Genomic DNA, 103301 nt, shown 5'->3' with positions numbered 1-103301 from the left:
AATGTAGCATTCACAAGTGAATCAGATCTGAAAAATAATTCTCCATTAGTTGTTTATGCTAGGATTGTTTTATTAGTGATATGGACATTTGGATCTCATTATGGTAACTGTAAAAATAACACCCAGTATGACAATTGCAGGGATCAGAGATATGTACAGGGACAAACTGGGCAGACAGTGAAACCCCAGCAGTGTCTCTTGAAATGTTTGAGATCAGTTCAGGTCAGATTCTGGAGCGTAATGGCGGACAGGCGAACTGGGCCTTGCATTCCTGTGGCAAGACAGCTTCAACAGCGCCCTGGGTACATTCCTGGCTTGGCTCGTGGTGGCGTTCCTCCTCCAGGCTTGTGACCAGCTTAATGCTCAGGGGTCTGAGTCTGATGGCTAGATGTCGAGGCTCGCAGAGGCCGCTGGGGGCCAACTGGCCGAGAGACCCCCTGGACTCAAAGGTGAAGACTGATGCGACGTCCATGTCAGACGGAGAGAATGCAGCAGCGTCAACATCTCTTTACCACCGTCAAGGGGTGTACCTAGAAATTCTGGGCACTCTGACAAAATGTCACCTTGGCTCCCCCCACCAAGAATAAAAAAGTTTTTGGTGTATAGCTGATTTTTTTTTTTTTACATGCTTTGTAAATAATTTATTTTCTAAGCCTCATCTCTTATTTGCTGGATCTTGTTGCGGTTTGAATTTCACTTAAAGATGAATTTAAACCGACTAGTGAATGGTTTTCTCCTGGTAACAGCAGCAGTGATTGTAGAAACAGCTGCTCTCCTCTGTAAACACACAGTAATGGGGACGTACAGAAAGCTGTTTGCAGGTTTGTCATGCATCGGTTACGTTTCCTTGTGAGAAAATGAGAATACACCATGCATTAGTTCCATGCAGCATCATGTATTACTGGCTTAATATTTCGTCCATTAAAAAATGGCTGACAGAATTCCTTTCTCTGCAAATGCATGCATTTCTTCAGCTTGTCATGGGGGCACTAATGCACATTTCCACCTCAGTCAACCAAAGTGTGAGCTGAACTAAACGCCTTCAGCCTCTCCACCTCCCACCGCCCACTCTCTGATTATATTATGCTGGCACCATTTTGTTTAGACCCCTTAAGATACCAGCATGCATTCCTGACATTCTGCTCCTCTTGGGCACCGTGGTCCTTGTACATGGGGCGGAGGTAAACGGACACACCCCAATGAGGCACCTGGAAGTGAAAAGGGGCAAGCAAGTTGCATTGCATGCCAGGAATTGACATGAAGCCTGCTTGCCGTAAGTCGAGTTGTGATGTAACTTGTGACAACTTGTACATATTGTCCAAAAGGCATTTAGTTAAAAATGAGTAAGTAAATGAAAACCTGCTTCTGCATGCAGTTGTAAATCCAGTTTCGGTGACTCTTCGGTGTCCTGCTGGAGTGACCAGCTGTCTGGTGTATTGTCTGGTGCTCCACACTGCATCCCAGCTAGCAAGGGTCACCAAAAGCTGTGGGAAAACTTCTGATTCCCTCACTGGGGCTTGGAAAGAGGTTGAGGGTGCTCTTCCGGGCCAGGGGGGGGTCTAGGGGAGTCAGGATATCACTGGTGCTGTGGAGGCATGGTCAATAACTCAGGCCAGGAAGCCTGGAAGTACGACCACAAACTTTTGAGTGCAGTGTCACTACAGTGCCACCTGCAGGATTATGTATTTTTGGTGCACCTGAGGGCATCCTGGGAGTGTCTAATAAAGGCATTAAGTACTTGAGTGATTTAATATCATTTAAAAGAACAGTAAAACCCTTTATAAATGTAAAGCTAAAATAAGGATGTAATTTAAAATGTTAATCCAAGATCCCTTGATATTAAAGAATTCATGAGGACATTGAGACCGCAAGATGAAAAGGAATGAGGGAAAATTCATAAGCTGTTTTGTTCTTGTATAACGCAAGGTAATCCAGTGTGTCTAATGCATAATCTCATTGGCACATTCTGGTTATATTACCACACAGGCCCCTAAATTAGATGGTGCTTTGAGCCAAGACAGGAGATACAAGAGGCACACATGCGGCCCTACCGCTGGAGAAAGGGCAGGCAGGGAGAGGGGTCTGGCCAGTGTAATGGGACTGTCTCTACCACTCTCCAGTGTGTAACCCAATTCTATGCAGATCAATGAACTCCCTGCTCATTCATGTTACCTCAACACTGGCTTAGTGTCCATCTGTTGAAGCAAAGTCGTAGGAGAGAGTTCAGTACTGGGGGGACTCAACTTACATTTACATTTAGCTAATTTATCTGACACTTTGATCCTTTGTATCTTATAGTAGAGGGAAGGGGTTGAATCTATTAGTAATTTTTTTATGTGCGGTCCCAGGGATTTGAATTCAGAATTATTGCATTTTTTGGGTGGGGCAAATGAAGCCAAATTAAATACTGAGGAGTACATACAAGGGTACTGCTAGAGATATTGAATCCAGACCAATACAATTATGCTCCAATTTTCAGAGCCTGTCAGTTGGGGCCCTTGGAATCATCTTAACTTTCCCCACTTCCACACCCCCATCCCTACGGTCCTGTGTTGAGGGAACGACGGGAAATCCCTGAGGGGAAAATGGGGGGCGACAACAGAAGAGATTCAAAAGAAAACAACTTTATTGGCAAACCTTCCCGCGTGGCTTGTTATGGATCTGGACTCTGTCAGGGCCAGCTGAACTTAAAGAGGATCCCTCCCGGGGTAGGACCCGGCCCTGTCAACAGCATCCGTCAATGGCTTCCGGGGCCCCGGGCCGACACGGCGTCTCCTAAAACAAAGGCCACCCAGCAGCTCCCAGACGAGCTGGGTCACGCAAACGCCACCCCCAACGAGGGGGATGGTCACTCTGCTCAGCCACAGTGATGGCAAGAGGTCTGCCTGCCATTGGCTGTGGCTGATTGATGTCTTCACTGTGCCAGTGGGGGGGGCATGTAAAGGCCAGCAGTCACAGACATAATGACCTGCGTCTGTTTACTCAGCATTACGAACTGGTCCTTTGCAAAGACCCCTGACGTGTCACACCTTTTTTTGAAACCATGAAAAATATTGTTCATTTCAAAATGTGTTTCTGGGTCTTTTTTTTATCTGCCAGTGGTTTTTTTATGGTGGTGCATTTTAGCAGAGGAGTCAGGTGACAGTCAAATAGCTGCTGGTCATAAACCACACAGGCAGGCTGCTTGTTTGTCCTGTAACCGAGAATGCCAGTGAAAACAAAAGGAACCCGATCTTCACAGCCCCCCAACCCTCCAGGAACACAAAACACATTCTTAATCTCCCGAAGAAAGTCGTATTCTCCACCCATTCTCATTTTGTTGAGTTTGGTAGAATAAGAACATGTTAAAGCTTAACTACAAACTATCACAACTAATCCACTAAGAAAAACTAAGCTGATCATCACAATGTGATGTAGCATGATTACATTAGATGTTTTTTTCTTTAATGATAAGTTATATATCTGCGTAGACAATTATTAAATTATACCAAATAAAATCATTCTTAAATGAACAAATTAAGACAGACTGGTCCTAATTCCTATATTCATCACTGACTTGACATCTTGTATCACTTTATACCCAATAGAGTGAATTAAGCAGTACTTAAGGGTAATACATATGACTACACTGGCACTCACAGCCCCATAAAATACCTTTTCTCCATGAACATTTTTCCCAACAATGACCACCTATATGACAACGCTAAAGCAAATATGCACTGAAGTAAGATACAATACAGTTAACATTCAAACATTTCATTCTGAATAATAATAAAAAAAACTAAATCCATATTCTTTTAGGTGACAGCTAGTTGAAATTAAGATAACTAAAAACAAACAAAAAAAATATTCCTTATCAGGAGGAGCTAGTTTAAGATCTAAGAAGTTTTGACAAGTGCTTTGTATACGTTTAGGTGAAAATGGGAGGGAAAAAAATTTCCACGACAGATTCGGTCCAGATTAGGAGAATCTTTATCCATCTTTAAAGGTCTTATTTCGGTCACAGTGAGTGTAGAGAATATTCATAGAAGCATGAAGTAAATGCCCAGAGAGAGCCTGGAGCAGATAAGAGCCTGGTGCGGATAACAGTCTGTCACAGGTCACACAGTCATGCATGGAGTCACATACCAGACAATGCAAGAAACCAGTGGGGAAAAAAGAGACATCATTGAATGTTTTATATAATATTTCACATCCACAAAGTTCTCAAAAATCTCTACATTGACACATTTCTCCGTGCAAATAAGGAATCATTCTCTGTACACATAAATATTGCATATTACCTGCTTCAAGATCCGTATGCATCATGACAACTTCTTTAAAAAAGAAAAGAAAAAAAAGCAATAGTTATCAGTGATTTCTGGGATTAAGCACTTTTAAGGGGTCCAGCCAAGGGGATCAGTATTTGTGGCAGCGGACAGGAAACGCAGCAGGGCAACCCCCGAACTCCCAAAGGAGGTTCAGCTGAATGGTACTGTATCTTATCCAGTCACTGGTTGAGACCGTAACTTGTCAGAAAGTTTAGACACCCTCCTAAATAAATATTTCAAGAAAAAAATACTCTAAACACTCTTAAGCTCATAAGGTGTTTGAGTTACTCTTCCTGGTTCAGATGCCATAAAATGCACTGGAAGCCCTCAATCAGGCTGCTCTTTCATAAAGATAAAAAATAAAAACACAGTAAAATTAAAAGTGAAAAGGCGATGAGGACACCAAGACACCCCCTCTTCATTAGCAAGTGAGGTGTGAACATCTAAAACAGACATTTAATCACAGCATCTACAATCACGGGTCTTCCTGTTGCGTACATAAATAGGCTGTGTCTTACTGGTTGTATACCCACAATGCTTTCAGCATATCTTGATTTGAATTTGATTCAATTTCTCCAAAAGATCTCCCAACACAACACACGTGTACAGTATGGGAGGACAGATTAAACTTGGAGACAGACTCCAACAATGATCTCTCTCGCTCTCTCTCTCTCACACACACACACACACAGACACACACACACAGACACACACACACAGACACACACCTGTAGTAATACAGATTATCCTTATTTGCTCTTTGTTTCAATGTGCAAAACTGCACAAAAAGAAAAACAAAAATGCCACAAAACCCTCTGTGCAAACTGGCTTCCTGCTGCCGTACAAGGAGAAGACTCCAGCCGTAACCCTGCACACATGGACCTCTGCTTGTGTGCACATCGCATTACAAAAACATTTAGCAGCAACATTTTTCAAGCTTCTGGGTTCAACATTTCTATGCTGTGGCTACGTCTACTCGGAGGGGCTGGACGCCCCCATCCACCGACAAAGCTCCTATGGTCATGTGATCTATGCCGATTGTTCGGTATGCTTCCGCGGCACGGACAACAGCACCAACAGGTGTTCGCCTCCACAGATGCTCAAGACAGACGTTCACTTTTACAAAAGGAAGAAAGGGGGATTGGGATTTTACATCAGACTTAAGTGCTGCCCCAAAGCCACCCAGAGGGGTGGCTGAGTTCTGAAAGGTTACTTGTTCATCACATTTCCCAACAAGGTCAACCGCTGCTCAGATTGCATATCCAAAATTCCCATGATGCCTCAGAGACTAAGGCCTCATAATTACAACCCTTTAAAGAAAAGAGGTATTAAGATGGAGGCTCTGCTGACATGAGGCCTGCCAGGGAAAGATGGAGGTGATGGTGATGGAACCTAAACATTAACAGCGACGGACGAAGCACCCAGACCCGCTTCCAACCACTGAACGGAGGAGGGGCCAGTAGAAGACGAGGCAGGGCCACGGTGGGTCATATGATGGTGAATGCGGCGCAGTCGCAGCAGGTACAGCATGATAGACAGTAGCACCACCAGGAAGCAGGCCAGGAACAGGTAGTGGTTGACGACGAAGGAGAAGCTATGGTGCCAGTGAGAGTGCGCCCCCTTGAGGCTCTCCTGCTGAATGTCCCTAAAGGGCCATTAACAGACAAATGTTCTTTGTTACATGGGATGGGAAGTGTGCATATCACAAGGCCAATACCATGCATTCCAATATGGACTGGTTCGATGCTTTCTGCTGCGATTTTGGATAGTTACAGACCCATTGGTAAAAGAGCCAGTACTTCATTTGATCAAGTAACGTTATCACAAAAACAGAACTGGGCAATTGTCACAGATGTTTAATATGCGAAGATACCTCAAAGGCAGGAATCGAGTTCGGTACAGGATGGCGCCCAGCGTCCACTGCACCTCCTTCTCGTAAACCAGCAAGGCCGTCTTCAGGTTCCCATAGTCCATGGGGAAGGAGAAGCCGGAGTGGAACACCTCGTACATCCAGGCGGACTTGAAACATTGGTACCTGCAGTGTGGGCAGGACAATAGCAACCTCAGAGTGATACTTTAAGGGCGGGCTAATGTACGCACAGGAATGGTCAGGTCCTGAAGGAACGTACTTCAGTCTGTGAAGGTCAGCGTGGGAGGCGTAGAGGCCGCGGTCAAAGCGCTCCTTCAAGGTCCGCCACTGGGTGGCACAATAGCCCTACATAGGAACAGCAAAAAAATACACCAACCTGCCATCAGCCTGTGTGAGTCTCCTGCTTCAAAAGTCAGGTCTTAAGGTAATGAGAAGGCACCAGCTTTGGAGAAAATATTCTAGATCTCACATATGATCCTTGTAACCTGCCGCATGGGACATGTTCCTTGCGTTGCGTTGTGTGAGATTACGCCATAAATGCAGTGTGACGTGATTGGGACGTTGGCTCACCCCAGCCGCCCGGGTGTACTTGGTGGCGTTGTAGTCCCCCCCCATGCGCAGGACATCTTCCGTGCAGTAGTAGAACTCGGAGAAGCCGTAGAACTGGCTGTTGCGGTAGTCTATGGGAGGCTGGTAGACGCCGTTGAGGGATGACTGCGTCTCGTTGGTGCGGTTGAGGAAGGGTTGCAGTAGCAGCCGGCAGCGGTCAAAGTCGCCCGTCCCCCGGAGGTGCACTGTGCGGCCCGCCGGGCCCACCTCGTCCTGCAGGTCCCGGGGGAGGCAGGGGTCCAGGACGGGCACCTCTGCGGACTCCCCGAGGTGCTGCCCAGTAAGCCTAGGCGCCCAGAGGGAGGGATGGGAGATCAGCAGCAACTCGCTTCAATAGGAGTGATTCTTCTCACCTGCAATACTAAACCCTCACTCCGCAGGCAGTAAAGCCATCCTCCAATGAGCATGAGCCTTGGCATGCCTGCTGCTGCTCTCATTGTCGAGTATACACTGTAGGGCAGGGGTGGGCAATCTTATCCGCAAAGGGTCGGTGTGTATGCGGGTTTTCGCAGCAACTCCATAATTAGAGGACTGATTGGCTGAATAGTCCTCACACCGGGGTTTGAACAGCTGACCTACAGGTTATCCCAAAAACCTACATGCGAACCGGCCCTCTGCGGATAAGACTGGCCACCCCTGCTGTAGGGCTTTGGTGGTGTGTGGTTCAGAAAGTTAGGACACGGGATCAAATCCCATGGGCGGGAAACTCATGCCGCAGTTGGGCCCTTAAGCACAGCCTTTAACCCTAACTGTGGCAAGGGCGCTGGATGCTGACTGACCCTGTGATCTAACCCCAAATCTTGAGCACACCAGTATACATGCATGCGCGTCTCATGAAGATCGAACACGGGCTATATGACAGCTACTGAATTTTACTTCCCCCACAATAACGTTTATGTTAACCTGTCATAACTCCATAATTGAAAACTCTCATCTAAGATTTTTGGCTCCTAAGTCTTGCAGAATCATTCATATAAAAGATTCATGCATCTGACCACTAGCTAATGTGCGTAAATATTACATAACATGCACTTAGCATCTATTGCTAACTAATAACACACCATGGCTTCACTGCTGCTGCTGGAAGGTATAGCAAACAGATTACAGCCTTGTCGGCCTGTTAGCTAGCAGCCCAGGGACACCAGTCTTACTTGTTGTGCAGCAGAGTTCTGCTGACGACGTCCTCTTCATACCGTTGACGGGCCGCGTTCCCCCCAAAGCCCAGGAAGGTGGAGACGTACACCCGGTAGACGTGCTCAGTGCGATGGGCATCGCAGCCCAGGTTGAACTCCGCCAGGAGGTTCTTGGCCACTTCCTCCTGCGGGACACTTTGAGATGAGCCGGAGAAGAGGAGGACAGACCTCCAGCCCCTTCACGCACCAGTGGCACTGGGCCGCAAATCATGCCAAATGCTGCCAGTAAGCAGGCCAAAGAAGAGGAGAAGGGCGCCTACTTGAATTAGCAGCAGTTATGCAAATTACGCAAAAAGCAGAGCTAAAGTCAAAGCAGAAACCCCATAAAGACGGAACCACACGGACAAAACTATATAACATGCTGCCAAGATGAATGTGCCCCAGCCTGCCTGCCACCCCTCAGAGCAGAGGGAGGGGAGTGAGGAAACATCCAAGGTTAGTATCTTAGCATCTAGAGCTGAGCAGGTCACACCAAGCGGCGCTCAGCATGCTGCGGAGAGTGCGATCTAAAGGCAGCCTTCATTGCAAGACATAACGCTCCAGATTACACACAGTGCTGTGAATTGAATGAAGCAGCAGGCTTAATTAGTCCTTAATGTACAGAAAGGACTTTGCCTTGAGAAATCGGGGGGGGGGGGGGGGGGGGTTTAGTTGGTTAAGTGGGGGGGGGAGAAACAGCTATAAGCAACAAAACCCAAAGATAACACAAAATAAAGGAAAATTCCTGTGGATAATAACCTGCTGTGGAGAAGCAAAGCTTACAGTTTTGGGCACTTCATACGCTATCTGTGTGGACACGCCGCCCATGTCCAGCACGCCGGCTGTCCGCTTCCTCACCAGTGCCTCCTGCTGGTCGCCACCGGGGACCTGCACCTCAACCACTGCCTCCCTCTCTAATGGGGGTGATATGGCAAAAAGTACATAAAGAACGGCTTAAGCAAAGCAGACAGATAGACAGCGCTTCCTCACTAGACCAGAAGGTGTTACATAGAAGTCAAAACAAGAGGAAGAAAAAAGCAGTATTACAGGTAAGTCCTAGATCTACGTGAACAATTTCTTTGTTTAGCATTCCGTTCTAAAGGTAATACATGGAGAAGAGGAAGATTTAAACAGTACTTATTCATCACAAAATGACTTCTAACACAAGTTTCCAAAGTTTTAAACTAATGCAGAAAAACATTGCAGATGGTTTCACTGCATCATACTCATTCATATAAAGAAGTACTAGATTAAAAATGAACTTAAACAAGACTGCTCAACATGGAAGTACTTCATGCTTCTGTTTCACATTTGCCCTCCCAGGAGGATACTGGCATCTTTCTGCAGAGCACACTGCACAGGCCTACAGAATGAGCTATAAGCCATGAGCAAGAGCTGCACTGGAAAAGAAAAATCGGCAGGAAAAACCAGTAAGTAATAGGAGAAACTGGACAGTAATCCAGCTGGCCCGGCAAGGACATCTCAGTCTCCATAAAAGCAAGAAGGCTGCGGGGTTAGTAACAGCATACAAAGGAATTTAACACGATACTATATTTAAACATTTAATCTCATTGTTTTTTTCACAACTTTGTCCAAGACATTTTTCCACTGCTGTCTGTGAGCTATTTCCTCTAGGAAAAGGAGAGGTTTATGCTAAAAGGCTTGATATCAGTAGCTCTCAGCCATAATGCTTATGACTTGCGTTCTAGCCAACCTGAGTTAATGAGGCTTGACTGGGCAGTAATATAATAATGATGATGAACAGGGATTCCTAATGCTTTCCCTGGAGACAGATTATGTGTAGTGATCTGTATTGTCGATCAGTTAATAATTAAAGAAAGCCAGCTTGACATGGCTGCCGGTTACTGGACTGTACCCAGACGTTTATCGTATCTTAGGGCCAGTTTATGCTCAATGCTTGCAATGTGTATCCTTATGTGTGCTGTCGCTACACAAGCTGTGCTGCTGCTCATACTTGCCCGCATAGTTTGTGTCAATATGGAGGATTAAAAGTTAAGTCCACCAGGGGGCAGTGCAAGAAATCATCTTGGTCGGAACCTTCATTTCCGGTCTTGTGTTTATGACTTTTCGATCTGAAATGTTTTACACTCGCTGCCTCCACAAGCCACCAAAGATGAACATCAATGATGAGCAAAGCATCATATATATATATAATATATAATATATAATATATATAATATATAATATATATATAATATATAATATATATATAATATATAATATATATATAATATATAATATATAATATATAATATATAATATATATATATATATATATATATATATATATATATATATATATATATATATATATATATATATATATATATATATATATATATATATATATGATGCTTTGCTCATCATTGATGTTCATCTTTGGTGGCTTGTTGACATTTCAGATCGAAAAGTCAATGTGTATCCTTATCCTCAGCACACATAAGGATACACATTGCAAGCATTGAGCATAAACTGGCTTAAAATTCCCTTAGGATTCTTCTTAAATAGATTCAGTATTCAGTATATATATTCTTGTATGATTTATTTATTAAAATTGGGTTTCATGCACTGAATCTATTTAAGAAGAATCCTAAGGGAATTTTAAGCAAAACAGAGTCTTGAAGTAAAGAAATAATGACTTGAATTACGTTGTGACAATTATCAATAATAACTGATAATGCCCAGCCCTAATATACACACACAATAAACAGGATGGAAGTACAAAGTTATTCAATTCAGGATGAAAATCATTCAAGTAAATTTTAACCAGTTACTACTCAGCATTAATATACAATTTAAGCGATTACACAATTCTCCGTCAAAATATTAATGTGGTGTCATATGTAGGAGTCAAAACATCCTGTAATCATCCTGATTACAAAACAATACAACTTACAATTAAAATTAAAAAATGTTCAACAACCTGCTCATATATATTGCCTAATGAAGCCTATTTAAAGACTGCTGCTTAAAATTATTCAAATTATATACGCAAGCCCACAAATAAGATCTACTGATGATGGATTCTTACCGTCGTCCACGTGATCAAATCTTCCAAGGACAAAGTTGATGCCAATCCATGCATAGACTCCTGAACAGAGAAGAAAAAGAGGAAATTATGCTAAAGGCTAATCGCCCAGCCTATATCGAACCCAAACAGACTTCAAAAGAGGAGCCTGCTGTACTCAGCGCTCTCTGACAGACAGGGATGTGGAAGGAAGGCAGATTCATAGCCAGCATTGATTCTCACTCCTCCCCTCGCCCAAGGCCAAAGTGCACTCACCCTCTTGCTTGCCAGAAATGACCTCCACGTGGGAGTCTGAGAAGAGGAAGTTGAAGTGCACGGGTATATCAGTGCGCAGGTCCTCCAGCAGCGCCTCCTGCTGGCTGCAAACAGCGCACACATCGATTAGGAGTGACGGAAGACGCATACAACTCAGAGATATGAGCGATAAAGTCTAATAAAGGAAAAAACTGAACATTTCTTTCAACACCTTATCAGAGATGAAGTGCGTCTGTAGAGGAAACTAGCGTGACACTGGTAGAGAGTAAATATTTCAAGACCGATTCACCAAAAAATACAAAATCTCTTTTGTAAAAGGTACTTTTGTATTATAAAGTCCACAAAAATATAGAGTAGTAACATATAAGGCATTCCCTACCTCAACATGAGATAATAGAAACTACAAATCCAAACCAAGATTTAGTTTCTACCAACCAGGTGAGTACTCTGTGACTATGACTCTTTATGCTCAACTGGTTGGTTGAAACAAAATCGTGGTCTGGATTTCTAGGTTCTGGACTGGAAATGCCAAACACGGCTAATTGTGCTCCTTTAAATCTTTAAAAAAAAAAATAATAATGACAGAATTATGGGTAAGTTTAATCGTTGTATTTGACACTAACACATATTTAAGCTATTTTGCCACTAGATTGTCCTGAATAGAGTAGAATCCCTTTACCTTTCTGGTAACATCCTCATGCCTGCGGTGCAGAGGATGTATAGAGGAGTCTCCTGGTGCTTGCTCTTGGGGATATGCTGGGCAGCAAAGTTCAGTAAGGGATGGATGTAGTCACTGGCTTTCTCTGGTGTTGATGACAGTTCAGAAATACCTACCGGCAGAGAAGAATACTGAGCCCAGCATGGTTGTATGCACTTATAGCAGTGATGGAAACCTGCTGTTTTGTTGTGCTTTTTTTCCCCAACCCCCCCGAACTCCTTACTATCCATTCCAAGCTACAAATAATAACAATTCAATAACATTCAGGAGGTGAAGATTTCAGGTCCAGAGAGTACAAATCCAGACCAAGATTTTGTTTCAACAAACCAGTTGAATACTCTGTGACTCTTTATACTCAAAACTGGTTGGTTGAAACAAAATCTTGGTCTGCATTTGTACACTCTAGACCTGAAATCTCCACCTCTGAATAACAGAAGACCTGAGGACATCGAGAACAGAAAGATGAAAAAAATCCAAAAAACTTGCAGACAAGGAACTTTCCCTCTCTGTACATGCAGCCATATTCAGTGTTTCATTCATAATATCCCAGGCTGTAGGTACAGTACAGAGAATGGACGTTAGGCTCTGATGGCATGTGAGACATCTCACCAGGCTTTATCTTCATGACTACGGGCTTCCTGTGCTGGTCCCTCATCTGGCGGATGTCCAGGAGGTCGTGAGGGTTGCCGTTGTGCCTAGGCCAGCAGTACACAAAGACCCGCGAGCCGCTACTGCCGCAGTCGATGACGATGCCATAGTTCAGGTTGGGGTTGCTTGTGTCTGTGGCGTCCACGTCGGTTACGCGGACGAGGTGCCTGGGTTTGGCGTAATAAGTCAAGGTATGAGAAGTCTAATCCTCAACTAAACATCTGATTCACACCAAAGAAATGCTTTTATTGTGAGGTGTTTTCAAAAGAATCAGCCTAAGCAGTCTTCTGTAATAAAATGCTTCAGTGAAACAACCTACAGTCTCCAGTGAGGCTCTTTCTTTTAATGCATTAATAAAATGCTAATTTTAAAAAATTTACTTAAAATGTGTATTTTCTATAAAGTCATATAAATTAATCTATAATCTAAATGTGTATCTATGGATTTTTAATGAAAAAAAATTTAACATTCCCATTCAGTATTCTGGGTATGAGATATAGGCTGCAGTGTTCTATAGAATGACAATAATGATTATTGACCAATATCATTTAAGATATGAACCTGTGGAAGGGCTTGTCTTCTCCATTCCAGTTGTACTGACCCCAGCCCAGCACCACCAAAAGGTAGATCAAACCAATTATGCCAATGAACAGGCCCAGGAACAGCAACTGCCTGAGTGAGGGCAATAGGAGCCGGGGGAAGCCCACTGGAGACAGGCTGAAGTGCCAGGAGGCGGGGAACAGGCAGGAGAAACTGATTCTGGGGGTATACAGAAGAGGGACAAATATGTAACTTGATACTTCATCCCTGCAAATGCTAATGAGAACGGCTCAAATTTTACAAGAATTTTTATGCATGACTTCATCACTGGTCATCAGTTTCATTCAATGAAGTTCCCATTCACAGCAAGCTCACCTTCCCATTGCCTGACGTCACAGATCAGTCAGTCAAATTCCAGGGGCAGAAACAGGTTTCGTGAGGTCTCCATCAATGTCTTTGTGCTTGTCCGGTCCACAATGAATACATTTCCAAAGGTATCATTTTAAGCCTTTGGCTTAGGACCCTATGAAGAAAAAAAAATAGACTTCAGTTATTAAAAGAAAAAAGAGCTGGGTTAACAGAAATTTAAAAATAAAATATCCACTCTACCGACTGAAAGACTTTTATAATTCAATTAAAAGGCTATTTTACTACTTTTCATATATTACTTCTCAGCGCGATCGTGTATTGGATGAGCGGTTATAGAAGATGTATAGAAACTATATCTACGTTTTCAGTGGATACAAAGATTCCACTAATGTTTGAGAAGTAAAAAATGGTTAAAACGACTGCAGTTTTCTAAGTTGTACTTTATGAAGCTTTGCAACGATTAACGTTAACTGGCCGTTGACACAAATTAATATCAATACTTACCAAACAGTTTTTCTCAGAAGACAGAAATTCGAAAATGTCATAGCAGTAAAGATGATTTATTCGCGACAGTGAATAAATGCCAGCAAAATAAATGACAGTGTTTGCCAGCAAAATGTTATTGATAGTACATATTTTACATATGAAATTAGCTAGCCAGCAGACATAAATGAGTAAGGCTAGCTAGCTGAGGATCAGGTTGGTGACGATGTGTCAGGTCATTCCAGCAGGTTCACACGCTCAAGCGAAACTTCCTGTACAGCGTTCAGTCAGCTAGTAGTATTACCCCGTGAAGCCAACACCCTTCCACGCCGCTGAAGCCGGTATTAGCAGCCACGCCGCCGTGTCTACCTCCCAACTGAACCTTTTATTCAGCTTCACAACCACACAATGTAGCCTATTCCAAGGCAGCCGGCAAGCACGACGCTAAATTGGAAAGCCGTTAACAAAAGCCTATCACTCACCTATATGTAGACATCCACAAGACAAGGAAAAATTTCACACGGACATTTTAATCGATAAATCATACACACAACTACGAAGACCGCAGCTGCCTACCTTCGCGGTCTCGCGGCAGACAGACAGCGTAGGTCAGAATCCGTGAGCTGCGCATGCGCATACATTCGCGTCTTAAGGAAACTTTATTGTTTTTTTCGGGCTGACAACGAACATTTACTATATGACATGGAGTGACGCTTGGTAAGAAGCGTCTGTACAGTATTTAGAAAAGACAGATGTCGGATAGTAATGAAAAGTGCTAGGACGAAAGCATTCATTTTCTGGTTGCAGCTAGAATATAACATTAATAGCATTTCTAGTGATTGTCAACTTCCGCACACATAATTAACTCATGAATAAGCAGTACATTAAGCATCCATACAGTTTCCACGTTGGATACGGTCGCAGGGGATAATTTACCAGTGCTACTGTTATATTCATGTTATGTCAACAAAGTTATTAATAATTTATCTTCAATAATCCGTTCGTTTTAAATTATGAATCAACTCATCTGGTCAGAGTTGAAGTTGCAGATAACAAAAAGTGAAAACCTTTTATATACCTTCTCTTTAAAGTAGCTAAAACCAAATCAATAGACTTTTAACGAGAACTCAAGCAGTCTTTGGAAATAACCCGAAATAAATAGACAATATTTTGCTGAATATTGGTGCTTTTGCTGTTGGCAATTATCGACTAAGTTACTTTTCCTGTACAAATAGACCAGAACATACATCCATCCATCTAACTTTCAGCCACGTTGCTGGGATGGTCAGGATGTCACCCCATCACAGATCACACACACCATAGGCAATTTTGAGATGCCAGTTTCCAGATGCCAGGAAAGGGAATGCCTGGAAAATGCTTGTACCCCAGGGATAAACAGCATAATCCACACACCAAGAATCGGGGCAAAATTCCATCCTCCAAGTGTGAAGTATGAGGCAGCCATACTACGCACTCAGCCACTTTTGCTACCCCTAACTTAAAACAGCATAACTCAAAATAATAATTATGATTAAATGCTTGCACAAGGGAAAAGTTTATCTGCAATTTAAAATTTGACATCCTCGCCCTTGCAGTGTTGGAATAACCACATTGTTAGATTATGTGTTTTAGCCATTCTAAAGCTTAGCCAAACAGCCACTGAACAGCTTGACTCTGTCAGCATGTTGTATATACGCAGTTACAGCCACATGACTGACTGGCTGGAGGAGCCGGCTGTTTGTGTTATGGAGCAGGTTTACCTAGTAAAGTGGCCACTGCGTGTACGTGTCATAAAATGCACACGATAGCAATTTTACTCTAGTCGGCACTACAAAGCTCAACTTAACAAAAATAATTATTTGAAAAAGCTGATTACCTGTATTAGTCTATACCAATACTTGTAATTAAATGTAATTAGACATTTTCTTGATTTTTTTAAACAAAGATTACTCAAGCAGAATCATTCACTGCTCAGGACTGTAGTCATATAGTTTCATCAATTTATTAAAGCAACACAGATTACAATTTTCAGGAAAAAAAAAAATTACCCTTACAAACAGCAATATACTTCAATTACAAACATTGCTTCCCACCAACTTTAGGACTGGTAGCTGATATTAGCAGCTGCTTCCCAAAAATAAGGGGTGTACCAGTCTTTCACTGTGCTGTCTCGGGTCTTTTCTTAGCGGGTACTGAAGCCGGCGCTGAACCTAAAACAGGAAAGGGGGGAAAAGGGGGGATGGACAGCAGCTGAAAAGATGAGCGTGTCAGATAGCAGATTCACATGCAGGAAAGGGCTGTACGAGAGACAGGAGTCAACCTAATACACTTAACCAAAATGGCATTCAATCCCAAAAATATAAGATTTTACTCAAGAGTAGATTTCTTGGAAGAACAAGAATTATTATTTAGGTTTGGTATTATTCTCTCTTTTTATGCGTTACACAAGACTTCTGCGTTAGACAGGAAAGGAAGAGCGAAATTAGACATTCATACTAAAAGACATAAAAGGTAATTCATTACAGACACTTCTCACTTAATAAGCCACCCGTTTAATGAATGCCCAGACTTACGACCAGCTCTCACCAGTCGGTGTTGTACACTGTACAAGAACTTTGGTTGTGGAACTGGCGTCTCAGCGTGAAGCATCTCATCTCACATCCCCCTTTCTCACTCTGTCTCATTCCTGCCGTCAGTCAGTATTCACTACACTAGTGTTCACAATCTCTGATTACCTGTATTTACAGTATGCAAACCTAAATAATGTATATTAGAGCTGATTTCCTCTATTCTATTACAATATACGGTACACAATTGTATAAAAATGTATAAATATATAACATGATGTAAATGGTGTAAAAGTGACATTAAAACAATATGTAAAGATGGCTGACACAAACCCACTATCTACAGTATGCTTGAAATATCGGTAAGGAGCGGCTCCTCGCTTATTGACCAATTCGCTTGATGACCTGGTCGTAGGAATGGAACTCGGCTGTGAAGTGAGGAGTGTCTGTATTTAGATCAAGCCAATGCTGCAACTTTTGGAGACTTTGTCCCGCTAACACTGGCCACAGTCAAACACCCTTATAGCCGTTAAACCGACATAACAGCGGCACACGGGCCGCGTCACAGTGAAAGACAGACCTGTGTCGGCAACGGAGAGGCGTTTCAATTCCCTGTCCAGCTCCTCATCTGTGATTCCAAAAGTAGAGTCGGGCACAGGCGGCAGGGCGTCCAGGAAACTGTCCCCACGGAGACCAGGAGCCCTACCTGATGGGAGGGGCTGGGTAGGAACTTTCGGGAGTGTGAGGGGTCCGTCTGGGGCAGAGTCCTCCAACAATGACTTCAGCTCCTCCTCCAGCTCGTCTGTGTCACCCCCTGCGGCAAAAATCGCGCTGGTTTTAAAACATCGCTTCAGTTTTTCTTGATCGTTGGGCGGACGTCTATATCTACAGGTAGCTTCCTGAAGACTCTACTGATCTCTTCCCACACAAGACTCACACGCTCGCAAAAACATTAGCGAAGAAAGCAAATGAAAACAAAATGAAGAAGCCCAGTAGAAATATGAGGGAGTGGGGGCATACCGGAGGAGTCGAGTGCGGATCCAGCCAGGGTCTGGTTCACCTCATCCTGAGTGTCACACAACTGAAACACACACAGGCGGCAAACTGAGCAACAACGGTGACAACCTGCAATACACATAGAGACCCCTAGGGGGAGACATCACAGAGGCACCACGTCAGTGCAGGTCAGGCAGCATGGCATGTGGGGACCAGGATAAGTGAATGCTGACCTCCTGGATCTGATCTACAAGGCTCTCAGCCCGTTCCACCGTCACGTCCTTTAGGGAAATCCTGAGGGCTGCCACTCCGGCCTGGTAGGCCTGCATCACCTGGGAAGAGGGAGAGCAGGCCGGACACACATATATCCACAGCTGGAACCAACGACTGACACAAGACAATTGGCTTCGCTTCTAATGTTCAAGATGACCTTGTTTCTTCTGAAAGTGGGTCAAGCTGATTTTTGCTTATTCGTTTTACTAAACTAAGCAAAATTCGTCATTTCAATATGTCAATCCGGTCTTGGATAATAATAATAATAATAATAATTATTATCATTATTATTATAGAATATTGTATTATAATATACAATAATTATTATTATTATTATAATAATTATTATTATTATAATAATAATAATAATTATTATTATTATCATTATTATAAGCCACTGATGGGTGACAATTAATGTCATGTCAATGGCAGCCTGGGCCAGCGGCACTAGGCAGAGTGACACCCCAAGTTCTACTTCCTCCGAGTCGTTTCACTTCCTCCACAAGGTCGGTAATTCAGGGGCCCAATGCAGCCGCCTACTCTACCTATACTGTAGGTCAAAGAACTGAAATCTGTTAAATAACTGCTCACTGCATCTAAATGCTAGGTTCTGATTTCCAGTCTTTCACTGTTAGCCATGGCATCAATGGGACAAAATTTTGCAATTACTGCAAAATGGAACTACTCTTTGTACATATGTATTCATGCAGAGGTACTCAACGTTTTATCGGTTTGTATTAATACTTGTTTTTTACTTTGTTATGTGTGTGTAGCTCAATATGCAGAGCATTTATATGTGTTGAATCAGTTTGAAGATTCTGTTTTTATTATGTGCTATTCAGGGGACACACTAAATTTCATTGTACCATGTGTCCAATGACAATAACAGGCATTCTATTCTATTCTATAGCTAGACTTGGTCCCGATGACAACACTACAGGCCATACCAGGCGGTCGGTCTGCGAGTTTGCGATCCTGTCCAGGATTCCCTTGACGGTCTCCAGCTGGACGTACAGCCTCTCCGCTCGCTTCTCCATGTGCTTCTGTCCCCTCAGGCACCGGAGGGCCTTGCGAAGGAGAGAAGTGCTTTTTCACAGGATGCTTTGGCTCTGAGGCATTAGCCGGCATGTGTCATTGTATCGATTTCAGGGCTATATGAGGATTAGGCGTGTACCTGGGACTTCTTCCCCTCCCGCAACAATGTCCTTGCCTCTTCTCTGCATCTGTGCCCCATAAACACCACATTGTTGATATGCAAACAATACTGTATGAAATTCCCTGAAGGTCTGTCCTGGTTTTCACTGAGCTACATCACCATCATGGGACGGAGACAGACACACACGCACACACACACACAGGGAAAAAAAAGCACTCACACAGCACAGAGTTATTCCTAATGTACAGTTTGCTAATCACCGAGATGTGACATTCTGAAGAACCCTAACCCACTAGATAGTGGCCATGAGTTTCCCAAGACCCCACATGCTTACTTTCAATACATCATTGCTGTTGTTTATATCCAATAGCTTAGCTAGCAATCACATGGTAGCTTAAGTCAGGTATGACGGTATAACCACCATTCAGATGCATTCAGGCCTCAGTGACACTGTGCATCAGTTCTTCTGTTATCTGTCCTCTTTCTCAAACAAGCTGTATATTCATGCACTTGTATATTTTGCAATATCTCTACTTTGGTTTTCAAAAGGGTTAAATCTGAGCTTCTTGTACTCAGTTTGGGAATCTTTATTGTTAATTACATAGGTTATAAAAAAATAAAAGCTATTTGAGCCCAAGTTTGAATAATTAGATGCCTATTTATAGATAAAATTTTAATAAGTAAATCAGGCTTTATTCATTTCCAGGCTTTATTCACACGTTAATGACACAGACTGTGATTTGGACTTGGTGGGTCTGGTGACCCAAACCTGGCTTTTTAAGTGACCCTGAGCAGCCGGACATGGGCTGGGCGGAGGCGGACCCGGAGGCGGACCCGGAGGCGGAGGCGGACCCGGAGGCAGAGGCGGACCCGGAGGCAGAGGCGAACCCGGAGGCAGAGGCGAACCCGGAGGCAGAGGCAGACCCGGAGGCGGCCGCAGAAGCTCACACAACTGCTCACCTGTCTGCTTCCAGGCCCAGCGCCTCCACCCGGTCCCCCAGCAGCCTCTCGCTGCGCTGAAGCTGGTAGATGCCAACGTCCATGTCGCTGACGGGAGATACGCGGCCCTGGCCAGCTTGCGAGAACTTCACGATCTGTATGGTGCACACGACCCGGGAGGTTAGGGAAGGGACCCGAGGCAGAGCCGGGCCCCAAGGGGCCAATCGCCGGACCCCGGAGGGCCGGCCGCCGGGCCCCAAAAGGCCGGTGCTCACAGGGAGCTGGAGGATCACTAGCAAACGTCCCACTTCATACATCATCTAAGACTTACAGTTCTGTATTAGTGCCAATATGTATTTTATTTGTGATGCTTTTTATTTGTGATTCCTGACTAATTTTTATATTAATGAAACTTAGCTGTTGAAAAATTAAGGACTACTATAGAAGTATTGCACACTTTCGCAAGTAAACATACTATCTACATTTTCCTATAGTCCACGTAGTTCTTGATTACAGCAAATCTGACTTGTGATTTAGTCAAGTACTTAGATTACATTACAACCAGTTATCTTGCATTTGGTCATTTGTCTGATACTTCTACCTAAAGCAACTTACATTTACACAGAAGTGTTATAATTAGCATTTGCTTGGACTTGAACCCATGACCACTGAATCATCACAACACAATGCTGTACTTGTTGAGCTACAGGTGGTAATTCACACAGGAATACACACATAACACTGTGAGAGCGTTCTGTCAAGAAAATAAGCCCATACATCAAAAAAAGCAATAAAATCATGAAAAATCTAGTGTAAAAGTGTAAAATCAAGGTCCTGTAAATAATCAGAATTATAAATTTCAGAGGGAATTCCTGGCTGGCTGGGCATTTTGCTGGAGGATCTTGCAACACCACCTCTGCTGAGGTCTCTCACAAGTTCTTCTTTTGTTTGGTAGGTAAGCAGACTGACTGAGGAGGACTTACCTTCTCTCCCTCGTGAAGTGAAACGGTCACCTGCTTCTCCCTCTGCAGCTGAATCAGGGCCAGGCAGAGCGTGGTCTCGTCAGGACACACGTGGGTGGTGAGAGCGCGGAGCTCCTGAAACGAGAGGAGGGAGCGCCCCGCCATCGAGGAGCTTCTGTACACACGCATCAGCTCCACCGCCTTCTCCTGCGGTGGGACAGAGACTGAGGCTCAAACCCAACGTCCACGCCGAGAAGATCCATCCAGACCAGCAATCACCAAACTAATGGAGCTTTCTCAGTCACACTGGGTCCTCCTTCGCACACACCTTGACCAGCTCGATGATCACGAAGGACTCCTCCAGCGGGACGCGACTGTTTCCCAGCAAGGTGGAGAGTGTCCACTTGAGGGGACGCACCAGAAGGAGCCCCACACCCCACGACAGCCAGCCAGAGTCCACGTTCGCTGCAAATTCTGACTCCTTCTGCACCTTGCCACACCTGCAAGTCACGCATGGTGTGATGTGACACTTGACGGTCTCACACGAAGATTCTGTGTTCAGCGACAATTAAAACCGTATACTTTTGGTAGACCAGGTTATATTGCAGAAAATCTTTTAACGCCAACTGTGTCGAATGACAATCAACGAAAACTACATTTCAATGACTTAAAGCAGCGCTTTCCAAACCAGTTCTCAGGGCACAATGGACAGATCCACATTTTTGTTTTATGCCAGTTCCCAGTACACCTGTAAGGTATTTAGAGCTCCTGATCGCTTGGGTCAGGTGTTCTGGGAACTGGGGGAAAAAATGTGGATCTGTCCAGTATGCCGGTTTGGGAAACCCCGACTTGGAGAAAATTGTATGATCAGCAGTATAAAATCAGTGACATGTAGCTTCACCATTTTGAATAAACTGTTTCGTACTTAAGTAACTACAGTGGGTAGAGTGGCACTTGCCACAAAGTTGAGACATGCCGGTACCTGGCCATGCCCTGGATGACAGTGCCAACACCCATAGGCACGCTTCCTTTTCTCTGAAACATGTCATTGAGGTCCTGCAGGCTCACGCAAACGGCCCCTCGTTGCCTGCAAGCACTGACGATCAGCGGCATCCAGAAAAGCATCTTACTGTCCCATTCGGTGATGTTCACCTCCCGGCTCTCTTTGAAAGCTGAGAAGAGGAAGGCCATGCGCTCGTCATCTTCCCAGTCTGGAGGCAAATCGGCAGACATATCTGCCTGCTGACTCGGGGGGTGGACCCACGGACTGCTTTAGAATTAAAATTTAAAGTGCATGAATGTCACCAGAGCGTGGACAGGACGGGAAGAGAAAGCACGGAAGACCCAGCCACCCCACTGCCATACCCTTGACTCCCAAAGTCCAAAGGGTCACCGACTCGCCGCTGGGCTAAAACGGACGGAGCCTGGTTTCACTTTTCAGAGCGGCACCCAGCCGGCCCTTTAGCGCAGACTGTCCGAGCTGTGCACCGTCCAGTATAACGATAAAGACGGCTGGCCGGCGATCGACAAGCCTGCGGGGATAGCTCGGGAAAATAAAACGTTGAGCGTCTAAAAAGAGCCGCCCACACGCTATTTTGTTCCTAACTGCCGTGATTAGTTTGTTACAAACTGTATGATACTATAGCTACCGACCAGGTACCGTAACACTCACCCAAATCTGAGTAGACAGTTAGCTAGCCGGCTAGTTGCGTTAGCAGCTCATGCTTTTTATTAGCCCGAAACTAACTAACGCGCTTTATTATTCGCATTGACTCTCCGTATTACATAGTGACCTTTGACAGGATTAGTCATCCCGTACTAGCTGTCAATCGCCACTGAAAGATCAACAAAATATAGATCCGGAACAAGATTCGCTAAGGCAGCCCACGGATAGACTGACAGGCCGAGCAGCCAATCGCTGCGTCCAAGAGCAGCCCCGACGGAGAAGAGCTAAGCCAATAACCGGGGAGGGGAGGGACAAGGCAGCGCTGCAGATGCGTCACCTCCGCCAAATCCAGATGTGCGCCTTAACGGAAATTACTAAATCTTATCTCTTAAGTACCCGATTTTCATTTCTTTTGTAATTTGAAAATTTCTAGTGGGTATGCTGCTGGATGGGATAGGGGCTTTTGATCAGTGGTTTGCTTTATCCAAAAAAGTGTGTAATATCAACAACAGATTTCCAGTTGCTGGTTTAAGTCCCACATCCATCTTTTAACCACATACCCTGGTCACAGGTACAGGACGGCCTGAAGTCTATCCCAGGTTGTGTCCGACACAATACAGGGGTCCACCCTGAATGGGATGCTAGATGATTGTACACATGTAATTATACCAAATGGGCAATTTAGAGACACTATTTAGCATAAACATTTTGACTGTGGGAGGAAACCAAAATGACAAAGGGTAGACATACCAATTTCACAGAGTAGAGCCAGGACTCAAACACAAGAGTGCAAGACTGCTATCCACCAGGCTGTCATGCCACCCTACTAATCTACTAATCTATATGCACTTGGAAAACCTGGGCTAAAATGTGAAGGCTAAGTGAATCATTAACTACAATGGCACAACAAGATTCACAAAGCTATCTGCTTCTCAAATTACGTTTCTAAACTCATCTACAAAATCCACAATTTCAAACAAAACATAGGTGACATCACTGCTGTTTATTTACATTCAAGCCTGCCAAATGAAGCAATAAAACATGCAAAAGTCTGAAAGAAATTTAAAAAGCCCCAACAGAGTGAAAAGGAAAAAAATATAAGCTAAACCAACCACCCCCCCCCCCCCCCCACTCCCACTGCCCCCCCCCCCCCCCCGGTGGCACCCTCTGGCACTGCAGGTGTAACTCCCTCAGGTTCTGACATTTGGTTGTCTGTAGGACACTGTATCCTCTCAGTCACCACATGACAAAACAAGCACCATCAACCAGCTCCTCTGGGTCCTGCGTGGCGGGTTTGAGGATCTGTCAAGTAACTGATACTGTTTTTTAAAACCAACAGCTTGGAGCTTATGGCTATGCTTTGAAGAAAACTGCATGTGGCATTTACACACACAACAGCCACTGATGTGTGACAGCTTGTCCTGCTGCTTTAAAATGTGTTGGCTTTTCAAATATGCCAGTTTAATTAATCTTTCTGTTCTCAAGGAGTCTTCAGAGAAGTATGATGTAAAGTCTCATAAAAAATTCTTTATATCACTTCTTGCATTGAATAGCTTCTTAAGGCCCCAGTTTTTATAATCCAATATTTCCCTGTTAGTACTGAATTTTGACATTCTTATCTGATTGATGAAAATTCTATGGCAATATCCTTATAAAGATGTTCTGGCATTACAGGGTCACCTTTCTCCAATGGAATAGAAGACAGGATCAGTCACATATCATGTTGGGTCAGGAACCTGGCGTAGGACCCAATGGGGCTGAATGGCAGAACTCTCATAACATGCTTCTATGGAGATTGTCTAACCTGAGTTTCTTCAAGATTGTATCACATTGTGCAAAGACAGAGGTCCAGAATGGAAGCTGTGCTAGATGACACCACTATTTTCAAAGCAACCCAGTTATTTGACAGTAAGAATATTTGGTGAGCCACTAAACAGGTCAGTATATGTCAGTACAGTACATCTTGCCCTTCCTGATGATATAATTTGCTGGGTTGGGGGGGGGTTCCCATGGTAAAATTTGCTGAGGGGGTACAATTTTTAATCTGTGTATTCAAGCTCCCCCCCCCCCCGGGAAAGTGCCGAGCAATTGAATCTGCGGCAGAGGAAGAGCATTATTACCACGTGAGATAATCCATTAGGCCTGGTAAAACACTGTGAGAGGAAGGAGATATGCAGATAATAGTCTGTCCTGTCAGTACTGGAATTTCATTACAGGGATTTTGATAATAACGGGAAGGCAGAAGCATCACTAAAGCTGTATTTGATTAATTTTATTAGTCACCATGGCAATATTGTAAGGAACACGTCCATAAACACACAGAAAGCCCAAACAGTGAGAACAGCCTGTTTCTGCATATATATATATATAAAAGAAATCAATAGTCCTGTTTTAACAATGGCTCCAAATGTTGGGACAACCAGATAAATTATGCAGCATATTACAGTCAGTATGAGAAAAAACAGTCTCATGCTTTTTAAGAAGTTCTCATTCTGGATATTTGTAACAGTCACAATTATCAGTTTGAAAGCATTATGTTTTTCATTAACGCTTACTGATCACTTTAAGAACACAGCGGGCAAAATTGTAACAAGTGCATCTGCATAATTTCACTGTAGTCATCATTCTCTTTTTACAAAAACAATGTTAGTTTTTTTTTTTTTTACATAATCATTTGGTCTAAGTGTCCCTACCCTCCACAAAATTCAATTATGTGGGAACACAGGTTAAGGAAAAAACAGACATATCATGTTTAATTTAGACACCATAGCAGAACAGCCAAGAAAAAAAAAATATATATTACATATATAACCAGTTTCATTCACAACGTGTTTGTAAAATAATGTATTTTCTAGGTAATAAGTCATTCACGGCTATTGCTAATGAAGAGTTTGTGATACCACACAGTGTTATTTTCAAGCCTATTGAGATCCATCATAGGCATTTATTGCATACATAGACAGGGGTAAACAGCATCACTAACAGACTTTTCCATGAAGACTTTTATCCCTGGTTTCCCAGCAATGCCAAATACAAACAGTAAGCATATACAGTAAATAATCAAAATTAAATCAGATTAAACAATCTGAGGCAACTCAGCCAAACTGTAAAAATGCTTGTTTGTTACTCTCTACTCCAAAATTGAAAGACTATCGTGGTTTTATGATGATGTTAACTTTTAATAAGGCATAGGAGTTAAAATGAACAATTCCCAGTTCAAGGGCGGGTTAAACTATTTAAGACATGGATACTCTCCACCACACGAGAGGAGCCTGTTTTTTATGATCTTGGAAAATTAAGACGTGAAATGAGTATTATTAAGCAAACTCAAACATGGCACACAGGACAGGCTGCTGGGTCCTGGAGCGCCACAATGGAGAAACCCGACGGTAATGATCAGGAACTGCAAGATTCATTAGTGCAACCAAGCTCACTCACTTCACTGAAAGATGAAGGGGCCCCCACCGGCAGGATCGTCTGACATTACATCAGGCATTACAGGAGCGTTAACCGGCGAGGATTAAAGAGGAGAGACAGGCCAGAAGGAGGAAACAAAGCTGTGAGGAAGATTAAAGTCTGCAGCGGGCACAAATATATCACACTGCTTTCATCTCCCCGCTTCAGTCCACAGGAATGCGTATGTTCACAGAGGAGCTGGCTTTGAAAACACTCTCTCATCAGTCTGACAAGTCAAAACTTCTGTCACACAAGTGGAATGGTGGAATAACATTTGATTAGGTTTAATGAGTGGCGTTATTTTCATATTAAAAGTAGACAAACCCCTTTCATAAGTCTATAAAATAGCCAGGGTGTTTGTCATGCTTTACTTACATTTCTTTTAATATATATAGTAATATATATAATTTCTTTTAATATATATAATATATAATCTTTAATATATAGGATTAAATGGTGAATATGTGTATGTTGCCTGTAGTTTTACACGTATTTGCTGACACTTATAAGATAGACCGATGATAGACCTTTAATTCAGGGGTCAATAATCTGCCATTCATTTTCAAATTGAGTGTACTAAACATTTTTTCAAGATAGCAAACTGTATTTTAAATATGTAATTCTTTTCATGTCTTCGCAATAGGAGGTACCGTGGTTTCACTGGGTAAATCAAGCTATTTGATTGACAAAATTGTGGGAAAAAATTACTGTACATCTTTTAGTTTTCTTCATAATCAGTTTTTAACTGGTTTATATTGCTTTTGCTTAAATGAACCTTCCCATGTTATAACATGTTTTTCCCATGTTTTTGGAAGTCCAAACCACAAACCCAGGATCTTCAGAGGGTTTTTTAAATAGAGAAGAATTGATCAGTTAAGTTCCGGAATTGAGAGCTTCCCCACTACCACCAAACCCTTGATTACTCGGCATTAAACTTGGGGCCTACTTAGCACTCAGGTCTACTAGGAGGTGCTGATAGGCCAAGGAGTCACCCTTAAAGCTGGCAGCCAATAGGATGTCTTTGTTGTCAATGGACACCAGGCTAAAGGCCCGGGGTGCTCTAATGTTGAGCTCCTGGAACGGCTGAAAGCGTTGGGCAAGTTCATCCCACAGGTAGACCCTAGAGAAGGAAAAATCGCTACCCAGGAGGAGGTACTGGCGTGGACCAACGGTGAAGGGGTAAACGGACATGGAGCCTCTGGAGGGGAGGGTCTGAATCTCCACGAAGCGCTGGGGGTCCCAGCGCAGGATCTTGGAGTCGCCGATGAATCTCGTCAGGCAGAGGTAGAGCACCTTGCGCACCCAGAAGTGCTTGACCATCTGCACGTCTGCCGTGCCGGTGATTTGGGAGTGAAAGGCAAATTGCCGTTGGCTGCGGTTCCACTGATACACCACCGGGGACTGCGAGGCGCTGGACAGGATGACGCGGGGCTTGCCATCTACCTCCAGGAACTCCACGTGGGTGTCACGGTGCCAGGGGTGCAAGGACTGGTGAGAGTAGAAGCCGTTGCGGTTCCATCGGTACAGGCTGGTAGTGCCCGCTTTGGAGCTGTCAGCCACAGCGAAGTACCAGTCTCCTTCCAGCTGAAAGGTCTCCACGAAGTTAGGCTTACGGACACGGGTGGTGTCGATGTCCTGAATCTTAACGAATCGCTGAGGGTCCTCCTCCCACCTGCCAGAAATCGACTGTTACATTCATGGGCTGAAACTCTCATGCTCTGAAGATTATTCGGATTCTTAGTAAATTATTTAATTGGATAGACACAAAAATGATCATTTTAACGTCACTAGCTAGATGCTTATTTTTGCAGCGTCATGAATCGTATCTATCATGCCTGTCTGCACACTGGACGCTCACTTGTAAATATGGGAGCCTCCAAAGAGCTGAGCCACCACCACGTACAAAGTGCTGTTGATGACCACAGGCTTGCAGTAGACCGCTGAGCGTGCTGAGACAGACAGACAGACAGACAGGCAGACAGACAGACAGGCTGTCACACTCAGATATCAGATATTTTACCTACATTAAATAAGATGAGAGGAAGACCTCTGAAAGCAGCCTTCCATGAAATAAACACACATTTATTTTTAATCCATTCTCCAATAAAATAAACTCAAAAAGCAACTGATTAAATGCTTTAATTTCAGTTGGTGAAGCCATTTATCAGGCTGCAGCGTGTCCCCGGAGCTCTACTGTGCCCCCCAGTGGCAAACAGATGCATTGTAAGACGATGAATGGCCACATGTGACAGAGGAAGCCAGTTTTTCACATTTATGCAGGACCATCAATACAATAACAGAAGAAACGCTGGTGCTTTTACCAGACTTTAAATAATTCCCATCATGGCTCGGAATCTTCCCATATGGAAAAAAAATAAAAACAATGAAAACATACAAAGAAACAATAAGGATCATTAATAACAATAAAGATAAGTAATAGCATTTGGAAAAGGAAGCAAACGGCTCCTCATACAACATTGTGTTCTTTAAAATCCCTTTGGGGAGTTTTGGTTTTAGTTTTGAGGGACTAGAGACAAAGGAATTTCTTGGGGGGGAAAAACACCCAGAACAGTGAATCAAGCTCAGCCTTTACGAATCGCTGAGGGTCCCCCCCCCCCACAAACCTGCCAGAAGGTGAATGTTACATTCATGGGCTGAAACTCTCATGTTCTGAAGATTAATTTGATTCTAATTAAAATGATGATTTAACGTCACTAGCTAGATGCGTATTTTTGCAGCATTACCCCAGGTTCACCCCTGTATACACCTACTAGTTTGTACATATAAACACACAACAGTAATTCCTGTTTGTTTTAAAGCAGATCTTTGATTACACACAACAAGGAGAATGACATGCAAGGAGACTTACATGTGATGTTGTGGTACTTCCTGAAAACCATCTCTACGTGGTCCCAGATGTACAGCATACAGATGCCTGTATCTGGCTGAGCAAACACCACAAACTGGTCCCCACTGAACTCATAGGACTCCACAGACACAGACTGGAATGGGAAGGTCTCATATACAGCAAAGTCTGAAGCAGAGGGGGAGGAACAATTGAGCAATACCTGGTCCAGGCTGTTCATCATGAACATTACTGACTGCGAAATGTAAAAAGAGTTGCCGTTAAATGCCTAGTAAAGTGAAGAATTACAGCCATATGGTACATCCATCCATCCATCCATCCATCCATCTATCCATCCATCCATCCATCCATCCATCCATCTATCCATCCATCCATCTATCCATCCATCCATCTATCCATCCATCCATCCATCTATCCATCCATCCATCCATCTATCCATCCATCCATCCATCCATCCATCCATACCAGCCTATCCAGCATAAAGGGTCTTGGAGTGCCACATAGAGGCATAGAAATAATACAATAATTACTGGTTGGTTGTATAAGGCGAGGTTTCCAGGGCATATGGTATGGGGATGGGGGGTCCAAGGTGACACTTTGTCAAGGGGCCTGGAATTTCTAGCTATGTAGCCTATCCCAGGACACACAGGACGGGGGACACTCTTTGTGGCAGTGTTTCCCAATTCGGTCCTCAGGGACCTGCAGACAATTCACATTTTTGCTTCCTCCCAGCTCCTGGTAGGGAGCAAAAATGTGGACTGTCTGGAAGGGAGCTCCGAGGGAGCAAAAAAAGTAGACTGTCTGTGGCTCTCTGAAGACCAGACTGGTAAACACTGCTTTGTGGGATACTGATACAAACCTTTCTGACCTTGATGAGATAAACCGGTTCTAAACTTTGAGCATCCCAGACATTATAACATTTTCCCTATAAAGCTTTTTACATATGTTGACCTTCAGTTTTATAATTTTGCCTTTAACTGCTACGATTGCTGGTAGAGTCTTAACAAAATATATTTATGAGAACCAAAATGCGAAATCTCATTCCTAGATAGTAAGAATCTAAGCACTGACATCTAAATGAGTCCAGGCTTGAATGTTTGCAGGGTAGGAAGGGGAATTCACGGAGAACCTGAGGCGAGGGCCAGGCTGACCCCCAAAAGGACGAACCGGCACTGATGCAGTTGAAGTCCCGCGGGGTGAGGTCCTGGATGCGGCGTCCCTGGAACTCGAAGGGGCTGGCGCAGTAGATGGCAGGCACCGAGGTATTGGTCTTCTCAATCCAGTCTACCAGCCACTTGATCTTACAGTCACAGCGGAAGGAGTTTCCTCGCAGGTCCCTGCAGTCGCACGTCGCAGGGACATACTAAGAATCACATGAGGCATCGATACTCCAGACCGTTGAACGGCACAGCGACACCAATCAAAACACAGAGAGCCGTGCTAACAGGGAGCGAGCGTTACATGGCCACAAACTGTGAAATCACTCAGTACAGAGACAAGTAATGACAGTATATTACAATACTGTATATCGCAGAACCGACAGTGGTTATAAACCGTGAGGGCATGTAGTGGATGGACAATGGAAACCATGGAAACATGCAGCACAGCGATGCTGGACACCGTGAAAGAGCACAAGTCAACTGGACCAAAACACAGAGGTGTTGTGGACGACAACAACGGATTCTCTAAGGGCACAAGGTCCAAACAGTGGCCTGCTGTGTCACATGAGGTCACCGGGGAGAACAATGTGGCGCAGTGCTTTGGGCCTCAGTCCCCCAGGGCCACACATTAGGGCCCGGCGATGCTGGAACAGGAACACAGCGAGAGACAGGCAGGCAAAGCAACTCATACTCACAGGTCTGTCAGGATGTCCAGGTGTTTGAAAAGGTCCCTGGGAATCATCTGTAGGTTATTATTGGACAGAGACCTGAAAGACATGCATCTGTGAGTCCGTCTCTGGATGCTACCCTTAAGCAGACACAACTCCAGTACACATTACACACATTTTACAGTCTGTTATAAATAGCAAACCAATTCTTTTTGTAACTCCTTTAAACTTTGAAATAAAGTGCACTGAGTGGTGATGAACATACGTCTTATAGCTACAGCCACTTTCCTGTTCGTTTCCGATTCCTGCAAGATAAACACAAACTCTATTCTTGTCTGAAATATCCATCCAACCGTCTTGTAAGCACTTATCCAGAAGAGCGTTGCGAGGGCACTTTGGAGCCAAGCCCAGGTAGCACACAGATATAAATAAAGCCAAGAATCATCACTCATTGTTTCCCTGCCTATTTCTAGGTTAATTCAGGCCTTTGAAGAGATTTGGATCATGACTGATGCAGAATACATGTATTCCTGATGTAAATGCTTCTCATCTCCCAGCTTTAACCCCGGTTTACCCAGGCAGTGCTGCACACCAGCAAGTCTGGGCGCTTGTCTTGAAGGAAGCATTAGCTCTCCTCAGATTCCATAGCTACCATGACAATATTTCTCTTTCCCACACTGAAGGCCACACAATGCAGTGAACACAGCCAGGCTGGTGGGGCTGAACATGTATTTCTGCTGCCAACGGGCCACCTGCAGGATTCTGACTTATCTGGAGGGGGTTTCTGCAGTGCGCTGAGGGGCCGTAAGCGTTACAACACCCTCCCCCCCTCCCCCAAGACAGCTGAACCAAGACAACAGCTGCACCATGTCGCAGACGTGGAGGGATTATAAAATGACTTTAGGGAATGCTTTCCAGTGTAGGTTAGGAAACTGGGGCCACTTTTCTGAGAGGAGAACGGAAATGTTGTTTTGGACAAACCGTTGGCCGCGAGACCGAGAGAGGCGAAGGAGGTACGCACAGGTGAGCCAGGGCTTTCAGTCCTCGGAAGGTGTGCTTGGACAGGGCCTGGATGTCATTGTTCTCGATGAACCTGGAACACAGACAGATAGCCGTCAAGTCATTCTCATTACCCCACAAACCCAGTTCATGTTCCTTTTCTTATTTTGAGTTTAGGCCCTGAAAGTCTTGGATTTCCCTCCATTAGCAGAAGACAGGAGCGGTGGAATGCATGCAAACTCTCTGCAGGTAATATAAATATACGTGGCATCAATGTAAACGTCAGGAGACACAGATGTTTGTGGAGATCCATCATGCCCGGCCACTCCAGGGGACAGCGAGACAGTCTGGGGCAGTAAGAAGTCTCCACCGGCACTCCCGCTCCTCCTCCTCTTCGTCCGCAGGGAGCCGGATTAAGGACACGCCAGGCCGTAAAGTCTCGGGGGAGCGATCCAAGCAGAGTCTTTGTAGCTTGCAATGGCCGTTCCCAGCCGGGCTCCTTGTTTGTCAAGCGCTGTCTTTTTTCTTCCTCTAAACCTCTTAGCTTAATGGTGCCCACGTTAGTCCTGGATTCATTTATTTTATTTGAAAGCCTCTCCCTTGGGAGTCGGGGATGGGGGGTCTGGGGGGGGGGGGGGCAGCTATTACTGCGGATTTCACTCAGCTGGACCATGACGCCATCTGAATCTTAAGTAGGATTGAGTCACTGAGGCAGTCACCTTGGGCAGGAGGAAGGCAGCGTGAAATCCAGGGGGGGGGGGGCTTCAATGCAGCAGAGATCAGCTGTAACTTTAGGCCTACATCGAGACCCAACTTTTCCCCAGAACTTAACGAGCCCCCATAATTACTGAACACACCCTTTCCTTCAACTCTTGAGACTCCCTTCAACTCCTGGGGTCTCCTCTACGGTCTGAGTCGGCAAGTCGACTTTAGGGCCAGCGGTCTGGCTGGAATGGGATGAAAGTTTACAACACAAGAAAAAGTCTGCTGCTCTACCCATCTCTGAAACCCAGATCGGGATCCAGGATGCGAAAAAACTAAAAGACGCCAACAAGGCACAAGAGCGGAGGAGATTGAATTCTACAGAGCATGACATAAGCATTTAGAGACCATCAGGGAACACCTCTGTCAGCAGAGCAAGCGGATGTCTGCCTGAATCCCCCCCCCACCACCCACCATCAAGCACCTCACCTACTGAAAAATACTCTTATACATGCTTCAGATGTGCAGCAAGTCAAAATTAAATATTCGATAACTGCCTGGCCGAGTGACAACCTGCAATAGCAACATACGAGCTTTGAAATGAGCCAGTTGCTAATTTTCTGATGAGAACAGCAAATGTCAGCAATTGGCTGGGTGAAACGCCAGGGGGTGGGGGCTTTTCCAGAGTGGTGCTCTGGCCAGCAGCAGGCTGGATGCGTTTCATGGCATAATGTCCTCATTAGCATTCACAGAGGGATGCCGGCAAGGCCACAGGCAGAAGCGAACGGACCCCCCCCCCCCCAGGCTCTCTAACTGGACAAGAATGAGCCCATCTGGAAATTAATATTTCGTAATCGCTGATTAACATATTTCTCAAAACATTAGGCTGGAAAATGACTTCCGTGGCTTTTTAAGGCTTAAGAGGTAATAATTATTATTTAGTATTTTTATATTTTTCCTTAGTGGTCCCACAGATAAAGAGAGTCATACCATAAGACATTCTGACACATACTGTACTGAAACAGTTTACAGATGAACTTAATCACAGGTCTGTCTGTGCTTATGGTGCACTGATGGTAAGTCAGGTGATCCTTACGATATTTAGCAGACCTCATGGGTGGCTGAACAGCTAATTATACATTACAAAGCTGACCGTTACTGTGCACATAAGTGTGAGCTGTTTCTGGTGGAGTAATCTGCATGTGTTTAAATGCAGAATGTCTATTTCTTGAAACAGACACCTTGAGCTCAAAACTTTAAAGCAGTGTTTCCCAACTCGGACCACGGGAATCCACAGATCGTCCATGTCTTTGCTCCCTACTGGGGGCTGAGAGGGAGCAAAAAGGTGGACTGGCGGTGGGTTCCCCGAGGACCAGTCTGGGAAACACTGCTTTAAATATGAAGAATATGTCTTGCAAGTAAATGAACAGATAAAAAGATGAATAGAAATACTCACAGGTACTGTAAGTGGGACAGCCCAGCAAAAGCATCATCAGCAATCACTGTGAACATGTTAGAGTTGAGCAATCTGCAGAGAGAGAGAGAGGGAGAGAGGGACGGGCTGTCAGAACCTCTCCACTGAAACGACGACATTTTCATTTGATTTCAAGAAAAAGAAGAATCACTTGTTAAGTACAGGAGTAATAAATTATCTTTGGTCCTCACCAAAAACCGAGAAAAAAAGTGATGCAGGGGTCCGCATAAATTAACCTCCTCGGAAATACGTTCTACTTACCAGTTTCCTTTGTTCTAAAAATGTGGAATATATTTTTTAACCAAATATCAGAATTATACAGAATCAGCACTTTGGCTGCACAGATGACTCCCATACTGAATGCTTTGCTTAATGCATATTCCCTGGATCATTTTCAATAGAGTACGGATATATTCAACACTAGCAATATATTTCCTTCATTTCTACATCCTGGATGTTTTTCCACTGCTTTTTATATAGGAGTCGATTTTTACTGCAGCTATCCAGTATAGGAACCGTCCATGGCTAATATAAGGAATATATTTATAAACAGTGAGCTAGGCAGAATCGCTTACTATGCTGTTTTTTTCTATATGACACCAAGTGAGGGTGGAAACTTTGCCGTAGATCGAAATATGAGTTTATTCATGATTTGCCTCTCGCACCTGGGGTCTGAGTGGCCTGGAGCAGATGCTACTTTGGTAGCGATGATGAGCTGGGCTAGAAGGCATTCAGCTTGTGTGGGAGAGAGCCTGCTTGGAGAACAGTGACCCATTGTTCAGCCGGAGAGGACCAAAGGCCCCCTTGTCGTCAGGGATGAGAATGACAGTGACCTCGACAGTGGCACTAACTCTGACACGGATACCTCCACGAGTGGGCAGCAGGCACTGCGATGGGTCGCCTCTCAAATGACAGGCCACCAAGATATCCCCACCTGCCTTGACCTTCTGCTGAACTTCCGCGCTGCTGCCTTAGTCCCTCAAGGTGTCCAGAACCCTTTACCTGCTTCTGAGAGACGGAGCTCTGACTCGCCAGCTGTGATGTGTGCCTACCCTAGCAGACCTATAGAGATTCTCTGCAGTTGCCCCCCGGGGGGCTTGCAGGTGGCAGTGACAATAGACATACTCACAGGAACTGCAGCGAGTGTAGGTGCGAGAAGGCTCCTTCTGGGATTTCAGAGAAGGCGGCATTTACTATCGTCCTGTGGGATGGGAAAGCGGAGGTCAATTGGTGATTCAGATCATCTAGGGCAGGGGTGGCCAATCTTATCCTGAAAAGGCCATTATGTATGCTGGTTTTCGCTGTAACTGCCTAACTAGATTACTAGATTAGATTATTAGATTAGAGGACTGAATGGCTGAAGAGTCCTCACACCTGGGTTTGAACAGCTGACCTACAGGTTGTCCCAAAAACCTGCATACGCACCGGCCCTTTGTGGATAAAATTGGCCACCCCAGTATAAGGGGGATGTCAAGCTCCAAATAAGTATGGACGAAAAAAAAACATGACAATGCTTAATGAGACAACCAGTTCGTTACTTTATTTAATGTTGTTCACTTCCTGAAAACCTTCAAAGTAAGAACAAACCAACGCATGGACACGCAGTCAACCGTATCTCAACAACTTCAAGGGGAAAACAAAGACTATTCATATTCTTTTTAAGTTTATTATGGGGAGGAGTGTCTTTATCAGAAGACAGTCTGTGTATTTAGAAGCAGTGTGTAAGTCTAGCCACCAGGCACAATGGCATATTCAGTGATGATGTAACCAGTGTCTTGTTGAAAAAAAAGAAAAGCCAAAGTAAGGAAAAATAATAGGGATGCTACGTTTATTCAAAGCTAGCATCGGCAGGACAGGTTCCCAGGAGCAGGATGCCGGGGCCATAACTCAAGACAGGGGAAGAGGCTAAGTGACTTTGACAGCTTCTCTTTGAAATATATTAAGATGGATTTACATAATGGCAGCAGCGCTATGCTGAGCATTGCCGGAATGCATACAGAGCGTTGCCAAAATATTTGTCAGAATTATGCGGGGAAGAAAAATCAGACTTCCATCCTTTGTAGATTGTTTCATTTTTGAATGGCGTTTGAATGCCCCGTTCAGAACTAGGCCTCTTATTCAGCCTGAGTGTCAGGCTATTTCTGGCTAGCAGTAGCGTTAGCGGTGAGATGGGCGCAGTGCATAGCCCCCACACTGTAGTCTTTCACTATGTGTGTCCAACAGACCAACCCAGCGGAAGCTGATCTGTACAGGGAGTCAGAACAACGTGTCCGCGGCCGTGTCATCTCCTGGGGAATCGCTCTATGCACTTAATGCACTAACTTTGAACCCTTCATGGGTGCCTGCGATTTGTGGATAGATTAATCAGTGTAAAAGTAGGACGCAGTACTTCCTTTTTTGAGCATTCAGAACTCCTCCCCCCCCCCCCCCCAATTCTAAATCAAGGCAAGCTGTACCATATAGTGACCTTACTTCCACATCTTTACGAAAAAATATGTCCGATTCATTCTGGGCAGTTATAAACTATTTTCCCAGGACCTGCAGAGTATTTTTACTACATCTTCAAATACATTGCAGTTAAAACATTATCAACTGTGAAATTTATGCCTGATCCCTTAATTAACCAAAGTCTCTTAGAAGCAATTAGTGGTAATCAGAGAGATGCCACATCCTTCCTTGGAGTCCTAGTCAACCGTTGCTCCTCCCCTTTCCTATAGGCGTCGCCATGTTATTAGTGGAGAAGCCGAGGATTGCCGTGGTAACCCAGACTTAAGGCTGCGGCACAGGGTCAGGTCCAGCTCATCTGCTGCCTTTCTCCTCCAGGCCAGTGTTTCCATGGGCTGGCACATCCAGTGCAGATGGAGCAAAGGGACCCTGTTTCACAAACCCGAGGTCCCACTGCAACCATGATGCGCATTTTAACACGCATCAGACGCATTACCACGCATCCCCGAGTGCTCTGTTGCCTGACATGCATTCACACTACTTGGTACAGATTGCTGATAACGAGTTCTGCAATATTTATGAGTTGATTTAATGTGACATTAGAAGATGCACTCCTGCCAATACGCACCGCGTAAGGAGCTCATCTGCATCTGGAGCAGGCTCTCTGTCTCCCAGCCTCAGATACAGCTTACTGACACATAATACTATGCTATGTTTACTTTTCTAGACAAAGACATAAGGCTTCACTATACAAATTTCATGATAAATTTATCCCTCTCAATTACGGCTACATAGCAACAAATGATTCACATTATTTGCATTTGTATGTAGTTATGAATGTTTGCAGAGGATCAGATGACCTTTCAAACCACAGACTTTCCCCGTCGTTGAGGGATAAATGTGGAAGCTCTCTTTAGGGCATCAGGATGGTGTGAGAGATGCTGTAACTTCACACAGGAGCGCGTAACAAGATGCAGCTCGTAGAATTTCCCTGCCCATCTGTAACAACGAACGACGTCCACATCAAACCTGCCCAGCCGATTACAAGGATATATTTACAGAACAGTTACAGAATTCAGGGCCAGACAGGAAGTTTCTACACGCAGTTCTTCACAAAGGCAGCATGTAATATCAGGATGATGCAAAACATTTATGACAGAGCACAGTCGTTCCTGTAACACAGAGGGTGAATTCTCCAGTACCTGCTGCCCTGCCAGTATGCAGAGAGGTCTGGGTTTATGCTCTGGCCATGATGAGCCCTAACCCGTATGAACAGCGTGTATGGGAACTGAGAGATGGAACAGAGAGACAGAAGGAGGAGGAGCAGAGAACCACACGAGCATGGGATGGGGGAGCTTTAGGGAATTTACTCACAGAACCACAGAGAAGTGCGGGGTACTCACAGAACCACAGAGAAGTGCGGGGTACTCACAGAACCACAGAGAAGTGCGGGGTACTCACAGAGAGATGATCCCGGGTGGGAAGCTCTTGGGGATGGCCTTGGAGTCCACGCAGAAGGCGCTGTCCTTCGTGCAGGAGCAGCTCGCCGGACAGCGGGGGACCTTGGGGGCCCTCCTGGCCCCAGAGAGCCCCACCAGGCAGAGAAGCAGGCAGAGGGCAGCCCACCGGCTGGACGCCCCCCCGAGCCGGGCGTCGCTCATCCTTCTTTTGGGTGGATGGAGGTAAAGAGGAACTGGGGAGGGAGGCAAACCGGGTGCCTCTTCCAGAAATTAATAAAGGAAAAAATTGCTATCAGAAATCCAACGGTGACTCCGCGGAAACTGGCACTGTTTGTCGGCACTCTACTGAATGGGAGGCTGTGCTGAGCCGAGAGAGAGAGAGAGGGAGAGAGCGACGGGAGGGAGGGAGAGAGATGCAGAGGGAGGGTAGTCCCTGGCTCTGTGATGGGGGTGTGTGTCCGCGGCGCAGCTCCCAGCTCCGTCTGCACCCTGTCGCCGCAGCTGTGCTCAACGGGGCGCTTGTCCGCGAAGCCGCTGACGCTGAATTATTAATCGCCGCCCGCACAGGAAGCCTGGTGGAGGCGGTGTTCTCTTGTTTTTGGGGGGGGCGGGGGGGGGGGGCTGTGCAGGTTTGGAAACAGGGTACGGGCAGGGAGCTCAGATTTATGTGTGTGGTTTTGGGGCTGCTTCCCGCAGCACGACACTGAGAGCAGGATGCATTTTCACAGCAGGGACGCTGCGTTTCGCTAATGCGCGTTTACAGGGGAGCGGGACCAGCACAGAGGGGCGCAGACGGTGCAGGCTGTGCCGCATGCCAAGCAGAGCCCCGACCCGGTTACCCTACTGCGGCCCGCTGTTACGGAGCACGTCCCCCCCGCACTGGAGTCTAGGGCAGAGCCTCATGTGATTTTAACTCCAGCTGCGACTTTGGATTCCGGGCATCATAACACATCATCTCAACATGATCTTCCCAGCCACAGGGCAGAACCAATTGATTTTACCATCTGTCCACCGTTCAGATCATAAAATGCTGCATTTAAACATTTCGGTGTTACAATACATTACATAACTACCTATATGTATCCACACTATCCATGCAAAAGTCTCAAAAATACTAAAATAGGCCTAATACTGATGAATAATTTATGCACATTAGATTACATCAGAAAAGCCCTGTATGTTGCTGGCTCCTTCAATGAGATCCGCTGCTGGACCTACTAAAGGAATAGAAAAAAAAAAACATTTTAGAGAGAACCACCAAACACTTTCCTTCCCCCAGTGTTATATCAAGTTAGTCATTCATTGTCTGTCTAGCTTGCCTCCGACAGGGGGGGCACAATCACAGCCCTGCCCCCACGGGTCTCTCAGCTCAGTCTTATCAGGTTTCGCACCAGAGCGGATCCAGTTCTGGAGACACGGCTATGTGATAATGCCACGTGCGCATGGGGATGGAGTAAAGCGAGTTCACTGGAGTCTGGTGGCTTCCCAGTTCTGTGCTGCATTCTCCCTTAATCGGCTTACCAGAGCCCCCCCCCCCCCCCCTTATCCGAATCTACCCTTAAAGCTTTTTGGCCGCCACTAAAAAAATGCGCATCTAGGTAGAGGTGGCTACCATGAGGAACAAGAACTAACAGGGGCTCTGGGGGGTGGGTGTGTGGCTCAGTGGACGAAACGTCCATGCCCGTGATCAGAAGGTTGCTGGTTCGAGTGTGGCATCAGCAGACTAGGCATCATAGTCCGTGGGCCCTTTGGGTGCCACAAGGTGGCAGAACCTTTGCTGTGACCCCCAAGCTTGCTCTCACCTCCATGGAGAACAAGATGGCCAAAGTAAAGAAGAGACTTTCCGACACCGAGGTTAATAAAGTACCACTGCCCTATTCTACTCAAATCATCTAGATAGCAAAGCCCTCTGACCAAACAGACAATGGATCACATTTAAGATCCTCCAGTTTTTAAAGCAGTGGCCTAGAGTTCTGTACGATCAATCTGGGAAAAAGAATTAATATGTAAAATGCATTCTTACCCATTTGCTGCTGCTTAATTTACCCTTTCCCTTGGTTTCTATTTTAATCAGGCACTCGGGTGATAATCTCAGAATTCATGGAACAGACTCACTGGCAGAAATAAATTAGCAAATTCTGGAATGTTCCTCTATATTCTCATAAAAGAAAACATGATCCCTTGGAATTTTCGCCAGCCCCATACCCTCTCTGGAACCTGCAATCCCGTTAAGGGTCCGTCAGCTACAGCAAAGGTCGGGCAAAGGTCATGAGGCAGATCTTAGATACTGTTACTATAATGTATCCCTTTTATAAAACAAACCACATAATTCAAACCGTGCTGGATTCTGCCTGGGGTAATATGGGTAATTGGCCAGGGCGCCACCTTCTGGGGGAGTGCTGGCTAGCGGCCTCCCTGCCCCCCACCAGAGGTGTACCTGTTCATCTGGGCCAGCTGTTTGCTTTGGCAATACAGGAAATGGCCACAGGGGGCACTGTTGCCCACACAATCAGGGAGAACGCCGTGAGCCCAGTACGAAGGGAGCGTGTCGGTGACAGGCACGGCTCGGGGGCTTTGAGCTGTTACTGCAAGACACTAGGAGCCCACAGGTCCCTACGCACTAAGCCAGAAGCGGGAGAACGTTCACGCTCTGCTTCAACTATGGCATCAGCCTGCCAATGGTAATGCATCAACTTAATAAAAACTTAATAAAAGCAGAAAAAGTACTTGCCACACACTAGCATTAACATAAATTAATACAAATTAGAAAAAGGAAGTGGTGGTTTTGCAGTTCTGTAAGTACTCAGGGGCTCAGCTGAGCAGCAAACATCATCCGTGGAGCCAAACAGAAACGGCCGGAGCAGAATCTACTCTGTAAATAGGATCAGGTCAATTCCGTGTGAGCAGCCAGCTGCTGAGGATGTTCTAGCAGTCCATAGTGGCCGGCGTGCTTCCTTACACTGCGGCCTGCTGGAGAAGCAGCGTCAGTTAAGGCGACGCCGTATACCTGAACAAACTCATCACGAAGGTCAGCTCCATCACAGGGCTTGACCCTGGACCCAGTGGTGCAAGAGAAAGATGGGAGAAAAACTCGATAATATCGTGGACAATGCTCCTCCTGAACTCCAGGGGGAGCTCTCTCTTTCTCGGAGCACCTTTAGCCCTCAGCCCACTTAGCCATTTAACTGCCAGGACAGCATTGAAAAACAACCCACTACATAACTATTTATGATTATGTACATTGTATATATACCCCTCTTTATATCTTCTTATTTATCTATTCATTTTTGCACAACCCTGTTGAACGTTATATATCATCCCTGCATTTTGTCACTGTGTGTCTGTATCTGTGCACTTTATGTTCCTTCGCTGCAAATTTTCTCTTGGGATCAATCAAACGCGTGTTTGTATGTCCCTATTTCTTGTATTATTTAGTTCTTCTGAATTTAATTATATTTGTTGCTAAAAAGTATTCCAATGGCGCCCTCTGGTAGACGTACCAGTACTGCAATCTCTTTCATCGTATTTATATTACGTGTTACCTCAACACCGAGACACATCCCAAAAAAGAAGACATGTCAGAATATAAACCTATGTTGTTACTTTCATCCAATTAATGGAAATTAGTAACAGATTTTATTTGGTTATGACCTTCCGCATCAAGTTGTGATTGAAGAAAGTGAGTCAAAACCCAAAGAAAACCGTTTGGAGTGTCTAATTTGTAAGTTGGTGAGTCGGTGGTTCCTTAGTCGATGAGGAATTCCAGTCCCATGAACTCAATGAGTCACTGAAACGAAATGAAAGTACCCCGAATGAATCAGAGGGAAAAATTTGCGTATGAAATACGTTTGTATTTAGCAAGGCGGGAGGCATTTGTGAGAGGAGCTCTTTAAGCTCGGGGGGAGAAAAGAGAAGAGCAGCTATTGGCTCAGGAATTTCTTTCCAACTGTTTCTTCTCTCTCTGTCACTCTCTCTGTCTCTCTGTCTGTCTCTGTCTTTCTCTTTCTGCCCCCCCCTCTCTCTCTGTCTGTCTTTCTCTTTCTGCCCCCCCCTCTCTCTCTCTCTGTCTCTCTGTCTGTCTCTGTCTTTCTCTTTCTGCCCCCCCTCTCTCTCTGTCTGTCTCTGTCTTTCTCTTTCTGCCCCCCCTCTCTCTCTCTGTCTCTCTATCTGTCTCTGTCACTCTCTCTCTCTGCCTCTCTGTCTCTCTCTCTCTCTGTCTCTCTCATTCACATTGCCAGTGACAGCTGTGCTTTTGGAAAGGGTCTGTTTAAATTCAAAACCTCTGTTGTCCTGGAACGGCTTTGGAGCCAACAGAAGAAGAAAAAAAAGTCTTCTCCTCTAAACTAACAAACAAAATGAAAGTCGCGTACGGAGGGGGCCTTGGCACGGGCGTGGCCCTCCCTCTCCAGAGACCCCTCTTACCTGCTGTAGATGTGTGGACTCAGCAGGACCCCGCGGCTCTCTGGACCGAGCTTGGCAGTGATGGCGTTCATGTCGGCCTTTGGGACTTCCGGATTTTGGGACAGCACTGCAGCATGACGATCTCTGCGGCTCCCTCTGCCATTTGAGGGGCTCGGAGAGCAGACCCAGCTGCCTGATAGATGGTCTCTGTTCTCGATCTCACATCTGTGCCAGAAATCAGTCGGGGGGAACGTCCAGATACGAGTAAGGAAGGGGCTTACTGTCTTTGTGAGGTCACATTAGAGTCTCAACACCCCCAGGGTAAACCCTGGTAAAATGAGTCAATTTCCCTTCCCTGAACACCACTGACGCACTCGCACATGTATGGCTGTCATTCACCTTCACATAACATGTCACCAGCAAGGAACAAACAGAGAAATAATAATGACTCATAAGGTGACAGTCATCAAGGGTGCCCCAATCTGTCTGCTCTGGAGATGGTCATGAGGACACGGTGGGAACCTCCTGAAGAACGTCAGAGCTAATGGGACTGGACAGCAGCCATGTCAGTTTGCATTCACTCCATCCAGATGGCCCAGATTCACGTCGAAGGGCAGTTTAAAATCTTTCAGAATAAATGCCTGTTGGATTTGTAGAAACTTCTATTTTGTATTACAGTATAACAGAAAGCGTGTCCCCATCCCGATCCCTACAGTCATCAGAGGAGAAGGCCCTGTTCCTGTTTATATGACCTAAGACTCAGCTTTTCATTCAGTTTCATGAGGATAAACTATTCCTTTAAAAACGGCAAGGGGTATTTTCCCCATAACCTGATCTGAAAGGGCATAGTGTGAAATCATTCAACATTAGTTGCATCAAAAAAAAGTTCCAAACACAATACATTTAAAATGAAGGGAGGTCCAGGTGTGACTGATGTGATTAGTGGATAGCAACGCAATAACCCTGGTGTGATTTAGGGCACAGCCTGTCACTCTCAGTGCCTTTTTCCTCAGTGGCCACAGCCAATGGGGAACAGTAATACCCAGGTTCACTGTCACCCCACCCCCGCCCAGAGTCCATCTGTGATCCAATTACCATTGAACTAGGGAGGGTCATTTGCCACACTGAGCCCAGTAGGGCTGATAAATCCTGTCACGCTCATCAGCCAACTTTGAGGAATGAGTCTTTTGCTCTCAGGTAAAAAGACTTCATGGTAGACAGTGTATGTCAATCACATATTCATGGAGATGTAGATTTACACAGACTTTCTAGAAAGCTGCTACATTGTGAACTAATGTAAAAGTAAGCAAATCATATATAAATATGCATGGTATTACATCCAGGGTAACAGCTGTAAGTGCTGTGTTCTTTTTTAGTGATTTTCAGTGATCCCATTAACCAGAACATGACCTTGGAGATCTTTCACATCACTCAGAACACTCTGCTAAGGACTTTTACTGGTTTCCGCCCAGTCCTGGTTTTGCCCCTACGCAGCCCAGTCATTTTCAGCCATTTCCCGCTCCTGCCCAGTTTCACAGCAGAACGGGAAGTCAGCAGACCTTTGAAACTTCACAGAAAAAATTAAATATGGATCGCGAGTTTATACAAACGGAAAAATGATAATATGTTCTTACGCAGCCCGTGATAAGTATCTAAAGCATGCGGCACTGTTGAATCCTGCATTGAGCTGAATGAAATACTCTGGAGTCAGAAGGCCACAGTAATTACGGACGTAAAGCTGCGTAAACAGAGCCGGTCATGCAATGGGCTCTAATGTTTCACATCCTTTGCCGCTCAGACCTTGTCGTTTCCCTTTTCAGTTCGGGAATGTTTTGAGCTTCTACAATGGTTCTGTTGACTGGCTCCCTGGTCCATGGATTGTGGGCTGCAGAGGAGCACCAACCCCAGAAGGCAGCCCTGCAGCTTGCTACCCCCCCCCCCCCCAGATAAACGTGGCCGAGATCCTCCAGCAGACAGGAAGGCAAACGCTGGGTTTATTGCATGTGGGTTTTCTCGGCACAATGAAGGCAGTAACCAAGCCATGGCACTCTGGACGCACAGGTTAATCCGGCCTGACGAGGAGTATGATGGCCTTCAGGGGGGGGGGGCAGTCAGGAGAGAGACAGAACTAGAGCTGATCACATCCCATCTGGGGTGCGGACGAAAAAAAAAAAAAAAAACACTGGTGGATGGATGGAAAGCTTATCGGGAACGAGCAGATCTGTGTGCCAGGGTGACGACCGCGAGAGACTCTCCAGCGATGACCTCTGCTCACCCAGCGCCCCCCCCCCCCTGCACGCTTGATACACACCCACTTCATCACATCCAAAAGTGCAGCAGTGACGGGATTCATTTACAGCCTATTGTCGGCAAACAAAAGGCAGAAATAGGCCGGGTGCAGTGGAACCGCCCCCCAGCAGGGACACCCATCATTTGGTTTGTACAGCTACATGTGGCCTCATGTCACAAAAAAGAGGAAGAAAAAACATCCCCAGCTTCTCTAGCTACAGTGGGGGCTCACATGTGCTGCTTTGCTGTGTTTCTTCCCAAACTGACTTCGAGAGCCCCAACCCCCCTCCCCCCCCCCATCGCCTTTATAGGATTCAGGATGCGAGCCCCAGTGCACATGGTTACTGGGAACCACAGCCGGCATGGCCAGCGAGTTCATGAGCCATGAGTTCATGTATTATCCAGTGTTTGCCTAAGGGAGACCCACCCCAGAGCAAAAAATACATCTGTTTGTCAGAGTACTTTTAGAAGCGTGTTATTTACTCTCGGTGGAGGGAAACTGTGTCTATATATACCTCTGAATGTGATCGTCAGTGTTTGCAGAACCTGGCTGCCTGCTAATTAGCACTTATGTAACGCTCCGCTGTCTGTCAGATAATAGGTGGCAGCATGTCACTCGATGGTGAGTGCTCAGGTGCGAGGCTGGGGAGCTGGGGGGGGGGGGTGAGGGGTGGTTGGTACGAGCCCGATGGGGGGGTGCCTGTCTGAAAAGGATGCCAGAGCTGTCTGTCAGAGATTAAACACTGACAGGAGTGACAGAGGCAGCAAGACCCGTATTTTTTCCTCTGTAGTACTGCAGGATACAAACAGCCCGGATTCATCTCGTAATCACATAACCAAACTTCAGCATGTTCTTTTGTTAAAGCTGACCTCTGCATTGGGCACGGCCCAGACCAGCCAGTGGCGTTAAACGGGATGCCATCCTGCAGTGGGCATTTGAGTGGGCACCAGTGTCAGTGCTGTGTTTGAGGCCGCTGTGCTGGGGGCAGTGACAGTAAATGTTCACCCCCCCTGCGCCCCCATAGTCACACCCCATGACCACCCCAAGTCCCAGTCTCAGAAGGCTCCGATGCATGCTCTTGTACCTCTCACTTTTCTTGGTGACAACCCTTGATAGCTATTCGAGACCAGGAATACATTATTATATCAGCAGCAACTTTCTGGCCAAAATTGTTTTTTTTTATGTTTAAAAACTAAAGCTGCTGCAGTAATTTACAGCTTGCTGTTAGCTGCTGAGTCACTAAAAAAAACAGGCAAGAAATGAGCACTTTGGATACATTCAAAGTACTTGAGGGGGGGGGGGGGGGGGTGGAGAGCCTTTCATGCATTTCCATACCGCTAATCCAGCAGAAGGGTGCAGGGAGCCTGGAACTGATACCAGGAAGCACAGGGCCCACAGAACCGATCCCGGGAAGCACAGGGCCCACGGAACCGATCCCGGGAAGCACAGGGCCCACGGAACCGATCCCGGGAAGCACAGGGCCCACTGAACCAATCCCGGGAAGCACAGGGCCCACTGAACCAATCCCGGGAAGCACAGGGCCCATTGAACCAATCCCGGGAAGCACAGGGCCCACGGAACCGATCCTGGGAAGCACAGGGCCCACGGAGGGGACAACCGAGTCCGGCTTCCGCTCGTTTCATGCTTTTTGGCTGGAAAAATCCAAACTAAACGTGTAATGGCTAAAGATTTCAAATATGGCTTTGGGACTCGTTTCGGGATTGGGTTAAAACGATTTCGAGCAAAGAAAAAGGGCCGGCGAATGGATGACAATGATGTTGCTGGGGATCACTGCACATTCTGAAGCCATTTTCGAATTCTCATGCTGCAGTCGCTCCACTCAGTTTTCCTGCTGCTGTGTGGTGAGTTCCCGCTGGACGGAAAGGCTGGACTTCATAGCCAAATGAAAGATGAAGAATGAGAGCGGGCCACGATCAGCCCTTTCTCGAGGCGCCAAACTGCCAACCCAGCTTAAACACTTTGCGTGTCGCTGCATTACACACAAACTGAACTCTTTTGTTTACAGTGAGCAGGGAGCAGCTGGACACCATGGTGATTAATGGCACCAACGTTTGGGCCGCTTAGCGCCACACGCTGTCAGATGAGGGTTATTTCAGTCACCACGAGACACTGCTATAAACGGTAAGCAAATAAGCAATTAAATGAGGTAGGCAGCTCTCCTAGCAAGGCCTATAATTTTAACGCCCACTGGTGAAAATGGTGAAATAAAATGTTTCAAAATCAATTACCCTCTTTTTATTTACTGATGCCCAATAAAACCCAGTTACTGCAGCAGTCCAGGATACCGCAGAGCTTTCATATGATTTATGACTGAGAGCAGATGAATAAATCACAGTTTGATTTCAGTATGGTTCCTTTAAGCAGAAGAAAGTGTTGTGGATGTGGCCGTGTAATATTACATACCAAGACCAAACCTTACTCTGTTGAAGTGACCAGCAACTTGATTCCACTTTTGGAAAACTGTGTTCAGTGACACGGACGGTAACATGAGTCTTACCCTGGAGAGTGTGGCCATCCCCCGCATGGAAACCAGCCCATGGGCAAACCATAAGGGGCAAGATATACCTGAACTGCATGCTTTTGTCTTCTCACAGGAAACCGGGCTGCTCACAATAGAATGATAGGCAGACAATATGCGGCTCAAAATGCAAATCGCCAAGGTGTTATTGCAGCATTAGCTACTATGATCGCGGACATGCACTGACCCCAGTAAGGCCAGCAGAGACGCACCGACGCAAACGGATACCCTGTGCTTTTGCATCCATAGTGTAGTGCCTCTTCACTACACCGTCAAATTTTAACCATCCTGTTTGGCAATGGAGAGCCAGCCTCCTGCCATATAGCCTCATCTAGGTGCCCTCCATGGCCGTCTGCTGGTCCAGGTGCCCTCTGTGCCGAATATGTGGTCGTGACACACGTCAGAGTCTAGATGGCTCCTCTCAAAGCAGACCGAAATTGCCCCATGGCTCACTGTCAACATGGATGGGGGGGGGGACACACGCCTCACATGAGGCATAGTAAGACGTTAAAGAACAAAGAGAGTGTTTGTGGATCTGACCGACGCCAGCATACAGAGCTCGTGGGGGAGATTAGGTGAACTTCATGGCGGGCAGGAAGTCTGCATCACAGCCAACACCATGATGACCACAGAAAGAAAAATTGAAGTGATTTAACCTTCCCTCAGGCTAAATTGCTGCACCATAATGAAGGTAGAGGAAGGTATTAAAGAAGGGCTGGACAAAGCCAGCAGGAAGGCTCTGCTTTCATACCCGGGGCAGTCTGCACACCTCACGCACCCCCGAGCAGCAGAACACCATTCATCTTTTTAATCGCAGCAGCTTTTCGTCTAACCGGCATGAATAACGGCAGCCGGATAGGTTTGGTTAAGCCGTGCTTTTGTGGAGGATTAGTTTAGAGCGCTCCCTGAACCAAGCCTCCACCAGAAGCACCCCGAGCAGACAGGGCCCAGCCCAAGCCACCCTGCTCCCCTTCACCCAGTCGGGTGCGACCCTCCCAACATAACCAGCAGCCTCCGTCTTTCTGGATTCATTTCTCCCCTTCCACCTCCATAAATAACAGATACGATTGCCTAGTTTGTCAACACAGAGACAGACTAATGTTATTGTTGCTTTCATATTTTGGCCTAAATAAGCAATCCATCCTCCCCCCCCCCCAATGTACCGGGGCCAAGGAATAATTTGATTGACAATCACCTTTAGGGGACAAACAACAAGGTGAAGACCAGACCATCTGTCGGTCCAAAAGAGCCAAATGAATCCCACCGACGTCAGCAGACTCATGGTGCTGAAGATGAAACCACAGCATGTGGCTGGAACATCTGTGGACAGAAGACAACATTTCAGCAAACGCAGACGTTCTGTCCTACTGCAGACCTGCAATCATGGGTATGGAAAGAATTTAGAAAGTCAAACCCACACCTCAAGCTATGAATTCATTCGTGACTCACATTCATAGATTCTTATGAATGTATTTTCAAATTTTTCATTTGACTTACAGAACTGGGAAAAAAATCCATAGGGCTCCACCAGACAGAGCACCACCCAGAATGGCATGTCAGTCCAGGGCACGGGGAAGAAAACATACACTATTAATAGCTTAATAATTGATAAATGAGTCTTTGAATTATTAATCTGATGCTTATATCCAGAGTGACTTCAAGAAACTTTGTACCAAACCATCCCATCCACAACAGTCTGCTGTATTAGCAGTTTCATTGATAAACAGCAGGAGATAAATCGTATTCATCAGCAGATAAACTTTCAGGGTGACTGTCAGCTGATCGGGGAGGGGGGCGGAGCCCCGGCATGACCGGGATGCCCCACCGACACAGGTCCATCTGTTGGTGGTGATAATGCCACTGAATTGTCCTATGAGCCTCAGGCGTGTGCCATTAACCGGCCATAAACCCCGACCTCCGCCCTCCCAGCCGTGCTTCTCCGGGGCCTTGATGGGGGCAGATGTCAATTTTAACACCTCAGACTTCCAAGAAATAACACAACCTTCCAGAAGCACCAGCCACCCCCAAGCTAAGACCCCCAGAAGAGGGCCACACCTTTGGTAAAGCAGCTCCAGACTCCTGCCAAGCTTAATCATTCACAACCTTTCCCACATGTAAAACAGGAAGCTGTCACATGATTCCTGGAAAGGAACCTTCCAGAAAAAGTAGTTTTCAACCTGCCTGGCATCAGATAAAACTAAAAATGAGTAAATGAAAGGTATTACAACAAGACGAGCCTGAAGACAAAAAAGTTGAAACTTCCTAAAAAGATAATCCATCACTATGTAAGTCTAAAGGTAGGAACAGCCTAGACTTTGAACAGGTCAATGGGCACCTGGCAGCATTAACCTAAAGAGTGAGGCAATAAGCAGGAGGGGGATCCTGTCTGTGCTCTAGCGTAGAGAGAGAGCAGGAGATACGCTTCGGTGGTCAAACGCACCATGTGAAGAAATGCTTTGCTGCACGGCATGGAGGGTCGAGAAGCGTAACAGCTGGAAATAGTCGACCGTTATCAAAATAACGATTTGCTTTGAGTCTAAAAAGACTAAAAATAAATCAATAAAGAGTAGAAGTTAGATACTGATAGGGGGACGACAGGCCTTCTGGGCAACCATGAGCACAAAGGTACAGAACCGTGAAAGAATCACATGTGTGTGAGTCCAGCCGCAACACCCCCTCAGTCATGCAGGCCAGCGGACGCCGTCCAAAGCAGCTGTCTGTTGGGCTGGGGAGCGTTTTCACGGTGACTGTTCAGCCAATAGCAGTAATCTAGGCTCCTGAGCCAGTTCCCAAGCCACGACACTCTTTTCCCAGGCAGCTGGAGCACTCGCTGCAAGCCGCCACCTCTTCTGACGACGGCACCCGTCGCCATGTTGGATCACCATCCCCACACTAAACAGGCCTGGGGTTAAAATGGCCGCCACACCAAATCCTGTAAACACGGTTAACATCTCCAGAGGTAATATTTATAGGCCAGTTTATAAAATAATTACATGCTGCAAAAGTCTGAGGGAATGAATTTTTAATAGCTCTTTATTTATGATGATCCTTTACGATGACACAAGCATTTCCCGCAAGAGCCCCAAAGTCAGAGGTCTGCCAGAAGCATGCCCCCTAGTGGTCTCTGCGGGTACAGAAACATGCAGCTCCTATTTGACATATGCAGCAGTAAAGTGCACCAAACTCCTTTATGCACATCGTTCTGACGCTTAACAGACAAGACGGTCACAGTCGATCGTGCCTTTCAGAGAACAACAGAAATGCAAGCAGAGACGGACCATCGTCGCTGCCACCACGAGACACGGCTTCTCGGATTGTCACCAGCAGGCATCGGCGACTGAGGACGTGTCACACGTGGGATATGGGATCCACCGGCGTCTCCCCTGGGTCCGACGTCCACGATCCCGCTGGGGCAGCGCGAGGGTGCAGCGTGATTAAAGAACAGAGTACCTGTATTGGAGCAGCTAGGGCTTTAAGCAAACCCAGGGCAACTGGCCAGTTAACGGTCAATACAATTTCAGCAGGGATTCGTCACATCACTCGTACCCTACTCCACTGGGGGTGTCCGTGTACAAAGAGGGGACAAAATAAAATAAACATGAGTACATAAGAAATATATATTCATTTATAAATTTATAACTGTATTTACACAATGCCGTTGGGTCCAAATGTGTTGGCCGACTGTGGAGCAAATCAAGGTGCAAGGTTTTCCTTGGCAGGATCTCTGTTTGTTTTGAGAAAATGTCTGAAGAGCAAAAAGAATGAGTCTCCTCTGTAATGGGGAGGTAGGACAAGGGTAGGGGCACTTGTCCCCAGTGTCGCCCCCCCCCCCCCAGCCCATCCTCCCCAGCGCCTGCTCCATCTCTGAGTGCTCCACTGAGTGCCTTCAGTCCAGGTCCAGGCTATTCGAAGGCAGTCAAAATGTTCAAATTCATAATTATAAAGTGGACGTTTAAAAGTGAGGTCCATCCCCCCCCCCATAGAAAGGTTCATCTCTATGCGAGTCCAGGCCAGCAGGGAGGCCCCATGGAGACACGGCAGTGTGGTGTGAGAACAGGAGGATGATGGGGAGGACCGCTTTGGCATCAGGTCGTCAGCGCTTCTTGAAGGCCGGCCCGTTGGGCTGGGGGGGGAACTTGGGCAGGCAGGGCTCCTCGGCGCCGGCGTCATGGCAGAACACGGAGTCCTCCCCCGAGGAACATGTGGAGCCACGTGTGTCGGGGTAGCTGGGGGAGTACTGGTCCAGGGGCATGGACAGGTCCAGGTACTCCTGCAGAACCGAGAACTGGGTGACGGGGGGGCACTGCTACATGGAATTTCACTGGCTAACAAGAACTTTTGTCCTCTGTTGACAGGGGGTTATTATTTCCTTTTTGGGATTCATTTCCCTGGACAACACAGTAATGAGTCCTCATAGTGATTAATCACTGCAGTACAAGCAGCATTAGCTGAATTAAACATGCACCCATTACTGCACTGGATGAATTAGAGCAATGCCTATTAAATATGCTAACTGGTACATGGAGACATAGTGATGATGCCTGCAAGGGGGTCGCCGAGGAAACAGGAGGTAAACACACCTGATTGGACGACATGACCAGGATACGGTCCAGGTCCTCAACGAGCTGCTTGAAGGTGGGCCTCTGAGAGGGCACCGCGTGCCAGCAGTCACGCATCATCATGTACCTGAAGTGAGAGGACGGGGTTGGGAGGAGGCAGAGGGAGGGGGCTGTAAACATGGGGCACTGGGGAGGCCCAAAAGTAACGATAAATTCATCACACCCGACCCCCCCGTGCCAACGGTAGAACGTCATGCCAGGCTAATTCTGTCGAATGTTCGGTTGAGCCATGATGTCTTATGGCCATGACAGGCTTCAATAAAAACATCATCTCCCTGGTGGGAAAGGGAGAAGTCGGCGTGCCGCTTACAGCTCGTGGGTGCAGGTGGATGGGCGGTCCATGCGGTGGCCCTCCTTCAGCAGCTTGAAGAGCTCCTCCACCGGCACCCCAGGGTATGGGGAGCCGCCCAGCGTGAAGATCTCCCACAGCAGCACGCCGAACGACCACCTGTGGGGAAGTACACAGCTCAGAAGGGCACAAACGAGAGCCAGACTGCAAGTCAACCTGAGGCTAGCTGCTGTCCGCAGTGCGCCGCTCACGCTGAGGCTAGCTGCTGTCCGCAGTGCGCCGCTCACGCTGAGGCTAGCTGCTGTCCGCAGTGCGCCGCTCACGCTGAGGCTAGCTGCTGTCCGCAGTGCGCCGCTCACGCTGAGGCTAGCTGCTGTCCGCAGTGCGCCGCTCACGCTGAGGCTAGCTGCTGTCCGCAGTGCGCCGCTCACGCTGAGGCTAGCTGCTGTCCGCAGTGCGCCGCTCACGCTGAGGCTAACTGCTATCCGCAGTGCGCCGCTCACGCTGAGGCTAACTGCTATCCGCAGTGCGCCGCTCACGCTGAGGCTAACTGCTACCCGCAGTGTCCCATCCAGTTAACACAGAAACAGATGTAATACTCACACGTCACTCTGGTGTGTGTATACCCGGTCAAACAGAGCTTCTGGTGCCATCCACTTCACAGGCAATCGACCCTGCGGTGACATCACAAGCCCCATTACCGAGGAATGTCTCCATATATCAGAGTACCACGGTCGTCAGCATACATCTCAAAGTTCATAATCATGGGATGACAGAATAAAACGCACCAGCGAAGGAACTTAATGATTTCTGCTACTAGTCAACAGGACTAGAACAGCTTAGACGTAGTCTTACATACATATTTTTTTACTAGCCAGCAGAATAATGTTCAGCCTTTTGTACTCGCCTTTTGTGATTGAGAGTTTGCTGCCTTTACAAGGAAATACTGCATTAGCAAACTCTTCCTGGTACTACAAAAATCACCTATTATCCCAGCAGATTTAACAACACTGTAAACAGTGCCGTGCAAAAATATTACTATGTAATTAAGGTAACTTATTTTACATAGCACTAAAAACAGCTTACCCTGCCAAAAGTGCTTCACATATGCAAAATTAAAATAAATGAATACATACAGAAAAAATACTCAAAAACAATAGGTTCCTAAGCCAAACACTTCTGGATTCCTCTTAAAAATACCTGATTTGTCTAGTATGGCACCTCCGCTTAAAAGGATCAAATTTCCCAAATGATGCACACACATATTCTTCCTATCAGCATCTTTATTGCAAACTCAGTCTCTCGTAGCAAACTTTTAAAGTCGGTATCAATTATTCGTCAGCAAATCAATAGCATCAATAACATAGAAACATCAAGAGCATCAATAACATAGAAACGCCGCTTACATAAGTATCGAACCCCTGTGCTCTGGAAGCTCCAGATAACAGAAATAGACACAGAGGGAAAGCATCTCCTTAGCAAGGACATAATAGTCTTACAACAGGCCTCCACCTGCGATTATCCCCCCCCCCTTCCCACCCCAGCTCAGTTTCACTATCATTGGAAAGACTTTCAAGTGTGAAGGAAAGCAGTGAAAATGAAGATTAAACGGCACCAGAAGATACACCATGGTTATGGCTGCACTTACATTGGTGGTCTTCTTGTAGTAATCGATGTGGTGGATATCACGGGCCAAGCCGAAGTCGGCGATCTTCATCACGCTGTCCTCGGTCACCAGGACGTTGCGAGCGGCCAGGTCTCTATGGATACACTGCGCACACACACACAGCCATGGGGTAAATGCACTTCTTAATCTCTCAGGGTAATCAAAGCAACCCTCAGATATCCCGCCACCCCACTCCCCAGGTCAGGCTGAAGTACGTCGGTCGCTCAGTCACCTTTTTGGAAGCGAGATACTCCATCCCCCGAGCCACCTGGTAGGCGCAGGAGACGAGATCCTTGATGGACATGTTCTCCACGGGCACCTGGTCGGGATTGTAGCAGTACTCCATGCCGGGGGGGCGGCGGGCTCGAAGGTATTCTCTCAGGTTGCCTTTGGATGCGTACTCCACGATCACGTAGAGAGGTCCTGCACACACGGGACGGGATGGCAGAGACATGACTTGTCAAACAAGGTAATTAAAGAGGGCGGAGTCAGCTAATTTCTGACCAATCATTTCATTGTGGAGATTTGGGGGCACAAATTGGGTCATATGTGCTGCAGACCAGTGATGCAAACAGCAAACAGGAATAACATCAGAGGTTTAGGTGGAGATCTCAGCACCACCTACGGACGCTGCATCTTCCAATAAGCACACACACAGCTCAGCTCTGAGCAGCAGCGTGAGGAGAGGGGAAGGAACTGTCACGCTGAATCAGATCAGCTCCCTTCAACACGAGCCAAAGAACAGGGAAAGATCTCGTTCAGCAGAATCCCTACCGGGGCCCTATAACAAGATTTTTTGTTTCCTTTCCAATGAAAACTAAGGAGAAGACAGAGGGAGAGAGAGAAAAACTTTACAGCCAACGTGTGTGGAAAAGGCTCCACGCCAAACCAGAAAGGTTCAAGTTAAATGATTCAGAGCCTGGATAACAGGACCTTGGCAAGTTAAACCTAGAGAAGAACTACCCAGAGAGCATGACAAAGGCTGGGGGGGAGGGGGGGGGGGGGTGCTGGGCTGAGAAGGGTCAGGGTTTGACGGTTACCTGAGATCTGAAGAACAGGACACTGGATAATGTCTGGAGGCTGAAGTTCTCGCTGTAAACATGCGGCTCTGAAAAAGCATCACATGCTTCTCCCCCCTCCTCCCGCTTCATTCGTCTTCCAAGCCGCACTGTGTCAGAAGACGCCCTTTAACGTCCTTGAACACCCCCCCCCTCCCCCAGAACTCACCATCCTGGGTGCAGGAACCCAGCAGGTTGATGATGTTCTTGTGCTTCCCGATGATCTTCATCATCTCCATCTCAGAAATGAGGTCTGACAGGTCCTTCTCGGTCGCGTCGGCTGGAGAGACAGAAGACGGGTGGCATGCGGGGTTTCCATCAAACCCACATACGTGTGCTAACTCCACACCAACACGTCACAATGTACGACAGCTAAAGGAACAAATCCACCCTCTGATTATTTTTGCATATAATGTCATAACTCATGTTTTGTACCACCTTTGGAATCTACAAAATCTACAAAATGCGTCCGAATGAAGGTCTACATTTCAAACTAAGTAAATCATCGCATTGTTGTGATGTTTTCGGTCGGCGAGTCTCTGCTCTGCTTACATTTCAGCATCTTAACGGCCACCTTGGTCACTCGGTTGGGTTTCTCCTTGTCCAGTCCAATGGCCTCTCCCATCATCACCTGGCCAAAGCATCCCTCCCCAAGGGGCTTCCCAAGCACCAGCCTGTAGGAAGGACAGGGAATATGAAGCTCATTAGCGGCCGGGAAACTGCAGCATGACGCAGAAATTCGGGGCTTGCTTTTCAATTTGTAGTGCACAAATTCACAATAACATACGGTAAATATTTCAGGGTGTCTATATATCATTGCACAAATTCACAATAATATGCGGTAAATATTTCAGGGTGTATTTTAATCAGTAAATTGGGAGCGGCTCCAGCTCTTCCCCCACCTGTCGCGCGGCACCTCCCAGCGGGGATCCTGCGGCAGCTCGTACTCCGAGACGCCGGACAGCATGGGCAGGCCGCTGGAGGAGAGGCGCGAGGGACGGACCAGCATCACCCCCGAGTTCAGGGAGGAACTGGAGTCCACCGACACCTGCAAGCGTAGACCACAAGGTCATCGTCCGAGACCGGGGGCGAGATAGGGGGGGCAGCGTAAAGCCACGTCCGGCCAGGGCAGCGGGTGTAGGAGGAGACAGGAGGAAGTTATAAGTAGCACCGAGACAGAGGAGGCCACTTTGCTGAAGGAGGATAATGAGAGTCTGCCTTCTGCTCGTACCTGTCACGCCTTTGGTGTTTGCGGAGAACTGCCTGCCTGATTAAAAGAGCCATAAGCACATCCATCCCCACAGAGAAAGGCCATATAATTAGTGCATCCATGAATAAGAATGAATCATGCGCTAGAAATAATGAAAATAAAAAATATGTTGGGGGGGGGGAGGGGAGGGGTGTTACTCTGAGTGCTGCAGAGGGACTTTTTGGAGGGAAGTGGAAGCTGAGGAAGCAGGGGAAGTAAGAGTTTAAACCCCCCATCTACTTTCTGTTACCTGTCTGCGCAGTGGGATGCTCTTAGCCAGCTTGTGCACGGCCAGCTGGCTGTTGAAGTCGCTTTTCTTGGAGGTGCTGCGTATCTTGAATATGATGGCGACCACCACCATGACGCAGATGAGGAAGAATCCCACGCAGTAGATCAGCACCTCCAGGTAGGTCTGGGTGGGCACTGGTGAGGGGGGCGTGGCTAACCATGCAGATTGAGGGGGAGGGATTAATCGAGACAAAGCACGTGACATCGTAAACAAAGCTATAGTAAGGTCACGCCCCCTCCCCTCCGACGGCACACAAGCACCCCCCACAGAGAGGAGGCAGGGCTGAAGAAGGCGAGTGCAGAGCACACTGGTGCACACGCGCGGCGCCCTGCCATCTCTCATGCATTAAAACCAGGACCCTCGGCGCAAAGGCCGCCAAGCACAGAACAAAATCCTATTGTGCCACAATAACGGCCCCATTGTGGTGCCGGATTTCACTTCTGGTTCCCTGGCACTGAGATGTGCTGGCGACCCCCCCCCCCCCCGAGTAAGAAACAGGCCAGTCCAGTCATGAGGCATCCCAAGAGCTACGAGTGGTAAACCGACCAAGCAAGAACCACGTGCCACTGGGTGCCGCCCCTGGGTGCCGCCCCTGGGTGCCGCCCGCTAGGCGGTTCGGGGGCATTCAGACAGAAAGGCTCCAAGAAGCTCCTTCTGATAAATATAGGAAGAGCATATGGAATTCATAAGATTCAGATGGAACTTTGGACTGATTTAGATTCTGTATGTTCATAGAATTCAGGAAACGGCGGGTCCTGTTTTTAATAGATTAGCAATTACACATAAGCGCTCAATAACACAGTCAAAACATTTACACGCATAAAATCAAAAGACTGAACCTTAAAATTAGCACAACATATCAGAAGTAATGCTTCTCAATCAATCTCCCTTATGTATTTTTTATTACTCTGTAAATAGTACGTAAAATTCATCAATTTAGAAATGTGGCTCTTGAGTGCTGGTTGGTGATACAAAATGTCATATATTCCCAGTATTTCCAGGTTTGACTTATTATAATGCATAACTGGTTGTTGTATTTCCGGAGTGCTGTCACTGAATGGTAATCAATTGAGACTTAAGAAGATAAAAAAAAAAAAAAAAGGTGGAAGGTCTCGCACTGTTGCTTCTCCCTTTGAAGGACACCAACATTAATGCTACACCAACACCAACAACACGGAAGATCTCCACTTGTGTTTCAAGGCTCAACAAATGAGCTGATAATTGGACTAAAACGTTCAAATTCCTGACCGGGATTTGAACTCCCAGAGAAGGGAGACCAATTATCGAAGCCAACCTTGAAGAGCACACTGAGGTTCATTTCACAGCAGGAAATGATATCAGTGGGGTTGACTATTCAAGGCTTTTATCACAAAACAGTCGTATGATCAAACACAAACACACACACACAAAAAATGTTCAATCAAGATAGGAAGAATCTGAATAAAACCGCCAGCCTTGTCAAACTCTCAGGGAAATTTACAGTGAACAAGAAAAAGTTTGACAAATAACATTAATGTTTTCAAATGACTTGTTCAAGTTTATGCTAAATACAGTTGCATTATAAAACTCCTTAGTCCTGTAAGGTTATCAGAAATGAACGACTTTCCTAGGATTCATTTCACACTGTAATGTTACAGTGGGTCTTGAGCAACTACAGTTTTGCACACTGCAACTTTCCATAGGAGGGTCTGACTAGCAGTGGTTTCATTGAAGAAAAGGGAGACATGAGAATCGTGTCCCATCTCAGCTAGGACAGGGAATGTTAGGAGGAGGTTCAGGAAAGGTAGGGCTGGTTAGATTCCAACATGATGGCCTGACTGCACTGACAATTACTGCTCCCTCAAAGAACTGACAAAACAGATTTAGCAGAAGGCTACTTTTGTTGAGTGTCGTGCATAACTAGACAGCAGTTTTTAAACAAAAAAAAGGCATCTTTTAGCCTGCAGTTATAAATTAGCAGGGAATGCCACTCAAGAAATTAATTTTTCGAAGGAACTGCAAAAACATGGCTGGCTGTTGTATCCCACCCTGACCTCATTCTCCACCCTGGTTTACGAGATTCCTACTGGGAGACCAAGAAGTCACTCCATCGACCAGGTGCAGCGCCTTCAGCAAACTCAGAGTTACCAGGGTAACACTTACCAAGCAACCTGCCACAAAACAGGATGCATGTGTGTGCTCCGAAAACTAATCGCTATTCCATGCAACAGCATTTTAAAAGATCAGTTTCAATTTGCATTTTGACTCCATACAGAATAAACACTGTCTGCAAATACAGTTCCTCTTGATATCAATACCACCTGCTCTTGGAAGAATTGAAGGTTATCGTCTCCTGCCAATTTGCTCCATTTGTCATGAATGTTCAGCGATTTTCTCACTCACCATTTCACAATGTAAAATGGAGTTATTGGTAATATCCTCATTACCAAATTAGGCAAGTTAATGATCCCTACCAGGTCCACAAACGACCTTCAAGAAAGCTGTTCTGATGATATAGTCCATTGCTGCTTAGACACTATGACATCTTCATAGGCTTCAAGAAAGTCTTGTACTTAGAATTATCCTTCAAAATATAACCTATTAACAGGATCTATTAAATTATATTAAAGAGAAGAAAATGAACATGCACTAATACTGCCTTTCAGTCTGAAGCTGTAGGACCTACTAGAATCACCAGGATACCACATGATGTTGCTGAGGTCCATGATGTTCTCCATTGTGAGCTTTCCTCCCTCAAACAAACAGCAGTGCTGGTTACTGCACCTGAACCCAAGTCTGAAGTTAAACCCTTACATCCATAAGTGCCATTCAAACCATCTCAAAACCACAGCTTAATGGACCAACGTCAAGTTCAGGCCAACGTGGAGGGAAGGGAGGAGGGCGAGCGGAAGGTTTAGGAGAGGAAGGAAGTCAAGAGAAGGAGCCGAACCATTTATACCTTTAAAAACGGTCAACCATGCAGAGTGGTGAGAATACCCGATAGAATTGCCCGCCAAACAGGTATATTCCCCCGCGTCATCAAAAGACACATTCCGTAGCTGGAGAACTTCCATTTCCTTGTCCGTGGTGTTAAGGCCAGCACTCTAGAAAAGAACAATGGAAGCAGACCCGACAAAAGGCCCAGGAGAAAATAGCATGAGAAGAAAATAAGACAGAAAAGGAGGTGCAGTCCGATGGTCCAACGAGGGGGCGGGACTGAGTGAGGGTGGCCCCATCTCACCGCTCCCCCCCCCCCAGCCTGCAAGGTAATCCTGCGAGATTCCACCCAACGCCCGGTTAGTGGAGGAGCGAGTTAGAGCGCGGGGGGGCCTAATGGACGCTACACTGACCCGTCACCGTTTCAGGAGGAGGCTCTGGTGCCATCTCAACATGCGGGAGATGGGCTACATGGAATGGTACCCAGCAGAGCAGAGCATCACTCACTCAGGATCGGGCACAGATGAGGAGGGGAGGGGGAGAGACGATGAAGGAATTCAGTGAGTGAGAGCTGAAGAGCAGCAAAGAGCAGAGAAGGTCTGCATGGCCTTTTTAGGAGGGCAATGGAGAGAGAGAGTGGGGGAGAGCATGGGGGGAAGACAGCGGCTGGGGGCAGGACAGCCCGGGGAGGGGAGATGGATGGGAAGAAGTGAAATCAAGGATCAAAACACTTCAACAGCTCTGCTGGGGTTTTCCATGGCGTCATGGTCAGAAACACCAAGGTGAGGAGGGAGGGGGGAGAAAAGCAGCTGAGTCTGTCACAACAGCATTCCTCTGTCCGTGTCCCGGCTGTGCCTGTCTGCCTGTCTCTCTCTCTGTCTGCCTGTCTGTCTCTCTCTGTCTGTCTGTCTGTCTGTCTGTGCATCTCCTCCAGGTGGTTACCTTGTGCTTCGTGCCTGGAGACAGTCAGCCAGGCCGACTGATTGGCCTCTCCTATATAATTGGACACTTTACATACATACTCCCCGCTCTCCTCCTCCGTCACATTGTAGAGGGTCAGCACCTGAGTGTCCAGACTATTAACCCCCGAGTGCTGGAAATAAGAAAAACATCTTTTTACAAGGTCACAGGTCAGCGGCGTCCGATGGCGGGTGGGTGAAGGCCGGGGGGGAAGATGGGCCGTGAGGTCATTTCCTATACAGTGACACTCTCACAGCTTGTTGTGACTGTGCACAAAAAGGGACATGAGATCGGACTGACTGCTAGCGTACGCTGCAGATTGTGGTTTCAGCCAATACAGATCAAGAAGGGTGTGAAATCATGTGACTGGGATGCAGCGTCCCAGCCTCTGCACGGAACTGAACCACAGTGCAGATAAATAATTCCTAAATATGCAAGAAATAGCTACTAAATAAGTAAATATATTACTTGTCAAATGTCTGGACACACCTGCATTTAACACATTTGTCTCTATCTCAGCTGTTATTCACCATACAGTACAAGACCTCGAGGCAATGTATCAATAACCAAAAAGCAAAGACCAAAAGAAAAAATGTCAAGTTTTAGACTCTTCAAAGTAGCCCCCTTCTACTCCAATGACACCATTGCAGAATGTTGGCATTCTTTCAACCAGCTTCCAGATGTAGCCACCTGGAACGCTTCTCCAACCGTCCTGAAGGAGTTTCCACAAGTTCTGGGCACAAGTTGGCCGTCTTGCTCTTACTTTTCAATCCAACTCATGCCGAACCAGCTCCATAGAGTTGGGGGATTGTGGGGGCCAGGTCATCTGTCTCAGGCCTCAATTTCTTGTTCACAAGATAATACTGGCGTGCTTAGGGTCATTCTCTTGATGAAAAACAATGATTTTCAGCAGGTGTCTCCAGACATTTGACTGGTAATGCATATTCACTCACGTGTGTCTCCTTTGCTGAACTAATTTCCTTTGGGGATAATGGAGACTCTCATGAACTACACGCTACATATCTCAGCTTATCGGCGATTTCCCACAATGCAATGCAAGGGCCCCTACCTTGAGGATGCGCACGTAAGGCAGGCCGTCGGGGCCAACGCGGCTGCCGTTGACCTCGATGTGCTTCAGCCACTGGATGTGAGGTTGGGGGTCGCTGAACACCTTGCAGACAAACTCCACGTCACTGCCCACTACTGCCGTACGATTGGCCGGCAGCCCAGCTTGGAGGATGGGCCGGTGGGGGGAGCGCTCTGTGCACGTCAGGTAGGGGGGAGGGGCGACACGCAAAAAAAAAGAGGAAATAGTTACTATGTGACTATGAAAGGGTGGATTTCATGGGAACAGACCATTAGGCTCATGATGTTTGAATACACAGCAGTGGAAATCTGTGAAAAGTAAACAGAGGTGAGTTGGTTGAGGTGTTGGGGGGAGGGGCAGGTAAGGGAAATTCCTCCTGCTTGTACCCACACAGTCACAGACAAGGAGCACCCTCGCTTCACATAATGGTGCAGGGGAAGCCCAAAACTTCATAGGAGATAATGTGTATACTGGGTTGTTCCCTGCCTTGCACCCGTAGCCTCTGGGATAAGCTCTGGACCGCCCACGTCTCTGAATAGGACACGCGGTTTCAGAAAATGGATGGACTTACGAAAAACACAGGTGGTGGTTTACACAACATTTCAGACAAAACTGGGAAAAGGCAACTCCCACTCTAAAGCGGGGAACTGGGAAATAACTGCCCACACGGCGCCCATTCATACCATCAACCACATGAAAAATGAAAAATTATTTATTATCATTATTTTATTCTACCAGGATTCTTTTTTTATGAGCCAAAGATTATTTATTTGCTTTTAAGAATTTCATTTGCGATTTCAAATACTGTAAATACGTGTGTGTGATAAATCATTAATAATGTCCGTATAGATTTTCTTGTTTGTGATAAATTGCTGAGGCCCTCAAAATGACATTCGGTGTTGCTTCTACATCACATTTTTCAAAATTCCCCTTCTTGATTTTTTTTCCCCCATTTATAGTCGCTGTCGTCGGACTTTGCAACCAGAAATTCTTGATTTGCATATTATATGAGCATCCAATTCACTTGCATTGACCATTTATGGATATTTCTGGGCGGCAGTTAGGCAGGGATGCAAGCTTGTGCCCATATGCATATCGAGGAGAAATTTGTGTACTCGTGTGTAAATGTGAATGTTGTTGCGCGTATGTATTTTTTCTTTTTGTGCGTACATATTTTTCATAATCAAATTTACGCAGTTTGATGAGCCAAAAATGGTGCCCTCCTTTGGATGGGATGTAAAAAAACGAGGTTCTGGCTCTCTGTGGTCATTAAAGATCCCTGGGCATCTTCTGAAAGAGTAGGGGTGGTGCCCCGATGTCCTGGCTAAAATTGCCCACTGTGGCCCTATCAAATCTGGCTTCCTAATCATCCCCTGTATCTAATTGGTGAATTCTCTCCTGCCCCTTCACCACCTCAGTTACTGTATGGTGGGAGGACTGGGGCAGAACGGCTACCATTGCATCATCCAGGTGGGGGCTACACAGTGATGGTGGTTCGAGTGGCTCCCCATTGGTTCTGTGAAGCACTTATGGTGTTTTGAAAAGCACTATATAAATGTAACACTCATTCAAATGAGGTACCTGGTCTTCAGGCATATCCTGAATCACTCTCAGCTGAGCTGTGAAAGGAGGAGATTCTTAAGGATACTCCCTTATTTTAAAGGGCAACATCTGGAACCGCAGATGAAACACTGTGACTTAAGGTGACGTGTCAGACTAGCGCTCCTCAGTAGGATCTCATGATGTAGGAGTTGCATCACTCCATCATGCAGGAGGGAATCAGCATAGAGGTCGGGTTGAGGGGGAGGGCAACGACAAAAAAGTGAGTAGAGCGACTTGGAGGACAGGAACTGACCGACGACGTCGAGCTGGTAGGTGTGGTTGATGCTGCCATATTTGTTCTCCACCACGCAGGTGTAGTTCCCCTTGTCCGAGGGCACCACGGACTCCATGATTATGGTCCAAACATGCTCTCGGACCTAAGGCAGAAGACAGGGAGTGTCAGCGCACACTTGTGGGCGGTCAGAGGCCGCAGCAGGGAGGGATGACCAGCAGAGAACCGGCTGGATGACGACCTCTGCTGATAAGCCTGAACACTCCTCTGAACACCTGCTGGAAAACTCACTGTACAATTAATATCCTGTGGAGAAACGCTGAAAACAAACGTTCAAGCCATCATGACATCAGCCTGACATCATGAGATTGCAGCTTCTTCTAATTTGAGAATCAACGTAGAATGAATGCGGACACCAAGAATGTGAGCTTAAAAGAACAAAATTCAGTAAATTAACTATTAAAATGCTATTCTGATGCATTGCAAAATATACTGGTACCTCATTTTCTCATCTGGTTATCAAAGCTCAAATCACTCATACTCTTGGCAAATAACTGGCAAAAAGAAATTTATGTAAAAACAATACCCAGGACTGTGAGCAATGGGCTTAAAAAAACTCTCCACAAAATAAAAAATATTCTATATGTGAAAATCAGGTTGCAGGGACGTCTTTAATTTGAAGTGAACAGCAAAAGCGACTATCGGTGAGTGAGATGGGATAATTAGGTAGCTAATTCAGTGAGTGAGAACATTCTGCTGTTAGTGTAAACTGAGCATGACCTCAAGCCGCAAACAGCTCCACAGAGCCCCGATTTATAGATTTTCGCCATGAGATAAACAGAGTTCTTATCATTAGACCTGCCGGTCATGACCCCCAGCTCTGGGCAGGCACCTCTGTGCCTGTGAATGTTCAGCCAACAGCCAGTTAAGTTAAAAGATTTTTAGTAATATCATTATTCATATTTCACTATTCCCTATAGCTACATGAACATCCCTTCACTTCTGTACTGTTGTACCATGTGGCAATTCCTCTAGTAGATGATGCTTAAATGCATGAAAATTAAATGTGGGAGGCATGGTAATCATAAAGGGACACATCTGCACAGCTTAACTTCAGTTCTCTGCAGTCGCGCATGACACTGCATACAGATGACAGATTCCTTAACCCTTCTTAATATCTTCATGGTGGGGGGGGGGGGGGGGGGGGGGGCTATAAGCACATTAGGAGTAGACGTCTGCAGCACACAGCAGAAACCAGGGGCCAAAGTCTTAACCACATCCCATGTCCTTCCACAAAATATCCACTGGTATATTTGTAGTCCTTGATCCAATATAACTGGTTTCTGCATCTCATAATGTGAGATGTCAAGTTTCGTCTTAAATGAGAGTCATTTAAGTGAACCATAAGTGTTCAATCAAAAAATATAATTACGACCAAATAATTCCATGTTGTTTTTTTAAAAGGGGTTTAGTCAACCAACATGTTGATGAAACATCTTCACTTAGGAATAAAACAAAAGTAATCTCTCAAAGCCAGAAAAAACCGACAAGATCAAAGAGAGGCGCGGTCCGACGGATCAGGCGCTCAGGAAACGGCGGGATTTGGAACCTTTTGCAAAAGCTGGGGAGCCGGCACAAACACAAAGGCTTTATGCCTGAGCAATTCCCCTAATTTAGAAACCCGAAATGCAGAGGGGGGCACAGAGGGTCTTACCGCTGCCATATGTGAGGGTCTATGTTTAATGCACATGGTGGTTTATTTCTGGTGCTGTCCTGTCCCTGTATATTTGAGGTATGAAAACAATGGAGCCATACTTAGTAAATTGTGTGTACAAGCACGTGTGTGGGGGGTGGCAAGATATCCCTAACCACCAGAGCACACCTTTGCACCTTGACTGGAAAACAGGAACCATATGGTGAAAAGTATACGAACTGCCTAGGAGAGTCTGCTCGGAAGATAGGAAGTGTTTTAATGGGCCCCAGGTGGGGGGGGGTGCGAGGGGGGGGCACGGGTTGGATGACACCTTGATGAGAAAACCAGATTCTGGGGCAGGGTCACCGTGCACAGCTAAGCATATCCGTCACCACGGTTGCAAGCAACCCCCCCCTCCCCCCCTCCCCCAAAGAGCCTCGGTATTGCGGTTCCAGACTGTGTTCAGGAGGTCCCTCCGCAGGAGGCTCACGTCCTTCATAGCGAGAGAAGCCAAGCCACGTCAGAGCGCCAGGCTCGCCAGCCAACAAGAACTTCCTCATCCTGAAGGCCCTCCAAAGAGCCGTGTGCCTGGGAGAGCACTCCATGTTCCCTTTGGCTGGCTGCTATCCAGCCTTGGCTGGTTCCTCCCCCACCCGCATGCTGCCCAACCGTGATTGGTCAAATAAAGCCGATGGGAGGAGGAGCCCTGCCTCTGGGCCATGTGCAAGAAGGGCTAAAACCAATCTCTGGGGGCACGCTCTTTGGCCTAGGCTGATTTACCATCTTTACCACAACCACTTGGGACCGTGAGAGTAAGCAAGGCTATCAAAACAGTTACATGAATCAGCCCCCACCCCATAACATGGCTGTCTGGGAGTCTTAGGCCACAGATGCCTTAAATCTCTCCCGATTACCTGCATCCATATTCAGAAGCACACTTCCTGCCCATGCTAATGCATTAGCATCACCTGCTTGCAGTTTGCATTTTATTTTAAACCCACAGCTAAGCCCATAACACCTCGATCACGTAGCGCACACCAGCGCAGCAGCAGGAAAACACAGTCAAAGGCTTCTGCCGGCTTTTGATTTCAGGCCCATTCTTTGATGTTTCCCCACTCTGGAAAGAGTTAGCGCTGCGGTAATGGTCTGTAACAGATCCCTAGCAGCATACTGACGGCGTCACCGCTCCCTCCTGACCTCTCATTCTCCACCTGGCCACTGGGGGCAGCCTAAAGGCCACAAACACCCATGCATGTCTCCAATCAGCAAGAAATGCTGCTTTATAATCATACTAAACACACATCGGGGCATCAAAAACAATAAAATCTCAGCCGGCAGGAAATTTCTGGATTTAAATTACATTATTAGACATGGTTGTAAAAGGTCAAAATCCTCAACAATAACATGTTTTAGATACTTGGTGTGACATTTGATAGAAAATTTACATCTTTTCCTTTCGTTGAAATGTTTTGTTGGAATGTGAATGCTTTTCAAGGTATAAAAAGTATCTTTGATTTCATTAAATACTAGATAAACAAATATAACTACTGATGAAAAACCATTAACCATGGGTTACTACAGCCGTGCCAAGTGTGTGCAGCCTTACCGGCACTCGAGGAATCCAGGAGCCCATAGCCAGTCACCCCCACAGAGACACAAGCCTCCTGGTATGAGGGAAACGGTTTGTACTGCATCCTGCCCCATCTGAGTAAACGGGAGTGGCATGTCGGGCTCCCAGAAGCCCCCTGCACCCCCCAGGCCAAGCTGGAAGACGCCTAGTGACTCCACCATACCTTGAAGCCGCCAATGCGCTGGTCCCTCTTGAATTCCTTGCCGTTCTTGAACCACTTGAGCGTGGGGCTGGGATTCCCATTTGCCTGGCATCGGAACTTAACGGTCTTGCTGGCCGGCACGGCGTGCAGCTTCTTCTCCATCTTCTCCGGCTGGGCCCACTGGGGGGGCATGGCTGAGGAGCCAAAACCGATTTCCGTCTCATTACCCTAGACGCAGAACCCTGAACCTCCAGCACTTTACGCTGAATGACTCGTCATGACAGTCAATGTGCTAATGTGACAACGGTTAGCATATCACTATAGGGGTGTTTCTCAAGATGCACACTTGACCGTACTTGTGTTCTCGTGTAGCCGTTTTACGTCATCTTCCATTGTTGTAGACCAGTTCCAATACTCAAGAACAGAAGTACGGAGGACGGTAAATATCCCCAAATGTTGTTCTCGCTCCACCCCAAATATCAAGGACACTTTGTCTGCATCCTCACTAAATAGGACCAATCCCATAATTCACTGCGCCCAAGTTCGTTCTTGGGAGGCAAGATCATATCAGTCTTGCCAAGACCTCAAGTACAGTCTTTGTGTTCTTGGTGCTGAGAAATGCCCCAGGAGAGGTAGGAAGCCAGAATGGTGTTAAGGACAGACTTATAGTAGTGACTCGAGCATGGAACTTAACCTGTACCTGGGATATTAAGTGAAGTCAATTTTACTAAAAAATACTAGCACTACTGATACAAGTACATAAATAAAAGCTGATCAGTAAGCCTAGGTTTTGCTTTGATGGACATTAACACTTACGTAGCTTCGTAGAGTTGGGCAGCTTTGCCTCTTCTGAGGAAGACTCATCTTCATCCTCGTCCTCAGAGGACAGCAGTGCATCGGCTAGAAAGACGAGACGGCCGCAGTAAGTGTCAGCAGAGAGTGAAACTCGGGTGGACGTTTCTGTCAAACTTCACTGTAACCGATATCTCCCTCAAATAATAAGGGCAGCTGCAAATGAGAAAGACTGCAGTAATACGAGAGGGACACATTGTTATGGGAAAGAGAGCCACTGATTTGTGAAACCATATATATGGGATACAACTCCTCTCCCCTTTTCCTATGGGTTAAGAAAACAGAGTGAAACCTGGATCTCAGACACAGTCAGAACAAAAAGCAGTTGAAATAGGTTCTCTTTTCTATAACTCTTACTTCCAAGTTCTTCTACTAATCCAGAGCATATGTATGATTTCACAACTGCTGTCACAGTGACACGCTGACTCAGTCATGACAAATCGTCCTTTGAGAACTGGGTCACGGGACATGAGGGGGAAAGTGCCAGGGAGTGACAGCGTTCACATAGCCGAGTCATACCCCCACAAACACACGGCAGCATTCTTGGCCTCCAAATGACCAGAACATTCCACATTACGGTGTACACATTCTCCATGTATTAAGCCGGCAGAACCACAAGGAGGAGAAGCTTAGAACTGTACTAGCACAATTCATATATCTGCAAAGTCTGCAAAGACCCAGTTTGAGGGATAATGAGTGAGGAAAACGCTCAAGTCCATAGCTTACAGTCCACCTGACTGACCACCTCCTGTGTTATCTTCTAAGAGCAGTATAATGGAACTCTCCATCCATCCAATCATCCATCCTCTACCTGCCTACCCTGCTGAAGCTTGTGGGGGTGTCTGGATGAAATGCAAAGGGAGGCACCATACCACCCTAAATTTAACCTGCTTTTGTCAAAGAAGCTTATATGTGCTACCAGAAGAGTTGGGGATGCATCTACATACCTGTGACGTTAACAGAGAAGTAGTTGCTGTGGTTGCCATAGGGACCATGGGAGAAACAGGCGTAGTAGCCGGAGTCGGACACATCGAGGGGGTCGATCTCCAGGTGGCCGTCGCGCAGATGCACGCGCTCGCCGTCCAACAGTGCCACCTGGTCTTTGGTCCACCTCACCACCTGGTAGTCGTCCGTGTCATAGCACTGCAGATCCAACCGACTGCCAGGGAGCAGGGTGTGCAGCGTCACCTGCACTTCACCAGTAGCTAGGCGTGAATGGGGAGAGTGGTTAGACTGGCGTCTCAATGAGTGTATAGAGAGCACAAGTGTGAAACCGAAAGAGGAGGGAAGACAGGGACAGACATCTAACACACAAAGATGGGCGAGAGCGAATACAGAACATGCAATGAGCAGTTGTGGTAAATGGCAATAAAAGCCCCCCCCCCAAAAAAAAAAAAAGTTGACCATTCCAACACTGAATAGCAGAAGAGGTTGGGAATTTTTCCACCACTTTGGAACCTGAAAGCATCTGCTGCTGGGGGTTAGCAAGGGCTAGCGGTCGCTAATGTCTCAATTACTGATAAGAGCCCAAGAAATGATATAAAAGGCAGCAGGGGAGAGAAAACCCATCCGGACATATCGCCCTTCATCTGGGATGACAGTCTATACACAGGACCCCATCCATCACTGGATCAGGCTGGGGACACGATTCTCCATGACCTACCCAGTCAGCTTCTTAGATGTCCTACATGGCGAACTGCAGACTAACATGCTGACTAACTGGCATGGAATAACTAAAGGGGGGGCGGCAATGAGATTAAATAGGCAATCGGACTGGGGGGTGAGCATGATGGTCACTTCCCCTTGTTCCCATTTGCCCTGTGACTTGAGGGAGGGCTCTAACATGATTGGACAGCCAATCAGCACACCGAGGCCGGTCTGCAAAGCTGCTCCCATCTGCCGTTAGCCGTGAGGGCAGGATGTATGGAAGAGGCCAGGGGCCACGTTACAGGCCACCACAAAGGGCACTTTTCCACCAAAGTTCCTGGTTCCGAGTTCCTGGGCCGTCTTACACGGGAACTTTTGTACTTGTGTGTCACTGCCCCACTGCACAAGAGAAATCTGTGCAGTTTCTGTTTGCAAAATAAGCACGGGAGACAACAAAAGCTAATAGTTCAAACCTCACGCGTAATTTCACACGAACTACACTGCCATGCCAAAATAACAGAGGATCTACAAGTCATTTTGTTAGTTTTTTGTTAGTTACTGGGAGGATCGATTGTGATCAAAATGGGACACAGCCTTTTATTTATATGACCTGTGACATATTTATAATTCAGTATTAAATCTGGCCGGCTGATTGGTCTTTCATTTTCCACAGAATAAAAAACAAATGAAACGTGATTCCGCCAATAAATGCTGTTGACATTAGATAAAAGTATACTAGTATACTAGTTAGCAGTTGAATTTTCCGATGCAGAAATATGGAGATGCAAGCAAAAGGGTATTTATTATTGCATTAAATGTAAATGAGGTGCAAAAATAATTCCATCTACTTGATTGTTTCTCCAATACTTCTCTCTTATCCTGCACTTTCACGTAAATTGTGTTCGGCAAGATTATCCCTATAAGGCACACCCCAGAAGTTTGTGGACGAATGAAAAATACCTAGTCTGCAACAAGGACTTAAAAAAAAAAAAAAAAAAGATTTGGGAACTCCCTCTGAGGAACTACAATCGAACCAAGTTCCTGCCAAAGGAATCTGACAGAAGTTCCTGGTTCCTGAAAAAAAGTTCTGGTTTTAGAAAAAAGTTCCTATGGTGGGAAAGTGCCTAAAGTTAACAACTCTGGGACTTCCCAAAGGGAGGATGAAACAACTAAAGCATTCAAAAAAAAAGGGGCCTCCCCTAATTATTAATCTCACAACTGTCCTCCGCTTCTTCATGAATGATCATAGACATTTTACAGTGACACACTCAGAAATATGAAATATTTCCCCTGGGTGAAACAGTGATATGGAAAGGAACTTCCTCTTCAAAAACACAATACATACAGCCTTTTCTTGAGAGGAGAATGTAAAAACTAGGGAAACTGACTGAAGTTTGCATTTAAAAACCCCAGAGCTATGTTCTGGATTAAGAGCGATGTGAGCTGATTTCTGCTAGACTGTAAACATAGGGGCTGGGGAGCAGCAGTACGGTGCAGGGGCCCTGGAATAGCTGGCCCTGAGCTGAGTGAGGACAGGGGATGTGTAGAGGCAGCGGTCAGGCATGATGAGAGGGCAGAGGGGCCGGCAAAAAGGTCCGGGAGGGGGAGGGGGTCAGCTAGTATTGCCCTCCTGGGTCCACTCTGTTTAGGAAGCATGGATTCCCCAGAGCCCAGGCCTGGTGTGACTAACACACAGCAGATCTCCCTGGGGATTGGCTTTCAAAGAAACAATGGGGGCCGGAGGCACACAAAGCCGGCCCCGCGTCAAGCCGGCGTGTCAAGCCCTTCTCGTGTCACACCTCGGCGGAGGTGCAGAAAGGGCGGCCCATTTGTCACGGGGCTCTGAAGGCCACAGGCAGCCATTACCGGACGGGTCTCCCCCGCGCAGACGACGGTGCACCTGGACGGGACGGTACTCCCTACGCATCTTCAGCGGATTTCCGCTGTTTTCCAGTGAGCTTCTCATTCTTCACTGCTTTGAGATTAGAGGGGGGGGGGAGGGGTGACAAAATCAGGATCAGCTCAATTTTAAAATTTGATCAGTCAAACGTGACACCGTATCAGCACTTGGGCTGACAAAAGAACTATGGCTTCCAAGCAGATAAACATGTCAGATAGTAAGGTGAGAGGTGAAGGAAAAGGCGGCGCCATGGATTTTGGGGGTGAGGAGAAGTTTAAATATTCACTTCCAGATCTCATCTGGGCTTCCTGTTGGATATTTTTTTTAAAACCTATAAAGTAAAACACGAGCAGCATCAGACTGGAAGCCACCAACACACTCCTAAAGGAAGTTACACGTTTAGAAGCCTGGCTACAGTAATACCTCCTGCCCTCTGTCTGCGTTTAAGAGAACTCTCCCAACAAAAGCGTGCAGACAATAAAAGGGGGGGGGGGGGGGGGCACACAGGGGCCTGTAGCTGCAGGTCGCAGTGCCAGTTGCCATAGAGACCACAGTTGGGCCTACTAAAGGTATTTCCTGGATCACATATGCCTAACAGGCCTCTTAATCCCAGCAGGAAAAGGGGCCAGGGGGGGTTGGATCAACTTTCTCCTCAAAAACAAACCCCAAAAAGGGAAAAAAAAAAAGGGGGGGGGAGAAAAAGTAAAGTAAATGAGATCAGAGTAGTGTTTGGGACCAGAGAAAATAAAATCCTGAAAACCGCTATGAGGCCTGGCTTTGATCACCTTACAAAGGACGCCTTGGTCAAGTTTTCCAGTTATCAAACCAGGGCAGAAGTACGTGATTAAAAAAAAATCCATAAAGCCGTTAGAAAAATGTGTGCGTCACTTTGATGTGGAGCAAATATTTGGCTGAACTTCACATCTGTAGCCATCATTTCTTTGTTGCGCCATTAGATCCCTGCTTACAAAGACTTTTTTTTTTTAAATATTTAAACATTACCACCGCTTCACGAGTAACAGAAAAACACCTTTCACTTCAATGAACAGTGTTAAGTACATAGTAATGTAAATATTTTGTCATTAGACTATCGCAGTTGGGTTATACACACACACACACACACACACACACACACACACACGTTTGGTTCACCTGGATGGGGGGACACCAACCGAGGCAGATGAATGAAATGCAGACTTATTGTTAAGGGTACATTTGGATTTTTGGTCATTAACGATGTCCAGACACCGAACTTGAAAGAAGTCAAAAGTACTTCTCTGTCCAGTTAAAAAAAAAAAAAAAAAAACCTTTCAAGAGATTTCTTGAGAAACACGAGCCTGGAGTATTGATTTTATTTCTTCTGGCGAGTAATTTCAGCAGGACGCACAAATGAAAACATCGCTTAGACCACCGTCGCTTCATCGGGTCCTGAAACTGAAGGCCTTTGTGTGAACCGCTAACTGCGCAAAGAACGGACCAGGTGCCCTCCACCCCCCCCGGTTCCCTCTTTGGTTCGTTCTTCGACGCAGCGTGGTTAAACTATGGATCACCTCTTCAGACCAGCAGCTCCGTAACAAGACTTCCTCATCTGAGGAGGCATTATAGTCCCTGACATAGCCCTGATTGTTAGCTTAATGACATAAACCACTGAAGGATTTCGGCTCCCTTGCTGAGCGGAGCGGAGCTGGGGTGAACTGTAAGGCAGGACGTTTCCTGTGACGCAGAGAGGGGCTCGCAGAGCCGCGCGGGCCTATACGACCTGGCGCCGCTTCAGGATAGGAAGCGATAGGTCGGCTGGATTGCTGCTGGGACTTCCTGCCCACTTCTGCGTGCTGTTTGGCTGCAGCAGGCGTAAGGGGCCGCGGGGGGGGGGGGGGGTTCCTCTATAACTCACTCATTCATCCTTTTTTTGGGAAGGGGGTAGGGGGAATAACAACAGACCAGAACGTACGTCAGGATCTCTGTGGGAGATCAGTCAACGACTTCCAGCAAGGGACTGGGGCCCGGCTGCTGGAGGGAGGAGGAGACTGGGGTAAACTACAGGCTACCGTGGGCAGGAAGGGCAGATGCGCTTAGGCGGACGTAAGGCCCCCGCCAGGCGGTCCCAGCAACGCTAACGGTGCTGCTTCACCCCCACCATCTTGACCCGATGAACCCCAAAGCTCAGTAAGCACAGAAAGAAAAAAAAGTTAATCTGAAATGGATACGGCAGTGACCGAGGAAAGAGACGACTGGTGCACAATTCCAGGCCTAATGAGAGAACTTGTTTGTGAAATATTAACTCCAGAAAAATGTTTCACAAGTTCATTTGTATGTCATCCAGCCCAAAAATGCTGGCTTTCCCATGTAATCCATGGCAACAATGCTCCCAGTATCTATGACAAAAACACAAACACACGATGAATAAATAAACAGCACATTAGGTATTAACCCTAACTGCGACCGCTTCAATAGCCCCCTAACGGGTCGTTTCAAACCACTCACAGGGATCAAAGGTGCCAGACATTTGGCGTTCCCAGCTGCCTCACCCTCATTAGGGGCGGCGTGAAACGGCACAGATTGGGCTCGTCACAGCAATACCGGCATTTGTTCACGCCGACCGGCGTCCTCCAAAGCCCGTCCGCCGCCCCATATGAAACCCACAACCCGCCACTGCAGCAGCATGGCCACGGCGTAAACACCTGGAACTCATCAATCTGTTGAGAGGGGCGGGAGAGACTTAGGTGAACGACCATGCATCTGGAATATCAGACAAGCTAAACAAGCTGGCTGTTTCTTCAAAAAGTGTTTTTTCTTTTTTTTGGGGGGGGGTGGGGGGGTGGGACAATGAAACTTTGAAATTTAAGTGCCATACGAGGCAGCATGGGACGAATACGACGCAGTGTCCTTTTGATTTTGCCTCCCCAGTGTGCCGCCCCCAAGTCCTTAACGTGTAGCAGGTTGGGAGTTGGGAGTTTTGTTTTTCTTTGCCCAGGGTGTCACAGTTTTCCCGACTGATGGGGCCTAGACTGACACCCCCCTTCTAAACAGAGCGTAAATGTTCGAACAAAAAGGCAGTGGCTGGGCATGAACCCCCCCCCAGGGCCCTCCTCACCATGGATGACTGTTGTCTTGTAGGTCTTTTTTAGCCTTGAGCCTAGCCTGAAAGGGAATAAAACTGTGGACTGGGAGGGAGCAAAAATGTGGACCGTCTGGGGCTTCCTGAGGACCTCCCTGAGAAACACAGACCTCCCTCACGGGTCTGCGAAACCCTCAACGCATCACCTGCTTCACACAGAGGAGTGTCCAGGCAGGGAGACACAAATACTGTATTACTGGACATTACTGAATATTACTGGAACACATTTCAGGAGGGATCACAGTGAGAACTGCTACAACTAAAGTCTATTTTCTTTATTTTAATACATATGAAAATAGGTTCGGTCAGATAAAGTTCTGGAAGAAAGCCATAAACTCAAACGCACACAACATTTGTGAAATAGCAAAAGAGATTATGCCTCATCAGACTAGAAGCCTGAAAACCTAATAAGCCACATCGACTACAGACCTATGCAGACCAATGTCATTAGAAGATTAATAAAGAGTGACACAAGAATACTGCACGAGCATTTACACAAAAATCACACTAAAATTTCAACATTTTAACCACGCTGAACCACAGGTCTTCAAATCATCCACTTACTATTCTCAACACTCCATTAAGAGCATGCAAGAGTACACCTGAACGGCTACTGGGAGCTCCTTCTTCTAAAACTGGGGGGAGTGGACCCAAAAAAACATAAAAAAAAAACGTATGAATTTATGAATTATGATTGGTGAACCATCCCCCTGGAATGTGTCACATAGCTGACAAACCACAGGAGACCTGCAGACCTCCCATCCTATCCACTCAGAGCTCTGCTCTACCAGGATCTAATGCTAAACCAGACAACTGCTAGAATGGGTCCAATATGCCCTTAAGGCGCCATCCCGCTCATCAATGCCTTGTCAAAGTAGCAACTTTGGCGCAAAGGACGGCAAAGGGAGAAGCGTTTTACCGTTTGTGAGAGGGGAAAAAAAACCAAACAAAAAAAAAAAGTAGCTAGAGGCTAGGGGAACGTTATTCACGGAGCAGAAGCGATTCATTCCAAGCAGCACGTCTACTCTGGGGAGGGAATAGGAATCTCACTTGCGGAAGGACAACATCCCTCCACCCCTCCTCCAACCCGCAGAGCCGGCCCACCTGCCGATCCATTCCAGGCCTGAGGAAACTCCAGCCCTTCCCAGAAACACTATCTCCAAAGTGAATGGAAGCCTGGGGGAGGCGGAGGAGGAATGCCCCCCCCCCCCCCACCACCTAATTTATAGTTTCCTTGGGTGTCATCTCTTCCCTTGGTGACACCAAACACCTTCTTATTACAAAGGAGCGGAGAAGATGAGCCGGCATGGCTGCGGGTTGCAGGTGGGGCCGTCCGCCGCGTAGCCGGGGTCTGGCGGTGCCATGAACACACGGCTCTCTGTGCTGACAGGCTCACCTCCTTTCATAACAGCCATAATTATAATAGCCAGCTCTAAGCCACTCCCCATTTTGGGCGTGTAAACACCGCTCACCAGCGGCCCCCGGAGGCAGCTTAGGGAGAGGCGGCTTCCATTCGCAGCCTAAAGACAGAGCAGACTTCCCTTTAAGGATCCTGTTTCATGATTGTTGTTCTTTTTTTTTCTTTCTTTTTTTTAACTCCCCACGCTGCTCTTTTTAGCTAATGCCACCCTTGTGTTAAGTTCTGAGCATTCCTCTAAATACCTAACAAGGGTGCCGTATCAACTGGCCATTTCCAGTGGTGCGGAGAAAACGGGGAACTGCAACAAGTCCTAAATGAAGCCCTCCCATTCAAAAAACAAGCACTAAAACTCTGCTTCTAGTCATACTTTGTTTCAAGTACACATTCATTTTTTTAAGATAATGCAATGACTGTGGTAACTATGATTCGTCGTGCAGGTTTGTTACTATTGATCGTTTTCACAGTCGGGCTGATGGGAACCGTGTGGATCAAGGTGGGTTGGGTCTGGTGCCCGGGCCCCCAGAAGGAGACGGCGGCTGCTAGGCCTGCATCTGTGCCCCCCCCCCCTCATTAGAGCAGCAAAGGACTCCCTGACAGGCATGAGTGGCAAGGGTGGGGGTCTGCGGCCTCTGGCATGAAACAAAGAAATAATAATATCACATTTAACGACTTCCAGAACGCCCAATTAAAGGCAGATCAAACACAGGAGAGTGGCATGGCCAGAAATAAGAGCGTTTAATAGGCGGATTGGCCAAGACTGGCAAAAAAATTATGAAGCCCAAGGAAAGTTTTAGTTTAAAACTTGACACTAAATTTGAAGGCTAAAATGTTTAAACGCTGAACCACATGCTCGGTTACAAGCCCTCATATTAATTACCGAAAGATTACCGAAATAAAATTTAAAATTTTATAAAATTTAAGTAATTCTAAAACAACAAGTTAGTCACTGGGAAAAAAAGAACTTCGTCTGATCTGAAGTTTTTCATTGTTAAAGAATAATTCAGACCAAACCTCAAGCATCATTTAAAAACTTAATGGATCTGTAGCGCAAATATTTGAATTTTCAGATGTGATACTAAAATCCCATTTGTAAGCAATACACTGCATAAAGGACAACAAGATAGACCTAGACTGAAATCTTCCAGGAAGCCGTACGGATACGTGTGTGACACAAGCAGGTGAGACCGAGGACCTCTCACCCACGTTTACAGGCTCAATCATTAGCTAGAGCCGACAATCAAAGAAATCAGTTGGGAGATAAGGGTTCGAGTCAATGTGCATAAGGTGGGGATGCTGAGCAATACACAGAGCTGCAGGTGGCAGCTTCAACACCGTAAGCCTGCATAGACCTTGTACTCCACCCAGGGCAGGTTTCCTGAGAACCGGCCCCTGTGGCGACTACAGTTTACAGGCTGCAAAGCTACGTTATTGTGAGGAATAATAATGATTCCCCTAACCCGATAAAGGCGCTTTCCCACCCCAGGGGCTTTTGTCCCCCCAGAACCAGGAACTTGTCGTGTTCCCACCACAGGAACTCGGTCTGATTGGAGTTACTGATTGGAAGTAGTCCCTGAACCGCTTTTTAGTTCCTGCTGTGGATTAGGTACGTTTCATTCTACTGGTGTGGGCCTTTTAACGATAAACTTACGTGGTAGTTATGTGGAAGTGCGGAAAAAAGAGAAAGAGAGTGGAGCAAAAATCGAGCAGATGGAATTATTTTTGCATGTCAATTACATTAAAAGCATTAATGAATACCTTTTTGGTCCCCATTTTTCTGCAATAGAAAACTTGATAATATACTTGGTCTAATATTGCCGGTGCTGGCAGTGAAGCTTACTAGTGCTTATTAGCGAGATAACATTACATAATTTTTTATTGTGTGAAAAAGGAAAGATTGATTGATCCGGATTTAATACTGAATTACAAACATGTCCTGGCTTATATAAATAAACTATAAATAAAAGGCTGTGCCCCATTTTGACAAATACCTAACAAAATGACTTGCTCCACCACTGTTTTGGCATGACGGTGTCATTTCATATGAAATTACGTGTTAATCTACTGCCAATCTACGAGCGTTTCGCATCTCCTCTTGCTTATTTAGCATTAAGGTCACAGTTCCTGTTTTGTGTGCCCATGTCCCGCTGCACAAGTGGACAGGAGCTGCAAAAGTTCCCAGGCAAGGTGGCCCAGGAACTCGGAACCAGGAACTTCGGTAAGAAAAAGCCTTAAATACACAAATGGTAAGTGCTGCTCAGCGATTCAGCAGGACATCTTACCGAGGCCCTCCTTTCCATGGTACCACGGCTTGGTTCGATACCTGGGATGGACATCCACTGGCTACCAGCTCTCCATAAAGAGCAATGTTGGAGGTGCACTGAGATACTGGACCCAAAGGAAAATGTAGTCTTACCTGGATCCTTGACAGCAGGGCGACTCTGGGAAACCAAAGGGAGGCTGAAAAGAGCCCAGAACAGCAGCACGATCCACGGTGCCATCGTGCTGTGGCCTGTTCTACTGCAGGACGTTCTCCATGTAGGTGGCGGGGGCATCAGCACGGGGCCATCCAGGTCAACAGCCTAGGCATTAAGAAGAGGGGGGGGGGGATGTCATGCTCCCTGCAAGAACTTACTATGCAAATATGCATAACAAAATAATTAGAAAGCAGGCTTACATATATGCATTTCTAATATGCTTTTTAGATAACACAGTATTACATTTGTATCCCCTGTAAGGCATTTCAAACTGGCTGTTGTCTGTTCCCATGCAATTAAGGGTTCCCTCACTCGATAACTAAACCCACAAACACTGAGAGAAGGTGACAGCCCAAGAAAGTCATCAGAGTGTCCGGCCGATAAAAGCAATACGACTGAACCTAAATCTGCAAAATCATAGTACTACTCAAATATTAATCTTTTTTTTTTTTTTTTTTTTAAATAAAGAATCATTGGTTTATTTATTAAGAGACAATGGTAAGAAATCCAAACCCTTCAAGCAGCATTTTAGGAGATAAATGCAGAAAACAAGGCATGTTTGAAATTAAACGCTGTTGTAACATGTTACAAGATATACAAGGAATTAAAGGAAAGTTCTGCAGGAAAGAGCATCAAGCAGGTGCCAGCGGATAGGGAGCAGCAAATGGAGCAAACGCAGCCCCATGATGCAATGCTGCTCATCCAGCAGCATTTACTCTTAAAGTCAGGGCAACCGAGAGACACAACAGAGAGCACCAGACGCCTAGAGACTGTGCAGCCTAGCATGTAACTGACCCATTGGGAGGGAATCGCCATTTGCCTGAACTGGATCCATCTGTAGACACAGAGGCCACATGGCAGGGCTGGGAGTTCCTATTAGAAGGCGCTCAGCGGGGGACCACGAGCGTGCACCCCCACAGGGCAGTCACCTTCAGGCGGCCTTTATGCAGCTGCACCTCCCCCCCCCCCCCCCCCAGGGCCATTTGCTCCTAATACTGCTTGCTAGGATTCAGTCATAGGAATCAATTAACAACTTAACCACCCCCCCCCCCCCCAAAAAAAAAAAAACATACCGCAGACAAACCCAACATCTAAGGTGTCAAAGTAATCTGAAGAAGCCACATTAAAATAACCGAGGATTGCATACCAGTATAAACCAGGACTGGTGCTTTCAGCAGCATGTGGTCATGGTCTTAGAGCCCAGCACATTCCGTAACAAGCAGACAAAGAACAGGCAGATGGGCTTCTCCTGGGGGGGGGGACTTCGGGGGTAAAATCTATCCTTGTTAAGGAAGGGGAGGTGGGACCACACAGCCACTAGCTATGCTGGCCGCCAAAGCGGTGCGTTCATTCTCCACTCCACCACGTCGGGGGGGGGAACAAAAAAACCCCTAGGATTCTGTCACCATTCCAGCTGAGTCAAAGACGCTGGCCATCCTGATGCATGAGTCATCGCGGGCCCATCAGGGGTGAGTCACGGCCTACTTAGGGGGTGGGGTGGGGGGGCGCGTCTAATGCCGCCAACCGCATTTCCCGAAAACACTTGTCACTAGACTGCAATTACCGCTACTACCTTCTGCTCCCCAGTCTGGGCTGGACGCTCTCTGCCAGCCGTACGCTGCCGCGAGCTCAGCTGTGACTGTCCGCTCCATATGCTTCTGTTTATTTCCCTTAATTATGCAGCAGTCCGACAATTTCAAATAAATAAATAAAACGACAGGCTAGACACTGATAAATAAATGCACAGGCACTCGGACAGTGGGGTCAGTCAGTTACACACACAAGATATTGGAGCAAACGAAAATAACATTTCCGTAATAGTAATGTGATAAACGTGAGTGGAAATTGAGAATGATCCGCTCCGCCATGCTTTACTGATTAGATTCTTTCCCGTTCGGTTTCCGCTCTCTCTCACCGGGCTGGGATCACCTGGAGAGCAGATGTCATGACGGTACACTGCAATCGCCAGGAGATCACCGGCAACACCTCAATCTACTTTTCTCAATTCTGAGACACAAAAATAGGCTCAGCTAGTGACAGCAGCCATAAGTCTTGCCGGTCATAAAGTTTAAGAATCTCTTAAATAAATGACTTGTCTGTGTAAGGTGCACCGCCTTGCCCGGCCCACAGAAATTTACGAGGAGGCCTATGCTTTAAAAACGAACGCGGCTGGGCTCGCTAGCAATCCGTACCTAAGATGTAAACACACATGGCCGCCAGCTCCCAGAACTGATGCCCCAAACAGGTCAGGATTAGAATTACAACAGACCCCTTTCTTGGTGTTCTGCGAAAAGAGTCAACACAACCTGACAATGACAAACTACATAAATAACAGTGCGATCCAGAGGGAGGGGTGAGGGGCGCAAAACAGCCTGAGAGTTTATTGGCTTTTGCAGCCAATGGACTCTGCTGGAACACCACTGTAACGTCCATTCAGTCCTTATTTTGTATGTAGTTACCATGCTTCCCCTTTAAGCCAGGTCGGAATCTGAAAAGGAGAAGAGACAAAGAAAAGGTCCTTCCCGGACGACTGCGGCGGAGACCCCACTGCGGGGAAGCGGCAATTAAGAGCCACTCCACTGGTACTTGCCACTTTTCATTAGTGGGACCGCGACCCAGGCAATTAGTGGGCGCTCCGGAGCGAACAGACCGAGGAGCCCCAGTCTGCTCAGGGTCCCTGGCAAGCCGGCAAAGTCGGAGGTGGAGGTTAATCAGAGCTCCTCGGGGCTCCGGCTGGGGCCTCCACTCACAGGAAAATGCGGTAACTCACCGTCACCCACCTCTCCCCCCCCCCTTTCCCCAAGATCTTGGCAGACGAACAAACTTCCAGCCTCTCCCCAGCACACGAGACGAACCCCCATGTAAGGTAGTGAAGATTATGCCCGGGTGTTACTGCCTTGACGAAACATAGGGGCAAACATTAAAAGGGGCATTACACAAAAGGAACGCCGACATCATTAATGACGTCTCTTTCAACATTATCCTGCCGCGCTTGGCCAGTGGATGGAAACGGCCTCAGATGAAGGAGAAGGATGAAGGTAGAAATGCATATTTTCATGAACCACTGATGCCGTTAACTCCCTGATCTCACCGAAAAGGTATGCCACCGTAGGAGGGAGGGACACACCCGCGTGAGGGGTACCTGAGGTGTCAGCTGGCTCTAATGATTCAGCTGGAGAGATGAGTTTAGACATTACGCTCATATCATGGACGTAAACGCAGTGATTCACTGTTAAGCTGCATTGTTTCGACCGGTTTTTGTGTCACCTGTGACGAAACAGCCAGGAGAATTAAACAACACCAAAGATAAAACAGCTACAGGCTTTGACGTAAACATTTGGCAGAAAATGGCTCCTAAAGCCAGCAAACTACCCCTTTTCAAAAGCCCTTCTTTGGAATTCTTCTCATTTGTGCTGGAGGTATGACACGAGGCTGAAGTCCTCTGCAGGACAGTCTTCACCATCTTGTACACATAAGGTTGGCCGGGAATAAAGTCACAAAGACATTTTATGCCACCTGCTTGTCCACCGCCGCCTAGCAGAGAGCAGGAACAACGGAGACGCTCTCGTAAGAGGCATGATCTCAACATCTACGAAGCTGCACGTTCTATGCAAGAACATCAACCACAAGACAAGAATCACGGCTCCTTCGCCAACAGCCTGGCAGACCAGACAACAACTCAAACCAGAAAGGGGGAAGATCTACTTCTGAAGACAGACGCTACCTCCAGAATAAAAGACATGTATACAATTATATGAATGGCAATTAATCAATTATCCACCCATCTTCCATAACCCCTAACCCAGCTCAAGCCTGCAGTGAGCTTGGAGCCTATGCTTGGATGAACGGGACACAAGGCAGAGGATGTCCATAAACAGTGCAGGAAATGTGTTTGTTTCCCAGCTTTATGTGTTATCCGAGCAAAGGGGTCACATCCTCAACCGTTTATTGCATTTGTACCTTTGCTGCTACGCTAAAGACTTCAACATTACACAGTCATTTTCTGAAAAGGCCACAGCGAAGGGTAATGACACTTTTGCAGAGTCTTAGAAATGCGATGTAATCTTCACCATGACGTGTACATAAACACAGTGCTCATGGAAACAATCTAATGTTTTGAGCAGGAAATGGGCAGGAAAAAATATGCTAATGGCTTTAGCATTAAAAATCTAATGAAACTACATTCTGGCTGAATAACAAAGATTAAGATTAATAACTCTGGTGTGTCCAAGCAGTCCTGTTGGAATTCATGCCTTTAACTTCACCAACACCAAGTAGCCCAGCTCTGCATAAAAAAGGTCAAACTGCTTCATTCTGTCAAGTTTGAAGGATGGTGTAGAAATCTCTGTGCAGAAATTTCATTATTACATGATGAAGTTGATGTGGGGTCCTGGCTGCTCTACAGAGGGCATTTCCCTAGAATGTCCCGGTCTTCCCAAAGTCATGTTCATCGCTGGTCATCATCTTCTTCTGTTATCTTCTTTCCCAAGCATCACGGCCTTCCCCAAGGTACCAGATCAATATATGGACATAGTCCAGGAATTTGTGCTTCAAGTGAAAATGTCAGATTTAATTTGATCAAGAAGACACTTAAGTATTCTCCTTGCGGTCCACAGTATTCTTAAAAGTCTTTGCCAGCACCAGAGTTCAAAAGTGTCCATACCCATCCTATTCTGCTTTTACACCTGCAGAGTCACAAGAAATACTATATTCTGAACAAATCTGATCTTAGCTCTCAGAGATAGACCCAGTAACTGCAGCTCAGCCCAGTGCCAGGCTGTGATATGTTTCTTGACAGCTGGATACTTTGTCATTAATGACAAAGTGGTCATTGAACCTCTATGTCAGGGCTCTTCAAATCTGGACCTCGATTCCAAATCCAGGCCTTGTATTGACAGGTAAAGGAAGGCTGGAGAACCAGCAGTGCTCGGACCTCGAGGACCGTGATTTGAATAATAGGGCTCTATGTCTTCAACACGGACATTACAGTTAATCCACTAATCATGCAGGACAGGACTTTTCTTCACACTCATCGAGTGCCATCACTCTATTCTTTAACCTCCCTTGCAAGTTTATTCATAATATTAATTTCCTCCCACATGATTTTATCACATCCAAGGCTGTTGATGTTTCTTCCACCAACCATAAAACCTCAGCTATCATCATTCAGTCAAGCGTTCCCCATACACCCTGTACACCACTGGAACAGGTAACAGAATCCTAAGAATTATTACAAATACATATTTTGTTATTTTTCCCCTGTAATGTGTAGAGACAAACAGGCTCCGTACCCACAACTGGCCTCCTAATTCAGGTAACACGTCAGCGACGCTCCTGGGAAAGGAATTTTCTTGGTCTAGCAGCAAGGATGTACAGATGAAGGTAGTATTAAAATAACCAGATGACTAAGATACATAGCATATAAAAGGTATAAAGGATCTACAACATATATGTAATTTATGGAAAGTTGGTGTTCTCCAGCATCCATGCACAGGGATGGTCATAGCTCCAGCCCCTACTTTAACTAGCATAAATGGAAATCTTAACACTCAACGGGACAATAATTAATTTAAGATACGCCCCTTTAAAAGAAAGTCACATTGTATCTCCCGAATAAACACAGAGTGACATGAGTGAAGGAGCAAAGGTCACCTCCCTGTTCATAGAGACTGCAGCGTTTGCCTCAAAAATCCAGTGATTTTGAGGGCAGCCAGATGGTGGTTCCCCATTTCCCACAGCTCCACCAGAAACTGGGTGGAAGCCCATCCCACCTCCACCACCTCCACCCTTCCCCCTCCTGGGAATCTGGGTAGGAATCTGTCCACGCCTTCTCATTTCAAAGTGCATCTCAAGTGAAGCTTAGGGCAATTCCGTTATTACGAGAGATTAAACCAGACACATAGAGCTGCGACAGGAGGCTCATCTTCCGGAAAGTGAACAGGCCCGATTGCAGCACCTACTGATTTATACAAATAAGCAAACGGCAGTGCAAATGACCTCCCTCCATTTCCATCTGGGGACGAAATGCCTCAAGTTACATATAACGGAGGCACGAGACACGAGATTCTCCCCCCCGTAGCAGCTAGCTGTGGCCCCTCCTGCTGCCATCGCCCCCACCAGCGGCGGCAGCATCGGCAGGGACAGCCTTTCCCTCAGCTTTTGGGAAAGCTGCCAAAGGAGTGATTTGTATCAATGTTTGGAGAGTGATGTCAGGAACGCTCTAACGAAATGCAGCCAATGAACAATGGCGGTCTTGATTCCAGATGGCACTCTCCCTCGCCGAGGCTTCCATCCTAAACTAAGGTCACCTCAAGGACATTATTAACAAGGATGAGAATTCCTTTTGCCACAGTGGACCGATCCATCTCTCACTTTGCGAGCTCTGGTGCAAATTGCTCTCATCGAGGAGCAGTAATTATTACTTTTTTTCCCGTTGTCTTGCCCTTGGGGGGGAGGGGAGATGGTAAAAATAGTAAATGAACAGCAAAATCACTGCACTTTGCGCATAACAGCTTCAGCTGAGCCAATGGGATCCCCCCCCCCCCTCCCTCCCGTCAGCATTAGGGGCCCATCACCCACCCAAGCGCCCTGTTTGTGCAGGACCCTGCACCTCCCCCTCGCTCCTGTGATGTCCGTGCTTGTGGAGACTTGTATGGAAGTCAGTCGGGCCGAGAACTGGCAATAAGCAAATACGTCTCAAAAACCAGCCGTGCTAACAAAGGCCCCGCTCAGCGGCGGCGTTTCGGCAAACAGGACACGGGGAACCTGTCCTGCCGTACGCACAAGCCGGCAAAAAGGCCGCCCCACTCTCCGCAGTCCACAAGCATGCGGCTCTCCCATCCGCTTCGCCCAAACTGTTCTTCCAGAGATCACTATTTGCCCAGAGAGATGTGCTTTCCTATGTTTGGTTTCCAAGGTTGAAGGCAATTCGCAGCAGGTATTCCTCAAGTCTCACCAGATAGATGAAGACTGTAAATCACAAGGAGACCCCAGAAGTTAAGGAAACAAAAGTTAAACTATCCGCACCAACATAAAAGTGTCAGCCATTTCAGGTGCGGCTATCAAGCACGTTCTGGTCCATGGTTTTCTTATACTCAACTCCAAACACAAAGACATCCATTCCCATCTCCTCCCCTTAATCCACTCGCATGAACCATGCTTGCAGTTTGCGAAAGCTGCTGCTTTTGGACACTTGGGGGGAGATTATGGGCTGTTTAGTGTCATCTACCAGGACGAGGACAGCACCAGCAGATTCCGTCTCTCTATACCACATGGGTCGAGAGCGGAAAGTGGGCAGCGCTCATGCCCCCCCCCCCGGACCCCAGCGGAGAGACTCACTCGGCCAGAACCGTGACAGGATAGAGGAGGAGGAGTGGAGATGCTTTCCAGATAAAGATGAACTGTAAAACAGCATGCTGTGCCCATAGCCAAATGGCAAGCCAAGAGTAAAGCTGAAACACATTAAATTCGTTTTATATAAAAAAACAAAAATAGTCCGTATTGCTTTCTGGGATTCAAGACATACTTTAAAATATGTTTATTCACGTTGTACAAAGCTGACCAATGCTTGAATTTAGACGAGAATAAAATCCCCCAAAGCCTGGGGTAACAAACATTTGTGTTATTTCCCCTTTTCACGAACAAATGATAAATTATATTTCCTGCACTGGGTAACATAAATTACCCTCTATTACAACACACAGCTGTGTTTCAACAGGTTTCACATAGCCATTTCTAATCTCGCTTCAGCTCTGGGATACTAAACGCTACTATTTCTGCTGGAAGTGGAATAATATCGGGGTTTAGTTTCTGCTATAACCGCTTCGGGGTCAGTGCAGTCAGATTTATTCACATCAGAGCGCAACAAATTTCGGCATATCCGCAAAGACTTTCCCACTGTTCGCATTTTATGCTCTTTTGCGAACGAGGTAAATCCCGCGGGAGCAGGATGAGTTTCAATCTCTGGTCGTCGGCATCTTCGCGAGGCATTTCAGGAATGCATCGCCCATTCCGAGCTCTTAACCCAGTCCGAGCTTCGCCAAAAACGAAGCCGGGCCTCGTCTCTGTGTTTCGGGCCCCTACTCCGTATCCGAGTGCGTGGCGATTTTCCTTTATTGATCCAAGCAGGTCGAATGCAACATGATCGTCGCATGACACAGAAGAGCAATACCAGAAATGTAAAAGATGGAAATACTAAATAAGGCTTGTGCAGAGACCCTATTTTGTTTCGTTGTACATGTGCTACGACAGTAAAGATATTCTATTCTATATCCTCATCAGACGATTTAATTCGTGCGCTGAGGTATTCTTTCTTGCAAACAACAACTGAAATATAATCTACATATTTGGACAAGAGTTTTAAAGGATAATATACTATTGTAACTCACAATAAATTTCATGACAAAAAAATTGCGGAATCAATTCGATGAAAAGGTCAAATACTATTTCAAAGTACTCAAAAGGTCACCATTGTAATATGTTTTAACATGCAAATTGATGCCTTTAAGAACTGAATGGTAATTTCAGTTGTATTGATATGCTAAAAGACATTTCATTCGGTCCCATAAGAATAGGCTACAATTTGAATAAAGAAAAATAAATCTATAGGGGAAAAGCTAATTAGGACATTTCTTTATACCATGTGGTACCTTCTGTCTCGGGATTTATCAGCGGTCACGCACGGCGGGTTATTTTAACGTTGGTCTGCGCGACCACGTGAGCGGGAAAGTATTAAAGTGCCCAGGGTTACCTATTCAGTTTAAAAGCTGGAACTGCAACACATAAGACACAAATCATGATCTATATGTGCACCACCACCAAAGGTCCATTAGCCTACTTTAAAACATTACACGCATTGTCTTTACAATCAGTGATACCCAACTCAATACAAGTCAAGAACATGCATGCTGGAGAGCCGAGATAAACTCAAGCATCCACATGCACCAAGGCGATTTAATTCTTTAAAACCAAAAGCACGAACCCGTCACTATTCAATTAAACCACGCTTTTGTTATTTAATCAACAGCAAAAGAATTTGATTTAAATGCGATGTTGTCAGGGTGGGTCAGGGCAAGACAAAAAGTACGCTGGCCACTTTAGTCCATCGAATTGTATTAGATCCTCATATGACAAATGGACACAGAAGCAAACACCTACCGTGGTGGAAATGCAGATTCCTACAGCAAATTCAAGTCCGTGCACCATTCAGTAAGCCAGTATATCCGTAAAAATTACTACATGAATCAGACTCGCACCATGTGCAGTATCCCATAAATTATCCCATTTGTAATATTAAGAACGTGAGTCACATAGTTAGTAATATCATATGACGACCACGGCTGTTATACTTGGTATTGCGTTATGACCACAGCATTTTTAACATTTTTGAGAGTTTTAGGACTTATAGTGGCATGATTAGTGTTCAGAAGGCACTACTGCATGATTTGCAGAAATTATGAATCGTTTAACACATTACAAAAAGGGCAATGACAGTCCCAGAACAACGGCTGATAGCTCAAATAATAGTTATGAAACATTTATTAACAAATAATCGTATAGCTTATAATTATTTTGAATTAATCGCTGGACTCTAGTTAGTGTCCCTTGAAAATACGGACAATCGATGTAACTACTCACTTATCTTTTCGCATAAACACACTATAATGAATCGCACGTAAAACTCTGAAAGCGTCTAGTGTCGATTACATTGACACAAGCAAAAACTTCGGTACGTGCTGTACGAAGATTTCTTCTCCCTCACGAAGATCTTACCTTTGTAACCCTGCGATCTGACGATGCAGCAAACGAAGGTGAAAATCCGATCTGATCTCGCCTAAGAAGCGAAAAACTTCACCGTACTCGTAGGTACTGATTCTTAACAGTTAATAGATTTACTTGCTTTGAAAGGATACTAAATAACCACTACATCAAATACGGTAAATACAGGAGAGCGGAGTTAATTGGCCGATCCAGCAAGAAAGGGGCTCGATACAAACGCGCAAGTCTGCTTTGCTTTAGGAAAAGAGCACTCTGATTACAAATGAACGTGTAAACCCCCATTAAACAGGGAATGAATGCAAAATAGCACGAAACATTTATGAGACACAAAGAAAAACTTCTTTTTTTACCTTTTGAAGCGAAAAATGGGAAGAAAACGCCGATCCGCTTTATTGTTCGCGAAAAGTGTTGGCGATCCGGTCACCGTATTCAGAATAACTTTGTACCCAGTCTTGCGATCCGAAAGATAATATAATTTTTTTTTAAATCATGAACTATGTATAGCTTGTGCACTTTCGATAATTTGAGAATGCGAGACTTCTGGGCGACTCAAATGTTTCTTCGCTCTATAAGCGCCCACACGTAACATTTGCATCTCCAACTTTGCGCGACTTCCCCGGTCTGCTCCCACGATGCGGAGACAAGGAGATTCCGGAGCCGTGAGGCCGCCCCCGACCCCCACGAAGCATGCATAATCCCTCCAACCGAGTCCCAACCTGCGTCCCTCCCCGCCATCCTCCACACCTCGGTGCCCGCCGGCTCAGCCCACCCTCTTGGCATCATGGGGCTCGTAGTCTTGCTTTCCGGAAAACAAAACTCTTCGCCAAAAAATAAATAAAACAATACAAATCATCGACAGTTTTTTACACTGTCCATGTTTCTTTGTCAACTATTTGTTCTGGATGTATTTGTTCTGGAAGTATATGTAACGTGTCTGGAAAGTAAAATTTAAATATAGGCTATTTAAGCAGTATTATAGTCCTATTTATACCATTATTTAACTCAAAATCTTGGCAAAATTGAGAATGATTTTTCGTGAGACTAGTTTGTAGAAAAAGTAAATTCACGTAAAAACGAAAGGGATAATCATATTCTTTAAAGTGTGAAAGCTTTAATATAAATTTATTTAAACTGATGACCTGCCTGTTTACCAGGACAGAGCCTTCTATTTTGAAATGTATACATGACGTTCTTAAGTTCTCTCAGGGTAAATTTTGAAGCTTACTTAATACGATCCCCTAATATTCTCTACATTGAGTTTAACCGGAGCCTTTAATTGTAACATTGATTGATGTCTATTCACTCTGTTTATTCCATAGAAAAAAAGTGGGTGCACAGAATAACCTAATTTAGTTAATTTTACTAGAAGCACAAAAGCATTCAAATGATTACAAATAAGTACAAAAGGAATAAAATCATTACAAACGAATTGGAGCTTTTACGAACAATTAGCTGTATAAATATTTTTCCAATTGCTTGTTCGTATCCAGCAACCTGGAATTTATAATATGTGGTTATTTTTCCAATAGTGAACGTCAGTGTTCTTTTATTTGTCATATTTAGCTATTAAGAAAATGTTTTTTTATTTTCATCTTAACCGGGCTGGGGGGTGGTGTTCAGGGTCTGGATCCCACTCCTACAGGTACTCTGCTATACTGGCATATTTAAATTGTCCATAGTGTGTGAGTGTGTGCCCTGCAGTGCACTGGAATCCTGTCCAGGGTGCGCCCCCCCTCCCCAGAGTGATCCTGTCCGGGAAAAATTGCTGGATGATGGACATAATGACTACAGAATATGATGTATTTGAGGAGGACAATTTAGCACAACGTTTTAAAAGCCATAATTTTAAATTCTCCCTAGTCAGAATTAAACTGGGGAGGGAGGGGGGTATGATGTCCTGGTTAAACAAACTCCCCATCTAAACAAAAACCAGATGAAAATAACCCAGGAAATAAAACAGATAGCAAAGCCAGGCCCCAGGTATAATTCATTAGAGCAGGAAACGGTTGTTCAAACCTATTACTGAAAAAGGAGAATGAATCATGACTGTGGTTCGCTACCTGCTGTCCGATTCTTTCAGGAGGATACAAATGTACAAATGGCCTCCAATGACTTATCAGCAAAGTCAGCGATGGGCTGTGAACCAGGCATATGAAAGCTAATGAGTCAGAGTGGGGATGAGGGGGTGGGGGCTGGACGAAGGGGGCAGAAAACAAGGATTTTAGGGGGTGGTTTTCATGCTGAGGGAGCACATTGAACTCTTCTCTCCAAATGATCCAGTTTATTTATTATCAATTTCATTTAGAACTTTTAGGAAATGCCCATAGGAGCAATCTCTGCTGAGAGCACCTCAATGACCCCCCCCCCCCACCCCCCCAGCTTCATGTCCTGTTTAGCTGTTACATTGAAACGGTTCCTTTTAGCACTACTGGACGCTACTGTATATTCTTGTATTTTGCACTTAAACTAGATTCCACTGGCATTTTTTGAATAGTTTTTCTAATGGTAGGTTCCGTGTAGCTCTTGTTCCAGTAATTACCTTGCACCTGTTACTGGTCAGTCACTGGAAGCTTATCATACCAGCACTTATACCTAAGCTGACTGCTTGACTGCTGTGTGCTTGTTTTATCTGCTTTACCTGACTCACCTGTGCATCACTTTTGACAAAAGTGTCTCCTGAATAAATACATGTAGATGAATATAATTATAGTGTCAGAAACTCAGCCTTATGGATGAAGTGCTGCCTGTTTTTCTGAATGTTTTTAAACATCATGAAATACAAAAGGACTGGCAGCTGCACCACATGCTTGTATTTGGATGATTGTCCATCCATCCATCCATCCATCCATCCATCCATCCATCCATTTTCTGCTGCTTGTCCGGGGCCGAGTCGTAGGGGCAGCAGTCTGAGCAGAAATGCCCAGACCTCCCTTCCCCAAATTCTGCAGCTCCTTTGGGGGATACCAAGACGTTCTCAGCCCAGTCAAGACATATAATGTCTCTAACATGTCCTGAGTCTGCCCTGGGGTCTCCTTCTGGTGGGACATCCCCCAAACACCTCCCCAGGAAGCCGTCCAGTAGGCATCCTAGATATATGCCCAAGCCACTTCAGCTGGCTCCTTTCAGTGCTCATGTTCGTAATCTTAAATCCTATTGTAATATTTTATCCTAACACCTGAACATTTCTAATTCTATGACATTGACGTGTAGGTAGGACTGCATGCAAGTGAGTTCTGCGATCTCTTGTTCTCTGTTCAGGCCATGAACAGCAGCATTTGTAGGCAACGGTCTTACATAAGCCAATCTGTGTGGAAACAGGAAATTCTGTGATTTATGTAATGTACACAGGAAACAGTTGGACCAGACCAGGTAGTCCTTGATGAACATGCGAGAGGCTTTCCAGCAAATGCTGAGTAGATTTGTGTGCCCGTACCTTGGCTTACGTTATAGAAAGACTCCCGAATGCTTTAAAGCTGAATGTTAACATCCACGTGGAATACAAATTAATGGCCAAGAACACTGCAGATCTAAGTCCAGGATCATGCTGTTTACCTATCAGGACAAGGACCAGTGGTCCCAGTGACGGTTTGGACCTGTAGATTTGGACCTTTTTCTTAAAACTTTTGTTCATAGTTAAAATCAAATATCTAGAATAGAGGGTGATGAAATGAATGAGCAGATTTGAACAATGCTTGTTCAGAATCATGATTGTACTGTTTGCAGTATCTTTACTATGTTCATTTTGACAGATCTTCTCGCTTCTCTCCAAGTCCCGCAACCTGTGCATGTGTTTAACCTGGACATCCAGTCATGCTTTACATTTTACTCTTTCTCACTCAAAACAGCTCCTGTCTTTTGTGGTAAATCCCTATTATTTCTTTACTGTTCCTGCAGATTGATGTGCAGAAGTCAGGAAGAGGAAAATCCCCTGGAGCTTTGACATGTGTGGACTGGTTTTGCTTTTGCTCTGACAGGAAAAATACAGACTGGCAGCCAGACGACTTGGGCTAAGGAATATGCAGTGGGTGTGACTGAACCAAGGGCAGGGTCTGAAGGGCACTTCCAGTTGATGGCAATGAATAAATGCCTTTGAACCTGGGATTTAGTAAATGAAGAATGCTTCTGAGTGTAGCATGATGGACACAATCATTAGTTTCCACCATCTATTTATCCGGTTGCTATTAACTTATTTCACCCAATCAATAATTACAAGCCAGTCTCTTCTTCTGGACTGGTTCCCACTGTCCATTAAGCACTCAACGGGGCAGCAACACGTTTCCTATATGAACGAGCAGGCCTGGTTAAAGTAGCAGACATTTCCTCACGGCGCTGATGTTTAACACTGTTTTACTGCCATCCCCCGATTAACAATGCGCATTGACATTCAAGCACATACTTTGAAAAGCAAAGGTACATCCTCACCTCTAGCAAATGCCTGTCAACATAATAAATGAGGAGCGAATAAAATTAAGGAGCCATAGGAAATTTATCTAAAGCTGCGCTTGGAATTTGATTAGCATTTTTATGATTCTGGACATATATCTCTTGGACATGACAATCGGGATGAAAAATATGACTTTGTTATGGATGTGTCACGATCACCAAAATCAAGCCTGTGCCCAGTAACCTAATATACTACTCTGCTGGTATGTCCTGAGAGGTTAGAACCTTGTAATCTAATCCAGAGACCTTAATCACAGCCTTAACCAAAAGGCTCCCAGTATGGGGTATCAGTGTGCCTTGGGCCTCCCAGCAGGGAGGGTGTCAGTCCATTGCAAGGCACACACAGGAATATTCACGCACCATGGGTAATTCAGAGACAGCGACGTGCCAGACCTCATGTTTTTGGACCAGGAGGAAGTCCACACGCAAAATGGAGCTCCCAGCCCTGGAGATGTGAGCCTCCATGACACCCATGAGGCTTCTGCCCAGCTACAATGCAACAAAGTCAGTCTATGTGGTGGGCTTCAGCTCATCATGGAGAATAGAGAGCTTGTAGTGCAGTGTTTTGGTCCTTCAAGCATTGAGTCCCACTCCCTCGTCCATTCCAAGCTGTAGCACATGCATGGACATCGCCACCATTAAACCCGAGAGGGACGTGTCCCCGTCACATTTCATAATTATTCGTTTGGACCCCCCTACATTTAACATTAAATATTAGTTTTATGCCAGTGTGCCGCCCCCCCCCCCACATTCAAAATGCTTCTGACGCCCCTGAGCATATATCAAGTACCAGATCTCTCTGAATGCCTGAGTGGGGGGGCTTAGTCTTTCTCTGCTGGTAAACATGGCGACTCCCCATCCAAATCCACCAAAGGACCAGCATCAACAAAAATTCAGCAGAATGGAATTCTTGATTAATCAATGCGTCTTTTATTAAACTGCTGAGTCTGGCGATATAGTCAATTATGTCTAGCCTTCTAGAAGTCAAGCCAAAAGCAAATGCTGGGATGAGCTGAAGCATTATATAAGTAAGCAGCACTGCATGCAAGCACAATGAAACATGACGTGGAAGGGTCAGTGTGATTAGTCAGTTACCATGTGTTACTGCACAGAATGTAACAGCCTTACCTCAGCGAATGGCTCTGTTTGTATTCACACGTGACTTTTACGGTTGATGTTGGTTCATGATTGACGTAATGGTGCAGAAAGGTGCTGAGAAAATGAGTGAAAATGATTTATAATTTGGGATGCTGTTGGGAATAGGAGGGCTGACCCGTTCATGACAAGATGAAGGACATTTGGGCTGGGATCAAAAGTATCTCCTGGTCCTGGGCTATCATGGTGCCTTGGGCCATAACTGCCATGACTGGGGGGAGGGGGGTCAAATCAGATGTGAGCCCTCAGTCCTTTTACTGCTTCAAGTCAAGTCAAGCCAAACTTTACAATAAGGCTGCCCTTATAAAGGGTTTATGAATGGTTTATAAGCAGGTTATTAATTAGGTTGTAACACTTTGTAAATCATTACTAGACAATTATAAACAAGTCATACCTCAGTTTTCTTGTTATTAATGAGTTACTGTCATTTATAAGTGGCAAAGGGCAACCTTATTTTAAAGTGGTACCCATAATATGCAGGCAAACAATGTAACAAAATGGCATTGGACTGAAACATCTTTACTCATAAGACAACATAAGACACACAAGACAATAATGAATAAATAAATAAATAAATATAAAAAGTGCAACTTTCCGCTAGGGCTGTGCAGTGGGTTTTGATCGTAAACAGCTTAGAGTGTAACAACTGTATTTTTGAAGTGTATAAAATGCAGTGTAAGGCAGTTCTTCCATTTTTGTGCAACTGATGCAATCTTCATGTCCAACCAGAATACTGCTGCAGTGCTTCTGCAATCCAAAGCCCCTTTCCTGGCACTGAGATGACTGTCTCCTGTTTTCCATCCTCCCTGCCACTTTTGTTAAACCCATATCTCCACTTCCATCCCCCGCTCCTTCCTGCCATCCACCTTCCACGTGGCTCGATTCACCATCCGACCTGGAACAAGTGCTTCACCCTGTGGAGCTCTGCTCTCTCGCCCTGCTTCCTGTGTACCTCGGTACTTCTGCTGGGCTGGAAGTCCAGTGAATTTGATGACGAAAGTGCGCGTTTTGGTTTATTGGTTCAGACATGATGTTGCAGTAGTATAGCAAAAGACTATGATTACACCATAGCAGAAATAAATGAGATGGTAAAGAACACTCCTGCACTTTATGTTTTGCTTCTCTTCTCGATGATGTGAGCCAAGAACTGCTGCAATACCCTCTGTCAGCATTAGCTGCTCCAGAAAGAAACTGTCCAGGCAACTGATCTCCATAAGAATCTTTCTCTAGAAATACAGGAACTGTAGTCATTTGTAGAAAAGGGAAATACAGGGATCCTGAGTATCTACCAATGCCAATGGACCTCATATCAGGTGTAATTATTTGCTGAGGCCAAGATCTAGGGGCCTCCTGACTGTTCGTACCTTCTGTGGATGACCTGGCTAACAGAGACAAAGGATGATACACAAAGCAGGCCGAGATATTCAAAGATTCAACATTATTCACAAGCACATTTTGTCACAAGCCAGATACGATAAAACCTAAGTTCAGAAAAACCACTCGAGAGGACAGGAGCAGAAGAGTTTGTTGTGCACGTCACTCGTTACCTCTGTCTCATTACCACCGCAGTGCCCAGCCATCTTCCCCTCTACCACACGACAGACCAGTGCCTGTGCTGGTTCTGCCCATTTTGATGGGCAGCTCTGGTTAATATCATGAAGAGAACTTTATTTGCAGCTGTGGTGTCTCCAGGCACGGAGGGATCTGGCGAGTCGTCGGCCGCGGCGACGCTCTCCGCCGACATCAAAGGGACTCCTAGGCCAACACATTTGGCCAATTAAATAAAAAGTCATCAACTGTACGGCTACAGAGAAGTGAAAAACACTTTAATTGCCCCAGGCAGGGGCAGGGTGGGGTTTCACTGCTCTGCTTCTCAGAGAGTCGCGTCTGAGGGCAGCAGTGTGCTTTTCCTGTAACGCCTCAGCAGACCGGACCCGTCGCAGACTGTTCCTTAGTAATATTAGCCCATATTTCATTATACAATCCCTCCATTGGGTTGATGCAGCTTTGTTCCTCTTAAACGGAACAGAATCATCCATCTTCCAGTCACTTATCCGATTCGGGGTTGTGGGTGGAACAGAAAGATATTAATTGCGTTTGTTCCTTATTTTTTATTGTGTGTATTGTTGTGGAGATTTCTATACTTAGTTCTTCACACTATGGCTCAGGGAAATAAATACTAGTCGATGGTGGACAGTATCAGTTCAATCTAGCGGGCCATCGGATTACAAAGATTCTGATTCCTGAGCGTGGCATCGTGATGCCTTTTAAAAACCTTGTGTGTGTGTTGAATTCTCAGTGGAGTCTCGGGCACGCAGGGAGCCAGTGTGACACGATGGAATCAATGGGAGCAAGCTGACACACAAACAACACAAAATGTAGCGGACAGGTTTGGACCTGGAGTGAAGATCCACATAGGGGTCTGACCCGGGAGGCGAAGAAGCCTGAGTAAGAATCACTACTTATGCTGAATCTGCACATTTCAACAGTACATTTCTCTGTGAGGATGTCAAAAAACATATCACCTCTGATGTGGATGACACCGCTCACACCAAACAGTGCGCCCTCTGTATCGGCCCCCGGCTTTTGCGGCAGGAAGCCCTACCTTTAACGTCTACATATTAAAACCGAAACGCACCTCGGGTTCGTACAGACCGGAGCTTTATTCCGCTCAGACGCTTGGCGGGTTTATGGTGGGGGGGTGGGGGGGTGGAGTGTCTCTCCGCCATCTCCAGCTGCTTTTGTGGGAGGAAGCGCTCCGGATACCGCTGAAGCCAGGAGGGCTTTCTGGGGACATGAAGCCGGGGTGGGGTGGGCTGGGGGGGCAGGGGGGAAACCACACATCAGCATGAAAGCAAACAGAGCATCGGTCGGGGCTGGGTCCGAACGACGCCTCCTTGGGGATGGTTTGCATGCTGATTTCCCTGCCAGCCCGTCCCTGCGGACTGCCGGGAGTTACCCGCCCTTCTGGCGCTGTTTACACTGTTCAGAGTCACAGAGCAATTACAAATATCCCTTTACATGTACAACAAAAAAACTCCCTGCTGCCCGGATGCCCCCCTCCCCTTCCTACCCCCACCTAACCCTCAAGTCGCCGGTGTCCCCGTCGCACACACACACACCCCCCACCCTGCACATCACTCTTGTCGCTTTCCAGGGTCTTCATGCTCACACGGAATTCTTTGTCTCTGGCCCTTTTCTGAACAGCCTGAGGGGAGAGGGGTCCCTACGGCATGAGGGACGCGGCCCCCATCCAGGGCCGGGTGAGGGAAGCTGTGGGATATCTGTCCAGTCCGCGTTTGTCTCCCTGCGACTGGAGCAAGCTCACCGGCGGCTTTGTTAAAGGTGTAATGTGAATCTCAGCGATGTGTCCATTTACGGCTAACCTAACCGCACGCGATGGCTCAGAAGGCGAGGCCCCTTATGGCTTGAGAACCTGTCTTCAGAGTCCTGCAGGATTAAATCACCAATCGCCAGTTAAATGACGAATGCCTCTGTACCAATAGGCTTTTGTAAAAAACTGAACTGAAATACAAACTGAAATACTATATTAGAAAAAAGCAAACTGATTGCCAGTGTACAATACGTATTCGTTTAATTAACTTATAGCATCAGGTATGTTGAGAAAAAGTCTGTTAATGTACGGTGAACAAAACAATGATTGAATGGACGTTAAAAACTCTTCTTACACATACGCAGTTTTTTTTTTTCAATTACAGCTGAAATATATGGATGGAAGCCACAAACCTTTCATTATATGTTTCTCCTTCAACTGGACAGTTGCGGCTGCAAATTTGATACTGCATTCTTTCAGTAAGCATCCATCCATCCATCACGGGTTATATAGGCAGGTAAAAAAAAAAAAGTACTACACAAAACGCATAACTAACTGTTTGTACATATGTACCTTCATATACTTGAGATAAATACAGCGATATGGCTGTGGTGCCGAGACCTCCAACTGGCTACACATTCAGCGATAGCAGTGAAATGAAATCCATTGGTCATCATTTCCCAGCCATAGTTGTTTATAGGGAGCAACCACTAGCACAAGATATAAATCAGATCAATCATTTCAAAGGATATTTTGTTTTGCGTTTCACAAGCTGATATCAGGAACTGTTGCCTCACACCTCTGGGACCTGGGTTCGAGTCTCTGGGTCACATGTGTGTGGAGTTTGCATGTTCTCCCCGTGTCATCGTGGGGTTTCCTCCGGGTACTCCGGTTTCCCCCCACAGTCCAAAGACATGCTAAGGCTAATTGGCGTTGCTAAATTGCCCTTAGGTGTGCGTGTATGAGTGAATGGTGTGTGAGTGTGCCTTGCGATGGGCTGGCCCCCCGTCCAGGGTTGTTCCCTGCTTCGTGCCCGTTGCTTCTGGGATAGGCTCCGGACCCCCTGCGACCAAGTAGGATAAGCGGGTTGGACGATGGATGGATGGATGGATGGATGGATGTGTAGTATTGTGTTTCTCTTTCTCTATATATATAGAGTAATTGACTGTGTGTCTAGTAGCCCTTGGAATTTTAAGAGATTAAGGTAAGAATTCTCAGGCTAGACAAGAGTTTATAGGATCTGGGTTAGGAGAGACTGCACCACTAAATGTGAAAAGCCTGCAGTGTTGCCTAGCAGCTTTTGATGTGTTCGTTTGTGGCTAAGAGTCTGTACTTGGAAGCGTTTAACATGAGGTCTGGAGATGGTCCACGAAAGCTGCTCCCTGACAGCCCAGTTCTCTGCAGGCCCTCATACCATGTTTACACGCAGTCATTCATCAGCCATGTTTCTGTAACGTGACCTTGCCATGTTTGTGTTCTATGAACAGGACGTGGTGTCCTCCATAATGACCCATTGACGTGTAGATGAATTGGGTCCTTCACCGCTTGATCCATGCTGAAGGGGCCGGGAAAGACGCTAGGAATGAGTTGCCAGATAGAATGTTCTGATGCAGCCCGGCACTCACTGCAGAGTCAGGGGTCAGGGATTCTGGGCCAGCGGACAGAGCACAGAACACGGTGAGGAGGTCCCAGGGCCGTCACCGGAGCTGTGTAGGGGTGCTGGAGACAAAAGCAGCCCGACAACGGTGGGTGGCCGAGTTCGAGGCCCGAAGAGGTGGATTTCATTGACAGAAGAAACCGGTGCGATGGGGAAATCCCAGACAGCAGGAGGTGATTTCCAGGGTTTTTATTCTGAGATGGATGAGAGAGATGAGGGGAGTCTGACATGGACTCAAAAAAATAATGGAGTATAGAAAGTAATGGAGAAAACGAAAGAGCAATCAACAAAGAAATGTTTTAGTCATTCGGCAAATCAGTGAGGAGCTTATGGCCAGCGATTCAGCTGGTAAGGCCGTGGCCTTCGGTTTGCAGGTGGTCCAGTACACAAGTTCTGAAGTATCTGCTGTCCAGGATGCTGCAGCCAGCGCACGGTCCACCTGTCCACTAGTCGGAATGACAAGTGTTGGTGGGTCCCAGAGGGGGTATCGTGACTGTCTCCCCTCACAAAGAGCTGCTCTGATTCACTAACGGGCCCAGCCTGCAAGATGTGCAGAAGATAGAGATCATTGGTATTGGAGTGACTGGTCTTAGATGCACCTGGGAATCCTGGAGAGAGAGGTGGGTGTGGTCAGTGACTAACTCTGAAGCATCTGCTTGTGAGTTAATACTTGAGTGTGATCGCTGCCCATTTGATGGCGAGGGCTGCATTCTGACTGTAGTGTCCTTTTTCTCTCCAGGTGTCAGTTTGTAGCCTGGCACCATGTGTTCTTCCTTACTGAACTCCGGAGTCAACACCGCACTGACGCTGTGTCCGTTTTGATGACAAATGGCCACTCAATGGATGGGCCTGAGTTGACGCCCATCTTCTGAGCATCGAATGTGGCTTCTGGCTCTGATATCTAGACCACTTCTTGTTGTGACAGGGTGCAGCTAGGGACAAAATGGAGGTGATGAAGTATTGACAGTATCCCATCTACCTCAAGGCTAGCACAAACCTGGGTCTTTGTTATTAGTTGGGGTTGTCCTTCATTGTAGCGATATCTTTTTCCCATAGGCCTACAGGAGGCCGGTCCTGATGCCATACCCCAGGTAGGGTGCTTCCTGCAGTCCTAGATGGCACTTTTCCAAGTTGTAAGTGAGCCCTGCTATCTGGAGTTCATCAAGCACCCTCCCTGACCTTCTCAGGTGGTCTGCTCAGCTATCCAAGTGTACCATGATATCATCCAGACAGCCTGTGGTGCATGCCCGTTGGGGTCTCTGATCTGGTGGCCCGGGGCCCTATGCAATCCAAAAGGGAGAACCATGTACTGCAAGTTGCCACCAGAGGTCCTGAATACAACTTTCTCCCTGTCCTTCAACTTTAATGTTACTTGCCAGTTTGTTGATGATACAGATGATCCGAGTCTGCCCACCCTCTCTGTCAGCATCTCGGAGCAGAGATACCTTCTACAAACTTATGGGATGTGTTGCAGAAGCAGAGGGTGCCGTCTGGCTTGGGGACTTCAACAATCGGGCTAGATTGGGGCCACTCTTATTGGTGAATGCCAGAAGCACCATCATATTAGAATGCATACCCAAGTGGAGCGACTGCTGTACAGAAGAGGACTGAGCCTGAAACAAATGTACTAGGGGTGGGGAGAGGGGTATGACTGTTTCTTATAGAGCGGACAGCTCATTCCCCCTGACAGAAACGCAGCGCTGCGCCCGTGACAGAAGAGCGTGTCAGATTCTTCAGTTCTGACGCAGCAGCACAGAAGGACCATAGCGAGAGTGAAATGACTCTGTGCTCCAAGTAAGATAGAGCCGCTCGCTTAGAGCACATGGGCAGATTCACACAGCTGAGCAGAGGCTAGTGGCATGTGAAAGATGGGAAAGCAACTGGCAAAGTTATGTAACGTCAGATCTGGTGTCCCACACTTACTCAGCTATAGCTCTCAGGCAACTATTAAGACTACAGGCTTTTCTCTTTTATTCTGGAGCTCCTTACCTAATGATCCGTTAGGCTGTAAGCACCGCTGTTTATCTTTGTGATAAAACGAGACAGTGGTGATATACTACATATCTAACTGAATACCAGCCGAGCAGTAAGGCAGTGTTGATTACTGCAAGGTTGTTTTTTAAATGATGCACGTACCATATTGTCTTTATAGTGATAACAGATGCTCTCTGGGTTAAGATGGTCTGTGTCACGATATTTTGGCTTTACGACGGGGTAAATGTTTTTTTCACTATCAGTTCATTATTCAATAAAATACAAGAGATATTCAACACTTTATTAGAAAATAGACTTTGTGTTAATGATTTTGCCCAACTGTACCGTAATGTAAGTGTTCTAAGCATGTTTAAGGTAGGCTAGGCTAGGCTAGGATGTTTGTTAGGTTAGGTGTGCTGTATTAAAATGCATTTTTGCCTTACGATATTTTCGTCCTACGACAGGTTTATTGGAACGTAACCCCATCATAACCCGGACAGTGTCTGTATTCTGTAACTGCCAACTGAAGTGAAAAACCAATTGAGCAAGGGGTGGTGAATTTGTTTATAAAGTTAATATAAATAAAAGAATCGTAACCAGGGGTGGATTCAAAACAGAAAACGAAAAAGCTGTACAAAGGAGCCAGAGATGCATGTTTTGTCAGAAAAACACTTTATACCCTAATTTTAAGAAACACTAACAGCTCTATCAGACAAAAAGAAAAAAATCAACAATACTAAATGTGTATCTATGTGTATGTAACTCAAATAACTTCCAGACTGACAGATGACAGATTAAGAGACATTTCTGTTTCGGGTTTCCATGACAGTTTTACTTCCTTTGCTGTTTTCTACTTACAAACAAGAAAGGCAGAGAGGACTTGACCTTAAACTGTCAAATGTACTTTCCATAGACGCCCCTGGCCGCAGAGCCGGCCTCCAAATCCAGCCTGGTAATCAAGGCAAGCTGAGGAAATCTGCTAAAACAAGACGGCACAGCCGTGCCAACCCTGCCAAGGCGACGTCCGCCCACATACCCGCCGCCCCCACTCAGCACTGCTCTGTATTTATTGCCACGTAACCACGAGCGCTGGCAGAAACGGCCAGAGCGCTGTCCTCATCGCAAGATCTGAAGAGGTTCAACATTCCCAGACCACGGAGAGGAGCACGAAGCTGAGTGATGCTACAGACATATTGCGACAAAGAAACAGAGATGAGAGGCGAAGAACTCCCGTGTCCGAAGAAGAGGTTTAAGAAAAGATTTGATTTAATGAGGCAGAGCTTTTTTAAGGAGCTTGTCATGTGTGAGTAATACAGTAGATCCTGAAATGTACTATGGGCTAGTCACAAACCCAGCATAATCCAATCATAAGCCAGTCAGAAGTGAGTCATAAACCAAGTGAAAGCCAGTCACAGCAAGTGGCATGACCCCTTGGAGCCAGACAGAGCACCTGCTGATTCCACCGCCATGCCTCGACAGACACAGAAATGCAGTAATCCAGGAAATGCACTGAGGATTTATTAGTGTGGAATGAAGGAAAGACACATAGCTTTCCTGGGCTGTAGCTCTGGTTGGTTTTTCATAGACATAACGCAGAACAACACCCTGCATAAAACACATATTCTGTCACAAACATGGAAATCAAACGGTAATCAAAATGACAGCGTGGCCGTATATGTCCATTAATGCAATTTCAGACTTAACTACGCTGCATTAATATGCAATGTTGTGCAAGTGACTGAAAATTAGTAATTAGTTACAGTTACTAGTTTCTTCATTAAAACAACTTTCGATTATTGCCGCGATGTTAAAGATCGGAATGCCATCAAATGATTGCATTCCATTTAATTCTATGAACAATATTTCAATTATTACATAGGCTAATGTGTGTTTTGGCAAGCACATTTTTTTCAATAAGTTCGCTTCAATCGGTTCAGCATAACTGTTATTGTCTGGCCTATATACAGTATATGTTATATAGCCTAACCAGGAAAAATAACAGTAGGGTAAATGTCGCATAGTGATCTCATTAACATTGTGCTGCTGCTGAAATACATGGCGTAGACATTGCGGGGAAAGTTGAATCGATATTCGTTAGCGGTGTCTCTGCGACGTTGTGCCAGTGAGGAAATGACCTCAGAGAGATGCTTTGCTGATGGATGTTAAAGCTTCGCTGAGACATTGTGCCAATGCATGTGTGCTGTCTGGGTAGTTATATTATTTCAGTGTCGTTGCTTTGACAGTACAAGACAATACAACTGTCAAATTGTATCTATCACAGTACTTAATATCATTCATTCATTGTGCCACCGTAAGGTCAGCTGATGTTAGATCATAAACAGAATATTAGGGATTAGATTTGTCCATTAATATTTTGCGTAAGACAAAAGTAACGAGTATTGAGGCCATTTAAATTTCGGTACTTTTAATTGCGTTATTTAATTTGAAATGGCAATTAGTTACGCTACTTGTTACTGCAAAAAGTAGTACAATTATAGTACTACCAATACTGTTAATATGTAATGTATTTAATAAACAAACCAGCTCCACAGAACTGTAATACATTCAGCATGAAGATCATTGGGGATGCAGTGTGTGGATATGTGCAGACACGGCAGAGTATGCTTTCCTGTCCTTCATGAAGTTTCCGTATGGAGCATACTGAACCTGCTCTCGCGCCACTTTCCTCAATTCCCAGTGAGCAACGTTTGTTTGGGGGCCACTGCAGTCCAGCACATTCCGGGCACGTGGAGGTCAGCTGAACGAAAACAAAAATGTTTTCATGAGTACTTGTCATCTTGGTCCCCAACTGACATCTTTCCCCTCCGTCTACGGCTGAAGACAAACCCAAGGAATGCACTGTTTTATCAATAATCTAACAACCCGATTTCAGTCAAGCTGAAGAGGATTAAAAGTTCATTTTGTGCGAAGCGGCGGTGGATGTCATCACCGGTCACTGCCGCTAGATACACACCACCGATCACATGACATCAAAGGCTGACTTGGCTCACCTCAGTGCTCTTGGGTTTGTTTTAACACAATAGGATTAACACCAGTCTTGTGTTTGTTTGAACTC

At 46.1% G+C, this 103301-nt stretch overlaps 4 protein-coding genes across 14 annotated transcripts; all 4 read right to left on the bottom strand.

Moving 5' to 3' along the window:
• Window positions 1–4163: 4163 nt before the first annotated feature.
• Window positions 4164–14684, bottom strand: entpd4 (ectonucleoside triphosphate diphosphohydrolase 4). 3 transcript variants are annotated; one of them, XM_023838483.2, is made up of 13 exons: window positions 14600–14684; window positions 13547–13694; window positions 13193–13390; window positions 12593–12798; window positions 11945–12095; window positions 11266–11369; window positions 11014–11073; window positions 8721–8875; window positions 7941–8107; window positions 6751–7075; window positions 6440–6525; window positions 6184–6345; window positions 4164–5955 (listed from the first exon to the last, which is right to left on the bottom strand). In XM_023838483.2, exons 2-13 carry the CDS (start codon window positions 13552–13554, stop codon window positions 5703–5705), a joined length of 1875 nt encoding a protein of 624 aa, XP_023694251.2. In that variant the 5' UTR covers window positions 13555–13694; window positions 14600–14684; the 3' UTR covers window positions 4164–5702. The 3 variants fall into 3 exon arrangements, with proteins under 3 accessions (XP_023694251.2, XP_023694250.2, XP_023694252.2); XM_023838482.2 differs by having other exon boundaries at window positions 14506–14661; XM_023838484.2 differs by having other exon boundaries at window positions 8745–8875; window positions 14506–14661.
• A 1322-nt stretch (window positions 14685–16006) lies between these two features.
• On the bottom strand, window positions 16007–22807 carry chmp7 (charged multivesicular body protein 7). 4 transcript variants are annotated; one of them, XM_023838486.2, is made up of 11 exons: window positions 21899–22807; window positions 21245–21416; window positions 20938–21123; window positions 19976–20109; window positions 19034–19082; window positions 18807–18926; window positions 17820–17918; window positions 17611–17671; window positions 17297–17404; window positions 17171–17218; window positions 16007–16233 (listed from the first exon to the last, which is right to left on the bottom strand). In XM_023838486.2, the coding sequence occupies exons 1-11, from the start codon at window positions 22147–22149 to the stop codon at window positions 16181–16183; spliced, it is 1281 nt and encodes a 426-aa protein (XP_023694254.2). In that variant the 5' UTR covers window positions 22150–22807; the 3' UTR covers window positions 16007–16180. The 4 variants fall into 4 exon arrangements, with proteins under 4 accessions (XP_023694254.2, XP_023694255.2, XP_023694253.2 ...); XM_023838487.2 differs by having other exon boundaries at window positions 17171–17404; window positions 21899–22088; window positions 22589–22807; XM_023838485.2 differs by having other exon boundaries at window positions 17171–17404.
• Window positions 22808–24833: 2026 nt separating this feature from the next.
• lgi3 (leucine-rich repeat LGI family, member 3) lies at window positions 24834–42431 on the bottom strand. 2 transcript variants are annotated; one of them, XM_072704559.1, is made up of 10 exons: window positions 42235–42431; window positions 37814–38072; window positions 35037–35108; window positions 33890–33961; window positions 31754–31825; window positions 30760–30831; window positions 30072–30241; window positions 28908–29072; window positions 27897–27987; window positions 24834–27710 (listed from the first exon to the last, which is right to left on the bottom strand). In XM_072704559.1, the coding sequence occupies exons 2-10, from the start codon at window positions 38011–38013 to the stop codon at window positions 26981–26983; spliced, it is 1644 nt and encodes a 547-aa protein (XP_072560660.1). In that variant the 5' UTR covers window positions 38014–38072; window positions 42235–42431; the 3' UTR covers window positions 24834–26980. The 2 variants fall into 2 exon arrangements, with proteins under 2 accessions (XP_072560660.1, XP_023694368.1); XM_023838600.2 differs by lacking the exon at window positions 42235–42431 and having other exon boundaries at window positions 37814–38400.
• A 7618-nt stretch (window positions 42432–50049) lies between these two features.
• On the bottom strand, window positions 50050–88382 carry fgfr1a (fibroblast growth factor receptor 1a). 5 transcript variants are annotated; one of them, XM_072704550.1, is made up of 18 exons: window positions 88013–88382; window positions 77825–77990; window positions 68274–68531; window positions 67291–67374; window positions 66496–66668; window positions 63031–63154; window positions 61158–61348; window positions 60071–60221; window positions 56168–56364; window positions 55577–55722; window positions 55227–55348; window positions 54844–54954; window positions 53849–54039; window positions 53599–53721; window positions 52554–52624; window positions 51972–52109; window positions 51623–51728; window positions 50050–51312 (listed from the first exon to the last, which is right to left on the bottom strand). In XM_072704550.1, exons 2-18 carry the CDS (start codon window positions 77961–77963, stop codon window positions 51136–51138), a joined length of 2502 nt encoding a protein of 833 aa, XP_072560651.1. In that variant the 5' UTR covers window positions 77964–77990; window positions 88013–88382; the 3' UTR covers window positions 50050–51135. The 5 variants fall into 5 exon arrangements, with proteins under 5 accessions (XP_072560651.1, XP_072560658.1, XP_072560657.1 ...); XM_072704557.1 differs by having other exon boundaries at window positions 56174–56364; XM_072704556.1 differs by lacking the exon at window positions 60071–60221 and adding an exon at window positions 59151–59295 and having other exon boundaries at window positions 88013–88380.
• Between the last annotated feature and the right edge of the window lie 14919 nt (window positions 88383–103301).

The sequence above is a fragment of the Paramormyrops kingsleyae genome, chromosome 2 (assembly GCF_048594095.1).
Source record: "Paramormyrops kingsleyae isolate MSU_618 chromosome 2, PKINGS_0.4, whole genome shotgun sequence".
Lineage (NCBI taxonomy): Eukaryota > Metazoa > Chordata > Actinopteri > Osteoglossiformes > Mormyridae > Paramormyrops > Paramormyrops kingsleyae.
The sequence above is the reverse complement of the archived record's forward strand: the minus strand, read 5'-3'. Positions and strand labels throughout refer to the sequence as shown.

What these genes read in the sequence shown, in the direction of transcription:
- entpd4 (XM_023838483.2), bottom strand. An exon ending in AGTACACCCGGGCGGCTGGG is followed by an intron (nt 6,526 to 6,750) that starts GTGAGCCAACGT and finishes GTTCCTATGTAG; the next exon opens with GGCTATTGTGCCACCCAGTG. An exon ending in GCTGACCTTCACAGACTGAA is followed by an intron (nt 6,346 to 6,439) that starts GTACGTTCCTTC and finishes CCCACACTGCAG; the next exon opens with GTACCAATGTTTCAAGTCCG.
- chmp7 (XM_023838485.2), bottom strand. Translation starts at nt 22,149, where the DNA reads ATGTCTGCCGATTTGCCTCCAGACTGGGAAGATGACGAGCGCATGGCC. An exon ending in ACTCGCAGACCGACCGCCTG is followed by an intron (nt 17,919 to 18,806) that starts GTATGGCCTGTA and finishes CCCTCTTCCCAG; the next exon opens with GTGATGCAGGCCTACCAGGC. An exon ending in ATCCGCACTCGACTCCTCCG is followed by an intron (nt 17,405 to 17,610) that starts GTATGCCCCCAC and finishes TTTTTGCCGCAG; the next exon opens with GGGGTGACACAGACGAGCTG.
- lgi3 (XM_072704559.1), bottom strand. Translation starts at nt 38,013, where the DNA reads ATGAGCGACGCCCGGCTCGGGGGGGCGTCCAGCCGGTGGGCTGCCCTC. An exon ending in CCACCCGGGATCATCTCTCT is followed by an intron (nt 35,109 to 37,813) that starts GTGAGTACCCCG and finishes CCCATCCCACAG; the next exon opens with GACGATAGTAAATGCCGCCT. An exon ending in CTACACTCGCTGCAGTTCCT is followed by an intron (nt 33,962 to 35,036) that starts GTGAGTATGTCT and finishes CTCTCTCTGCAG; the next exon opens with ATTGCTCAACTCTAACATGT.
- fgfr1a (XM_072704550.1), bottom strand. Translation starts at nt 77,963, where the DNA reads ATGCCCCCGCCACCTACATGGAGAACGTCCTGCAGTAGAACAGGCCAC. An exon ending in CTTCTCTGTTAACGTCACAG is followed by an intron (nt 67,375 to 68,273) that starts GTATGTAGATGC and finishes TCGTCTTTCTAG; the next exon opens with CCGATGCACTGCTGTCCTCT. An exon ending in ACTACAAGAAGACCACCAAT is followed by an intron (nt 52,625 to 53,598) that starts GTAAGTGCAGCC and finishes ATGTCACCGCAG; the next exon opens with GGTCGATTGCCTGTGAAGTG.